The 144,179-nt window shown below is 38.4% G+C and overlaps 3 protein-coding genes across 17 annotated transcripts in view; all 3 read left to right on the top strand.

Annotated features, from left to right (window-relative positions):
- RORA (RAR related orphan receptor A) overlaps window positions 1-40,705 on the top strand; it is a 378,120-nt gene extending 337,415 nt beyond the window's left edge. For both annotated transcript variants that reach the window (XM_075045494.1, XM_075045495.1), the window contains 9 exons: window positions 19,938-20,023; window positions 28,379-28,520; window positions 30,194-30,589; window positions 33,818-33,939; window positions 35,180-35,312; window positions 35,999-36,106; window positions 37,516-37,626; window positions 38,971-39,083; window positions 40,451-40,705. In XM_075045494.1, the coding sequence (XP_074901595.1) occupies window positions 19,938-20,023; window positions 28,379-28,520; window positions 30,194-30,589; window positions 33,818-33,939; window positions 35,180-35,312; window positions 35,999-36,106; window positions 37,516-37,626; window positions 38,971-39,083; window positions 40,451-40,615 (1,376 nt within the window). In that variant the 3' untranslated portion in view covers window positions 40,616-40,705. The remainder of the gene's footprint in view (window positions 1-19,937; window positions 20,024-28,378; window positions 28,521-30,193; window positions 30,590-33,817; window positions 33,940-35,179; window positions 35,313-35,998; window positions 36,107-37,515; window positions 37,627-38,970; window positions 39,084-40,450) is intronic.
- Window positions 40,706-53,147: 12,442 nt separating this feature from the next.
- On the top strand, window positions 53,148-105,411 carry ICE2 (interactor of little elongation complex ELL subunit 2). Of its 13 annotated transcripts, none has more exons than XR_012652826.1 (18): window positions 53,148-53,324; window positions 53,808-53,885; window positions 54,320-54,424; window positions 57,089-57,356; window positions 58,480-58,599; window positions 60,239-60,373; window positions 60,732-60,848; window positions 62,400-62,559; window positions 64,574-64,758; window positions 65,271-66,228; window positions 68,148-68,326; window positions 69,801-69,930; window positions 75,511-75,595; window positions 75,685-75,735; window positions 76,804-77,062; window positions 83,745-83,886; window positions 101,167-101,226; window positions 105,373-105,411. XR_012652826.1 is itself a non-coding variant. In XM_075045484.1 (17 exons), exons 1-16 carry the CDS (start codon window positions 53,155-53,157, stop codon window positions 83,871-83,873), a joined length of 3,129 nt encoding a protein of 1,042 aa, XP_074901585.1. In that variant the 5' UTR covers window positions 53,148-53,154; the 3' UTR covers window positions 83,874-83,886; window positions 92,883-93,151. The 13 variants fall into 13 exon arrangements, 10 of the variants coding, with proteins under 10 accessions (XP_074901585.1, XP_074901594.1, XP_074901590.1 ...); XR_012652827.1 differs by lacking the exons at window positions 101,167-101,226; window positions 105,373-105,411 and adding exons at window positions 92,883-92,965; window positions 93,413-93,659; XM_075045484.1 differs by lacking the exons at window positions 101,167-101,226; window positions 105,373-105,411 and adding an exon at window positions 92,883-93,151.
- On the top strand, window positions 96,264-126,742 carry ANXA2 (annexin A2). 2 transcript variants are annotated; one of them, XM_075045496.1, is made up of 13 exons: window positions 96,264-96,343; window positions 101,167-101,226; window positions 105,373-105,472; window positions 113,833-113,927; window positions 117,131-117,244; window positions 120,167-120,257; window positions 121,596-121,675; window positions 122,009-122,068; window positions 122,718-122,811; window positions 123,553-123,648; window positions 124,611-124,669; window positions 125,318-125,440; window positions 126,372-126,742. In XM_075045496.1, exons 2-13 carry the CDS (start codon window positions 101,179-101,181, stop codon window positions 126,429-126,431), a joined length of 1,020 nt encoding a protein of 339 aa, XP_074901597.1. In that variant the 5' UTR covers window positions 96,264-96,343; window positions 101,167-101,178; the 3' UTR covers window positions 126,432-126,742. The 2 variants fall into 2 exon arrangements, with proteins under 2 accessions (XP_074901597.1, XP_074901598.1); XM_075045497.1 differs by lacking the exons at window positions 96,264-96,343; window positions 101,167-101,226; window positions 105,373-105,472; window positions 113,833-113,927 and adding an exon at window positions 114,695-114,787.
- The last annotated feature ends 17,437 nt before the right edge of the window (window positions 126,743-144,179 follow it).

Genomic DNA, 144,179 nt, shown 5'->3' with positions numbered 1-144,179 from the left:
TATTTAAGTATTTACATGGCTTCTATTCCTGTTGATATATCCAAGCACAATACGGTATTTAACAGATCCTCACAGATAGGAGGCCTCCAGTCCTAATGTTCTACAAGTATAAACTGAATTACAGAAAGGCATGTGCCCAGCTCCATGAAGCTATTTAATCATTTAACCCCTGGTGTTTTCAGTGAGACCTACACATCTTACAGAAGTTCAATGCATGCATAACTCTGTGATAGTTACGTGACTTGCCCTGGCTCATACACACAATCCTTGTGACAGCACAGGGATTTGAAGTCAGATCTTCTCAATCCCATAGTAGCAATCCTGCAGTAGCCTCAGAGGAAGAAATGTTTCCTGTATTCCTCTGAAAAAAGGCAGGAAAATTCAGGCTAGAAGGAAGGGACAGGTTTTAACTGTGAGGAAAACAAGCTGTTGGAACAAATTCTTGTAGAATTGGGGTGTGTTTTTCCTATCGTTTCATGGCTCCAGGTGCATAATAATGGCACTTAAAAAAGAAGTGCCTTCTAGTGTCACTGGTGCATATGGGCATCATACAAAACCCACTGGGTGATAGTCCATTGTTCCTATTGCACAGAAGGTGAGATTTGATTATAACATTACCTACCACCCTTATGTTTCTCCTTTTGTAAACCTTTCCTTAAACTGACCCCGTAGTTCTGATGCTGGAAGCAGTGCGTCCACAGAATTTCCTTCAGTCCTAATCCTATGATATTTTGTATCATGCAGTATCTCTTCTCTTACGTATCTCTTACAGTCAGAAATTTTGGAATTGGGAATATGAGGAAGGAGAATAGGATACAGTCTATCCCTAAATGTTTTACAGCTAAATTAACACATGGGTCAACTATCCTTCCACAGTGCAATTATTTTTGCACATACAGAAGACACCTCCCTGTAAATTCCTTGTGACATAAGGTTTCTGACTAAAATTAGGTCATAGCTATTTGATTGTTCAGGTGTCCACCCACGAGGGAGCTACGGAGAGCTCTTTCAATTCCTTGCAATCAAGTAAGTAGCAGTTACTCTCATTTATCCTCTAAGGAAATAGTCCACCAAAAATAATACGTTGATTCCTTAGCCCCTCCCTGTCACTAATCACTCAGCTCTTGTAGCTACGCACTGACTTGGCTCTCAGCACCAGAGTGTCCAAGTACCTCAGTCATTAATTTTCAACTTACAACACTTCGGTGATGTAAGAAAGTGTTGTCCTCGTTTCACAGCTGAGGAATTGACACATCAAGTAAGTGACTTGCTTAAAGTTTCACAGCAGTACTGGACATAGAAACCAATGACTTATTCATAAACTATTCTGTTTCTTGGAAAACCAACCCTGTGTTCCCTGTCCTTCTACCTGCTACCCCAGATCTCCTCTTACCGATTTAGCAGACTAACAGTTTAGTTCTGTGAGTATTTTAACCTCCCGTAAGCTGGCATTGCCAAACAAATGCACCCCTCCCTTGTGCGAGCACAAGCAGCATCTCTGCAGTCACGTGGGGAATTAAGTCAGGAAACTGATTCAGGTTAAAGTTAATCCCCCAAAGAACAGTTTCAACCTGAGTCCTTCCCTCATTTGGCTCTTGCAGTGCAGCTGTACAGGCACCAGGAGAAGGGGGGAGAGGGAGGGGAGGCTAGCTCTGTTCAGTGGCTGGAGATTTCTGCTGGCTAAAATGCTTGTGGAGTTAGTGGGGTTGAATTCATCAAAACCTTAACCAAAATCAGTTCTAGTTTCTTCTTCCTTTCAAGTGCGGATTGCATGCTTTGAATTTTCCCCATGTCTGGAGAGCCCACCCAAAGCATGGTGACGGGGCAGCTGAGAAGTCCAGAGCGCAGGGGGAGCTTTGGATGAGTTCTTACTGTGGTGACATTTTAGACCTTCCCTGCATGGCAAGTTTTTCTTGTGTGACTGCTATCATTAAAAATGCTTGACTCTACATAAGCTTTTTCTGTTTGAAATTAAGCTATTTCTGAGGAGTTGTAAATGCAACCGGAGAAGAGCACGATTACCAGGATAAGTACGTTTCTAAAGGGAATCACATAATTTAAGTATTGCAGCTTGATGCCACATCTTGCCTTGCACCACGTTGACCTACGTGAGCCCACGTTACTTTGCCTTTCTGCCTTGAGTGCTTCTGTTGGAAAAAAGACAAATTGGAATTGCGTGCATGTTTCTTAGTCTTTAGTTGGAGTATTATCTCCAGGAGCTGTCTGCTGTGACCTTCATGCAAGAGTCATACGTATGGGGAGAACCCCTTGTTTTGCTGATCTCTCTCTCAAAAGTGGCATTTGGAGAGCTTCTGAATTCCTGTGCTGAGGTGTGCTTTCAGCTTTCAAAACAGAGTATGTATTGAATCCGGCTGCTTCACTTGAAGGACTGCAACATAGGAGAACCTGTAAGTGTGGAATGATGCCCTCATCCTGACTACATCAGAAGTCCAGAAAACTTTAAGTAGGGACCTTGGCACGCTAATAACTTGGTTGTTGATGACTAAGGCAGGAAGAAGGGTGTCAATGACATTTCGAAGAAGACTGAAAGGAGTTCTGGTACTTAAGAAATTTCTACAGAAGAGAACAAAACATTTGTTTAACGATTGCTGTTAACATTTTTTTACGTGGGGATGGTATCTTTTCACCTGACCTGCCCTATGATCCCCTACAAATCTTTTTTGCTGTCTTTGTGGCTGAACCCTACTCCCTACTTTTCTGCTTTTTCATCTTCTGGCTGGAGCACGAGGCCTTGCTAGGAGAGTGAGAGGGTGTTGCAGATGGTCCTCCGTGCCATAAACTTCTGTTGGGAAAAAACTCTGGCCTGTGTCAGCCGCAGCCACAGTCCTTGTTCCAACCCGGCCATCTCAGAAGCCTCAAAAGAAACGTGTGTGGGATTGTTGTATTCAGTTTTTTGTTCGGGCTTTGCTCAAAGGCTCAAGATTGGGACATAAATCAGTTTGGTTTTCCTCCTCCACTGAATACAGATCATAACATTACAGCACAGCCACTTTGTGTAGTAGGAACCTAACAAAAACCAGATTTTAACATAGTCACTAGTTCCTTTGAAGGAGGCAGTGTTAGCAATTATGATCTAGACTAGACATTGGTAAGAACTTACCAAATAATTATAGGCTTCCTAAAGTAGTATAGTATGAGTAATTGCAGGTTTAAAAATGTTATTATGAGGAGTAGTTTATACCGAAACTTCATCTTGCTCTTTGAAACCAGAATCCATAACTCTCATCATGCCACAGCAAGTGCTTGTCCTTCTCCACAGAAGAATGTAGACTTGCTTTATTGTACAGCAAATGTGCTGTGGTACATTATTTAAATTAGCATATAATAGAAACCTAATTGCCCACTAGGGCCCAAAGCTTTAGCTGGTGGAGATCAATGTGCTTCCACTGAAGTCAGTGTAGCAATGTTTATTTTCACCCCTTGAGGATCTGGCTCAGCAGCTTGTTTCTATTCCAGGCATTGTTAAAGGAGATAGTGTGTTTAGAATATTAAACCATGGCATTGTCAGAGATAGTCAACTCAATTTATGTGCAAGTGAAGAGAAATAAAGCGGTAAAACCATTATTTTTATCTGAGGATTTCAATTTACATTGTCGATTATTCATATTGACTGATCTGGTACAACAGGGAAATCATGAGCGTGGGGTCATCTTGTTGTGGTTTTAATTTCCTACGTCTGTAGTTATCTAATCCTCTCAGTGTGAGCAAGCATGATTAGTATTTATTTCTATTCTGTGTGCCAGTGCCCTGGGCCAGGTTCTGTGCTAAATCCAAAGTGACTCTCCTACTTAATTGGCATTAACTTGTGCTGCAATAATATAAATAAAAACTTGTACTTTCTGCGTAAAGCACCCGCAGCTCCCCAAACAGATCTCTTCTACATGGATGTTCTGCCCCAATGTTAAGGCTTGTGGTATATCTGTTTGTATTTTTTATTCAGTTTGGAACTTTTTCTAGCAATGTTTTCTGAATAATACTTTGGGAATCATAGATTTGGAAAGAATCTGGCTGCTTGTTAACCATTGAGACACTACCAGGAGCATTGTTAGAGCTGTATTACTGGTTAATAAATTGCTACAGTAAGAACAACAGCTGTCTCTCTCTCTCTGGAGAGTCAAGTACCAAAACGAACAATAATTCTTCACTTTGTCAAATAGTTTTTACAATCATTTGGAATGCTTGCTTAGAGAAGCTTATTTTACTTAATGAATGCTCCATTCAGGAATAGGGAAACTTTAGGGCTGGGCTGAGTCAACAGTTTGGCTTTGTGGAATTTGTTTCCTCTCCTCTCACTTGCATTATTCTCAGAAGACCTGTGGCTGCTCCCCCACTTATCTCTGCCTCCATTTGTCCCCTGGGAGCTTTGGATAATCAAAGTTATGCTGCAAGTATTCTTCTGAGAGTAGGAATGGGGGAGTTCTGGTTAAACCTTTTGGGTCTTTATCAAGGACAGGATAGTAACTGACTGTGTGTGTGAGTGAGGCTTTTAAAATAGTAAAGTGTTAAAACTGTAGTAATTTGGAGTTCCCTGGCGTTTGTTCTTGTCTGTTTTCTCAAGCACGCGGAACACAAGCATAGAAAGAAACATCAGCAAGAAAGGGGGTTGTAGTGAGGTGGGTGCTGGTGTCTTCCGTCAGGTGGCTGGAGATAGGACGAGAGGAAATGGCCTCAAGTTGCGGCAAGGGAGGTTTAGCTTGGATATTAGGAAAAATTTCTTTACTGAAAGGGTTGTCAGACATTGGAACAGGCTGCCCAGGGAAGCGGTTGAGTCACTATCCCTGAAGGTATTCAAAAAGCGCATAGACAAGGCACTCCAGAACATGGTTTAGTAGGCATGGATGATGGTTGGACTTGATGATCTTGAAGGTCTTTTCCAACCTAAATGATTCTATGATTCTATGAATGATGGGTAAAGACCATCTTGAAAGGGTTGAGAGATTATGTTTGTCATTCTTGGTAAGTTACTGTATGGCTTCATTCAGCTCTGGTTACAAGGTTGTTTTCTTGTCCTGACAAAGTGATGAAGCTTAGCTCATTAAATGATTTGGATTGTCTTTGGATAAAATGATTGCAATAATACAGGTGCTGTTTCTATTATTTTCTTCTAACTTTTATCAAGACTCCTTTATTTGAGGAAACACAAATCCAATACATTCACTACTTGTCAGCTTCTACCTTTTTGGGTGATTTGGCCTTTAGAACCTAGTGTTAACCACATGAAGCAAGTTGGGTTTTTCCTTTTAATCTGTCAAATGCATTTAGCAATAGCTGACTGTCAGTCATTTCATTCTGTAATCTCCTGTTCGTACTTGTAGTCTACCCAATGCGTGTATTCTGCCCAGACTGTGGGACAGTCTGTACTGTCAGACTTGTCTGAAAAGATGTCAGTATTCTCTGTGTGGGGTTTTTTGGTGGCCATTTTGCAATTTTGTGATTTTTATAAATGCAAGTAATAAAGTATTAAGGCATTCGTATAGATGTTGATGGTAAGTCAGCACATCATCAAGTTCCTTTGTTTTCAGTACTGGGTTTTTCAGCTTCAATGTGGGGGTATTTTCACTTAAAAACACAGGGTCACACTGAACATGTGTGGCCGGAGACTTGCATAACATGAGTCATGCCATGCTGAGGTAAGGAAGCCATCTTAGAGCCAGGTGCCTGAGACCAGCATTATGTTATCTCCATTGCAAAGATAACAAACATTAAAATTTTAGAGTCTGATGGCCAAATGGCACAACACCAAACATGATAGCTTTTCTTTTCCCTGAGCGGTAAATCATGTTAGATAATTCATGATGCAAACTGCTGTTATTTCTATAGCATGTGAACTTCTGATGGCATAGCAGATTTTCTTACCTCTATAGGTTAGATGAAAAGCTGAATGAACTTTGAGAGCAGCAAAATATGCCAGTAGCTACACTGCAATAGATCAGCTGATAATTCTTTGCTTGTATCATTTTACTCCCTAGTGTGGTCAGAGTGGTACAGCTCTTACGCGTTGTGCTTTTTGCCGTTTTGTTAGGAAGAGGCAGGATTGCAAAGATAATGGGTGAAGGCACTGGAGCATTCACGGCAATAATTTCTAAGAGCTGGAGATAAATATAAGCAGGCAAAGTTGAAGACTTATCTGGGTGGGGGTATTAGCATTTTGAATACTCTCTGCACAGATGCAGTTATCACTTAATTGACTTTACCTTAGGGAACACTAGAAAATCACTTCGCAGCCCTAAAGGAAAAACTTCTGCACATCGTCCATAATGGTTCTGTTCTGCTGTACAAGAAACTGAGGCTGTTTTACTACTGATGTCACAACAGGGAAGGAGAGAGCCTGCCTCGGATCTGCCGCTACGCGAGCTCGGTTGTGACAGTCGGCATCTTGCCCTTCCTTTACACGTATTCTCGTGATTACCTTCGTTAGCTTGAATCACAGCTGTCACCTCGCCTCTCTCTTGATACGAGGAGAGAAAGTCACCACCAAGCTGATGGAGTGGGGCCTGTGGTCTCCAGAGGCTGATTGCTCCCAGACTAGTCTTTTCCCCAGGAGGGCAGCGGCTGCTGCCACTGCCGTTTCAGCACAAGGCCCAGCTCATCGCTCACAAGATCAAGTTGCAGCAGTCCGTCCGTAGGTCTGTCTGAGAGCCCCTCCTGTCTGAGAGCCAGGGCCCGCTCAGGTGCCCTTTCTGTGAATTTTGAAGCCGGCGGAGAATTCTGCGTTCAGGGCTGCGGTGATCTGTGCTACAAATGGGTTTGTAATTGATGGCTCCCCTGAGAGGCAAGCGCGATGTGCAGCGTGCCCGTTCACCCGCTGTACGCGTGGCTGCTGACAAAGCTCCCAGCTGCCAGGCTGTCCCGCTTGTGCAGTCAGCCCGGGGGGGGAAGCACGACCCATCGATCAGATGGAGAGGGCAGGGATGTAGCTACCTTTTTTTCCAGTCCCATTCTCTGTGAAGGAGCAACGTAGGAACCAGGAGAAGACCAATTTGTTCGTTTTGGTTTTGAACGTGCTTTTCAGTCTTCTGCCGGAAATGAAGAGGGTTGTTTGGAATTTTGAAGGATACTTGTGGAAAAAGAATTGATTGCATGATACTTAGAGAAGCTGCAGTCAGACCTGTCATTTGCCTTATTTCACAAAGAGCAGTCTGGTGTCTTGCAAACAGTACTGTGCCAATATGAATCCAAAGAATGAATTCTCACTGAGTCCATTACTAGACAGAGATGGGTGTTTGGTGCCTGAGCACCTTTGGTTTCTCACCCTGCTGATTTGCCGAAGACGGCCTCTTTTGTCAGAGTTGTGCAGCCGATGTCGGTGACACGCTCAACTCAATGGGGGTCTTTCCCTATGGAATAGTTACTTGGTTTGCTTGTAGTCATTATTTTAAAATTTTCTATCTAAGTATGTTAGGGTTTTATTGGTATTATTCTTTCAACAGCAATATTGGTTACTCCAGGCATTGTTCAAAAGCTTATTTTTTTGCATTTGTTAAAGAGAGATTTGGCTTGGGGAAAAGAATTAGGAAATCAAACCCTTCCTTTCCCTTTTCGAACCTCTCTGTTTTCCAACCTCAAATAAGTACGTGAAAGGGGCTTAACAACTTTAAATTGGATTTTGGAATGTCAGATGACTCTAATAGCCTTTGTACACAAATAACAACAGAAGAGCTGATTATTGTTTCTGGGCTCTGCGATGCACTTATGTAATCATTAATCTTGGCACTTCTTTATCTCCAGCAGATTAGGAGGCCGCTGTCATTTTGAAGGCTGCCATTAAGTAGACTTTGTTAGTGTTTAAATATGTGAAGCTTAACTTTAAGCTTCCTTAATGTATGCAATGGAGGTATCCTGTGCGTACAGCATTGCAACAGAGCTGTTGTACTAAGTTTCAGTCACATATCTGCTGCCACAGTCTGACATCAGACGTGGTTTTATATACAAAGTTTGTTAATCAGTGTCTGAAGACACTTTGAAAGCTTTTTAAGCGTAAAACATTAGTATATCTGTTTGAAACAGCAAGCAAACTTGCTTTATCTACTACCTTTCAGTTGGTTTAATCACTGAGAGGCAGGAAATTAAATGCTATGAAATGAGTAGGCAAAAGAAAGGGTTTTAATGAAGGTCATAGCACCTAATCTAATTGTGGCAAAGGAAGAGCTTTTGCTAGACTTTTTCTTTTCACAAGCTTGTAATTTTCAAAACATTTTTGTGGGCAACTGTATCAACTAGAAAGATGCAGGATACAGACTTCAGAAAAAATTCTTTTGTGAGGTTTGGTTGTGGTTTGCTTCCAATAGCTGTGTATCACAGAAGGAGTTGCAGAATTCATGCTCAGTGTTGGCTGCCATGTGAATCCAGGAAGGAGGTGTTGGAGGGAGTTAATAAATGAGTGAGTGCAGCTAAAAAGTGTTTTACTGTTTAGAGTTCTGAAGCTGGTTTTGGTTGTTATTGTTCATCTCTTAGATGAATCATCTGAAAATGAAAATTTAAACTAGACATTTAGAGTGCACCTTTGTGAGAGACTAATGATTCTACTTGGCATTCAGCATCAAAGGAAGCCTTTTTAATGACATCAAATTCATGTACAGCCAAAAAGAAAAAGAAAAAATCTTAAAAATGCAGATGTAGTCACCTCAGAATGATGGAGTTTCTAGGCTGGGTGAAATACATTTATTTTTTTTCCTGCAACTTTTTCTTCTAGAAGTAAATTCAGGTTTTGAGTGGTTTTTCATCAAAGTGCAGCTCTCTTGTAAGGAAGTGGCTTCTGCACCAGCCATGTTTGCCTGGCTTTAACTTAATCGTACAAAGTCTCATTTCTCAATATACGCAGTGATACATCCTGCAATTTCTGCAGAGGCCAAACCCTTAATAAAATTTGTGCAGCCTGGCAAAGTGGTAGGACAAAGCTGAATCACGACAAACACTTTGTTTAAAGGGACACTTACCTTACTGGATTCCCCCCTGCTTTGTTACCTCTTCCGAGTTCATTCCATATTCCTTTTTCCAACCTGACTGTTGCTATCTCTGAGGAACTGACTGTAAAGTGGAACTTGACTTGGCCAAATAATAAGTATAAAGGAAAGCGTGTGCATCGTGATAGAGAACATCTGGTGGTGATGGGTTGCTAATCAGAGACAACCTTCTAAGTAGTAGTATCAGGAATTATTAATGCTTGATCTGAAAGCTACGTGCGTATGAGTAGAAGGAATAACATTGCAGTGTTATCCACAGTTAGCTGGTGCTGTAGTCTCACTGACCTAATGTCCTTTTAATGATTCCGAAGCCTGTCACCTTGTTAATGAAGTTAGTTGAAATTGTTAATAATTTTGACACCATGTTGCAAGTGATTAGCTTTTCCCAGGTGGTTTGTTTTTTGTTTGTTTTTTTTTTTTTTAATCTAGTAACTGTAGGTGTCATTTGATTTGTGCTAGAAGATAGCCTAATGAGACCATTGAACTGAGATGTAGTTTTGCAAATGAATAGCACAAATGTACATAGCTTCTTAACAAAGTCAGATGATGGAGATTTCATATTGTATAAAAGGAAGTCTAAGACTCTCTAAGTACCCTTTTACCACTGTTCTAAAAAACTAGAAGAAGATCTTTCCTTAATGAACGCTAGTGTAATTTAGCTAGCAAGTAATTTACTCTCATAATCCTGCATACAGTAACTACACGCTTTGTAATAGGGACTAAAATGATTGCCTTCAAAGTGTTGATCATTTAAGACTGTTTGCAACCTATGAAAAATAATTCAAGTAAAGATTGTTGTGCTGTGATACTTGTAGCTGACTTGCTGAAGTGGTGCTTAAAATTGATGAGTGGTTGGTTAAGTTCTTTGTTTTCCTACTGCAAGCAAATAAACAGAAATATTGAGATGTTCCCCTAAGCCAGTACACTTAATTAGGGAAAAGAAGATGGGAGGGCAGCATTTGAGTTAACAAATTCCCATCTTCAGAAGGCCAGGTACAACACTTGAGAGTAGGAAATTTCATATAAAATGGGGGCTCTGTGCATTAATCTGTGGACCGAATGTCAGAGGTAATTTAGATTTTCACTCTGAAACACTACATTATGAAAAGACTTTCTATATTAAAATGAAGTCTTTATTAGCGTCATCCAGAGAATTGGGAAATTGGACAGAAGTACAAATACATTTAAGCTTTTCAGCACAGGTTTCTTTTTGGTGGGAGGGGGGAGAATGCATTTAGTATTGTCCAGCTAGCCCCGGCAAATAAATGTACTTTGAATTATGTTCTCCTGCAGATTTCACTTCCTGTTTTCCTCTCCATTAATACTACAAAATGAAAGACCAACATACACCAGGAAGGAGAAATTGGTGTAGATTTGCTTTTCCCAATGTAAGAGAAAAATAAGTTGCAAAGACTACGAGAAACCTCAGTGTGATTGGGTGTTTAAGGGCAATTTCCCTGCCTCAAGGTGCACATGCGTCTTGGCCTACCAGCTCACTTCTTTTTTTTTTCTTTTTTTTATTCGACAGACAATATGCATGGGTTTGTTCTAGCAGCACAGTGGCATGGTATAGATTGTATCATAGCAGGACTGGGCTTATGCCCCTGCTGTAGGTGTTCCTCTTCTAAATGCCCCAGGTTAGTGGTTATCTGTAGGAAGAAGTTAGGGATGTCAAAACCTGAGTGAGCTCTAAAATCCTGTAAAAACATACAGCATGGACTGACATAAGCACTAGCTTGCTGCTTACTGAATAAACGCAGTAGCAAATTGGAGCAGAAAAAGTCAGTGTTGGCAGTTACTGCGGTAATAGCTCACACCTACGTTGCTTCTAAAACTTGTGTTCTGTGTAATTTTGTCAAGAGCAATGTTTCATAGCTGTGTAATTAAACCCATAAGCTTTGTTTTTAAGTTAAAAAAGGAAACTTAACAAAATTCAGACAACTAGCAGTCCTGTTGTATAGTTTTGTGGCAGCTTTTATCTAAGCAGTGCAAATCGCTGGAGATCTGTTTGTCTGGAGGTCTGCTCGCTAGTTTCTTAGCTCATAAGACCAAGACCCAAGTTTTGCCAGTAAGTACCAGTCACCTAAAGGTAAAGAACAATTATTCTGATTACGTAGATAGAGGAAATGAGACACCAACTAGCATCCCTATTCACACAGCAAATCAGCACTAGAATGAGGATTATAGTATCTATTTCTTGACATGCAGTTCAGGGCTTTGATTAAAACTGTATTTTATTTCATTAAAGAGAGTCACATGATTGCAGTGTCAGCGTGTTTCCTTTTCTTGTGAAAAACTGTGTTTCTGAATTGCTTTATTTAACAAGAACTACATTTAGCCTAGTCTTAAGAGTAATCATACTCCAAATTGTGTGCATCATAGCCAGTATAACTACGGTTAATTTTCAGCCAGAGAAGAAGAGGGGAATAAAATGGTTAAATGTTTATCCATAAGCACCTGAGCCACCAAGAAAGAAAGTGAGAAGTCAAAATATTATGGGACAAATTTGGATGTCTCTTCTGACCATACTGAAATAATCAAACTAGTCTTCAAATGCTTTGGTTTTGAAATGCATAGGACATTGCATAGTAACAATTTTCCCTTTGTTCTTTCCCAGTTCTTTTTCTTTGCCAGTAAGGTTGGTTACTATGTCTTGTTACTGTGCCTGTGTGTTGTGTGTAGTGAATGAATCTTCTCCTCCACTATAAAGAGAGAGAATTTATATTCAGAGTTGGTGCTTCAGTTTTTCTTGGTTTTATCTTTTCCTCAAAAGAACATCATTATTCTCTGTCTTGCTACAGTGTACATCTCTTGGTGTATATTTCAGCTATCTTCATGATTTGTGTTTCATTTAAGTTCATGAAAGTAGTAACAAAGCTGGAGCTTTCAGAACTCCCTGGCCTTCACAAACTGGGAAGATGTTAGTTGTATGCCCTGGGAGGTAACGAGAGATTGATTCTCCAAAGAACTACTTTTCTGTGCTCTTGGACAACTGAACACATCTGGATGTGGCAGTTCTGATTATTTTGAGCCTAGGCTTGTAGTTCAGTGGTTTGGTGGTTGGTTGGATGGTATGGTTTCATAATGTGACCAGAGTCCCAAGCTAGAGTTGTCTCTACATGTCATTCCTTCAACAAGGGAAATCAAATCACCTCATTTTCACCTGCAAACAAGATTGCTGGTCTTTTTTCCTCAAAAGTACAAGAAAAAATAAGCCTTCAGTTGCTTGGTGATACAAATGTTGAGATACCAACTTACATTGCTGGGTCAACAAAGAATGAGAATATTTCTGGATGGATAAAGCCAAGACAGTGGAGAGAGATAAGACTGTTATACAGAAGGAAAATAAAAATCACTTGGTGTTGCACACATGACCGAGAGGGAGCAAACATCATCTCTCTTGAGTTCCTCTGAAAACCTTCAGTCGGTTTTTAACTTTTCTGTGCTCCTAAACACTTGCAGAAGTGCTAGATTGTTTGTGTTGGGATTTCTTTTTGGTTTAATTTTTTTATATAAGAATTTTATGATGGTCTATTAAGGTTTTTCAGCAATTTTCTATTTGAATAAAACATTAAAAATATACATAGAGACCTCACCACAACAACTTCACATAAATAGTTTTGCCTGTTGGAGAATCCAAACCATTTTCCATATAGCCTTCTTTCATTAGACGTTCAAGTGTCTTTGTTGAAGTCAGCGCTTCATGTCATAGCAGAGCTTTAGTTCTTTAAATTAAAATTTGTGTAAGTAGAATTTCTTGGCTTAAAGACAATAGACATAAGTGTCAGTGATCCTGGCATGAGAATATGAGCTCCTACTGCACTGTTCCCTTCAATGTGTCCAAATCAGTTACAGAGGTTGAAAGAATTTAGATTTATTCCTACAAGTCAGTCTTGCAAACCCCAAAAGTGCTCAGGCTGTTCCGTACTATTTATCGTGCATCTCCTTTAATACTCTTTGAAGCCAAATGTTTTTAGTGTTAATGGAGTGCTGCACAGTATCAAGTGACCTACTAAGAGGGATCCAGCTGTGTTCAGGCCCAAAGAGCTAGTCTTGGCAATTGTGGCATTTCTGCCTTGTGTGTTTGAGGTGTTGCTCATACTTTACTTTTAATTAATACTTTGGTGGCCATGTTCGTTTCTACTCCACCCATCACACCCACAGACTTCAAAGGATTTGTACCAGCATAACCTCAGTATTTATTTTATTTTATTACTAGTGTGATTTCCTAAGGAAACAAGGCTTGGAGAGGTTGTTTGTGTTTGTCTGGGTTTTTTTTGCCCATCACCCCAATCCTCCTCATTTCCAAAACCATTTCAGCCAAGCTCGAGAGCATCAGCAGTCCCAAAGATGTGTTCCTACACGTTTCATGAAAATTGAAAAACATACCCAGAAAGATACCCAACTAATACTCCAGTGGGGGACACTGCGCAGCCTAAGCTCAGCTACAGTTAGGAGAATCTGTAAAGGAGAGGAAGACACAAGGAATGTTCCAAGTGCTGGGAAGGCTTCTGCTGGAATTTCAACCTTACTGGACCCCAGAAAATCCAATCATGAGACACAAAGCTCTAGGATACCAAGCTTTGTTAGTTCTTCTCTGGAGCTACTTGTTACTAGTTGTATCACTGCAATCTCCAGCGGACCTGCTCGTGGCCAGAATGCCATTATGGTGAGGATTGTATATAGAATAAACAAACCTTTCACACAAGGAGTGGGCTGGTAAATTCCATGAGCTCTTGATCAAAACACTTACTGTGTGTTCTAAAAATGGCTCAGACGTCTACCAACCAGCCATCATCCTTAGAAGTACAGGGGGTTTAAGTATTTTAATATATATGAGGAGTGGACAGATGGTCCCTTAATGTAGTATATTAATGGAATGGGCAGAACTGTGCTGCCACTAGCTTTCAGTTTAGTAGAACTGCAGCATTTGTAAGCTGCAGGTGTTCAGAGGCAAGTAATTTGCAGCCAGCTCAAATTACTTAGGGTACATGACAGAGCAAATTATTTAGGTAATGAAGCTGAAAATGCAGGAAGATTAGAATATTATATAGTAAAATCATTCCTTGTTAATTCAGTTTGTGATCAGATATTATGTTGCTTTAAATACCACATTACATGCAGTATCCTTGTTTGAGTCAATGAATATGTATGAATATGTCAGTGAATATGTACGCCTCCTAATTTAATCAATATACTTACAAACGGCACTAGCAGTGATGTCTGGCATAAACTGCATCCCTTTAGAAGCAGGTTAGCCCAGTTTGTATATGTATCATATTTATTTCAAAGCCTTTCTGAATTAGCTGCAAAATTGTACATACCCCATGAAGCGGGGGACAGGCAAGCCATGTTCAGGGAAAGGAATTTAAACCTTTCTTGCAGTCAAAGAAGGGATAACTTCTTAAGCAGTACCCTGAGACCCAGGTGATCCCAGCCGCAGTCCTGGCTGTTGAACTTATTCCACATCTAGCCTCGAGGAAAGTCGTCAGTTCAGCTAGCAATTTTGGTTAGGGTGCTTTCCCCGGAAAGCCAGCACATCGGAGAAGGATGCTCGGTGCCCATAGAGGTTTTAAGAAATAGAGACTGGTCTGGCAGACTAACCAGTATGTGCTTAGGTCCATCTTTACTGAGTAAAAAAGGAATGGGTATACCTGGGGTTTCTTGATGGTGCTGCCTTGAGAGCCGAAGGGTGGGAGCTGTGATGGGGAACTCCATAGAAATGCTCTTATCTCAATGGTGCCAGCGTACACAGGCTATTGGGACCCTATATACCACGGGAGGGGAAGGGAGCACTTCCTACACAGGTTTTCCTTTCCAGAAAATGCTAATTTTTGAATTCAGAGATAGTAACAGGCAGTAGGACTCACCTGAGTTTCACCTTGTAAAAGTTAGGCTTGTAATTAAGGTATCATTAAATTCCTTCTCTGGTGAGTGAAGAGGAGGCATCTCCACTCAGGGGTTCATCTTGCTTGTCTTGAATGAGATTAATCATGCCCCTTCTTCCTTTTTCCTTCTTGCTTTCTCCCTCCCTTTCTTTTTCTTTCTCTTTCTTCCTCCCTTCCTCATCACTCTAGAAGCAGACAAGACCATTAACTTCAGCTAATTACCCAACTTTCAAGATAGTTCAGGTCAGCTAGGTGAATCTCATCTAGAAGGCACAAATGGGGACCAATTTTTGCTTCCATTGAAAAGCCCTTCCCAGGCTATCAAATCGGAGGTTTCCTACCTGTTACGAATTGGAAAAAATAACATGATCTGTGTGAATGTACAATTTTAAAATAACAGTGTGAAAGCAGGTGGAGGAATGGGAAAATCCTTTTTCTACCCCAAGACAATTAATTCACTAGAAACAAACATTTCATTCAGACATACCAATGGGGAGGAGGAAACTTCTGTCTTTGGAAAACAGTTTTTTCTTTTGAAAAATGTTTTCTTCAGAGTGGACTGGTAATACGCTTTCCTGTGTTGAGGCTCAATGTGTTTCTACTTAAATGGCAGAACTGGGGAGAAAGATCCCCCGTCTTTACGGGGATGTATGGGCTCTTGTCCTGATTGGAGGCTGCCCAAGGAGTTAGGAAGGAAAAAACTAAAGGTTCTGATGAGCTTGTACAGAGCATTTCCTTACAAATACAGAATTAGATTTCTTTCCTCCTCTACTGCTCAAACCAGACAAGGAATAAAGCAGCATTTCATGATGTGGGAATTAATAAAGAGGGAGGGGCTGTCTAGAGGGTTGGGGCCGAGAGGGAGCTTGAAAAAGGCAGGCAAACCCAGCAAAACTGTTCCAGATTTGGGGGAAGAAGTGAAGCCTGGAGTAGGAGGGAATAAGGCATGTTCTTCTGTTCCAGATGCCAACAAAAGATGTTTAGTGCTCTCTCTGGTTGTCTGGTAGGCATGTTCACTAGGAATTAGGTGGAGGCAATCATGTAATTTAAGCATGCCAGAGCTACTTCAGACAATTGCCAAGTGAAGACATAGTGGATGGAGGAAGAAGAAGGGTTCAGGGGAAAAACACAGGCTTTTTTTCCCTGTATACTGGGGCTCAAGTTCCTGTTCTGTCTGATTTTGAGCAAATCAAAGAGTCCGCACTCAGTATTCCTGCTGTAAAATGAAGATCATATGACGTTAGAGCAGAAGGAAGGTCACCGGACGTTCCAGTGATAGGAGTAGCTACGTGTTAAAGTCACATATGCTGAGAGATCTTAGTGGATGTCAGGTGCCCTTTCCTATGGAGATGAGTTTGCCTTGTGTTTGACATCACCTTGTAATGATTACTATCTCAGGCCCTTAGCGGTCACTTTTCTCTCTCAGGAGCCATTTCTGTAGCAACTTGTTCAATGCTTGTGGCAGGTCTCTGTGCTTGAGCTTGCATTTGTTGCTCTTGGTGGTTTGTTTGGGCTTTTGTTCCTATTCATTGCTGGCTTTGGCACAGGACATCCTTGGTAGTATTCTGGAGCACTGTTATTTCAGAGTGTGAAAGATTCTTAGGCCTTTAATCTAGGAATACAAACTACATCTGTCACCTGGTTATCTGTAGCGGTTTCTAAGCAACCACAAGAGTTTATTTTTTTTCTGCAATTCATATCTAAGAAATAATTTGCTCATGCATGAACCAGAATCAGCCTGAGCGCCACCCCAGGAGACAGAAATTGTAAACTGTAATTTAGGCTAATTCTAGTCTAAAGCATGAATTAGAGTATTTTATATAATCTTGGAAAATATAACATACAAATATATGTAAGCACAGAACAGGTACAATTAATGTGAGCACAGTAGGAAGCTTTAAGTAACTCTGGGAATGTGAGAAGCCAAGTTGGAACATATTCTTGACGTGTAAAAATATTTCCCACCTGCCTTGTTTGCATAAGAACAAGGTTTTAGCAAGTACATATTTGCATGTCAAAGTTAAAAGTAGGGAAAATATTTTCACCCTCGTAAGAAAAATGCATAATCTTGGCACAGGCAATTTGCATTTAGTAAGTTTAAAGTATCTAAGTCCTTTCATGCTATATGGAAAGTGTATGAACTTGTGACAGGGATTCCATTTCAATGAGTTGATTTGCAAAGGCAACCACGTGGAGCAGTAATTTATCTGATGTCTTTCTGTGCATTAATTTGTAATACAATTGGTTGTGGCAGTCCCAAGCAATTTATGCTTCTGAGTTTCATCCCGCTGTCCTGTATCTCAGAGTAAAATGATAAGTCAAAGTTTTAAATGCTGCATGCTCAATTGAAAGTAAGTACCCTGAAGATGTTGTAAATTTGAGGAAATCTGGAATTGTAAAACTATACCTGATCTCGTGCTGCTGCTCATACGCACAATGGTCAGCAAATGCCAGCGTAGCTGGAGCTTGTGGATCTGTGGAGATTCTCTCCTAACAGTAAAGCACCCTGGAAAATGCATTTGGGACTAATTATGGCACCTTTTAGGCTATTAGTAACCTAGCTTTAGGCCATCGCTTTGAAGGCACGTTACATTCCTTCAGAAACACTCTGCAAATGTCCTGTTGCTTAAGAAATAGAGATTGCATAGACAGGCTTCATGGGTGATTTAACTAATGTGCTGGAGATAGTACATAAACAAGATCCAATTATATCATACCTATTCAAAATAAGGCAGTAATTATGTATATAGAAGTGAAATATAAAAAACACATTGCCATGTAGCTGTTGAGATAAGCCTTGTCACTACCCTGTCAAAGGAGTTGGAGAAGGCCGCTGATTCACTGTAGCAGGGTAGCAAAATAATCATGTCTTGAAAAGACACAACTGGGAACAGGTAGATCTGTTCTGGAATTTGCCCACGGGATTGCTCTCTGAATTTGTACTGCACATTATACAAATTTTGAGTTTCTGTGAACTTCAGACTGTTGTTCAATTTGTTGATGTAAAGTGGGGTTATGCTACCTGTTCTGATCAAAGCTTTGTTGGTAGACATATGATGCTCTAGTAATAATTAATGTAAGGCATTAATAAAATAGCGTACACTTTATTTTTCCCTTTTATTAGTTCACTTCCTGCTCCATTGTGTTTAATGTGTTAGCTGAGAGCAAAGTGAAATTAAAACAGTTTCTGGAGGACTGCAGGGAAGAAGTATTTGCTTCCTTAAGTGTCCTAAACAGACCTTTTAATTTCAGCCGATCATTTTGTTGCTGCAGGGAAGGTGGGGGATTAAAGGTCAAGAATGCAAAGATCCTTATAGTGGAAGCAGATGCAAGTGGTATCTTGCTGTATGAAAATATTTTGAAAGCTGCTGATATGGAACTGTCAGGAAAACAGCAATGTAGTCCTGTAGCTGTGGAGCACTCCTTTCCTCAGCAGAGCATTTTAGCTGCCGTTAGGTTCCTCGGAGCAAATGGGTGGTATTCGGATGCTACTCAGCTGCTCCGAGCATTGCATTTGACGTCGTCTGGAGAATATTTTGAAGGGGTGTTTTTTAGCACAGTCAGTGCTGTGCTAAAAAGTCTTCCGGTCTTCTATTTTATAGTTATCTTACAGTTTTGGCCTGATCCTGAGCTATGATGTCGGGTTGCAATGAAACAGAACACACAGTAGCATTGGAAGGTGATTCTGGTTTAATAATAAGCAGCCGGTTTGGGATTTAATGGCATGTAAAATGCAATGTTTATAAGAGTGGACATGACTTACTGAAAACGGTGTTAAGAGTACAACTAAAGTTAAGCTAATGCGTTGTAAGACAGTATTAGATGCGATTTTATGTGTCGTCAGAGTCTGGATAGCCGTAAACTGGATGAGAAATAAAACAATTGGGCATGCGTGTTGGATTTCAGTTCCTCACAGGAGATTAACAGTACTTCTGATTGTTAATATATCATAGTTAGAGACACAGCAAGAGTTGCATTTGTACTCTTGTTCGGACTAAGCCAGTTCAGGAAAACTGATGTAGCCTGATCCTGACACCACCACATCAGAGAAAGTGCTTTCTTGGGATTTTTTGGTTATCTGTCTAATGCGTATAGCCTGTGTTTGTGTGAGCACATGCAAGCGTATGTAAAATGTGGACTGCTGGTCTTTGATACTGTAAAGCACTGCCTCAGCATGGTCCTATCCAAAGAGACTTGCTAGCAAAATGACTGCAGCCATATACTCCAAAAGCAGTTGAAGAGGTATTCCTGAGCTTACAAGAGTCCCTTCTTAAATCCATGTATTCAGATGGGAAAGTGCTGTGATTTAGAGGTAGATGCAGGGAGTTTTGTCACATGCTAAACTGAATTCAGTAGGTATGTTTTATATGTACGAAGTTGAATTTAAAAAATCAGGGCTTTCATATCATGTATCTCTATGGCATTTTCCAGACCGCACTGACTCCTTTGTTTTTGTAAGTTGACTAGAATACTGCTGTATTTTCCTCCCTCATTTGTTCTGTGGTAGCTAATACACAAATATGTACCAATAATTCACTTTCAATTCAGATAACGTGAATTTTGGATTTCTTGTGTAAAATGCAGTTGCTATTTACCTTGTTACTTCGCTTTAGGATTGGCCAGTCATGTGAACCGGATGGCGTGATGGTGACCCATCTGGTAAAGGTGTTGCGTTCATTTTCAGGCAGGACAAACTTTAGAATTACCTTTTATGTTCTCACATGAATAAGATTGGAAGAAACCTTTCTAGTGTCATCTTAGCTCTTTGGCCAAAATGTGAGCTCTCCTTTTCTTTTTGGCTTTGAAATGCTGATTCTAGCCTTCTTGTGGGTTCTTAAACACCTTCTCAAATGACCCATTTCAATAACCCAAAAGCTATTATATAACGAGCAGCCATAATTTAGTCCAAAGCTCTAGGGGAACCTTGCAGTTCAGCAATGAATAGTTAATGTAGTATAATGTTTAGCAGGTTATTAGTTTTCACTGTACAAATGCTGATCAGGGAATGCTTTTATAAGGTGTTTAAGAGAAAATGTAATTAACTGGTTGCGTGCTTCTGTTGCAGCTCAAATTGAAATTATTCCATGCAAGATCTGTGGAGACAAATCATCAGGAATCCATTATGGTGTCATTACATGTGAAGGCTGCAAGGTAAGCTTCTAAAATATTAAGTCTTAAAACGGCATTTAGCCTTTTGATAGTGATTATTTTCCTTCCTTTTTTCAAGAGCAAGCATTGTGCCAAAGTTGGATCGGTGGATTCTGTTTCAAAGAATATGAAATCAGTTGGGGATTCTGAAGTACAAGTTTTATTTGGGTTTTAAATAAGGCATTTTTGTGACACACGTACCCACCCCACCCCAGATTTCAGAACAAGCTTCAAAAATCATGCAGCTGTGCTGCGTGCACTGTAAACTGTCTCTCTGTGAATAAGCAGAAGAGGTACAGAAAGATGATCTGCTTCCAGCATACCACAAAGAATCTGTTCTGTGGATTCACTTGAGAGAGAGTTCGTGGCTTTCTTGAATCTCCCTCTCCATTTTTGCTTTGTAAATGGCTAAGAAGCTGTGTTGAAATATGTGAGAGCTCTCCGACTTCTCAGTTTTCTTTTGTAATCTGCTACAGTTACAAATCTCGTCTGTTTGGTATGGAAGATAGGAAGATGATGCTGCACAAATAGCACATGCTACTGGTGTTCAGCATACTCAGGACTTCCTGGAAGCAGTGCCTATTACTTGCAATGCAACCATTGCTGTGTAAGGTTTAGGCTTTGAATTTTTTTCCTGGATTTGTACCTTCAGTAACACTAGTGAATAAGGGTTACACTAGAAGCATTTATATTTTGTTCAGTTTGTCTCTCACAACCAAGAACTAAATCGGAGAACGCTAACACTAGGCTAGAGTGCTGTGAAGCTAATCACTCCTTTTTATCACTAGTAGAGAATTACAGTGCTAGTCTAGGATGACACAGTGTGTACAGCTGTGCTCTAGCTTGTTGCTTTCTTCATGTATGTACATGTTGCAATCCCATGCTGACAGGTTTTCTACTGCTAATCTACACTTCAGGTGTGAAGAGTTTATATTTATGACAGTTTCTAGTTTGCTCTCCTGACATGCTTGATACCACCACCCATCCTCAAAAAGTAACCTCCTTGCTTTCACATTATAGAGATTTCTTTTGCGTTTTTCCAAGGAAGATTTTTGTGTTTTCATTATTACATTCTCTCAGTCTCATGGAAGTATTGGTAAGAAGGAAGGGAAAAAATTTTTTTAAAAAATTTAAGAATATTAGAATGATGTGGGACAGCACCTTCTGCCCTTTGTAACTGCTGTTACTGTGAGAAATGCACTAAAAATGCATTGATAATAAAGTGGTTGCTTTTTTCAGCTTTATGTGGTTGAGCAGCACTTATCAAATTTCAGCTGTGTGAAATGGCAGACATTTGCAGTGAGAATTCTGCTGTATGACTAACTTGTCAAAGAGTATCAAGTTATGTTCAAGGTCCGAAACCTCTTTAATCCGTAAATGGTCTGGGACCAGTATACCTGAGAGATTGCCTCAGGATCCATTACGAACATTGTTGTCAACCAACTGAGGTTAGCATAGCGCTAACGCTCGTCTATGCAGAAAACAGGCCTTTCTCAACATGGCTTGTTGCAGAACAGGAATAGGCTGCCAAAGGAGAGGAAGGCTGCCAGCCGTATTATCTTTTGCTTCATCTTCATGCAGTTCTTGGGCCTTGCCTTCTCCTGAGTCCCATATGTGAGAAAAGCCCCCACCAAAGGCAGCAGGACGCCTGCATGCAGAAGGAAGCAACAGAGCGCACCATACTTAGTCACAGTAGTTAGTATGTGGCTGGTAGGCACTTAGCACTGTGGGTAAGAGACAGACACACCATCGAGCATTCCTCCATCAGAGTGACTGTACTTTCCCGGGAATAAATACAAACATGAGTTATTAGGAGAGAAGTCCTTTGTGTACCTCCAGCAGTCAGAACAGATGCTAGCCTGATAGTGAGAAATGCGTGTGCAGTTCCTTACATTTTAGAACAAATTATTTTCCTTCAAAGTCTGTATAAATTGAGTTCTCCGGGAGCTCTGTGCAAGCCTCGGTCTGCTTCTGGGAATCCCACCACAAGGGTCAGCTGGTCGGAAAGGGCAGAAGGGAAGGCAAGTGGGCAAGCATGCTCAGCACACTGAAACCCATCTGAACCTTGAAAGCAGAGTGTGCGTAAGAAAGACATACAGTGGCCCAGTGAATGAATTCAGGTATTTTCTCCTTCTCTTGGAGTAGCAGAATAGAGTTTTCTAGCCATACAATCTCAGGCACGATTTTAAAGCCAGTGAATATGAACTTAGTTAACTTAAGTTATTTCCCTGTCAGGAGGGGAATAACTCTGAAGCTCAGTCGTCTTTAATGCCAGAGCCCAGATGACCTGCAAGTAGTGATAGCGGAGTGCTAGTGGGCACAAGTCACCGGAAGAGTTTAAATGATCATGACCTAGACAGCATTTAAAATGCCCTGCTGTAGCAGATGGATTTTGTTTGTGCTATGCTCTTCCACAGTAATGTCAACAAAGTCTCACCCAACAGAACTATTTTGGCTGGTGAAAAAGTTGGCATAGCTTGGCTTCTGCCAAATGAGCCAGGTGTGTATTGGTATGGGGTTTTTTCCCAGCTTTTCTGTGGGTATGATCTCTGCAGGTTTGAGCATGCTTACATTGCTCTTCATGTTATGCTAACCTCCCTTTGTAAAAAGTACTTTGCCATGAAGACCTATTTCCCAGTCCTGTGCTCTGATTCCTGGAGCCAATGTCCTGCACCAACAGACAGTCCCAGAGAAGTCAGCGAGATTCTGCACAGGTGCTGCAAACCCATCTGTGTGCATCAGATTGCAGGATCGGGGCCTTTAGTCATCAGAAGGGAACAGATGTGCTGCTGCCCTCTCAAGCCAGGCCTGTCAAGAATGATCTACAGGCAGCAATAGCAGCAGCAGCCGCCGTGGGATGTTTTCAGTCCTTACTGTTCTTCACTCGGTGTGAACTTTAACGTTACTTAGTAGTAATGTTAACTTAAGTGTTACTGTGTAAATACTAATAAGCACCAGAAATGTAATTTATTTAAAACCTAAAGTGACGTTTTAGTTGCAAAGACCTACGTGGCAATCCTAATCTGTATTGTGTAGGAAATCACAGACGAGCTCTTGTCAAATTGACTTTTGCTGATCCTTTTGCTCTTCTACAGGTTTGTGACCCTCGCATTTCACATAATTGAAAGTTTTCTGACCAGTTTTTTTTGTTATATTGCATTTCACAAAACTAGAATTGAAGATTTGTAATGAAGCCGATTAGGGTTTCTTGAGAAGTTTTCATTTCCTACCTTGCTGTATTACTGGCAGTTTTTATGAAGTTAGTGGCTGTGTTTTGCACAAACATCATCGAGTAATCTCAACTCATCAATCTTTTTAGCTGAATTTGAATCTACCTTTAAAAAAAAAAAAAAAAAATTAACATGCCCTCCTCTTTCCCACCCCCCAGTGAAAAAAAGTAAGTTTTAGCCAGGCTCTGTCTTATACTTTATCTAGGAGGGCTCCTGTGACTTATAAATAAAATAAATTTTGAAAGAGAAGATTTTTTTTCTATCCAACCGTTGCTGATATCCAGTGTACAACATATAATGGGGGAAAAGGGAAGATGAGATTAATCACGTCTCAGAAGCATGGATGAAGAATGACACAAAGACTGTACCATGACTCAGAAATAAAAGTTTATTCTCCTGTGTAAGGTTGGAAATACTACTGTTGTAGTAGCACTACTAAAAAAACTAGTATCTGTATGGAGCACTTCCTCAACCATTAGTTGGGAACCCGTTAACAACCTTTTGCTCTATATTAGGGACCGTGCTGGGAAAGGAGCATGGTTTGTACACATCCATATTTTTTTCTCATAGCTGAAAGCTGAATCCAGTTTAGCATTGTCAGAAAATACCTGAATGCTTCAAAAGGACATAGCAAAGCATTTGGCTAGAAATGAAGTTTTTGTTAATCACCTATGTCTTTTATTTAATTTGCAGATGCAGTTACTTGCTTTTGCTGTCAATGGTGTCGGTTCATGCCCAGCTGACCCACAAATGCATTAGTGTCTCTTTACTTGACTATATGCAGTTGGTCTCATAAAACCATCCGTGCAGGGCATTTCTCACATTTTTAAAGGTTTATAGGTACTGGCTTTTGTCTCTGGGGTCTTTTAAGACCTAAGATGGTCTTGTTCATTGTAACTACAAGGAATGTCCATGTTTGTTACTTCAGAAAACAGTACCCGGTGTATTGTCATTTCCCATCTTGCAATGCTTTTGTTCATTCATTTCATTCATTTGCTTTCTTTACTTGCCAATTTTTCATTACTCTATTGAACATGGAGTGTCATACTGGTGTTGCAAACATTTACCTCGAATTTCTGCTTTTGAAGTTTTTCTTCTTTTAATTTTTTGCCTAGCCAATTTCAAGCAAAACATGTTAGAAAAGAGATGAGCCATGTTACAGAAAGGGCTAGTCAGAAGCCTTGTATAACCTGATAAACTCAATCTCATGCCTGTCTTTACATATGTAAAACTGAACATTTTTTCTCTGTTTTCAGTGGCACTATAACTTTGTTATCAAATACTTTATTTACGAAGTTTATTAAACAATATTGCCGCAGCACTTTCCTCCCTTTACTACTAAATATGTGCTCATTGTCATAAAAGCGTTAAAAATCCAATTTGAGTGTTCACCTGTCTTTCATACGACAGTGTATTTTTCTGATGTTTCTTTGAAGAAAATTTGCGATAGTTTGCTTTAGAAAACAGTAAAAGAATGACAACCCCCCAACTAATTGTTAATTGCTCAGAATATTGCAAAACTTAATGATACGTGGAAGTCTTTAAGTATTAGCCATAAATCATGGGATTATGAATAAGCCTTTGTTGTCACAGGCTTGCATACAGTCATTCCAAAACGTCTGCCATTAGGATGCAGCAAGGCAGCTGTCAGCTGTTTTCTTGTAATTAAACAGCCAATGAGCAGCTAATTAAGACATATGTGTATACAGAAGTGGAAGTGGGTATGTTAATGAACTGTAGGAATCAATTCATTAAATGAAAATTTGTCAAAAGACCAAACATGAGATCAGCATTTCAGCCTGTGCCGCAGTGGAGAGGGAGTCTGTGCTGTGCCATTTGGGACATCAAGGAAGCACAACTGGCTTTTCCCCTGCTAAGGAGCAAGCTCAGACACAAATGTCTGTCATACCGAGCCACTGAGCAGTGAAGTTATTGAAACTATTAATAGACTTTGCAAAAACTGCTATTTACATTTCAAAGTTCTTTTTTAACAAGTTGTTATTCAAACTGACTTGCAGATGAAAAGTTCTTGCGCCCTTTTTTCCCAAACTTGATTTCTTGGCAGCATATGAAAAACCATATATTGTGTTGTATATAAATAGTCTGAAATGCAGAGATGAAGCTACGGCTTGTAATCTGCTCTGCTCTTCTTCTGGCACTGTGTTAACACATCTATATAAAAAGGGAGACGTGCAAAGCTCAGTGACGCCTCATCAAAATCAGCTGGACCTTTATACTGACATCAGAAAGAGGGAGGGCTCCACGTACTCACTACCAGAGACCTTGGTTCAGACCGTGCCATTGGTCAGAGCGGTGTAACACGGTCACTTTTTTAGTGCAGCAGTAGTTTTGTTTGTGTGTTTGCTCAAGAGGGGTCTGCTCTGCCTGTGGCCCATTAGGCAATCGTCTGAATGTGAAATAATGGTTGTGAACACGCATGCAATCAAAAGCATGTGGCCTGGGCTGGTTTGCATAATGCTTGAATGTATACACGTGTACCACGCATGCATCCACCTCCTCCTTCCTGGTGGAAAAATTACAGCTAGCTCTGTGCCTCTGGCAAAAGCAAGGGAAAAGAACAACAGAACATAGTGTCTCTCCTTTCCCTTCTTCTTGTAAAGGGGACGGGAGGGAGAACCGACTTAGGAAGAAACTATATTTACTTACAGAAGGCTCCTGTAATAGGGGCTTCCCTACACGTCTTATAATGATATGAGGACCCAAGGACCACTAAAAGGTTAGAAAGCTCACAGATAAATGACAACAATATAGAAGAACTTTGAGAGTAAAAAATCCTCAGTTTAACTTTATTGTCAATTCAATCCCAGATCTCGGATACATGTATTTCTGAGCTCCGGACAAGCGTAGATTCATTTCTGAAGTTTGAGGCAAGGGTTTTTTTAGCTTTAGCTACTGATGATGTTTTCAATATGCCCACATGACATTGTAGGGTTTGTTTTAAAAGCACTCTACTCTACATCTCTGGTTTGTAAAGTCCAAATGCTTTTAAAGGTCCCAGTTTCAGGCAGTTCTGCTCTATTGAAAATTTAGCTTCAAGCTGTAACTTAGCTGATATATTGTACACTGAAATGTATTGAGCAGCTGTGTCTCTAGGGAAAATCTGGAAAAGCAAAAAGCCCAGTATTTTCTCCATTATAATACTAAAAATAATCCTCAGCTTGACAAGACTATTCTTAATAGAGAGAAATATGTCAAACTGGCAATACAGACTCAGTATACATCTCAGCTAAAGGAAAACATATAGATCTTTTGAGGTTATTGGGCCAGGTTCATTTTACATATTGATTAAGCTGACTTTCAGGATCCCAGTGGTGGCAGATTTCATACAGTTCATATGGAAGCATGTCATTCAGTGCAACTGTTAAAAGTGTTTGGAGAACTGAAATTTTAAGGGACTGATAATGCAGAGATGCAGAACCTTGATCAGTAAGTCACCGGTCAGGTCAATACCTAATCCTGTTTTTCTAGTGAGTCGCATTGCACTTGCACGTATACTTGCACTGGAGTGACAGGCTCCACAAAAGGTGCTAACAGAACTGGAAATTAAGCTACTTGCTTACCTAAGAGTTGGTTCCTACAGAGGGATCAGTCGTGATGTTGGAATGGTAGAAATTTCCATGGTATTTCATGTTTTCTTTAGGGTGAAATGCACTCAATCAGAGCTCAATATGTGCAATACTTTCAGTCTCAGTGACGATCATCTCACTATTGACAAACATTAAAAAACAGTTGAGAAAGTTCAGTCATATAGAAACAAAGACCAGAATAAAAGGGTGAGAAACAATGTACAAGAAAACAGGATTAAAGACAGGCATCCTCAGTTTCCTCATTTTTTTTTTATGCTCCATTCTTCCCCATTAAAGCTTTAATAAAAGGGGCATAATCAACGAAGACTGGTGTCCTCCGCATAAGATGGAGCAGGGGGCTTTATCTCAGTGTTTTGTCATGTTTCTGTCTGCAGGAAGTTTGCTAGGAAGTCTCTTACTTGTCATGCAGAAGTCCTTCCTGTTGTTTATTTCACCAAGTGTCTGGACAGAGTGTGCATGTGTCGAGGGACTCCAGAATGTGGACTTCAAATAAATAAAAAATTGGTAAAAGTCCAGCTTTAATTAAAAGGTGCCAGCCTTTCTGAGGAAGTATTTGCTTTGCAGCACTCTTAATTAATCCATTATGTGGCAACATAAAACTAAAATACTGTGCTCACTGATCTCAAATGCCTCTTTAGAATGACTACATCTTTGCAGAATCCTTGTGAAGTAGGTATTACACACACACCAGCTTATGTTTGGGCAGTCTGTGGCAAAAAGATGAAATTAACTTCAAAGCAAACAGCTGGCATAGTGGTTAATAACATGCACCATTCTGATGGAGAGAACTAAGTTGTAACTACTGCATAACCTTCCAGTGCTAACTTTCTTTGGAGATGGGTCTACCCATTGCATTTGACTCAGAAAAGAGATAATACATAAAACCTGTTTCAGCTTCCCTCCTCCTTAGAAATCTACATCCTGCACTGAGTTGAACAAACCTTGGTTGTCAGCATCAAACTAATTAAGAAAAAAAGAATTTTTAAACTGTTCTTTGTAGAAGGGACTGCTCAGCATCAGGCTCTGTATTTTTAAACACATACATGCGTTGGTGAGGCTGAACATCAGAACCTGCCATTGTCATCTCCAAGAAGCAGAATAGGGTAGCAGCTGTTGAATCCTCCCTATTTTTGAGATCTATGCTGACCCAGTAAAGGTAGGAAATCAAGGAAATCTAGGTCTATAATTAGTTTTATCTCATTTGGAAAGAACTAGTGTACCATATGTAATATGGGATCTATAAAATCAGTGAAAAAATGTGTAATTCCTTTATATGTCGTAACACTGTTTTACGAACTGTTTCCTAGTTACTGGAAACTAGTTACTGGAACTACTAAACCTGGTTACTTGGTTTTGTTTGTTTCTAGGGGGGGGCGGGAAACCTCAAACCCTCTTAAATTCCTTTAGTTGACTGTAGCACACTTGAACTTCATTTTCTGTTAGGTATGCTACCTTTCAGAGTCTTTATTTGCTCCATCAGTTAACAGCTGCTTGACTTGTATTTTGCAATTCTATTACAGGGCTTTTTCAGAAGGAGTCAGCAAAGCAATGCTACATACTCCTGTCCTCGTCAGAAGAACTGTCTGATTGACCGAACCAGTAGAAACCGCTGCCAACACTGTCGATTACAGAAATGCCTTGCTGTGGGGATGTCTCGAGATGGTAAGCTCTGCTAACACATAGCTTAATTGCAAAAAGCAAAATACTGTTTAGTATACTGTGTGTTCAACTAAAACAACATAGGATTTACCAGTTAATTGCGCGTTGGGCTGATAGTTGAGGTCATTGAGTGGTTTTTATATGTTGCTATATATTCATATATATATGTAAAAATCAGGGCACGTATGAAGTTCTTGGATTTTTTTTTTTTCATACTCATCTATTATAGTTCCCAGTTAAGAGCTTTGCCTCTGGTCACTTCTTGAAGATGCACTTTTTAGTGTAATGTGAATACTTTCTCTATGTGCTATTCCAATTTAAGTGACATACTATAGTTGCAAGTAACATTCTGATTGCCATATTGGTACAGATCAGAACTGTTTCACAATATATAGAGAACTTTAAACGTGTGTATAATGAATAATGGAAAAAATGCAAAGAGAAAACAGCACAGTGTTTTTTCTAAGTTAGAATTCTGAAGAAAATGTGTTCCAGTGCTGTTAATGTTAAGCTCAAAATTACAGCTGGTAATGACGAAAACCCAGCTCTGTAAAAGGGAAGCTTAGGTAACTCAATTAGAACTGGATTTGCAGCTGATACTTGCACACTTCCCCCATAGATGTAATGAAGCTGCCATCGGTTACCCAGTTTGAAGATCTGACTCAGTCTTTTCCCCTGCCCTAGTGACAGCAACACTACATGTTCTACAAATACCTATGCATTACTCTAGGTATACAAGGCCGGATTAAGGAGATTGTTTTCAGATTACATTTACTTCTTGAATTGCATTGTCTTAATTTTTTTTTATTGGGCATGAAACTAAAAACCTGAAACGGTTGATCATGTTAATGACTAGTCCCTCTGACATGTTTACTTTCCTGTAGAAAAGTACAAGGTGGTAGTCACCTTCCTAAATGATGAAGCTTTTACAGCTGATACAAGTCCCCGAAATCACATACTATGTTCTTAGGAATTCCCTGGATGTTGCAAACCAGCTCCTTCTGGCTTACGGTTAATATTAATACTTCTCAAAGTAGTCATAATTTTGTGGAGAGATACATATATGCACAAGTGCGTGCGCACACACACACACATCTATAGTTTTAACAGTAATTCACTGGGCAAATGTTTGTGCTTTGTCACAGTAAACTGTGCTGAAAGCAGGTTCTGTGGTTCTTCCCATGGGCTTCGGTCCTAGTATCAAGAAAGCTTGCTTCTGGTATTCTTTGAGATAGACTCAGCGTGTTTGTACCTAATTCTAGGTTCGCTTTGTAGGATGAATATACAGCTAGTAGGAATTGGACAGTTCATCTCAAGCCAGTGTATTCTGTTTTAGCTTCCACTTTTCTAGGTAGGATTTGAATGGTGAAGAGATGCATCTGTCAACTTCGGTGAACATATAAGAGAAAATCTTTTTGGTATAGAAGTGGAAAGTTAATGAATTAAGCTAAAAGAGTGACTTCTAATGGTCCATTTAAGTAGCATGTTGAAACAGTCTTTTAAAGAGTAGATGCTACAGCTATGTTACCTGTAACTGAACAGAAGTGATTCTTAGATCTGCCTGTCCTGCCCATTTGCCTTTTATACTGTGTCCTTCCGTGTAGTATTTAAAGACCCAAGACAAAATGCAGTAGTGGATTTGTAGAAATATAATATATTGTGTGTCTGTATTTCAGCTGTAAAGTTTGGTCGAATGTCAAAAAAGCAGAGGGACAGCCTGTATGCGGAGGTGCAGAAACATCGAATGCAGCAGCAGCAGCGAGATCATCAGCAGCAACCAGGAGAGGCAGAACCACTAACACCAACATACAATATCACCACCAATGGGTTAACAGAGCTACACGATGACCTCAGTAATTACATTGATGGGCATACCCCTGAAGGTAGCAAAGCAGACTCTGCAGTTAGCAGCTTCTACTTAGACATACAGCCTTCTCCAGATCAGTCGGGTCTTGATATTAATGGAATCAAACCAGAACCAATATGTGACTACACACCAGCATCGGGCTTCTTCCCTTATTGTTCTTTTACAAATGGGGAGACCTCTCCAACTGTGTCCATGGCAGAATTAGGTAATGAGAGAGAAAAACTTACGTTGTAATTGTCTTAATAGTACCCTTTGGATTAAAGTGACACATTTAGCCAGGTGACAGCAAGAATGCTGCTTCAGTACAGCTGTGAGCATGTATGGGCATTCTTACGTGAAGGGCACAATACCCTAATTGGGGTACACGATGAACACCTTACAGAACTGGACTAGAAATCCCAGGAGCTTGTGGCTGATCTGCTCTAGTAGTGTTGCTTTTGTTTTCAGTCCTTGTAATAGAACCCTTTCAATACTGATTAACAAGCTAATTTTTAGTGCTGAGTAGAGTTTTTCTTTATTTGCAGATTATTTTTGAACATTTCATCTTCTTTTTCATTACCCCAATACCCTTATTTTCTAACAAAAAGCAATGAGGCCGATTTTCTTCTGCCCTTTACCTGTACCTGGGAAATAGGAAACCAAAGCACCAGTCTAATCTGAGGGCAGTTCTCCTTGCCACTGGTTGAAGAGAATCTGGCCCCAAATACTTAAGAAAATTTTTTAATGTAGCAAGTTTTGATAATTTCCCTAAAAGCCTTATAACGACCACATTAATTAGCACGTTTTACTTTAAACTCTTCCCTGAATGATTACACTAGGGCTGAATTCCACAACTCTGACTTGTCAACATCTGAGACTGGAGTTAGAGCATGCTGCGTGAGCTGGTTATAAGCAAACTGGAACAGGACATGAGAGAAGTGGCTTTAAGATTCTATTACTTATATAAGAAGTCAGGCATTTAGAACTGATTTTGCTTGCTTAAACAACATTTTTGCTAATTATTCCATTATGAAAACCTAACAATAGTTTGAAAAATCAGGTATTTCAAGTTAAATTTTTATCTTTTCGCTAACTTTTTTTTTAATTACAGGCAAGAATATGATACGAAATTTTGCTTGGTTTACTTCAGTTTAGGTTCTTTTGAAAAATTTTGCAGCGAGGAAGGGACAAGAAGGCTTACTTTTTAATGTCCTTATGTTGCAGAATGCAGTTCTCTGCAACATAATTTGTTGTGACAGCCAAAATATTGTGTCTGGCTTGAGTTCAAATAACTTCAGTTACAGATAAGTAAAAATGAGAAGAAAAAATTAGGACGAAGCCTATGCTACCAGCTTTGTCTCAATCAAATGGTTGTTAATATTCTCAGGGGAGTTATTAAAAGATCTACATTAACCTCACAGAAAAAAGAAAGGGCTTTTCCTTCCTAGGCCAGGTGTTGAGTTTGGAACACTGGTCTAAAATAAGTTTGTCATGTTGCTTACCTTTATTTACATAGTGCTTGCATTTAAACCCTACAGAGCATGATTTGGGTGCCCAGCATTGACATTACCAAACAACGTTTGAAGAATGTTTGTCTTCCAGACTAAGGTTTCAATTTAGAAAGGTGTGGCTGTTCAATGAAAGTATTTAGGTGTGTGCTGAAATACAGCCCAGAACTGAGGCCGAGGTTTGTGAATAACACGGTAATATTTCACCTTCTGTATCCTGCAAGGGCACAGGTATAATGCTGTCAGTTGCTGCTAGCGAGAGCAAATGTTTTAAGTACACCCTTGTAAGAAACAAAAAATTGCTCTGAAATACATGAAAGCTATGATGACAACCAAAGTATAAACTATCTTACGTTCTACATTATTGATTGCTTAGGTAGCAGCACTTACAATCTGATTTTACCTCAGCTGTATGTTAAAAGACTTCGAGTAGTACCTTACATCAAACTATTAATGCAGTTAAGTATGATACTGAACAGACTGATTGGTTCAGCAGTTCAAATTGGAAAAAGCTGGGTTTGGTTGCTATCAACCAAAGTAAGTTTCACAGAAGACCTAACGCCGAGTCCCTCAGAATACCCCCATGTTGTTAATGACCACCGTTCTTGTTCATTTTAAGCCTTCCTTTTCAGTGGCGTAACCTGCAAAAGCACCAACTGCAGCATTGTGTGAGACAAGTCACCAGGCCTCTACTTGTCACGTGCTAAAACAGAACAAACGCATTTGAAGAGTCAGGGTAGAAGAGGGAGAGACAAAGTAGAAGTGGAGTTCAGACGTCTAAATGCCATTCATGCTTTTGAAGGTGTTCCTAAAAGGTTTATGGAATCAAGTTTAATGAATAAGTATCCATCTGCCTTACAGGTCTTTTAACTAAGTATAGCAGCAGAAAATAGTTTAATTGGAATTAAAACGTATGGAAATTTTAAATCGTGCAGTTAACTAAGCGACTACTCTAAAGCTGAAGAAAAGAAGACTTGAGTCTTTAATGTGTTATAGTCATTATCTGGATTCTCTAATAAGTGTATTTTTCTAGAATTTTTTTAATTATATGAGAGTAGAAAAGAAAATAAGCTTTTCCCTAACGAGCAGCCTCATGTGATAGTGTCCTGCTTGACAGAACACTGGACAGGTGGTAACTATCTGTATTTCTTTATTAGAAAGCTTTTGTTGTACAAAACAAATGAATTTAGCTTTTGAAGATCTACTGCCTGGCTGGCAGTGCCCTTATGTTCCCTATACATGATACATAGTGTCCTGTATTAAGCACCGCCACCCTCACAGAGATTCCTGCACCTTAACTTGAGGGGTCCATTGCCTCGCTCATTTGGATTTTTTTGTATGCCTCTACTGAACAGCATAGTTCTCAGCCTCGGTTTCAAAGCTAACTTTATCTTACTAAAGGCAGCAAGGCCACTTAGTGAATTTGCAATGGTTTAAACGCTCCCAGATTTCACCAAGTTTGCCTCTATTTTGCAAGCTTTTTGATCTTGCAAGCTTGCTTTCGCACCCACTGCTGCGTGAGGAAGAAGTCTGTCCCCAGCAGAAGTTTACTTGTTGCGAAACAAACTCAAGTTCACCTGAACATCTGACAAGGTAGTGGAGGGACTGCTTGGTGTTCTGTGGGGAGCCTCGGGCCGGCCGTGCGAGAGGGCGAGCGGGTGCGTGTGTGCGCACAGAGTGCCCTCTAACGCCTGCGCCGGCCCCCGCGCCAGCTGCCTGGAGAACCGGGTTTCTGCTTCGGTATCCTTCAGTCTGGTAGCGGTTTGCATTAAACGTGTTTATTTTCATGAGGCAAAATCCAAGGAGATCTGAAATGAAAGCATTTTTTTCTTAACAGCTAACCCTCTCTCCGCCCCCCTGTTGCAACTGGAATACGTTAGCTGTCTCATGTCTGAAGCTATAGCTTTGCATTTTTAACGTGTGTCACTTTCTGGTCTTTCTTTTAGAACATCTTGCACAGAATATTTCCAAGTCACACATGGAAACTTGCCAGTACTTGAGAGAGGAGTTACAGCAGATAACATGGCAGACTTTTCTGCAGGAAGAGATTGAGAACTACCAGAACAAGGTATAAAAGCGTGCCAAACTACGGCATGCTTTTTTTAAAGCATGGTATTGCTATAACACACTGCAAAATTCACTTTTTCACTGCTTTCTGTTTACTATCAGGAATGTCTATTTTTGTGTGTTTTCAAAAAAATAATATGCTAGAATCAAAAGCAGCAAGATGGCTATATCCTTTGCATTTGTGATTTGTACAGGTACAGGAAAAGGCAAAGCCATATTCCTAAAATCTATCTGTCTGTAATTGACAAACAAGGATAAGAAACCAGGGAATTTTTTTCAATCCTAAATGGCATGTTATTTTAATTTCTTAATTTGTAATCTCCCAGATCAACAACAACAAAAAAAAGCTGAAGCCACCAAGTTTTGTAATTTTACGTGGTGTGTTTTGATTTGAGCTTATAAACGCAGAACTCTGTCAGATTTCCAGCCTTCAATGCCTGGTTGTAATCCTGATTCATTCCACAACTGTCACGCGGTGTTTCAGTTTTACCTATAGAATAGCAGCACGGTGCTGCCATGCCGCCAGTGGGTATTGTAAGATTTAATTGACGTTTGTATTTCCAACGTGCCTTCCATCCGCAAACTACTACCAAATGGCTATTTTTGGAAAACTGGCTTGGGAAGCACTATTAAAGCACACTGTTCTGTGAACGTATTTTTCATTACCACAAAAAAATATATAACCTCTAAGACTATCATTTTTTCCACTCGCTAGGTAATTTCATTCTGAATTATTATAAACATATGAAAAAATCACTACTTGCATGCCTTCTTTATGTTGTTAACAAGATGATCTTCCTGTATCTTTATATGTATCCTTACGAAGACGAGCTAGTTAGATAATTTAACGTTCAGTACAAAATACAGAAGTTGATAGGAAAAATGTGATTATGCACTGCTAGTGTACATTAGCATTTTCTTTTGATGCAGTGAATAAAATTCCCACCGAAGTGACCAGAATCATTATACTTTGACATTTTTGGCTTATGAAATAAGAATACTCCAACCTGGATCTCTTCTGACATCACTGAAGAAGTCCTACGTGTTTGCATTGTCACTCATCCACATGAGGCTTTGCCTTTGAGGTTGATTCCCCTTGTCTTACAAGCAGACTGTAGCCAGGAGTGCCGGAGAGAATTCACTCTGCTTTTTTTTTTTTTCCCAACTCAGTTTTACTTTATGAAAATGGGCTTTCCAAACCTTGAAAAGTAATCTTTCAATTTTCCTTCTCTCTCAAACAGCAAAGGGAGGTAATGTGGCAGTTATGCGCAGTCAAAATAACAGAAGCTATACAGTATGTAGTGGAATTTGCCAAACGCATTGATGGCTTTATGGAACTGTGTCAAAACGATCAAATTGTGCTTTTAAAAGCAGGTATGTGGGTCAGTTTTAAGGTCTGTTTCCATTAGTTTTGACTGATGAAGGTGTTACCTGTATACAGTGATTGTATACGCATATATACATACATAGTACAATGATCATTTCAAATAATACACAGGAAAAACCTCACAAATTGTCTGTGTCTTTGAAGTAATACACCTTCTTAGTTACTCTGGATAGAATGAGTTCAAGTCTATGCATGAAATTTCCATTATGAACAAAGGGAGCGATGAGTGGGTAAAGATGGAAAAGTTGGATTCAAATTTTTTATTTTGGCTTACGAATAGTGAATAACGTATTTCAAGGTAAAAATCCAGATTGTTCTATGCAAGATGTTGTAGAAGTAATGCACTTTACAAATACTGGACAAAGCTGTTGAAGCTTCATGATCATAAACTGAAATGAGCTGCTTTGACTTAAGAGACTTCCATTACTCTAATAAAAATTATTAGAGTTTATTAGCATTAACTAGGTTGCTTTAACAAAAATTTCTGAAGGGGTTTATGGGAATTCTTTTGATTCTACTAGCAAATCAAACTATGCTCTGTTACACCACAGAAACCTACTACCTTACTCGATTGATACTGAATGCAGAGCATAGGAAATTCTTAAATCCTCACTTACTCTTTGCAGCTGAAGTCTCTACTTAAATAGTCAAACATACGTTGTTTCTGTTTTAGGGTCTTTAGAGGTTGTGTTCATCAGAATGTGCCGTGCCTTTGACTCCCAGAACAACACAGTCTACTTTGATGGCAAGTATGCTAGCCCAGAGGTTTTCAAGTCCTTAGGTAAGGAAATATCAAGTGTTGTGTCTTAAAAAAACAGAGTAAGAACAATAAGATGCAAAAGCAAGGGGACAGCAGCTTTTAAAAATTCAGGCTATAGTATTCAAATAAAAGAGTTCCAAAGCTCAAACTGCTTATTTTGTAAGCAGTCATGCTGGCTCTGTTTGAGGCCAAGCTGATTTCAGGAGTTAAAACAGCTTCATTCTGTGCAGTAAAGGACCATTGGTGTTGAAATTCAACACTTATATCAGGGTAGAGCAGTTTGGACACACTTGTTCAGAGCAGAAGCCCAGATTTCGTATCTAGTGTAACATTTTATATATCCTGTTGGAAAAGGCAGCAGATTTTAAGCTAATTTTGGATATACTGACATTACTGCTTTGAGGATGTTAATGGTGTTTTGTAATATGCAAAGTCCAGTTATCTGCAGGTAAAATACTGTAAACCGGGGGGGTTTATTAAACCACAGTTTATAATTTGATTTTTTTTCTGTATATTTTTTGCTAATTTTAAAAGGATGCATTTCACTGGGTATAAATTTGGGATTCAAGCTATTTTGGAGGGCAGTGAAAATACAGCAGCAGAGAATGCTGTACAATTACTGAAGCATTCTCTGCCTTTCTAAAACACCTCAAGGTACAAGGTCTGAGTGCAAACAATTCAGAGAATGCCGTATTGGCGGTGGGTTCCAATGAAACATAACTTTCACCTGTTACCAACTACATCCAGAAATTTAGGCTGGGTTGGGGCTGAGATCTGCAGAGGAGAGCCCTCTTCCATCAGGTCGCAATCCCCTTCAAAGCAGGGCTCCACTTTTGCGAACTGAGTAACAGCATGTGTAACAGCAGCAGTAACCTGACTTACACCTGTGTGAGCAAGAGAATGGATGAAAGGAGACAGAGTTCCTTTTCTGCATGAAAAGCTTTGAGACATTGGCTTCTCCCTTTGCTCCTGCATGTACCTTGTATGCCTCTCTGCCCCCCCCCCCTCTGTGCGCTCGATAGTCTTAAAATCAGCATTTTTCAAGTACACATTTCGAACCTCTAGTCCACAGTGACATGAGGAAGTTCCATTTAAAACAGAAACAAAGCTAAACCAAATATGAGCTTGAAAATGGCTTGGGTTTTACCCATATTTACCCCAAAAGAACCAGATGTGGAAAGATACAGTGTGCAAAACCTTCAAAATACTTGATGTCAGGGTGTGGGAGCTGGGGGCTCATGGGAACGGGATAATAAGCTCAGCCACGAGTGACATCTCACTACCATCACTCCACAGTCCTTAAGGAGAAGACCATTCACCTATGAAGTATTTTACATCCCTCTTTCACCTCCATCAGAATAAATCAACAACTCTGGAGCTCTGAAGTACTTTTAAACAATGTGGTATGAGCTGTACCTTCTTTTTGGCAGGTTGTGAAGACTTCATTAGTTTTGTGTTTGAATTTGGAAAAAGTTTATGTTCTATGCACCTGACGGAAGATGAGATAGCTTTGTTTTCTGCATTTGTTTTAATGTCAGCAGGTAAGAGATAAAGGTTTGCTCTAGGTTTATTTGGTAGAGGTTGTTTTTATTTTGGAGTCTCTTTAATGATAATGTTAAGACTATCAGACAGTCATCATCTTTTTAAGTGTCTCCTTCTTGACCAGAAATTTCATTTTAATAAACACATTAAAACTATGCATCTAGGAATACATCTGTTAAGTTGGAAATCCTAATCTAAGCCCTTGTCTTCCAAATTTTCACCTCATTGAGGGCTCAGCTTCTTTGCAAATGCTTAAATGCATGTGAGTGAGACCACTGGATCAATCTAGGTGAGACAGGCAGAAGGTAGCCACTGAATTTATATAGTCAGGTTTTCAATGTATGTGAGCCTGCAGCTGTAGCAGAATTCTCTCAAGCACATGACAGAATGCTTCCAGCGTCACCTCAGGTCTGTTAAGCAGGGTTGCCATTTTAGTGTGGTACAAAGGTACCAAGGTAGCTTAGGTATCTGTCCCCATCATGAAACTGGGTACACTGAGCATTACAGTGCCAGGCATACAAGTCACCCCAAGAGTCAGCCTGGGTCTACTATACCCATGACTAAAATAACTTCATAATCTCAAGTTGATACGCATGGTACTCCAGGTTCTGGGACGGCTTATGAGGTCCAGTGAAACAAGATACCAGTGCAGAAAGTCGGTTTGTGTCTGGCATAACACCCAAGGAAATAAACGCTCTGTTTTTAGACTGCAGCACGGTGGACTCAGGAGTGGCGGTGGAAGAGTCTGTTAGCAACAGTGGGTTTATTGAGACTACCATAAAGACATTCTGGTGCTGCTTGCCAGATTGGAAGTATGTTAGCCCTGTGTCTTAGTATGTAAGCCACAGAATCCCACAGTTCTGCCACACAGAGGATGTAGCAGCTAATACTCCTTTTCTGCTAGGAAGTTTAGGAGCTTTTTTTTTTTTTTTTTTTTAAATAGCTGAATATTTGCTTCAGATTTTTCTGTATGTCACTGTAGATCTTGGCAAGATCCACTCCAACTGCTTGTTCATTATGTGATCTATTCACTTCCCACTAAAAAGTTGCTAGCTTCATTTTGTAAATACCCTGCATTTTACAGACCTTGTTAGCAAATGATTAATAAATCTTACACAGATATGCTGCATTCTTCTAATTAAGGGCTTTATAAAAGCAACTTAAATGCATGTAATAAATATACTCCAAAACCTATTAATTTTGAAACTCATTTTCTATATGAGAGTATATAAGAAGTGGAAGGCTAGAAACAAGAAAGATGAATCTGTAACAGACTTAGTACTTCCTGGTGCACTGTGATTGATGTCTGCGGTACTAGAGGTGTTAACTCCATTTATATTTAGATCGCTCATGGCTTCAGGAGAAAGTAAAAATTGAAAAACTCCAACAGAAGATCCAGTTAGCACTTCAGCATGTCCTACAGAAGAACCACCGAGAAGATGGAATTCTAACAAAGGTAAGAATCATACTGTACCACATCACATGACTGTGAAAGTATGCTTTCTTAGGAACAGTATACTAATTATGGTTTAAAAGCTTTTACACAGTTAGTATGTTATTTATAAACCCAGAATTCTTTGTTCAAAACCAAGGTGCTTAGGTGAAGCTATTTACTAAAAACTAGAAGAGGTGAAATTATGATGTGCTAGGGAACAAGGCTGATAATGGTCTGAAAATAAGTATTTTAATGTCGAACTTCATGAAAAGCGATGAAGGTTTTTATCCTGTTTCTCCCTAAGCAACATTTCTGCCACACAGAATACTATTTCAGTTCTACAACATGCATGCCTTAATCCTCCTGAAATCTCTGCCTACATGACAATTAAGTTGTTATAACATGCAATACCCAAACTAACCTTGTTTTTCAGTATTCCATGAGAAGTTCCACACACAGCCTTTTTCTCAGCAGTTCTAAATACTGATGCCTAGGAAAAAGAAAAGAGATACTACATACTATTATGCTAATCTAAAGTATCTTCGTGTAATTTTTCAAAAATGGAAAAGTGGTATGATGTTAAAAAAATAAATCTGAAGAACTGGGGAAGGATAGGCATTTCCTTACAGAGGTAGTTCCTTTTACAACTCTACACAGCCAGAAGGCTTGTGCTTAGTTCACACTACAGAATTAATTGCAATAGAAGCAGGATGGTCCAGCCCCGGCTTTGCAGATTGTCCTCATTTCAAATCCTAGCTCATAAAATTCTTCTCACAGTATATTCTTTGGATCCCTCTGTTGGAATAAAGTTTCCTCCATGTCCTTTGATACAAATAATTTACTCAGTAAGTTCAGGGAGTACCCTAGTGATATTTTTGAAGTACAGATTTTTCTGGTCTGTTCCTTTTCAACTTATTTGGCATAAATTAAAAAAGCCTAATCTATTGCACTGCCAGTTCCCTCCATAATATTCACAGTGGGTTTAAAAGTAGTGAGGACTGCCTTCTTCCAAGAGAATGACTAAGTCGCATGAATGAAGATCCAGCCATGAAATACTTCTGTATCAATCCAGTGTTTGGTAGGCAAGTCAGGAAACCTACTGATATATTTTCCTACAAACTTAAAGAAAAGATCTTTTCACAAATAGAATTACTCCATTACTTAAATAGCTTTTTAGTGGCTTCCTCTGTTTGTTTTTGTTTGTTTGTTTGTTGGGGTTTTTTAAATCTTACATAACAAACATCTATGACTACGCATCTGAAATGTCACTGTTAAGGGAAACAATTGAAGGCAACTCAAAAGTGTTTGGGAGAGCTTTAATCCTAAGAGCAAGATTGGGAGGCCTGGTTCCATATATGACCATATGACTTCTGTTCATTTTTTTACAGTTAATATGCAAAGTGTCTACTTTAAGAGCACTGTGTGGACGACATACAGAAAAGCTTATGGCATTTAAAGCAATATACCCAGACATTGTACGACTTCATTTTCCTCCACTTTACAAGGAGTTATTCACTTCAGAATTTGAGCCAGCGATGCAAATTGATGGGTAAACGTATCACCTAAGCACTTCTAGAATGTCCGAAGTACAAACATTAAAACAAAAGAAAGGAAAAAAAAAAAAGAAAAAAAAAGAAAGAAAACCAAGACACTTTATATGGCCCTGCACAGACCTAGGGAGCCAACACACTGCACATCTCTTAGCGGTCGGGGTCAGGCGAAGGATGGGAAACAATGAAACAAAGTTGAACTTGTTTTTCTCATGCATATGATTTCCATTATGCCTACAAATATGGACCCTTTTTCTGTCTCAGCTTCTCAATCCTTGACCTCTGTTTACACAGACTGAGGGTACTAATGTCAGAAGGTTGTTTTCTCTTGTAGTTCACTGCCCAGACTTTTGACAGAACAATCAATTTGTTGATCAGAACAGAGAGTCCACCTAGTAATCAGCGACTGGTGTGCATTGCAGAGATTTCAGCATCAGTTTGCACAACTTGCTCATTGTTTCATGAAGGACGATTTTTTTCACCTACCACTGTTTGCCAGTAGACAGAACGGCATGAAAAGGGTCCATAGCAATAGCAACAATAGCATTATAATATATTACAGGGTAAATGGGCATGAAGACTATATATAGCAAAAGAGATATTGTTTATATATTGTTTTAATTAATATAAAATGTAGTTACTGGTATAGCTTTTCTTGTTGAATTGATAAGGCACTTTCATTTTGCACCTTTTTCTTTAAATTAAATGCTAGCGTGTTCATTGTGTTGCATGTGCACCAGAAATTCAAGTTTAACTGAAAAAGGTTTGGCAGGTACTGGTACATTGGGAGGTATTTATGCTGCTGTTTTCCATGTTACTTTTAAAGAGAGGCTGGTCATATCCTGAAATGGTTACAGATTTTTTAAAAGAGTTGAAAATAATGACAATTTTCTAAATTAAAATTAAAATCAGCTTTTCAGCTGTTAAATTCAAAGGTACCTTTATTTTCAAATCTTTCAAACCTGGATGTTTAAAATCACATGCCTAAATTCAAATTTAGGTGCACAAGTCAACAGCCTCATTTTCAAAGGTGCTGAGTTTCTGTGGTCAAAGTTAAACTAAGCAATTACAGATCATTTACAAATAAGTAACACAGCATCCTTGAAAATCAGGCTATTAAATAAATTGTATTTCTGCCCACCGTAAATCCAGGTTCGAAGGTATTTACTCAAGTCTGTATCTACAGTAAAAGTATGTGTGTATGACATGTATGTGGAAAAGTAATTTTTATACATAATATTACATACTTTTGTACTCCATATCGTAAACAATGCCTTCAAACTCCAGCCTATCAAAATCCATAGGAGGTTTGTCTTTGACTTCAGTGAGATGAGACACTGGCCCATGTTCTTCCAGCATCCAGCAGTTCTATTTCTGGTAGCTGAACAGAGAAGTCCATTGCTCTCCTTATTGAAAAAGATGCACTTTATATTTTATCAGATGAGGACAGACTAACAAAGTAAAGGCACACTGTTGCTAGAAAAAAATGTTTTGTACTCTGTATAATGCCCGGAAATCATTACTATCATAAATCTGCATTCTGTAATTCTGAAATTGTGATTCCTGTATTGCATAACCAACCAGTAAGCTGAATCTTGCAGTCTTCATTATTATTAATTACCATGCCCTTTTGGAAGAATACCGTCTCTGAGCAAATTTGGCAAGTAAACCTAGTTCTGAGGGAAGCAGATTCACAATAAACAACATCACAAAATAGACTGTGGCTGTTTGAGCCAGAGGTGCATAATTGGTTTGGATGAGATGAAGATGTATAATTGGATGCCTTGTAGGCCTAAGAAGTGAAGTTTCTGATGAAGTACATAAGAAAAAGCCAGGAACTTGAAAAAGAAAAAAGAATGAGACAGTATGTGCTCCACTGCTATGACTTCCAAGGATGAACAATCTCTTACATGTATTACAGTTGTTGAGAAGGAACAGAAGTGAATAGAAGCACACAAGCCTAACTGTTTTAAAAAGGAGAATTATAAGCAAAATAGAGGTTTATTCTATGATTTGAAGATGCTTCCTTTGGGGTCAATTTGAGACATTTAGCTATGACACCTATTAAAAATTTTATAGTCTGCCACATCAGGGGAGCTTACAGCTATCACTTGTCTCTGTGGTTTGGAAGGAGGGGGAGATGAGCATCACATGTTTTCCCTTCAAAGCAGTATGCCTCCTGAGTATGGGAGGGCAACGCCTGCACCTCTGTGAGCACTGGGATGGAAGCATGAGAGGGCTTTTGGATAAAGTCCACAGAGCTGTCCTTTTACTGCTCCATCCTGCCTGCTCCCAAAGAGGTGGCTCACAGCCCAGCACATGCTCTCTCCAGTCCCGCCGAAACTAGAATCATTGTTTACTTTATTGGAGTAACTGGCATGATATGGTACTTTCATTCTAATGTGTGTTCCTATTGTTAAAGCAACCCTTTTAACTAACAAATGTTTTCTGAATGTGACCAGCCTTAGGTGCTAGTCCTGTAAAGATCAACTAAACTTAATTTCAGTGTCTACTAATGAATAATGAAGTAAGACCTGTACGTTAGAGAGCAAGATACAACTCCTACTTCTGACAGTAAGTAGACTACCAGGCAAAATATTTGGGGATTAATTTTCAGTCACTTCCTTTTCTTACCTTTTCCTGATGAATATTAGTACTTTACCAGGCATCTAGGTGCCAATCGATTTGTTTGGTATCTAGTTCAGCCTATTTACACCCATAAGTCATTGACAACACAGATTTTTGGAGCATTTACTAGTAAAATACATAACCATAAAAAGGTTCCAGATAGGGCCTTAGCTGAAAGCCCTTTGCATCTTCAAACAGCTTGTGACATGATCTTCCAGGCCAGAAAGTGCTGTCATTTTCGTCTATGGGATCTCCTGCATACTGTCACCTTGTTAAATCTGGCTGTGCATACATACCCCAAGTAACTCTGCTTTCCTGATTGCAGTTAACAGCCACTTGGCAATAGATTATTTTTGTTTTGCTCTTCATAGAGAGGGGGAAAAAGGGATACAGCATGGCAGATGTACTGATAAGACTTCTGTTGCCAAGGAGGCTTTTATGAAAGAGGATGTAGAATAACATCAGAGTGACTGGTCGGAGTGACGGCCATGTAAGAACCCAATGCTGCAGAGAAAAAGCACTCTGCAGAACCTCTGGGACTGTGGCCTGGTATCAGATGATCAACCAAATATTCAGTTAAAAAACATATTTGGGGTCAATGGATATTCACGTGAGTATTTTCATAATCTGCCCAGTTCACTACAAACAAAAACCTGAGGATAGCTGAAGATAAAGGAATAATATGTTGGTTTTGAATCATCTGTTCCTTAATGCCTGCAAAGAGATTTTCATTGGGTCTTTCTAGGAAAGAGATACTACACTGTCATTTGAACCACCCTGATTTACTTAACATCTCCAGCATTGTTTGATGTTTTAAAAACTATGGGATTAGGTGAAAAGGGAGGCTGTTTTTAAGTTTGGTTGTTCTTTATTAAAGCTTATCTATCTTAGTATGGATACCAAGATATCTGTGTATGTATGTGCACCTGTGTGTGTGTGAGAGAGTACACTTGTGTGCGCACATGAATATATGTGTGGGTACGTGTGAGTGGCTGCTTCTAGGCTGTTAAGTGTCAATGGAATAAAGAAAATGTATTCAACTAAGTCAAAAATAGAAGGTGGAAAAAAGATTTATTCTATACAAAGCCTTGTCTGGACCACTTTAGAGAGACTTCTATTTTTTTAACCCTTCTATAAATGTTTGATGGCACTTGAAATATTCCTGCAATAAAATGTGATTTGTGTAAACATTAAAAAAAAAAAGATTTTGTAATGTGAAACAATGAAAGAAAGTAATGTAATTTTTCTAAAAAACAAAAAAAAAACAAACGAACGAACTTTGTATTATTTTCTTGATGGAATTTGTCTATTTGTCTTTGGAAAACTTTTTATTTCATTGAATGTGCCATAGTAGAGGTGTGTTTTTCTTTTTCTTTCTTTTTTTTTTTTGTTTTTTACATTTTAGATTAAAGGAATAGCTGTGTTCCGACATTCCAAAATGCAAGATGACATAGCAGTCATGATTAAAAGGTTTGATTAGTAAGCTTCAATCATTGTTGCTTTTTTTGCACATGTTCTTCATTCCTCTACAGTGCAATATGTACATAGAGCACTTGCGGGTGTAACCTTGATCCCTCAGGGAAAAATACATATTTGTACAGGATTTTTCTTTTTTTTTTTTCTTTTTGCCTTTTTTTTCCTTTTATTTTTTTTGTTGGGTTTTTTTTTTGTTTCGTTTTGTTTTGTTTTTGCTAAGGAATGTCGATTGAATCACTTGTCTGTTGTTGAGGGGCAGCCAGATAATAATCCTAAACCACTGTCACAAAACATTGTTTAAATTTTGTGCCCTTTTATTATTTAAAAAAGAAAAATAAAAGTTATTTTCTGACAGTTCTTTGTGCTGATTGGTGAAAAAAAGGGTAAATAGATAAGCACCTTATGATTGACTTAACTGTGAATGACAATCCATCTCGTTACCAACAACAGAAGCCCTATCATTTTGGAGCTGGGGTTAAGAGTCAGAAACTAATGTGCTCAGGGATCTTCTAAAACTCTTCAACAGGGTGGCCAGTACTGCTGGTGGAACAAATTACTTTTTAAAAAATATGCTAGTATTTCTTCCCTTTCCCCCTCCCCCCAGGCACAAGTGAACTGGATATTTTTTTTAACTAAATGCTCTATGCGTGCCTCATTCTCTTACTCAGTTTTGCCATATAGCCACTCTTTGGTCTTTGTTTTGTTCAAGACAAAAGTACTCAAAACAGCGCAAAGGTTTTGCAATTACATTTTAGAATATAGATTAATGCTGACCCATTAAATAAATGATTGAAATGAATTTCAATACCCTCTGGACATTTTTATAATGATAAGACTACTTTTCCAGCTGAATTTCAGTGTTTTGCAATAGAAAATGGGTTTTCAGTATTTAAATTATTGTCAGAGAAAACAAATCAGCTTATGATAGTACAATAAGAATGAAAAGGTAATCATTAGGTTTCAGCAATGGTGTCACATAAAAAGGAACATAGATATGCAGGAATACAAGAACAACACTTCAGATGTTGTCTGTCATTGTTGCATATGCTTCATAGTAAAGCAAAAAACCTGACTGGAAAGAAACACTGAGGCTGAAGACATTTTCATATCTAGTACATCAAATACAGCAATTCCAAGCGATTACAATGGCACCAAAAACCAGCAATGTCTAGGAAGTCTCCAGGTGCCAAATTGTAGGATTCTGGAAGCATGTCCCAATTAGCCTTCTTTTATGGCTTCACATTCCTTTGAAAATGCAGGTAGAAAAGTTAATAAGGAACTACAAACAAAATGAGCAAGATTTCAAGACTTTGGTTAGATTGGGAAGAGAGTGAATTTCTCCATCAAACATGTCTGTCTTCTTACAAAAAGCATCAGTTCTACAGTATCTTAAGTTAGAGGGTTTTTTCACTGGGTATGTGGCTTCCAGTTGTTTACTTTAGGTTGCTTAATAAATAGGGAAAACTTTATTATGGTATTACAAGCTGACAGTCACATTTAGCTTGGAATGGCCTTCCAAGGCAGACAGCTGCTTAGCAAGTATGACCTCTTGATCAGTTTGTGTTCTGGCATCTTCAGTAGAAGAAAATTCCTATTGCTGATTCACAATAGAACCTATTCTTCAAACACTTGTGTATCAATTAAACATACTGTTAATACATAAAATCTATAAGATGTTTTAACTATGTAGTGGGGTGATCCAAACATTAAAATATCTTTTTTTTTTGGATTGGCATAGACAATCCCCAGTCTGTACTTGATGAACAAAACAGGTTGCACACTACAAGCTGTGCAAACAATGTGTATTTTTTTTTTCCTCTACACATTCCTAAACTCCCCAATGTAGATAAACTTATAAATGTCAGAAACAGCTTTTACTATCCAATATCTAAAAATAATAAGCAATTTTCTCTTGAGTACTCAGTATATAAAATTCTACCTGTGCTAGCTGATTCAGCTTGCACAGAAGAAACATCTTTATTTTCTTTAGCTGGAGAAATATAACTATTACAATTATTTTTTCATTATTAATACTAATATTTATTACTTTTAAAAGTTTCATCCATGAATATATTTCAATATTAGCCTCCTATTCTCTTAAATATTCCTGTCAGTAAATCATTTGGTGGAAATGAGGGCGAATGCATACAGATACCAAATACAACAACAAAAAGAAAAGTTTTAAAATTTAAATGAGTATTTATTTAAAAATCATTGCAGTATGTGCTTTAATCCTAGTACTGTGATAATAGCTCGCTAAATAATGCTAAGTCACTGGACTTGAGGGGAAAAATATGTAAAATTTAGGATAATATACAGTCTATCTTTGGAACTTTATTCAGGTACTAAATAGGATTTTAACATCAAAATAAAAGCTGTATTCTACCTTTTTCATATGTAATGTTGCTGTTTATCTTTTTTTTTTTTGCCTTTATCATTGGTAGAATATAGCAATAACTTTATAGCAATAAGTAGGCTATCCAAATAAGAAACAAAACATGATAAAGGCTTCAGATCAATACTCATAGGTTCATTTCTTCTGCCACAATATTCACTTGTATGTCTTCCCCCATAATCTCATTACTTCTTCAAGCTGAACTTCACAATCAAGTTGTTCAACTTGATGTGTGACATCACACCTTTTTGTTAACATCTGCATGTTTTTGGTGTTCATATGTCCTTTGTATACTTGTTTTCCTGTAAGTCAGTGTTTCTCAAGCTTTCTGAAAGCACAATCCCTCTGGGCTGTATTTCTTCATAGGGCCCTCTGTTGGAATTAACTTCTTCTAGGGCAGGGAGTGCGAACCAGCTGTAATGACTGGTGGCATTTCCTAACTGCAGGAACTGAGGTGCTGTTAGTACTTGGTAACTCCATGGCTACTGCAAATGCTTGCAGCCAACAGCCAGCTCTTCTAGGTCCTCCACACTGGGGGGCTGAGCTGCATCCAGTAAGTGGGACAAGCTCCCTGGCCAGTGCACTCCTCTGCAGCCAGCACAACCACACGCTCTGCGCTGGAGAACCGAGCTGCTACACTTCACACAGAACCGAGCTACGTTTGCCTGACATCGTGTTTTGATAATAATCTTAACACTTTGGCAACTTTCAAATGGTTGTGACTTTCAGTTTGAGAAACACTACCCTAAATTACCCCACAAAGTCTTAATGTAGATGCACAAACTTTACAGGAACTTGCAATCTGTAATGCTATCTATATCTAATGCAGAGAATTCATAAGCAATACAGTGAATTTTATTTCACAAAAAGGCATACGTACTGTACACCTTTCTAAATCCAAAATGTTCCTCATTTCTACATTGATTTAGAAACAAGTTACAGAACAGTGGTGAATATTTAAACTATTAGGACATTAACTGGCTGCTTCTTTATATGTAACTGTATTGTCTGCCTGCTCCTTTTCTGGAGATGTGTTTTTGTATTGGATGTTTGGGCCAATGGGAGGCTTCAAGCTACAATGTATTTTCCCAGATTAAATATATTTAACATATGACAAACCCCAGACAAGGCTTTTTAAAATGTATAAAGAACTGCAGTGTTAGGTGGTTTATTTGCAAACTGTTTTCAATGTTGTCCATTTTTATGGCACCTTTAACAATATTCTTGTTTCCAAAGTACAAAAAAAAGGTTAAAAATACTCTAGCCATAACTGAATGTCAAGCAATAAAAACAAATGACTTTTTGTGCATAGATTTAAAAGAAATACAAGTTTTAGACATCTGCATGTAAATGCAATCTCTTGTTTACTGCTTTCTTAAACTTGAGCAACTGATTCCTTATTTTACTACTAATTTAAGGACTTGTAATGGCCTGTAAACATTTTATCTTGCTCTATTCTTTCAACTCTAACTTTGTCTCTGCTTTGGAGTCATAATATTTAATGTTGTTCTGCTCACCTCTATACAGTTAACTTTTTGCTTTCATTCTGTATAGATAAAAGTTATACTATAAACAGCCTACACAGTGCAAATATTTATCTGTTTATCAAATACCACATTATGCTGTATAATATCTGTTTTACTATATAATCTATTTTAGACATAGCTGTTTAGAACTAGAGTGTGCTATTTTTGTGTTTTTCTGATGTGTGGTGCTAGATAAGTTACTTTTGTGAACAAAAGCAAACAAACCCCTTTTATTCCTAGACAATACCACCTTTGGGTCTTGTTAATTTCACTGAGTATAACTATATATAAATATATATATATTTGTGTATATATATATATACACCAACTTATGCCCAACAAGTACCTGTATCAGAGTACAAGATTTGGGACATGGTTTTCTCTTTAAATGCATAGTGTCATTATATAAATTATTCTATAGTATATTTAATAAGGAGAAAATTACTTCACCGGTACAGATACTTGATATCAAATGTAGAATTTTTTTCTACATTATTAACATTATTAACGTTATTAAAAATGTTCTGTCCAGCTTGTTATCCTTTTGGTTACTAAAACAGTCTGCCTGTATTGTATCAGAAAAAAGAAAAACATCTAATCTGCCAGTATAAAGTAATTACAATATGCTGTCTGTCTGAAAGGGAGGTAGTTATTTGGCTTGTTGGGAGAGTTCTATCCTGTCGTTGCATCTGATATTTATAGATGTTATTCTGCTGGGTGCCTTCCTCCCTCTTCACTTTAAATAGGATCTGTACACACTCAAACTGCGGATGTTACTAGGCCATGCCTACACACTTAACTCCAGTTACTGTAAATAGGAATTTTCTGTAAATCTTCCATGATAGATGGATGGCTAAATTCAGTCCTTGGATATGCTTTATAAATCATGCATACATATCCAAGGACAGCCATTAGCAACTAAAGTTAATTAAGAAGTGGAATTTGCAATGTTTTGTCAGGTCTGGGGGTTTTGTTTTTATTTTTCATGTATACCTTAATTTACGTAGTCATGTACCCTTAAAAGTATTCCTATCCCCTGTTCCTTTCATTCTAGATACTGTTTTCATGTTAATTCTTAAAAACTGATGGATATCAAATATCTAACTAAGGAGGTAATTAACCTTTTAAATATTTATTAGAATTTTTCTGTAATATTACTGAATTTATAAGATCTTTAGCAAAGATTTTTGAGCAATTTATTAAATACAATGTTTCTGTTTACTGCACTTTTTGATAATAGAAGGTAGTGAATTTTAAAGCCATGGTTCTTGGCTTCCATGCACTGCTTTTATACCCTCAATCCAAGGAATATATATATATAAATAATTTTTTTTAAACAACAAACATACTGTTGTCCTAAAAATAAATACAAACTTTACTGCACCGTGGATATATTTTCATAAGTGGAATGTTTAACTGCAAACACTATCAGGACAATTATAAAAACCTCTTGAAGCTACAATCTTATTTAAATATAAGCCATGACAATTTTATTTTCCCTTGTTGATTTAAGTCACCTTTTGATATTTTCAAAGAGAAAAGGACTCGCTCTTAAATTTATATGTACCAACCTATACATAATGCCAGGAACACGTGCTCCCTATTGTTTTAATAGTTTGATATATTTATGCAAACCATTTGGTTAACATATATTCTCCCTGTTTACTAAATGTTCAACATAACAAGACCAGAATAAATGCTGATTATAAATATACATCAGTTTGAAGATTAAGCACATAGACTTCAAAAACCTCGTTGAGTGATATGCTCAAATTTCTGTAAATACACACAAGTTTAAATGCAATTATACTGTACATGTAAATATATGCTGTCTGTTATGTGTACAGTATGTATAAATTCCTTTTCTAGCCACAATAAAATGTAAGCCATCAAGAGGAATACTAAAGTGGTATTGTACTAAACCTTTGCTAATGATCTTTACCCAATCACTTAACTTTTCACTTTCATGGACCTTTCCAACTCACTCTTACAATAGCCTGCTTATATTCAAGTTTGTTATTTTACTCAGTCCCGAAAAAAGTATTTTGATTCATTTTGTAAATATGACTGTAAAAATAAGAGATTTAATGTTGTCTTTTAAATACTCCAATTTTCATTCTAATATGAATGTTGTTATATTGTACTTAGAAACTGTACCTTTAATATTACATTACCTTTATTAAGTGCATTGAACACATCGATTTTAGATGTGCTTTATGTACTGTTATCCTGTAATAAAACTTCAGCTTCTAATGGAAAAATTCGTCTTAATTTTTTGTCAGTAGCATCTTGTTTGTTTTTCTGAATTGTGGTTTATTACGCTTATTTCTTAAGGAATGCACAGTTACAAAATTAGGCTGTGCTTCCAAGCACGTATATCAGAGCTGTTTAGAACATACATCACGTAACGTTTGGCAGCAGGGAAACAAGAAGATTCCCGAACACCTTTTAAGCTCCCCTTTTGGCCAACAAGAGCTTTAAACCTCCTTAGAATGAATGTGGATTAATCTAGCTGCCCTCTCCTTGAAGGTGTCTTCTTGTTTGAAATCACAGTTCACTGCATCAAGTGCAAGATACAAGAAATCTGGCTTAAGGCTGTCCCAGTGACTTTGGAAATACCACTTTGGGCTAGATCTAAACGAGGATTTGGGTATCAAAATTGATGTTTTAATACAATTTAGGCATCAAAATTCCAAGTTGCAACTCCCCTCTGCTGTCCTAACTTTGGGAGCACCTGAATGCCAGCAGCACACTTGGTCATAAGACTTCAGGCATGTAACATTCTCCTTCTGCACCTACCCAGAAATGTCTCAGTCTTGACAGAGCTTTAACAGCTCAGTATTTATATGCCCGACTGTGATCCGGAAATAGGCATTAGCATTCATCTTTGAAGCACTGTATCTGGAAGCAGCCTTCACCTACAGATCAAGTCTACAAAAAAAAAGTACTGGAAGTGATCACTTTCTTAGAACTGTAGCACTAAGTAGTGCCATTTGTTCTACAGCAGCTCCATGACTAAAGCAGTCTTCGAGACATTGAAAATCCAGATTTAATTTTCTCATCCTCAGGACTGTTTCCTGCCCAATCTTGCCACTCACAGGAGAGTTCCTAACCACCAAGATACAGGTTAGGCAACAACTATGTATGTTCAATATAAAATGGAGGAATTTTTCTGAAGTGAGAGACGAACCAAGGACTCCCATGCCTCCCCATAAGGAAAGCTAAACTGTAAGTTAGGAGGTGGTGTTTTTGACCCCCAACCATTTCACAAAATCACAGAATGGTTGATGTTGGCAGGGTCCTCCGGAGGTCACAAGCAGGGCCACCTAGAGCCAGTCGCCCAGGACCATGTCCAGCTTTTGAGTATCTCCAAGGATGGAGGCTCCACAACCTCCCTGGGCACCCTGTGCTAGTGCTCGGTCACCCTCACAGTAAAAAAGTGTTTCCTGATGTTCATGTTTATGTCATGAAGCAGAAAGACCACATGTAGGAAGTAGCACTATTTAAAAAAAAAAAAAAAAAAGGACACTGAAGGTTTTAGGGAGATGCAGACTTAAGCAGAATTTAACCTGCCACACTCACAATCTGAGGTAAGTCTTCTAATCATTCAGCTACGTAACTGTTACCATACCTGGGTTTTGAAGTAAGATTACTCCTTACAAGGCTACCTCCAGGACTGGGGTCTGGGTGGATCCAGTAGGGAGACAGAAACCTTTCTGCTTCTCTGAGATACAAACCAAAAAGGGCAGAATTAAATTCAAACAATGTCCTTAAAACTAATGTGCAAGCAAGCTAAAGGGACTCCTTTCTTTGTGGGTTTGGACATCATTCTGAATCATCTTAGTATTTTTATGTAGTGCCCTGAGTTTCAGTTACAGGACTAGGTGCTGTGAACACTTTGATTGCTTCATGCCACAATCCTCAATTCCCTCTTCATTTCTCCATCTGTAGAGCTGTGAAGGGGACCACCTTTTTTTATAATACCACAAGCAAATGAGTTTCCATCACCTAGACCTACAGGTACTAAGAATGTTTGAATTCCACATTTTACCACATTGGGAAGCCCGATCATCAGAAAAAAGGTTTTGTGGCTCTGCCCACGTTAAGAAGTGGGAAGTGAGCCAAGGAAAGGGGAAGCCCAGGAGAGGAGGGAAGCTGATAAATGCAGCAACCTCCGCAAGACTCCTCAGCCCTCTCACACACGGCCCCAACCTCCCTCAGGCACGAGCCGCCCGGCAGAGCCCGGCCCAGCGACCTCTGCGCACCCAGGGCGGGAACTGCCGCTCGAGGCACCCAACGCCAGGCCGGGGCCACACCTTAATGAAGAACGTGGAGTCGGAGCGGAGCCCAGAGCGCGGAAAGGCCCTAGGCACAGTTCGTCTCCTGGCGCGGCGGGACGAGGCCAGCTCTGCCACGGGCGACTGCCCGCGGCGCCGGCGCGCCCTCACCCCCACCCTGCAGCGGCTCCCCCTGCCACAAGATGGCCGCCGCGGCCCCTCCAGGAGCTGTTCGAGCCCATGTTGCCATTGGCTGGCTCAGAACACCTGATCCCGCGCGCCGGGCGCTCTGCTATGCTGATTGGCCAACGCCGTGAGGCAGGCTCACGCGGCAGAGAGACGAGGAACCGGCAAGTACGCTTCCCCGAGGGGCCCGCCAAGATGGCGGCCAAAGGGCAGCTGCTGACCTGGTAAGCACGTTCCCCCCTCGTCCCCCTAACCTAGCAGGGCGCGTCTGAAGAGCAGCGGGTGGGAAGCCGTCCCCTCGCTCCGCGCTGCTCCGCCCGCCGCCCGGGCGCGACTCGCATGCGCCCGGCGGGGGGGGAGCGGGCCGGCCCTGGGTTCCCGCGCCCGCCTGGCTCCGCCCCGTCGCTGAGGGAGGGCGGGGCGGCGCCATTTTTTGCCGTTTTCTCGGTGGAGGAGGGGAGTTGTAAGTGTGCTTTCCCTGAGGAAGCGTTAGCTTCTGTGTTTATGTATGTTCAGAAACGAGGAACGATTGAGTAACGCACACCCGCGATCTGGATTTGGGGTGGTGACGTTGTTCTTTTTTTTAATACGAAATGCCCTACAAAGAAGTAATGCGGCTTTTTAAGTCTAGAGGGGTAGGCTGGTTTTGAATTAGTTCATTCGTGAGGAAGACGTAAATAAATCTTTCCTTGTGCCTTTCTAAACAGTGTGGGAAGATTGGCATTGTACACTGACATTGTACTCTGTACACTGGAAGGGCTATATTTAAAAAAAGAGAAAACAAGGTAAGGTCTATGTAGAAGACAAAATATCTCTTCTGGAAAATTAAAACCAAAAGATTGTTCTATTTTTCTCAAAATTCCAGCAAGTTCAGCCCAGTGTTTGGTTTTGATTAATGAATATCTGAAAGCGTGTAACTCCATCAGAACTTCTCTCACCATATCTAGAATTTATATCCTGTATTCATTAAATTGTTCTTTTTGGACTGTGAAGAACGTGTGTATGTTACTATTGAGAACCAGTAAGGAATTTGTATATATGTAAATTCCTTAAAGAAGGAATGTGGAAACACTGTGTAGATGGCCTTTTTTTTTTCCTTTAATAAATAATTCTGTTGTTTCTCGGGGGTAGATGTGGCCTTTAATTTTTTGTGTATTGCAATGTTCTTGTTTTGGTTTTAGTTTTATTTTGTTGTTGGTTTTTTATTATTATTATCCAGGGATATTTCACCAACGAATGGCAGTGAAGTATTTTTCTCACATGAAATTTATGAAAAATATTCATTGGCACCAAGCGTTTCTGAACTGTGGCATTTATCAAACAGGTATATTCTATTATGTTACAATTTTGTGCTGTTTGTCATCATCCTGTCGATACATACCCTTACTATTTTGGGGAAAGCTGTATATTACCCGGCATGCAAGGATTTGTTACTGACTCATTGGTCCAGCAGTTGGTCTGTGCTTTACCTATTGTGAAACCTCAGAAAGTGGGAAGAGTCTAGGTTGGGACCTCTGGTCTTTCGTGTCTTTTGGGGAGTGGGGTGGTATTTGGGGTGTTTTGGGATAGGGTTTGGGTTATTTTTGGGGGGTAGTGCTTGTTGGTTTTTTGCTCTCTTTTACATACCAGAGAGAGATGAAGTTTGACCCACACTCTTAACTGGTCACGGTAAGGATCCTGTAACCTGTGAACCAGACCTAATTATTTTTAGAAATTAATGTCTTGCTGTCTGTCCATGTCTTCTCACTTTGGAGAAGGCTGATGATACTGTGCATTGAAACCCTTTTTACCTGTATCTTTTGGAAGTAGCCATCACCATTTACATAAAGCCAACAGTGTCTAAGGTGCAGTGGAGATGCAATTAATTCCTTGAATAATGAAGAAACTGGATAGATTGTTAGCTGAAGGGTGAGAAATGAAATTACGTGAACACCAGTGGTACAGGTAGTATTGTTTGTGCAGTTTTGATGTCTTTTTTAATTTTCTTAAGTTGAGGAATTAGAAACAACTTTTGTTTCGCATAGTGAAAAGCATGACTCATGCTGCCAAATTTCAAAAGTTGGAGGACTGTATTTAGGCTATTGTCTTTTTTTCAGAAGTCATTAAGCTGGTAGGGAGGTACAAGTGGCAAGTGTCTCATGGTGGATGAACATTCACGCTGCAAAGAATGTGGATGGGAGATCAAGGTAGTGACTGTGCTCTAAGTGGGGAGTTCAGCATGTGAAGAAATAATTTGTTCTAAAGGGGAATTACAGTATTTTTATGAACTGACACTGAGCGTGCACATTTGAGGGGAACACCTGTCTCCATCACATGACTATATCCCACATCTTTGGCTAGAGAAGGCTTTTCTGGTTCATCTCTGTAGGAGCAACTTTCCTTGAACTGGCAGAGATGAGCACAGCCCTCACAGCTTGCTACTGGGTACACTGGATATTACTGCAGGATTCTTCCTTTAGATGATGTAGAAAAAGGGTTTCTGGAGTAGACATGACTGCACTTAAGAGTGGGATTGTGTTCAGTTGTGTGTAATAGAAGTGGGTTTATAGCCAGAAGAGAGGTTGCAACCAGAAAAATTCAGAAATTGATGGAACTGGGTTGTATGGCCATAGTCAAGAGGAAGAGAAATGGAACCCGTTGGGGCAAACATGAAAGTAAAAGCTGGCGGAAATTTGTCAATTTTTATATTGGGGTTTCTGATAGATATTTACTAAAGTGTATGTTCTCTCGCCATAGAAGCTGTGAAGGCAAGTTGCTGATAAAATGAAGGGGAAAAATTTAAGCCGTCAGCTCAAATAAAGTATAATGCTGTAAATATGGACAGAAAAGCTCTGTCAGATTATTTTGGTTTGCACCCTGATGAAGACTGTGACAGCACTGCATACTGAAATGATCTTGATGTGCTGCCATTTCATTCAGTGCTGAATATAGCCAATTTAAGCTGCTAGAATTTCTTGATGTTCCTACATTGGCATATCTGAGTCAGCATCTTGTCGCTGCTGCTGCTTAATTAAATTTGCCAGTTTGTGCCACGAGGATGGACACTTTCTCATATTCAGAGAGACAGCTGTGAAGTATTATTAAGAACTGTGGACGTGATACTGCTGGGTTTGAAAAAACACTTGAGATGTTTTCTACTGCTGAAATCGTATCTCAAAAATATGCTTTTTCCAAGATCAGCAGTTAATGTTCATTTTGTTAACCTTAATTATTTTATCTTTTAAGAAAATAGAGCAGGGTTAAGATGCCTTCATATACTGGATTTGTTTTAAGAACCAGCTTTATAACGTTACTTCTTTGTTTTTGTTAGGGGAGCTATGCCCCTTGCCTTAGCCCAAAATTATTTTTGGCAACTGATTTCAGCATTTTTTAGAGTAGAAGATGAAACTCTTGAATTGTGTGCTCTGTTTTTAGGAATTTTTTCATTGAAATCCAGAATTTCTATTGTTACAATTAAGTAGTTTTAATTTACTTTTTTTTTTTACAGTGAAAGAAAGGCTTTTTCTAGTTGAGTCTTTCTCCTTTACAATCATAACTTTGACTCATAAGTTAGACCTTTTTGAGTGCAAACTGTTTCTGAACACCAGCCATCAGTGAATGACAAAATGTTGAGACTCTTTATCTTTTCATTAATAATGAGTGTTTCCAGAACAAAGAATTGGAGTTTCATATTTAGCTTGTCACCTCAATATTGATTAGACAGACTAATATCTACACCATTTTGGTTTAAAAAAAAAAAATATTTTTTTCATCATTAAACCAGTGGCAAGCCTGCTGTTGGTAGTAAGGGTTAGTCTGATTGTCCAGGTGAAGTTTCAGAAGGAGAAAATTTCTATGACAGACTAGGAATTGGAATAGTATAGAGTATCTCACAGTGCATTTTGCTGGATTTGAAGTTTAGGCTTGCATGACTGCCTCTATTAATTCTGACGAATATTATTATTTATGTGAAAAGTATGAGTTCTTTCATTTATTACTTTTCTTTCAGAGAGGCAAAAAGAAACGTGGAGGCATTGGCAAACTCTTCAGAAAACAGACAGACTTGCAGCATGCAGGCTGCAGATCCAGTTGAGGTGGAGGCTAAAGGCACAACTGATGATCATCCTTTTCCAGAACCTAGACTCCCCTATCCATTTACCTCTTGTTTGACTGAGAAGGAGCAGAAAACATACTTACATCTGATGACCAAGTACTCAAAAAAACCCCCCTATTTTCAAGTTAATGCAGCAAGTCAAAGAGAATTATTCACGTATCTGGTAAGTGTGCATATATGTACATAGGAACATTGTAGAGGGAGTCATACAATTTTATTACGAAGAGTTAAGGAAAATGTAACAAAAATGTTTTTAAATTCAATTTGTTGTAATTTCCTTTTAACATAGTATTATGAATGGTAATAAAAGTTTAAAGTATTCAGGATAACATTTTTAATACAAATTGAAAGTGTATTTGCTTATTTCGTTGAAAGTGCATGGGTTTTCTGTAGATTTTTTTGTTTTGTTGTGGTTTTTAGTGGTAGTCTAAACAACTGTTGGTAAGTGTAGATCTTTGATAGCTGATCAAATGCACACCCACCCCCCAAAAAACCTCATATTTTTTAATGTGAAATTAAGAGTTGACCTTAATGTGATTTTAGCATTTCATAATGGCATGTAACAGTCTTGTGTAATGTTAGGAGATGGATACATTTTGATGTGATCTTTGCAAGCACCCTGTAATGCGAACTTTCTTCAGTAGCATGTGAGGGGACCTATGTGTTGACCTTCTGTGCTTCACACTTGCTACTTAGTCTCAGCAATGCTGTTTAAATAGTGAAAGGCTATGTCTCATGTTGGTTCAAAGTATCATTTTAGTTGAATCCTGTATAATGTAATTAATCAGCAAATGGTTTTGAGCCATTGCATTTGGTTTTCTATGCTTCCTTGTTAATGCTAGTTCCTTTATTTTATGCTGTAACAATGGCACTGTCATTCCCAGGTAAATCAGTACCTACTGTGTTATTGTTACTTATAATGTAATTGCTTACAAAGTCAGAGCTCAGGTATGTTTGTGCCTCTGTCATGTAAACTTGCTCCAACAATGTCTTGTAACCTTTCTTTTTATAAACCACCAGTGTATGATGGAAAGAAGCTTGCTGGTTTTTTTTTGGGGGGGGGGGAGGGTTGTTGTTTGGGGATTTTTTTTTTAATTTTTTTTTTAAGGAAACGCACCTTGCAAAAAACATGCGTATGCAAAGACTTGCCAAATTGAGCAGCAGGTGGAATCTATGTCCTCCCTCGTACCATCACCTGTACTACCTCTCTGGAAATTTTGCTGGTTACATACCTAGCCTACAGGATTCCATTCTGTCTTTAAAAGTAGATTTTTCCCTTTCCCCAGCAAATGAAAGAAGTAGTAAATAATGAAATTGCAGAATTTATGAAGTTTGCCCAAAATTCTGCAAAAAGCTGCGCCCAAGATTATGATACCATCTCTGAAGACGCACTACGTTATACCGAGGTAATTACCGATACTGTGTTTAATACCTTCTCTTCTTAAATAATCATATTGGAATTGTGATTAAGATACATAGGCACTGCTCATGGGGTCCAATGTTCCCTGAACTTCTGCTGATTCCATGTTGGCATGAGACATGGAAAGTAGCCTTTTCCTTCATGCTGTGCAGCATTACTTGGCCCACAGTTTATTGTAGCTAATAAGATAAGATATAAGTGAGGTCACTGAATATAATACTGTACAAAGATTTAGTCGTCAATTAAGTAGATGACATCTTTATATTTGGGAAGGGAGAAATTACATTTTAAGTGTGCATTTACATTAACAAGCTGCTCCTAAGTATACACTACTGGACAGAATGTTAAGCTTTCCTCCACAGTAGCGTGCTACAAAGTCACTTTAATCAGAGGTTACTCAGGCTTTAATCATAATCATCTCCAAGTTCATGCTGTATTAAATATCATCTTTGATGATTCTAAAATCAAACATGAATGCAACTTTATATATCATTCTTGGTTTAATAGCACATTTTGAGAAAAGAATTCCAGAATACAGATTCGTTAAACTTTCCAGCAGTGGGTTGACTTGCTCTTCCTTGTTTTCCTTATAGTGTCTTGCTTTAATTGAAATGGCGTACTTATATACTTTCTGTTAAAATTTCAGTCTTTTCTAGTAAGTGCCGCATCGCTTTCTTTTACAGAATAACACTGAAAAAGAAATGTGTTTAGTAAAGTAGAACATTTCATTAAATTCAGAAGGATTGCTTCTATTTCACCATAACACTTTTTATTATGTGCTCTTTCATGCACAAGACAAATTTGTTCTCCCGTTAACACATGGTTTGGGCACACGTGAGGACAAAAATCTTGCTTTTTTTTCTAAAAATTGGGATTGGCTTTGTAATTTTGTGTCTTGCACTTGAGTCTGTTTTTCTAAGTGGTGTTGTCTGGTCACAAAATGTCTCCAGACTTGAAGTTGTTCTATAGTTAATTTGATATCCCGAGATAAAAATGAAATGGAGGCACATATTTAGTTTTAAACAATACTTGCAGAAGTAACTCATTCTAGTTACTAAATAAAACCTAAATGTCTTCAATATATAATTCATATATCAGAAAAAGTTATCTTAGGATCTAGAGTTGACATGAAAGCAAGCTACAATACATATGAAATCTTCTTATGTCTCTATCTTTGCGACTTCTACCTAGGCCTAGTGTAAATTGACTAGTAACACAAAAAATGCCAGTCCCTCTAAAAGCCAAGATAAATGAACTGAAAAGAAAATAATTACCTTGTTTAGCACAGTTGAAACTGTACTAAACTTTTTTTTTGATTGGTTTGAGCCTGTATGCATACATTGTTAGCCTTGCATATAAAGGGTTGAGGAGAATTTTGAATATGTTTCAGTTCCGATACCAGTGATTGTAAGATTTTTACAGAATTGTACTGTTATCTCTAAGTTTTTAAATACTGTCTCTAACTGGAAAAGTTGAACAAGTCTGTTAGCAGTAATTGCTAAATATATCTGTGTTCTCTACAGAAAGTATATGCAAATGCAACTTGCAATTGCAGAAAAAACTTTCAAAAATTAATTTCTTATGAAAGATACAAATGCATAAACTATTTTTTCTTTTTATGTTAGGAATTATTACGTGCTTGTATTGGACATGCACAAAAGTATCCTGAATTTTACACACTACAGGAGATCATGAGTATCATGGGAGGAAAGTTTCATACGCAGTTGACCTTTAGGCTGGAAAAAAATCTTCTTGTAATGGTAATATCTTACATATACGTATTGTTTTGGTGTTATTTTCAAATAAGTAGAATTACATTTGGATTGTGTTACACAAGGATTCGGGTTTTTTACAAGTATTATTCAGTGGTTGGTTTAGGGGTTATAATTTATAATTAAAATTGTTAATGAAAACATTGATGAAATTATTTTTGGTAGTAGTAAGGCTGTTAACACCCTTCAAAAAGGTTGCATTAATAGGTTTTTTTTCTTTAATGTAACACTAACTTTATAATGCACCTGCCTAAATTCTTAATATTTTTCACTATAAGAAGTGCACTGTTGGGTCAGCATGATTTCAAGTTAAAGCTATTTTCTGATACTACTTGATTTCTTCAAGGGTACGGCAAGACGTGGTAAAACAGATTTCCCTACCATGCCTGTTCAACTGCCCACAGACTACAAAACTGTTACATCTATTATAACTCCAGAAAAAAAGGCTTCTATTATGCACAATGTAAGTAACCTTTTTATTGTCATTTTTAAGGCTTATTTTGTAGAAGAGAGCAATTTGGTCCTATTTATGTTTCTTCATACATTTTTTTCATATTTTTTTTTTCCTAATCTTACACATCTTGTAGGATAGGAACATATTCTGTATCATTATTTGTTTAGTATTTCATTTATAGCAATCACATTGCCCTCTTCAAAAGTTGTGTTATTACCTTTTGGAGCTAGTGCCTCTTGAAGGGACTTCCTCTATTCTCTAAAGGAAACATTAGAGAGGTCCTTAAATTGGAACACACTGTCTGTGAAATCTGGATAGAATTGTTTATTACAGTGTTGTTCCTTTTAAACTTTGCTTTGCAGTTTCTAAGCTGGCCTCTGTGTGTGTGAGTGTGTATGCATGTATATAAATGCATGTAGGTGTAAAGGCTTCTGATTTAAGAAAGAAGTCCTGAGGGTAAGAAGAAATACTTTAAACTGTCTATTTTTCTGAAAAGTTGATTAGGTTAGCTTACCCTGGGAATTTCTTTTGCTAAACAGCATAAACTCCATTTCTGAGTTGAACAATTTTTAGATTCCAGTCCACCTTGCTGTTAAATATCTGATGTTTCTGTTTGTGTTCTTCTACAGAGGACATCAATGAGGTTTTCATTCTGTGGAACTCATTTTTTGTGACTGTTTATTCCAGATAATTTGTTATCCATTAATTGAAGGAGTTTGTTCACATATCAAAATCCAAACTTTCAACAGAGGCACTGTGATTGCAAAGACACTTTTGCTTCAGAAAGTAGCAGAGGTGACACAGGAGAATGATATATGCCTCAAGAGTTGTTGTAGCTATAAATAGAGAATATTTCTGATGAAGTCTCAGGTGGCAGAAAAAAGAACATAGCTAGACTTTTCTTATTTCTCTCTCACAGTCCTCAGTGCTCCTGGGTTTCTGTTATCTTCTTAGTCCTTGATGTTCTCCTCCCACCTCATGAGCATTCCCAGCCTCCTCTCTTCATGGAAACCTGTATTCATAATGTTTAATAATTTTATCGTTTCAATTCTGAATTTGTATTCTTCATGTTTTTGTATTTGTTTTACAATTCTTTGTATGTAATCTGTATTCAAACAACTGTGCAGTTTTAACCATACCTTTAAAGTTAGATGTCTTTTATTGTGATACTACTTAACTCGTAAGAAAATCTGTAATATATGTGTGAGTGAATCTGGTTTGGTTTTTTTTTTTCCTTCTGCAATGGACTCCCATATTTTATGATCATCCAAATCCCTATTCAACCTACTAATTCAAATTAAAAGGAATGAACTGAAAGATACAAGTAAAGAAGATATATTTTCTCATGCTGCAAGGTGGATGCATAAGATTCAGCCAAAAATCTTCAGGGGAATTTTTTGCTTTTTTATTTGATTCTGAAGCCTGGCACTGTCGTGGTATTTGGGCTTTTGGTGTGGGGGTTAATCCATGTTTGTTTGGATTTGGGCTTTTTCTTATGAATTTAAATCTATATATGTATTTCTTAAAAAAACTTTAAAAATTTAACTTTTTTCTGTTTAGGATATTAGTTCAGATTCAAATGCAGAAAAACTTGCTTTGAAATACTGTCCTCAAGTTGTTTTAAGTAATCAGTCATTATTTACTTTACTGAATAATCATGGACTTAACTACAAGGAACAATGGGAAATTCCAGTTTGCATTAAAATGATCCCTGTTGCAGGTATAGTATGTTTTTGTTGTAAAAATTACATTTTTGTCCATGGAGACCTTTATATATTCTCATAATCCTTTTTGAGCAGACTGAAGAACAGGAAATTAGAAGATCCAGTAAAACTAACTGTGGGAAAGTAGAAGGTAGTCTGGTTTAGTTCACACAGTAATAGAATAGTTTAATTTTGACTTATTTAAAAAAAAGAAAGAAGCTAAGGTTAATGAAAATCATAATTGTAATTATAAGCTCAGATTTTTACCTTTTCTGAAGGAAGCAGCACTCTATAATGCAGCTATGAGAAAATAGTTTCTCTTAAGTACTTCCATGTTTTTAATTTAAGGAATCAAACAAAGTAATAAAATTTGACTGACTTTGTTCACATGTTTTAAAGGGCAAAAATCTGAGGTGAATGTTTTCAGCTGTCATCTGGTAAGGAGTCAGAGACTTTTGTGTTATAAAGTGGTTAGTTTAATCAAAGTTATTGTAAAAAAATAAACCTTAAAAAATCCATTGCTATAGTTTTTACTCTGTTTTCAAGGAGGAAACCTGATAGCAAGGTAATTTCATAGTTTTCTACACCTTGTTCCACCTTGTTACTGAGAATAGCAACAACCTCTAGAGGTATTGCCATTAACATTGGATTTGGACATACAGCTATTTTCCACTTGGGGGAAAAAAAAAATCAGTTAAATGTTCTTTTGCTTTTCAAAACTGTAAGCTCTGCTCCTTGGAAAGAAAACTGCATGAAGCTGTTAAAATTATCAACTGATTTCAATAAGCTAAAAAAAAAAAATATTCTGAAGTTTTATGAAAAAAACAAACAAACAACATCTGGAATTAAAAGGACCTATTTACATCATAGAATAATGAACGAATAATGAATGTCCATGGAGATCACTTTTCCCAATTGCAACAAAAAATGTTTTGAATAAACTGATTAACTCACCTGAATGCTCTAGTTAGTTGTCAAGCACTCCATCAGTAATCTGAATATAGATTTCCTCACTTCTTGCCCCCCACCCCCTTTTTTTTTTTTAATACACTAGGGCTTTTTTCATTATGAGTATTTATAATGGTTATTGTCTTAGAATGTCTGTGTTCTATGCATTTCCCACAAATTTGTATAGCAGACCTCTGGATAGTAGTAAATAAGCTGTCAAATATCTGCAAATCCTACAAATTTTGCACTTTCCTACATGAGATTAAATTACTTTATCTGTAAAGACATGCCTGACTCCTTTTATATCAGCTTTACAGTTTTCAAATTTGAGTTTAGATCCAAAGTTAACACCTAAAGGGCATTCAGAATATGTTAGCAATATATAATGTTTCTTGAAGGGTTTCTCCTCTCTTTCTTTTTCTACCTTCCCTGTAACCCACGTCTTGCGTTAATTATATTTTTTTCATCCTCAGATTATTTTTTTTTTCTAAAACACTGATACTATGTTCACCATGTGCCTTTGCTTTCTGTATAATATTGGGCAGGGTATCACTGTTATTTTTGGGTGAATCTATGGATGATTCATATCTAAGTGTGTTAAGATGTAAACAGGAGAGTGGGGCAGCAGAGCCCGGACATAGTTACTGATTAGAAGAAATATAAACTGCAGCCATCACTTTTGGACAATAAAACTTCAAAAAAAAAAAAAAATTTTTTTTTTGAGGTTCATCAAAGGAAGCAGAAAGATATTTTTGGAAAACAGAATACATTTGTTGATACAACACGGTATAAGGAATGATGACTCCTAAATTATTTTACAAATTCTTTGTTTAGAACTGCATTTAAAATATGATTAACTGTTAATGTGGTATGTATTGCTGCTGCAGGATCCTAATAATTCACACTGTATCTGGACATGTTTTCTGTTGTTAATGAATGAGAGGATAGTTTTTCACTTCTTCTAGTGTGAATGTGGAATGGATTTGACTATAATTGGAAGTTGAAAGATTTATTACTTAAATTGTACAACAATCTTTTTCCTTTCATTTAATACATAGTCAATCTCTTTCTGTTCTTGAAAAGGTAGCAAACCAGCTAGAGTGGTTTATGTTGATTCACCTCTGCTGAGAAAGGAAATGACAGTAAGAGAGAGGAACCAGATCTTCCATGAAATTCCAATGGACTTCCTAGCAACTAAAATGTCTTACGTTTCGATTTCTGATGTGTTGATGGACAAACCAGCTGAGGACAATCTGTTTCAGTGGGATGTATGTAGCTTCATCTCCATATAAAAACAAACAAACAAGAACAAAAACATATGTTATAGTTCCTAAGTTACTTGTTCTGTGATAAAGAAGGAGAATTTAGGTTTCCTGTTGGTAGTTTACTGCTGAGTTACAGACCCTATGTTTTAAAATGTCTGTCTATTTCCTTTAAATGCTTCTATTACATCGGCATCCTCAGCTTTAATGTTTACTTCATTAAAGCATATTTTGATCAGTTCATTTAAGTGGGAAAAGTTCTATGAACTTTATTTCTCTTTTGAAAGGCCTTTCAACTCCTAGGTCTTAAGATATTCTGTGTTAAACACAGGAATTTTTCTTTTCTACTGCCCCTCTCTCCCAACAGTCAAAATACAGATACTAGAACATTTTTTGTGTTTTCAATTTGACAATGTCCCGTTTGTGATTAACATGTTCTATTTCTTGGGGTTGGTTTTTTTTGCTGTTGTTGGTTTGTTTTTTTTATGTTGTTATTATTTTTTCCTCCCTGTGTTAAGATGTCTTCTGATACCTACCAGTACAGGAAGATTCCTCTTCCAGATGACACAGGGATGGACTTTGATGATGATGTTACAGAACTGGAAACTTTTGGAGCAACTGTCAAGCTCTCAGGAACTTCTAAAATGGAAAGTACTTTTCCTACAGTTAGTAACACTGCTAAAGTTTTTTCACATGGCTTAAAAATGGGGAAAAAAAATACATCCACCATAAACAGTGGAGGTGAAGAAGGGAAAAACACCATTTCTGAGCAAGGAGTTCCAGCATGTGCCAGCATGCAGCTTCCATCATTAGATGGCATTCTATGCTTCAGCCCTGAAGGAGATTCATCTCATAAAAGCTTTAATTCAGAGGAGGTAGGACTGAGCAAAGCACAGCATGTCATGACCAAAGAAGTATTGTACAGTGAAACAAAATTAAATAGTCTCTCAAATGCTCTTAGTTACAAGGAAGAGTCTGATACTGCACAAAAAAATGAGACTTACGCTTCTTTGTGTAGTAGTGACACGGATGAAGAGCGTTTGATAATTGATACAGAATGTAAAAACACTGATTGTTGCAAAACACCTGTACCAAACACTGCTTCTCATACCTCAGCAGAGACTGCCAAATCGCCTTCCCCCACCCAGATTCCATTAGCAAGCATGAGTGATTGCTCAGATATTACAGATAAGGGAAAAAATGCCTCCAGAAAGGCTAAAAGAAAGTTGTCCAAAGAATTTGATCCTGTTGGACAGATTTTGAAAATGCAAACTGAACTTCTGAAGTCACCTTCCCAAAAAGCTCATGAGCAGCCAGTGGTGAGCTGTGATAGTTCTAATGCTACGTCAGCCCTTGTGCCTCAATCTCCAAAACCATTGGTGACCTCCAGCACAGAAACTGTGCCAGCCCCTGCCTCAAACCCCAGTGGCTCATCTAGAAATACCTGGACTTGGCTTTTTCAGGGAGTGCCAAAGAGTAAGTAATTGTGTTCATTGTGTAAGGAGTAAAATTTCAAATTTTTGATAAAATGTAACAGAAAAACATTTTAAGTTCTTCATCTGAAGAACATCCTAATAGTATGTCTGTTAAATGTACTTAGAGATGTGATAATTTTTTTTTTTCCTAAACAATACCTTCTCTGTGTGACAATTACTGTCTTGCACACATAAGGAAGCATTTTGGGAGCTATTTGTCCACAGAGGTGAATGTGAAATATTGTTTTACTGTAGAGAAACAAAAAAGTTGTTATACACGAGGTTTTTGAGCAAGGAAAAGAAATCATTTAGTAGTGAAATGAGTTAGTTTTCCTCAGAAATTCAAGTATTTGAGTAGTCTGGCCTGCAAAAATAGTTTCATGTCAATCAAAAATTGAGTTAGTTTACATTTTCTATAGAAGAAAGATGTTATCAAATTATGCAATTAGAACTTGAATGAAAACTTGAAATGAGAACTCACTACAAGCAGCTCTCCCAAGTTTTCAGGCATTTAGCTGGAAAATGAACCTATGCTATGCCCAGACCTCAGGGAATAACTAGAAGTCTTGAAGATCCTAGGGACCATGAACTTTGAGGTTTTTCTCACATGCCTGAGTTGCTTCTGAGCTCTGTATAACTGAAGTTAGAAGCACTTTATTGTGTTAGGTAAATTGGCAGGAAACTAGGCAGGTTCCATCAGAACAGATACTTTTTTTTCTCAAATATTTAATTCCAGTGAATCAATGCTTTTTGGTGGGAAAACATGTCTTGCTGGTGTTTTCTGACTAGCTATGCATTTGATCACATAGGAATTAATCTTAATTACTTAATCTGTAATGGAGACAGTTAACACAACTAATTCTGTTGTGTTGTCACTTCCTACATTTTTGTCGATTTAACTGAATTTTAGTAGTCACTAAAAGACCATGTCTCCTCCCTCAGTTTGAAGGGTTGAACAGCATGGTACTCTTTCTATTTCTTCTTCCCTTAAAAAAGCCAGAGTATGAAATTCAGGTGTTTGATAATAGAATTTATTTTTTTTTAATAGAGGTAGTGAAACCAATATTGCTAAGATGCTGAAGAGTGACTGTGAAAGAATAGAAAGCATAATTCTACAAATTAAAGTTCTGTAGCAAGCTGAAAAACCTCTATCCATGTCTTTTTTTGCAGAAAGCGAAAACTAAGTTAAATATTTTACTAACAGAAAATTATTTCCGGTCACTTGAATGATAATATCTCACACAGTATACATTTATTCAAATATGCACATAAACGCCGAAGTGGATAAATTTTCAATAAATAATGTTGAACAAGTTAGAGTTTTTTCTTGTTTATTTTAAATGTTTTGTTAAAATATCTCTAAGGGATGCAGGGATGTTTGTTAACCTACCTCGAAGCCGCACTTGGATGTCTAATAATTGTTTCTTTTGAATATACTAGTATTGAAATTGATGGTAGATTATGCTACCATCCAAACCTGAGGCTTGAGTTATTTCGATAACTGATAAGTGGATGACAGCTCTCAGGAGGCATTCATGGTAAATAATTTTTTTGTCTCCATTGTGCTGAGTGGCTGTGGCTTAAAAAACAGCCTTTCAACTCCATTTGTACAAGAATGGAGTCTCACAGCTCTGTCTTTGTAAGAAATCTAATGATTAGGATAAAATATGTGGGAATATTTAAAAATATAATCTTTAAAAGTTATAGCGGCCATTTTCCAAATTTAATTTTTCTTAATACATAAGTGACTTCTTGTGCCTAATGAGACAGTTTTCACCCCAAAATCTTAGGAGACAAAAAAGATCCTATTAAAAAAATATATAAACAAACCTACTGCAAGAGTAAAAAGCAAAAAGCTAGTTAGCTTCATCGTAAAGAATGTGCAAGCCTGTCATTTTCTGTTTTATTTATTTTCTGTAGGAAAGCTGCCAAATGAACTCCAGATGCTTGAAGAAGACCCTTCAGAGTATGAAGCACCTCAGGATGGCAACCTTGTGTATAAGCTATTCAGTTTGAATGATCTGTTGTTACTTGTACGTTGCAGTGTGCAAAAAGTGAAGTCATTGCCACGATACTGTAAAAAGAAAAAAGCTCAGAAGGTACAGGTTTTTCCATTAGCTTTTTTGGGTTTTGTTTGTTTGTTTATTTGTTTGTTTTTTAAACAGTTGTGCTCAGCTGGCATCTCTGGGATTCCCAGTCCTTCGTAACATTTGTGTTTTCACTCAGACAATTAGTACTTTTAATTGCAACTCTACAGTACGTGATGTCTTTAAGTAAATATTGCTGTAGGAGGAGAGGGAAGAATAACTTGTGATTTGTTTAAACCTACTTGTTTAGAAGATAAGCAAGTGTGATTCTGCATTTTTTACTACAACTGCATTACAGTAATATGCATGGGTAATTATACTCATGTAAACTAATGTCAGTTTGAACTATTCTTAAAAGTTAATGCAGTAATTAGGTTTTTGGCCCAAGGCTTTGAGAATGTTCATGATCATAAATACTTTCAAGCAGGATTCAGCCTTGCTATTATGCCTAGTTAAGCAGAGCAGTAGGAGATAGAATGAACAACAGAGGACACATTTAAAGATAAAAAGAGATCCTATTCATTCTGCTTGAAAAGACTATGGTATACATCTTAGCAAATCATTTGTCTTAAGGAATAAAATGCTTTAAATGCAAGTGTAATCCAAATAGTCCTTGTAACATCAGGAGAAGGAAAGCTTATTCTGGAATCCTCAGTAATTTATTATTTTGTCAAGAGTCCTCTGAATCATTCAACAAATTTGATGTGACATTTCCCTCCCCAGAATACCAGAATTATGGTAGGCAGGCATTTTGTGAGGTGTGTATGCTTTAGTGAAGTGGAAATAGATCTTTGTAACTCTGATTACTTGCTAAGATTCCGTGCTCAAAATCTTATTTTGAAGAAATACCATCTCTTTGCTATTGATCCACTGCTTGTAAATGCCTGTGAATAGCTGCTTAGTTTGTTAATCAGAAACTGAGCACCGTTATTTTTTAAAATTCCTGCTGAAATTTAAACTGATTTGTCAGTGAGAAGAGGCTTGTATTTTCTCTTCTAGTGTTAACATGCAAAGATTAGCCTCTGATTTCAAATGAGAGTCCGAACATTAGGTTATAATTTCAAGTAAGACCCTGACGGGGGAGTAAATGGCAGGATTCCACTAATAATAATCAAATCAGAAATATAATAGTGTATTTTTTTCTTAAATTCCTGCAGAGGGCAGTAGAGCACGGAAGTGTGAGCTTCAAATTAATTTAGTTGCACGGAAAAATTACTTGGCAGCAAATTTTTATTATTCGTAAAGGCTTGCCTAGGCTTTTTTTTTTTTCCTGTCCATTTCACCTTCCCCTGTGTAGAGTCTCTGTAGTCCAAAGTTTGTACTGTTGGTTTCATAGAATGTGAGCCATCATACAAAAATCTGTGAAATGTCTTTGTTGCTTCAGCTGTAGTGGAGGACTATGATGATTATCAACTACAAAATGTAGTTCAACTGTGGACATTTTTTGGGCAGTGACTGCTGATTTTTCTTGTATCTTACTTTTTAGCTTACTCCAATATTCCTGTTGCCAAAACTAGAATACCAACCCTATTACGGTGTAGAAGCTCTTACAGAAAGTGAAATATGTCAGTTGTGGACAGAGAGTATGTTGCATTCTGAATGCTTATTTTATATTGGTAAGTTCATGTGTTGATTTTTGCTTAAGAAACATGTACATCTGAATATTCATAGAATAACAGAAGAGAAAAATATTTATTAAAGATATATTCCACATGTCTTTATTTTAACTTTCTAATTTTGGTTTTCACTTTTATCTTAAATAAGTGCTTTGTCTAAAATTTCTGTTGGGTGGTAAATGAGGATATTTCAGCTTTGGTTTTAGATGAATAGCATCTTGTTTTTGTTTTCAAGAACTGCATTTATTTGTCTTTCGAAGACAAATGTATCTGTAAGTGTGAATTTAGTTCTCCAAAGTTAGTAATCTTCATGAGTTAAAGTATTTGGGGTTTGGGGGGAGGGTTTTTTTTTTAAAGAACCATATGCAACATGAATTACTGCAGGAGTGGTAAAAATATTTCTTGATGAAATGTGAGCTATAGATATGTCTTATTATTTTGTGAAATCACTTTAAATAAACTTGTTATTACGTACCAAAATAGAAGATGAACAGAGGATCAGGTATGTGGCTCATACTGATTCCTTGGCCTTTGAGCTTGCAGTATGGGAAAAGGTCAAATATTACTTATTTTTCCTTGAAAACAGGCAATAATCTTCATATTTCTACACTGATAACATGTAGACAGATAAGATTACAAGAGAATGAGGAAAAACAAGCAAGATAGGATTAACCGAGTTCTGTCGTTCAGAAATAAGAGGAATTACGTGCTTTGAAAAAAATGTACATGTGTCTCATATCTAAGGTACTGGAAATAATTTTCTAGCTTTGCAGAAATGAAAATTCCTAACAGGAAGAAGAAAAAAATACACAGCACAAGTTTATTGAGAACTTCTTTCCACAGCTATGATATTCCTCAGTAGTTCTGAACACTGGATGATCTTACTTAAGCATTATTTTCTGGGTTTTCCTTTGTGTATCTAACTGATCCATGAAATTTCATTTTCTAATATGTGATATGACTTGAAACATTTCTGTCAAAGCGATGGTCTTGATACTCCTTGTCCTGTATCATGCAGCAGATGGAAACAGGAGATAATGTAATAGAATCTATGAATGAGAAGTACCATGCATTCAGTGAGAATGAAGCAGGAAACTACAAATCTCGTATAGAAGAGATGACAGCTGTAATTCAGAGCACAGAAAATAAAAAGACAATAATGCAGGGATAAAAAGTATGGAAATATTAGCAGAAAGATCTCTTACTTATAAAGGCCATTTTTTTTCCAAAATCACATAAACTGAGCATTCACTAACAAATGTCCTGTAGAAAATGCTGTATTCATGTTTGTACAATGACATTTTAAATGTCATGAAAGTTTTTATGTCTATTAGGATACATATGTTCTGTAGAGAAATGAAAATGATGCATATGAAGAATGTGGCCAGATCATTTTAACCAACCCTTTTACTATATGGAGAGCTCTTTGATACCAGTTAACTTGTAATTAATAAGGTTTTGAAAGGGAAAATCTGCAACAAAGTGGTTAGTCAAAATGCATTTTAGAGTATGTTTGGCACTTGCTACAGAGCGAGGGCAATCCTGTTTGTACAGTAAATGAGTGTTCTGCAGTGGGTACTGCCTCGCTTTCCTGTTGTAGAAAAAATTCTCTGTTTTTTATGGTTGTTATGGCAGCAGCTGTGGCCTGTGGTTGCCTAACCTTTCCACTTGTGCACTGAATTACATTTTTGCTGTTGGTGGCTCACATCAGAATACTATTTTAGAAATGCTGAGTTCTCTCTTTCCTAATTTTTACATACAAACTTTGCATCCTATCATAGAATTATAGGGTTCGTGTGAAATCTAATATATTTGAGGTGATAGTTTTGCTGATTGCATCTGTCTTTGTCTGCTGTCCATCTTTAATGGAAATTGTGTTTCTAATTGTAAAAGCAATATTTGCTGTGGTTTTTCCCTTCTCTAAAAAAAATTCTCACAAAGAGATAATTATGCATGCAGTTTTCCATTTCTAATTATATCTTAACGTACAGTACTGAAGCATTTCTCCTCTTTTTTTTTTTTTTTAATGAACAGAACAGTATACTGAATTGCACTGAAATTTAGCCCCCTGTAGAAAATTTTGTCAACATTTCTGTTAACATTTCCAGAGTCACAAGCACTGTGAGGAAATAGTCAAACTAGAGAGCTGGCTAATCTGGCTGGAAATCTATCTACTCTCTCATCAGTTATAGGATGCTTAATGTATGGCTTGGGTGCAGAAGTTTGCAGACAGCTCATCCAGCCAACTCCCCTTTTTATAGACACTGTCATGAGTGTAGGAGAAAGCAGGCTGTGTGCCGCAGGACTTTTTGTGACGTAAACAGTCATCCCCTTCTGATACGGGGCTTCCTCGGTGTTTCTGCTAGTTGTGAAATGGACACGGAGCTCTAGGCTGGCAGGCTTCAGTGGCCTGGCCTCCAACACACTGTCTGTCTTCATGTGCTTAGGAGAAAAAGTCGTTGGGATTGAGAAACTCTGGTCATTGCAGTGATGGTGATGCTTGTTTGTCAGCTCTTGGATGTGCTTCTTCCAGCAGCAAACCCTGGGGTCTGCAGGGGTTCTCTTTTTACGTGCTCTAAGGAAGCACAGGATTACCACGGGTTGTCACTGTCCTCCACGGTGAATTAGTACTCCCAGCATGTGGGGCAGCCCTCCTCCCACCACTATGTAAAAAAAAAAAAAAAAAAAAGTCTGCTACAATTACAGAGTTGGACTCTCAGCATATCACCAGTTTTTGATACTGACAGAAGATGTGATTTATTCAGGCAGGCGAACTGGGGACTGCAGATTTTTGGTACCACCGTGTAGTTTCTAGTAGAGCTAGGTAAGAAGACATGCATGGAAGTAAATGATCCATTTTATGAAAGAGCACCTACCACAGCTTTTAATGGAAACTGTTACCATATTCTACTTAAGGATTCTTTCTGCTCCTGTTGAGAAATATTGCAAGGTAGCTGTGAAATTCTGCCTTTCAGTTTGTATTTCTGGGGAGCTGTGAAAAATACAATGTTGCAAGTGTCCTGATTTACTTAGAGGGCTCCTTGCAACAGAAAGCTTTGTTCTGAAACTCCAGGGACAATTCTCTAAGGGCAATGATATCCCTGTATTATGGACAACTAACAATGACGTGAATATCTCATTCTTTTTCATTAATCTGATACCTGAAAGTAAGACTGCTGCTATCATGTGTTTGGTGTAAGGAGAAAGACAGACTTAACTTCTCAGATCGTGCTATAATTTGAATTATTTTAAGTGAAATATCATGTCTAATAATAAAGGAATTTTTTATATCAACCATAATAGAGCCATATACTTTTTGCTCTTTTTAAATTTACCCCACAGTTTGAGTGTGAAAGTATGGAACAACTGTTTGAAAACTGTGATCTTGCCATTACTAACACAGTACCTACAACTTGCATTCTTGTTCAGATAGTTCTGAGACTATGTAGATCTTAAGTGAAGCCTCTAAAATTGAAGTTTTGAGTGTGTAGCAGACCTCAGTGTTAAATAGCTTAGGAGTTCTTGTATCTTGAAACAAGTTAATTCACTGTCTCAACAATCTTTTGTGTTGCCAAATAAGCACGGATGGAAAGGTCTTTGAACCTTGGTCTGTTCCCCATAATAGTCCTGTGTTGTTCTTCAGTGTTGTATTGCTCTATGTGGCTGAGAGAAGAATCTCATAGCTCAGCGCAGTGACTCAGCAGTCTTTCCAGCTCAGGACATGAGAAAGAATACAGAATTGTGACTATGGCCTCGTGCAGAAGTTGCAAGGTGTGATATTAAGTGGAATTTTTTTATTTTTTATGTTCTCAAAGAAGGTAGTGATTGTTTGCACAAAAGCAGAGATATTATAATCAAACAAACTTAGGAGTGCTGTCCTCATCTTGCTCTAGTAGAGCACCTTGTTCGGTTGTTGATTTAAGTCCCCTTGCTACTCAGATAGGAAATCCTGCATCTGCAAAGGGAGTAATCTCTGTGACGTGTTTCCCAAATAAGATACTTGTATATGATCTAAGCAGTAAATAAAATTGTGATAAGCTTTGGTGATTAATGGGAACGTTTTACCCCCAACCATTATTCACATATTTGCATTAAGTGCCTAAGCAAAACTTACTGCAAAAAGAATAGTTTACCTTCCCTTGAATAGGATAATATTGGCCTTCAAATAAAGATTATTTGAAAAATGGCTTGGAAAGAAGTACTTACTATATCAGTAACTTAGTGTCAAATGTTTTCAGTTAGTCACTTCTCAAATATAAGATACAGTAATATAAATTAGGTGTGAGTAGTTCATGGATACTTCTTATTCCCAGCTATGCTGTCAATGAGTTTAGAAATAGAGAAGTTTCTGATTTGAGGAGAGGCTGATAAGGAATGGAGAACACAAACAGATTTTTTTAATATTTTTTTATTTTTTAAGTTTTGGGGTTTTTTTTATAATGACTTCAAGTTTCTGTTAGACAGCAATGCAGAATATTAAACCTAGCTGCTTAGTCTTGCACAAAATACTGATATCAAGAAAAGTAACAAATGTAGAGTGTTTCAAAGAAATGAGTTGTCCTTTTGCTTTTTTTAAAAATTTGTTAAAATGAGAGTTCTTACTTGGTCGTCTTACACATCCCATAACAAATTGCTAGTAATGTTTAACTTGGAATGTGACGTGCTTTGGTTTAGCAGTTTTAACTGTACAATTGAACAATTTACACTTCCTACGAGAGCAGATTTGTAGTAAGGCAGTAAATTCCTCTGAGTAGGTCATGTTTTATTATGCTGCCTTTTTCTCATCCTCCTTGTGGGAGCTGGAATAGAACAGATTTCTGGGAAAACCTCAACATGAGAGAGAACCTGAAGGTAAGGCACGGTCACCACATCAGTGTACAAGCTATGCTAATGATCTTTACTGCTTATCAAGTGAAAATGTGGGCTAAACTGTTCTTGTCAGCCTTTATTTTAAAAACGAGATGAGGAGAGCTTTGAATTGTTGCTCATAGCTGTGTCAAAGACAAATACTCTTTAATGATTTGCTGTAAAAAAGGCCTGAATTGTAAATTATAATTTTTCAGGTGAGGGGAGGGGGGGATGGAAATCAAGAGACAAAGGTTCACAATCCCCAGAAAATCAAGTAATGCAATTGTTTGTATAAACTGTCAGAATAGAAAAACAAGTATATTAAACTCAAAAGAAAATTTGTTGTAAAAGATAAACTTTCATGATCTGTCCAGTGAGAAAGCATAGTGATAAGGATCAAAAGAACTTGAGAAGATACAAGCTATCTGATGAGGTTAAGGCCATGGCAAAATGAAGTTGTGTATCCCAGATATCACCCAAGATGTAAGATTTGCTGGAATCATGGGCATCTCCCTGATTTAGAAAGGCAGGCCGAATACGGATGTCTGTACTTTGAGCAGCTATACATTTTACTTTCCATTATTTTGCAACATTGATAAATACTTTTCACTGTTCTATGCTGTAAAAGCAAAATTTTTTATTCCTTTTAAAATGCATTAGGTCTGCAAATTATGCTTTTGCATTTGTTCTCATTTTTATTTTCAGCATATTAATTGAATTAATATTTTTCAGGACGTATTGATGCTTTTACATCAAAGCTTATTATGCTAGAAAAGATTTCTCCAGAAATCTTAAGAGAAAAACTTGGATTGATTAAGTGAGTATTTTTAGTAGGTTTTTTTAGTAATGAATTTGAAATCCTAACAAGCCTTGCAAGTTACTACTTCTGTAATTTCTTTTCCGCAGGCCTGCAAATTCATTAAATATACTTCATCACATTTTGAAGAAAGTGTCTGAGTAAGTGCTCCATTCTTGTTCGTTGTATTTATTTGCAACATTACCCAGCTCATCCTATTTCTTCTGTAGAATGCTTGTCTAATCTTAAGAATTTTATTTCCTCAGATACATGAAATATTTTACAGATTCTTTTAGGTCTAGCATAGCATGATGCAGTACTGTATAAAAATGTGCTTAGGATTACAGGGTTTGTATAAATGATGCAAAAGAATAAGAACTTGATTTTTATGAACTACTTATCCAAGAGAGGAGAGTGGACACTTCTGAGCTGATTAAACAGTTCACAGGAGTGAGATTTAATATTATGTATGTAGGCTGACATTTAAAATTTGGACTTCTGCTTTTTGTTAGTCTTTTTGCTTGATCTGTAGAAATAATACTGTTTATGTTCCCTTCTGCTTAGCTTGACTTAGAACAGTATACATATTTCTCTGTACAGTGTTGCAACCATTTTCTTGCTCCTTCCTTTTCTTTCTTTATTTAGCTACTTCAAGGCTTTTGGTCTGCAAGTGTCTTAATTTTTTTGTGAAGCAGGTTTCTTTCACTGTGTGTGAAGCCTCTTAATTCAAATTATAGAAGAGTTTTCCTGCACTTTGTAATTTCTGTAGCTTCGTGATTTGTGGCTAAGATTTTTGATTTGGGCAGTTGGTTGACATTTATCATCCTGAAAACCTGCTTAATCCTGCATGTATTTAAAGCACATCTGTTCTTTGTGTCTGTGTCGATATATGCACTATGCTTTGTAAGGCACTGGTTAAAGAATTACAGTTTGCCAAATATGCATGGTTTTCAGTGTTTGCTTAATTGTTTTCTTGAACATGATGGTAATCTGTACATTGATGATAAATTAGTATATTATGAATACATTATAAACACATGAATTAGTAGGTATTTATCAATGCAATTGAATTCATGGGGTTTTGTCCATAGCATTTTGGTAAAACAGGGACTGATAAGTAAATATCTAAAGATGTTTTGCTCTTGCATTAAGAACTTGGCTATCCTGATCAAATGAAACAAAACAAAAACATTTAAATAATATTTTTCATTTTAACTTTATCTTTTTAGTTTGCAGGAGGGCTCTTATTTATTGACTCATGCTGCAGGAGATTCATCAGTTGGAATCTACAAGAGTTCTCTTGACAAGACGACGAGAGCATCATATAACTTACATAAAGCTCATTGTGATCTCCCTACTGTACCTGCCACTCTTTCAGTCCCATGGGTGCCACTAGATCCCAGCCTCCCTTTGCCCTATCACATGAATCATGGAAGAGTTCCATGCACCTTTCCACCTGCACCCCAGGAAGCCACCTGGAAACAGAAGGTCAGTATCACACTTGATGGAAAGGCAGATTAGCAGTTCTGAAATAATCTGTTTCAGTCCCTTGGGTACATAGCTAGTATATTTATCTGTCATCTTTGGGGGTCAGAGAGATCCTTTAGAGTTCTGGATCCACTACCAAGAATAGGAATGCCTTTTTCCTGAAAAATATTTAAGGTAAGATTCATCTCACCTAACTTTAAACTCTACAGTATGGAAAAACAACATTTAAGCTTGTTGTGCTGTTAACAGAGGAAAATGGAATATTTTGTAAGGTGCATCTCCACACCAGGATGGGCCTCTTAAATAGATTGTAGGACCTGTGCTGTAGAGTTGTCATTTTCTCTCTGATGACTACAGGAATAAAGATGATTAGCACAACTGTATCAAGGTAAAATCAGGTAAGGTGAATTCTACTGTCAGGATGTATTCCATTGGGCTCTTACTGCAGTTCTCTGTGATAACTTAAATGGTGGTTTGGGTTTTCTTTTTAAATACACTTTTTTTTGCCCTATTTTGTGGCAAAATTCTTTCAAAATGAAGTTTTGCTTCTTTAATGTGAGCTAATGGACAGCAAAAAGAATGTAGCATTTGGCTTTATTAAAAGCTTTGTAATTTATAGATTTGCAGTACAGCTGAAACAGATACAATATTTGCATTTATAAGGATTTTCTAATTTTGCCTCTGTGATGGTGCTTTTTGTTGATGTACTCTTTCTTCAAACAATTTCAGGAAGGACCTTTTAACCTGGTTTCCTGTTTTTTCAGTCCCACCTTCATCTCCATTTGTCCCTCTGTCTTGTCCCCAGATCTCAAAATCTTGAACTTTTGGGGCTATTTCAGCAGAAACTGGCATGTCTTGGAGGTCTAAGATAGTAAATTCTAACCAGCTTAGTGAAAATAAGTAGCCAGGTAGAGGAGAGGGACGCAGATTAGTCCTTCCTCTGTGCAGATGGCAATGACCACTCAACAGTAGTATTTGATAACCTCTCTTGTCTGCATGAGATTTCGGGTGTAAGCAAATCAGCCACACAAAAATAAAAAAATTGCCAGAGCTTTTACATTACTGGGTGTGGGATAATCATATGGCAAGACAGAAAACCAAATGACGTTACTCTTCACTGGAAGTTTAAGTACTTTCCTCAGTCCCCTCATGACACTTTGAAATCTTTCATGTCTTAATTTATTGATTCCTGATTTCAGTGACTAGGGTGGAGCATCTTGGATGTGTTCTTGGTTGGTTGTAATTTCAAATGAAGCTCATGTAGGGAAAACATTAATTCTCTGCAGCAAGAATAAGGTTTCCTTTTGGCCCTCTAAAGTATGTTAGCTCAGTTGGACAAATTGCCACTGATCACCTGTCTCTGGTTGCTCTGAACTCCCTTTACCTTTGGGGAAACTTTCATTGCAATTTGGGTGGCTTCCCTGATATACAGAAACTTAAATTCTCATTGGTATGCTGTTCCCTATACAGGGAAACATTTGTAATATATATGCAATACTGTCTCTAAAATAAGAGCTATATATTATTTTGTAATATGTTATTTTGTATAGAGGCACATATACCTTAATTTAGGAAAACACAGTTTCTGTGTCTCAAACATAAATAGAAAATGGTGCGTGGATGGCTTACTCCTTTTTACTGAAAATGAACAATCTTACACAGCATTTGTATTCTACATTTCTTCAGAGTGCAGTTAAATCTAAATAAATTTTAGATGTTTAAATGTGATATTCCTTCCAGACATCATTAGGACAAGTAAAAATTGATATAGCCTACAAATCACTAACACTTGGGGTTTTGTTGATGATGTTTTTAAAACAGAATAGAATTTCTTATGAGAAGAAGAATCAATTGTCTGCATCTAAAGAAACTTTTGATAGAAATTTTGTGGACATTTTTCAGGAATCCAACCTGCTTTGTAGTTTATGCTGGTGAATAAGTGATGCATATCATGCTTTGGAAATTTCACAAAGGTCCCACTCTCAGCTCTAATATTTTGAACAGGTAGTACGACACTGTAAAAGTATGAAAATTTTCAAGTGTTACTTTTCTTCAGCATAATTTACTCATTTGTGTAAAAGCCAACATCCTAGCTATGCCTAGCTTAGTGATGTGTGATAGTTTTTAGGCCCAGTTATATGTTTTAGCCACATCCTGACTTCATATGAGGGCAAAATAGAGTTGTGCATCAGTTCCTAATTATCTTATGCACTTTGGTTTCTGCCAGAAGAAAATCCAGGCACTTAGGCAAGAAAGAGGCAGGATTGGTCAGATCTCACTGGTGGCAGGAAAACCAGCTGTGCCTGTCACCCAGTCCAGATGTGGCCTCTGAGTCTGGCTGGAATGACAAGAAGTAGAAGGCAGTTCTCTGAAGGTAGTTTTGTATGTTTGTGCTTAGTACAGATTTAAGATTATTAATTCTAGTTTGTGGTTTGTTGTTGTTTGTTTTTTTTTTTTATTCTCTCCCCATATGTGTCTAGATGACTGGGGCGAAAGGACAATCAGACACACCCTATGAGGGAAAGCCAGTAGCTATGGAAACAAAAGGCAATCCAGCTAAGCCTGTTAGAAATGAAGGTGTGGTTACAAAGAAGCTGAAGAATTACTGCAAACAAAGAATGATGAAGAAAAAATGGAAAATGAAGTACAACAAAATGCAACTGAAGTAGTAATAGCTGAACCATGCTGTGATAAGCATGGCCTGGAGAAGGACAAGATGAAACAAAAAATCTGAGGCTTTCATGCAGTTTCAAAGAAGCCAGAACAAGCTGGCAGCGGAAATGGCTCCATAGCTGAAACATTCTGTAAACCTTTAACCCTTTCTTACCTCAGTGGACACATTTCAAGTGAAAATCTCAAATTCACTCAGATTAAAAAGAGCAAATGTCTGCAGCTGAGGTTAGGAGACAAAAGTATCTTCTGTTGGTCTCGTGATTTTTGTAGAAAAACTAAGGCTTGAAGAATGAAGCTGCGGTCAAAAGCAATATTTGATATCACATAACAACAAGAAAAAGAACTTTTCAGCTTTCTTAATTCTTCCAGAAGCACTACAGATTTTTATTCTGACATATTTTAGAATTGTATTTTACTTTATGTAATGTGCATAAGGGGAACAACTTGGATTTAATCACTTAATCATTTTAACGCACAGTGTCTACCAGTTTTTAAATTACATATAAAAATATTTTTTCTTTTTAGGATGGTGCAACAAATGAAGTTTGGGGAACAAAAGCTGTGTTTATTTGAATAGTACATGCCATAAATTTGCACTGGGAAACTTAGGAGTACAGCTAAACAGTTAAAATATATATATTTTTATCCTTCCCCAAAACAATTTCCAAAAATTGTTTGGATTCTGGCATGTCTTCAAAAATGAATATTGCAGTTATTAACTGTAGCCATTGAGTAATACAGTAATCTACTGTATTACTGAATGGCTACAGCCTAAATTCTCATATCAGATTGCACATTGATATGCAGTAGTGCTTACCTGAGGTATTAAGGTTTGCCTGGAGGAACAAGTGATAGGATCAAGGCCTTAGTCATTGTTCCAAAAACCCAACCACACTATGCTGTACATCAGCAGTTTGCTTGAAATTTAGACCCAAACTGACAGAGTGAAGTTAGGAAAAGAGAGTATTTGCTATCTATGAAAAGGCCAAGAAATGTGATGAGATGCAGTTTCCTAGTGAATATGAGTTGTGTGGAAAAATTGAAGTTGTTTTGAATGTTGGTATATGAATGCACTGTATTCTGTGATGTGTTTGTAACTAACGTGATTGTGTGTGAGGGAAGATTTCTCTGCATTACAGCTATTTTATGGCACATACTTTCAGTGTTTCATCAAACAGAATTTCAACAGAAACAATCCTTGAAATTGAGGCTCAAAATTTATATTCTCTATCATCACTTTTGGTTTGTGTTTTCTGGATTTCTGTCGGTATTTTCCTTTATTAAAAGTATTGTTTTTAGAAGAGTGCGTCAATTCTTGAAAGCTACAAGAATGAGTCCAAGAAATTCTTTCCCATTTTTGCCTTTTAAACAACTCAAACAACTATTTTAAAATGTCTGAGCCAATTTTTGTTTGGATGGTGTTCTGGAGAGCTGTTTCTATGCATGCTTAAACTGCTAACACAAAAAACAAAGGCCTTAAAGATGTTCTTCCAAGTCTTTTGTTTGGACTAAGGAAGTTACCAAGTACACACATCTGATCAAGCATTCTTCTGCTCACTGGGGCTTGACATGACACGTTTTAATGTCATGAAAGTAAAAATAAAATATTTAAATTGTTTACTGGGGTATACCTGTTATAAAATCCTGAAGACAGTTTTGTTGTGTTTTTTTTTAAAGTAGGCATAAACAATGAATGTATATTAAAAACTGTTCTTTGTGAAATACAAAGCATTTTCTGATCCCCCCCCTCCCGTTAGATATATTTATAGTATTATTCAGTTTATTCTGGTTTTGGCCACTGCTGCTTTTAGTTGCAGTGATATGCTAGTTACAAGCTGAACTGGCATAGAGCTGTTTGCAAATTACAAGTAGTTCTGATTTGAAATCCTGAATGCACTTAGTGACCTCTCATAATAGGAATGTTTCAGCTGTGAGTCATTTTTGCCAGATAACCAACTCTGTGTGGGGATTCAAAGCAGTTTTCAGTTTGTATATGTAAAAACTTTTGCCAGACTTGTATGGAATTTAGTTTCTTGATGAAGTTTCATATGTTAGAAATGTATGGTCTATTTGCCCATATATCTATATGCCTTAAAAGGCTTGCATCTTTCTCTTAATAGTATACTATTATACTACACTAGTATACTACTGATAGTATACTAATTGTAGTTTCTTATGTGTTTCAAATATGTAGGGAATCTGGAGTTTGTGTACAACACACAAGATGACTTTTTAATTCACTGTTGCATTTTATTTGATCTCTTTTGGATTAAGTGGGACTGAAGTAATTGCTCTAAGATGAGTTAGTCATTTGAAAGACTTGTGTTTTGTTTATGTATCGTGGGTGGGAGTGCCAGAGTATTCTCCATTTATATTTGCATCTAAAATAAAATTCTACTTAAAGGAGTTTGATAAGAGGAGAAAGGAAAAGGGATAGCATGTTTAGTACAGGCAGTAATATCTGAAATTTGAAACAAAGAAAATGTCTAAACAAAATAATTGGTAAAAAAGATTTCAGTAAAGCTAGAAAATGTGCTGGGTATTAGTTGCTGGATTGCTGTTTCTATATAGACTGCTCCTGAAGTGACAGTTACCTGTGGAGGAAAAAGAAGGAATACAGGGGAGCCTCACTGTTGTGATGCCACCAAGGTATAAATTCCTAAATGTAACATAGGTTGTAAAGCTGTGGGAAGCAGGAAACTACAGCTGAAGGAGAGTGAATGGGCCTGGACCTTACTCTCCAGGTAATTGTTGCTCTATGGCTAACTAATGCTGATCTTTTTTATGGCCTCAACCCACCTTGTTTAGCAAAAATATTCCACAGATCTCAATCCTGTCCTGTAATTTCAGTCTTCTGCTCTGTGTTTGGAATGGATTGTGTGTGTTTATATTGCAACTTATATGTTTTTTTTTAAATATAATTACTACTTTTTGTCACTATATTGTAAGAATATCTTTTACATATGCATTTGGAGTGTGTGGTTAGATGTAACTTAGCCAGTCTAAGAATCTTCTGGTTATATTTTTCCCTTGTTAGATTTTTTTTTTCCTTTATGTAGATTTACCTGGTTGTAAAGGGGGAAGTATGTGCTGTCCTGTCTTTAGGAACAGGAAGCTCTAACTGCTCCAGAATTGGTCAAACTGATTTCACAGGGATCTCTATTCAGTTCTCTCTTAGCTTTTTAGTGTGGATGTTTGTAGTCCAGCGCTAATGGAGCAGCCTGTCCTGCTGCTTGGGATTATTTCATTCTGGGTGCAGGACTTTATCTTTGCTAAGTCTCATGCAATTCTTGTTGGCCCAATCATGCTGCATGTCCAAGTCTCTCTGAATAGTGGCTCATCTGTCTGCTCTTATCTATGTCTTCTCCCCATTTGGTGTGATCTGCAAACTTGGTGAAAACTGATTCCATTGTGTTATCCAGATGACTTACAAGAATATTGAGTAGTATTGGAGCCAGTATCAACCCCTGGGAAGCTCTGTTCATGACCAACTCAACTGCTAGTTCAGCTTTGAGACACTAACTACTTCACTAAAAATGGAAGAAGCCTTCTGAGAACATAAGGTTTTCCATGCTGTATAAGATCACTGATATGGTCTGGTTCTCCCCATTCACTGCTGTTAGGATTAAAATGATAGCTTTGTGTCATATTCAGGCAGTTGTTTTGGAGGACTAGAGGGGGAATTCTTACCTGGCATTGGAGATTACTGGTTGACATACATGCAAAACCATGGAACTTTATCAGTCCTTCATATTAGCATGAATAACTGCAATGGGTTATTGGTTGTGAAATCTAACTTTTCTTTATTTCTGCAGTAATAAGTGTATTCAAACTTTATTTGCACTATGCACTAATGAATCACTTACAAACTGCTTTCATTCCCATATGTGACTAGCTAAACCTCTTCACCCGTGTTTGACTGCAAAACCTTTTAGGGATACAATAGACACTGTCTATGTAAAATATGTTAGGAATAGATTTACTCTGTTTTTTCTGTCTTCTAATGTAGCCTAGCAGCTGGAAGCACAGAAAACTGGGACCAAGTGACCAGACATCCATTCCTGTGCTGGCAGATGGGAGCTGCCAACAGCAAGTGACTGTCCAACCTCATGCAGTGATATTCAGTAGCAGACATTGAACCATTTGAAGAGGTACTTCTTTTGCTTCTGATTTGCTTGCCCTGAATTTTAAATAGCAGCTTGTCTCCGAAAGAGTATAAAAATCAGTTTGGGTGTGATCTTTCAGAATGTTTAGTGCTGACCTCCATTTTAAGATGCTTTTAGTTCTACTAGTAGAAGGAATTGGGGCATTTTCAGTCTCTCCCCCTGTCTTAAGTCTGACTGGATGTGTAACTTTCTCAGATGCTTCTCTGAGAAGTTATACAACTAAGCTCCTTGTTTCTTAACAAAGTACAGCCTTTCTTACAAGTGTGGGTAGAGTCCTTCCCAGAAGCACTGTCATTGCTTGATATATTTCTCTGTGCTAAAAGTATGTTTGCTTTATTTTAATTGCTGTTAAACTGCATTTTTCTGCAGATTCTTAAATTTTGTTTGCAAGTTCAAATTTCATTACTCTGTGCCAAAATTATTATATGAAAATGTTTTCAAAGGTACTTTGCTATATTATATATGCCAAATTAAATTTCTTTCTTAATGCCAGAAGACAACTTTGGTGGCCAGGTGACAGTCTGTTTAAACACAGAGCATTTGAATTACACCTTATCTTACTTGTAGGTGGAGGATTGTCATTGACAAAAAGCTGATCCCAGCCATTCTGAGCCTTATGAAAGTCTTCTGTAGATAATCTCAAGGCTGCTTTTACTTATGGCTGTCTTGACGGGCCATTGTCCTATACCTTGTAGAGGGATTTTGTTGTTGTTTTTATGGAGCTGCAACATTACACTGCCAATTTCTAAATTGTTTGTAGAATAATTTACTGTAATGATTGTTAAACAGTATCAGTCCTAGTGCAGACTTCAGGGCATTCCTCCATAAGGACACTTATCTCTTCTGTGGGGTAGGATGCTCACCCAGTGAGGAAGAAAAAAAAAAAAAAAAAAAGCCATGAAAGCCCTATTCTTCCACAAGACATCATGGTAGTTTTGTATAAAGTGTAACAGTAGAGGTAATACAGAGGAAACAGTCTTTCTTATTATTGCTTGTGATTGAAAGATTTCAATAAATATTAAAAGAACATTGTCACTTTCAACTCAATATTAGAAAAAATGAATAATAGTAACTACAGGGGGGAGGGAGGAGCTATTAAAGAATCCAGCAACATATTCCCTGATTCTGTAAATGAATTATAGCAGCCACATCATTCTGTTTATCCACAGCATGTTATTACAAGTGTACATTTCCTACTTTTGATTGGCCTAATAGAGAAAAACCAGTTGTTTATTTTTCCACTGGGCAAGGTCCTTCTTCAGAAGAGCCAAAAGGAGAAGTATGCTAATATTGTTGACCAAAACTACATAATCCAATCAGCGAAGCCAGCGTCCTTCAGCTTGACGGTGGTAGTTCACTTTTGTTATACAGATATATTTAGAGCCTGCCGTGGACAGAGCCAACTTTTCCAAAAGATGCATTAATACATCTCAGTTTCACTAAAACTTACTCAGAAGTATCTAGCTTAACAGTTTTCCACATGTGCATGAGATTCCTCTGTTGTAAGGCAGCATGAGTGGCTAGGAATGTGACATTACCTGCCTATGTCTCAAGAATAAGCACGTACCCCATCAGTGCCTCTCATTTCTTAGTTGCTGCCAAATTGATATAATTTGTGAAGAAAGAAAAAGAACAAGCTCCACCATGCCCGATATTACCTTTGCACAAAGGTAATGATCTTGACTCTTAAAAATCTAGAGTTTTAAAATAATTGTGAGTTTTAATAAGCCTTGACATACTTTTGAGAGCCTTTTGAGTGTTTCAGGGGTGTTTCAAGCCCTTTGATGCTCAAGGACATGACACTGACTACATTTTTTAAATTTTACCTTGAAGGGAGAGCTATAGACTCCCATTCCCCACCACTGCCTTTTTCAGGGTATCTTGAATTCTCACATCATTTCAGGATTTTAGGAACTAATGCCTTCATAAAAACAGCATACATGACACTCTTGGAGCTAGCGATGCTGATAATGTTGTGTAAATGCAGTCAGTCCTTTGCTAGCAATGACCTGTGTGAGCACCATGAGAATAGTTAGATTTATATGTTTAAACAGAAAAGGAGCCAATCAATTCGTCAACAAAACAACATCAAAGATGATAAAGTGGTGCCATATGAAGACTGATTGTTCCCTATCTATTCAACATGCACTAAATGTGTTCCTGGGGAGGTCACAGTGGTATAACTACCCATCCTCCACACAAATGTAGTGAGAAAGTTTGGGCATTTCCTTATAAAGATTTTTTTTGTGATCTCATAGTACACTTCCAGTGTTCATACACAGGTTCATACACAAATATCTTTAGATGATCAACTGTAAAAAAAGAAAGAGACAAGTTTTTGACCAGTCTAGTGCTTTTTCAGACCTGAATCTGAAGTAAAAAGTGGCAAACTGTACATCTGGGCACAGAATCCATTGTTGGAAGCAATTATTCTCAATTAGAGTTTATATTTCTGTTTCTAGGTTAATTTTCTGACTTGAGGATGCATCTGTATACCTGAGAGCTTGAGTATTTTCCCAAATATTTCTAATAGGAAGTCTTGCCTGTGACTGTTAATCTTGCCTCCCCTAAGGTTTGCTGCTACCACAGCTGCTGCTTAGTGCATTCATGCTGTGGTTTTAAAGGAGTGATGCAGCATAGCTGGTCTCACTGAGATTCCCTAGCTCTTCTCATGTCAGTTCTCCCTTCTGGTATACTTCTAGTGTAGAAAGAACAACATAAGGATTCTCTGTAAATATCCATGTTAATAATCAGTGTAGCCAAATTCACTATGAGATCAATGTCTTTTTCAGAAGCTATTTAAAAGCATCTATGAATAAAATGAAAATACTTGTTCAGAACTTCCTTCCATCACTGAAAATCAGATTTGGAGTAATGATGCAGCCTTGAAAATAATTCAGGTCTGTTCATGGGTCTTATCTTAATGCAGACTTTCAAATTTGTTTATTGCATAGTTCAGTGAACAGCATGAGTGCCATCCTGTGCCAGGTCTGCTGCAATTGATGTTTCACTAGAACCAAAAGCTCCACCTACCAAATCTTTGTGCAAGTAATTCAAAATAAAAAAAAAAAAAAAAATAAAAAAAAAACAAAAAACAGGAAGAAGGCAAAAAAATTCCTACTGAAACAAGTCACTCGTCAGTCTGTCTAGTGTGGGCTATACTGCCTGGCAGACAGAGCACTTCAACAAATATTTTAATAGTCTGGTTAAATTTGAGCTTAAAAAAGAGGGAAGGAAGTAGCTGTCAGAACCCCATTGCTTCTTATCTCCTCATATAACCATGTCAAAATCTACCTCAGCAGTCAAAACCCATTTATTTCAGAACCATATCCAGTACTGCAGTAGTGCAGTTCTGTTCCCTTGATTGACAGGAGGACAGTAGTCTTGTGCAACTCTCTGGATATTCTTTGTTAATAGCAAGAGTAATAAAATATAAAGGAGGTAGAATTACTGTATAGTTGCACATGCTACTTCGAACAGGTTTTGTAGTCATTTCCAAATTAACTAGTGCTCACATCACAGTTGAAATTCTTTGGCTTCTTTGTGAATAACCTAAGCAGAATGCGCACTAAGATCAATTAAACTGACTTGTTTAATCCAAAAGTAGCATGTTTGGATTAAGAAACCTGGAGAGACTATTGTACTGACACTGTCATTATCTGTGGAGAAAAAGAAACTTGTGGGTCAATGGACCTGTCACTAGAGCCTTTTTTCTTTTTTTTTTTCTTTTTTTTTTTTTTTTTTAAGTAACAAGCAGTAAACTTGTATGCAGGTGCATGAATAAATAAGTTTGTTTCCTGCCTTCTCTACGGAAGATATTTCACATGACATATTTATCAAAAGAATGCATTATCTTCCATTTACAGGTTTTCTACCAGCCCAAATAGACAAACTGAGAAGATAAAATACTGTACACATTTCTTTGGCTTTTAAATGTCTGGCTTCATGCTACTCTGTCTGTGGGTATGCATGCAGGTCTAGCCTTCTGTACTGGCAAAACCATCCTGAAGGCTTTCTTTGGTACAGCCTCTTTCTCCGCAGGAAGGATGACAGCTGTCTGTCTCTCTCCATATCTGTTCTTGTTGATCAGTCAGCTAGGCTTCCACTCCTTTCCTCTGCTGTTTTGAACTCAGTTATTCTATACAGACTGTGATGGCTGCTTGTTATTGTATTAATGACTTCCTGGATGATAGTAGCATTAGGAAAATAAACCTTAGTGTTAAGGACCTGTTTGAAAATTATCTGTAGCTGTGCTATCAGTACAGCCTTTTGTTTAATCTCCTTAAAGTTTAAAGATCTGTTCCCTGTGTAAGCACTAGCTACTAGCATGCAGGACAAAGCCACGGAAGTTATCCAGCTCAAGTAGAAATGTTTACTGAAGGCTTATTTGAAAGCAAACTGCAATGAAAATGTGAAGTATTAAATGTACTCCTTCATGCTAAAACAATAGGCTTTTAATTTATTTTTCTGATTCACTAAAAGAAGACATCTCTGGTTTTAGAATTCAGACCTGTGCATCTGACCTGGAAAAGCAAGTCTTAGCCTGTCTGGTGGAAATGAATCTTTTCATAACAGCCATTCCCTTCCACTCAATCAACAGCTTTTTTTGAAGTCATGTTATTTTGCCTTAAATTTTATCTAAAGCTATAAGATGTCACTTGAAAGAGCAAAAAAGACATCAGTGTAGACAGTCATATTTAATCAAGAATTTGTGACATTCCTTTGTGGTGCAAGGCATCATTTGTTCCCCAGCTAGTAGCTCAGCTAAGCCTAATTAGGTAATGAAGTTCAGATCATGTAAGAACTTACTCAAAATCCTAAGTGTTTTATGTTATTTTGTACTAAAACAGGGTTGATATGTTTTAAACAAAAACACACAAAAAATGTTCCTGCTATTTCACAGAATCATTGATTTTAATTTAAATTTTACAGCTGTGTTCTAGATTGCTGTAGTAATAGTATGTGGATTTCTGTCAGTGAACTTGAATCTGTAAGTAATTTTTAAATTCATTGCCATGGGCCATTTCAGAGGTGGCATGATGTTAAATAAAAAAGAGATGCTTTTTGCAGTATGCAGTCACTAGCCTGCAGGTTTGCCATAGGAACCTGTTTAAGGATTTTAGAGTAAGTTTAGATGGTGCTTAATTAGATTCCTTAAAACTTTCAGAATTATTCCCCAAGATTCTCAGGGACATATTTAAGGTGTGACAGCCTCCCCTGTACTTTGGCAGAGGCCAGGAGATTAATCCAAACCATGGGACTGTTTGTGTTCTGAGTCACAAAAGTGGAAAAAGCATGTAATGATGGGAAACAATGAAGCAGAACAGGCTTAGTCTTACATGAAACCTTTTAACACTATTCCTAGGAAAAATTCCCTGAGAACTTTTGGCAGCTTCCATTTTTTATAGCTGTTTCTGTCCTTTGGCAAGACAGACCAAACTCTGTAGTGATTATTCATGCTGGTCTGTTCTGGATGATGTCAGGGGCTCCTAAGTGCATTGGTAAGATTTCCTACAGCGTTTTCCAGTGTGGTGGCAGTTTGGGGAACATTATTGTAGAGCTGGCAGCTGTGATCGTTTTAAGCACTGTGTCATCTAAATGGATTCAGAATCTCTCTTAATGCTGTAATATATACTGGTAGTCTGTTTATCCTAGCAGCATTGTGCTGGTGTTGCAGGGAAAGCTGAATTCATCATAGTGGTTTGGAGATGTGTCATTTTAACCTGTTAATGTATACAGGACCAAAGACAGCATGATACCTAGATTCAGATGAAATTGCAACTCTCCAACCCTAAGTAGATTAACCTGTGCTTGAAGGTCTTCATGATAATCTGAGAACAGAAAGTAAAGTTACCTTCTTTAATGTCTGACTATGCTTTACAGCCCTTATTTTGTTTCAGATTGCATGATTTTAGAATAAAATCGCAGCTGGCTATCAAGCAGGGCATCAGGAAGTCCCCGAGGGACTGAGGAAGTTCACTGACACACAGTTACACACATAGTGACTGTTTGTTTGTGTATCCTGCGACTGTTTCATTCAGTGTAAAGATGCTGAGTTTATTCATGCCACCAATACCAGTACAAGGAATTTGGCAAGCGTGTTTCATTTCTGTTTATGTATGTAGCTAGGCGACGTCTCCTAGTCACACAGATGATTACTTCTGTGAGGCACACTGAAAAACCAAAATGCTAGCGATTCATGTTTTAGTTTAGAAATTGAATTGAACTCCAGACACTATTAATACTTGTGATGAATGTATGCTGGAGGAGTTACTTTTCTGTTATTTGGTACACATGTATCTGAATTTCTGGTTTACCATTTGTTCATGATGCATATTCTTCACTGAATCTCTGTATCACTTGAATATGTATACCTCTCTGACTTACTCTAGTTAGCATGCCAGACAGAAGGAAGGAAGATGCAGTAGCCTGGACTGAGTCATGAGGGAAACAAGCCAACTGCACCTTTGAAGTTGCTGGCCCATGTTGTTACCTGTGTCAGCTAGATGAGAGTAACAATGGATCTTGCTTCCTTCTGAGCATCTCGACAAGCATAGATAATTCCATGTTGTTTTCTATTAACAGCGGACAGCCAGTGCAATGGGATTCCACCACGGTGACTCAAACTTTATGGGTTTTGGCAATTGTTAGTGACTTTAATTAGGCTGTTAATGTGCCCTGAGACAGCTTTCTTCATTATTAGCTTTTGTGCATAGTCAAAGGAGTTTCTGACTGAGTCCTGTAACTATAGTCTTAGCTAATATTTTGCTTTGTTTACTTCCTTGTCTTGATTTGGATCCCAAGTCACTCTGGCATGTGGTTCTTTGTGGAGGCAAGCTCCTTGTGCCCATAGGCTTAGAGTGAAAGGATTGTGAGATAAAAGGATGAGGGTGTTGTTTATGCTGGTAATGAGGAAAATCTTTGAAAAATAGAGTTCAAACTAATGATATGGTCAGACATGTATGAAAGTGGCAGAGGAGGGATACTGAACAGCAGACAGAAATTAATTTGCAAACATAGAGTTGAGAAGTAGCTGAAGACAAATCCAGTGATAAAACAGTATCAGGATATAAGAAGAGACTTTTGGAAGTCACATGTGAGATGCAGCCAGCTGGTGGGAGAGAGAGGTGGATGTTTTACTAGCCATGAAAAGTATTCGCTGTCAGGTTGTCACGTAATGTGTGAAGCACTTTGAGATTCTGGATGGGAAGTAACTGTAGAACATAATGCCTGTCATGTCTTTGTCAGTTAAAATGATTGCTGAAATATACCCTTTAAACAAGGTTACATGAGCTTTCATGTAATATAGACTCTTTATGAAACGGATGAAGATAAACTGGAAACAATTTGATGAATCTAATTAATTCCTGTATGTTGATGAAGTAATTTATGTTGTTTAGCATTTTCTTTAGCAGATGCAATACTTAGTCTTTGCCCTGAAGAGTCAACAGTTGAAAGATCAGTGAGAAGGCAACAATCTAAGATCACACTGCAAGCCATAGCACTGCAAGGCATACAGTCCAGGTGTCCAGTTTCTAGCCTGGATGTCCTATTCAAAAGCATACTACCTCTCTGTACCCAGACTGAACTAGCAAATGCCACCTACCTTACCTATTACAATGCTTCATTTGTAAAATACACGTTACAAAATATTAGAGATCTGGCTAACACACAAGATCATTCCAGAGATAAGTCTAGCTCTTTAAAAGGGATTATTTCAAGTAAATGAAATTCTGAGTGGAGAATAACATTTGTGCAGGAATGTGCATGTAGTGTAGGAATGAGATTGCACAGAATAGAATTGATCCAAGGGCTTAGGTTGTTAGGTGGAGCACCTAATAAGATATCTGGTTCTCTGGTATTGTATTAGATAAAAGATGGCATCAGTATTCTGGTATTTGATCTGTTTTTGAAAAACACATTGGAATTACAGTTCTGTAAGATTTAGAGTAAATCATGATGCATGTTAACAAAAAACGTTGCATCCCCCCCCCCATCCCCCCCAAAACAACCCACAAACCCAAACCAAGTTAAACACTTTCAGTGTTTAAAGTTTTACTAATGCAGTCTTAAGTGTGCTTTCAGCAGTCTTTCCTCCTTTCTTCTATAGCCATAGATGTGATAACTTGCCAAGTTTTTACCCTGGGAACCCAGCTAGCATAACTTTAAAGTTATACTTAACTTTCCCTGTAACCTGTGATTACTCTAAGTGCTAATAACAAATCTACGTGTGTTTGTATCATGGCAGTTCCCAAATTAGATCAAATAATCAAGGTGCAAAAATAACACCCAGAGGTCTGCCTGATCCATATGTTAATCAGAATGGAATTTATATTATCCTCTTGCAACATAACACATTCAGGGAAGCAGCACTACATAGAGGCTCAGCCACACCTAAACCAGAAAGTCCTTTGTCCTGATCCTTTTTTTTTTTGTATTGAAGAAAAAAGCTTAAGTAGGCAATACCTATTGACAGAATTGTAGCCTTCATAATGCATCTTTGATTCTTTGTAGACAGCATCCTGAAAGAGTGTGAGCAAAATCTGTATAGGTGGAGCCAAACGATCAGGGACAGAAGTGAGAGAAAAATCTATTGAAAGCCAGAGTGACCTCATATGCACTAATGTTATTGCAAAGATGAAGTTTGGGTCAGAGGGGAACTCAAATTGAATATTCAAGTTAAGCATAGCAAGCTTCCAGTAGACTAACATAAGAAGATAGTGACAAGAAAAATATATTGGTGAGGTGGAAGAAAATGGTATATTGAATAGAAAGGAAAAAAGAGAAAATTAGTATCAAACAATATTAAGCAGTAACAAAACAATGAGGGGGTTAGCAATGGTAGTGTCACTGAGACTGAGAGGATGGAATAAATGGATCTACAGCATGGCCATAGAGTATAGGAGGAGCCACAGTCACAGTGAGCTGTCAAAGGGAAGAATGAGAAGCTAGCGCAATTACATTTGTTTTTCCATCCACAGGACTCTGGGGAGCTCCAGTCAACAAAAGTGTGCTTTCTTTGATTTCTATGGTCAGCATGCAGGAAGCTGGAAATCACAAATAGGTAACTGCAGCTGAAGTAGTTGCCAGTTATTTGAAATATGACCTTCTATGCAGATATTTTAAGGGGGTGTGTGGACTAAGCAATGTGAAAGCAAATTGAAAACCTTTCTTGGCACTGCCTTACTTGCAAGCTAGTTGCAGCACGTTTCTTCCAGTAAATCATCTGTGAGGCAGGCAAGAAAGAGACACTGGGCTTGTGGTAAGTGCAGTCCTTGTCACTGTCTTTTATCCAGCCTAATGCTGACAGTAGTTACTTAATGTAGTACTCGGGAGCAGTGGTCATGGGCCAGAACCCCTTGTGATTGGTGCTGTACAAACCCTCCAAGCTTTGGGTAAATCTTCAGAAATAACCCATGTGACTTACAGGCTTATGTCTCGTTTTGAAAAGTGATTCAGGCACTTGGCTGCTGTTCTCTCATTGAATTAATTTCCTTTCCCTGTTTGGCAGATAACAGAAGTCTTTCTTACTTGCACAGTCTGACTGCTGCCTTCCTCAATTCACTGATTTTGCAGAGTTTTTTTCTTAAAGGTATGAAGAATGTATTGTATTTCCATGGGTGGGATCACTAGGCCTTGGTATTAGGGAATGGTTGGTTGTTCTGCCAAAAGTGTTAATGTGCTTTCTGCTGTTTGTAGTACTTAGGTTCCCCAGCTGGTGCCTTTGATGTCAGTTGACCTACATAAGAGGAGAGCAATTGAGGGAATTTATAATATGTTTGAATATAACTTTTGTATCTTCATGACTCTGAATATGGTTGCTCTTTTTTTTCCCTGTTGTCAGTCTTTTTTCTTTTGAAATCACTTCAACAGTCCCTGAAGCTTGTGTAGGTTCAGAGAGGCTGCTTTCTATTTTAAACTGAGGTGAATGTGTGATTCTGAGATTGAATAACTGATTATTAAGTTGTTATTAGAGACAACATTTCTGAAGCTGTTTGAATTGCTGGAAAATCTTTTTGTGCTACAGTTTATGTGGCTATAATGATAATAGTTCACTTGACATCACAGCTTTTGCAAACTCTTCAGATGAAGATCTAGTTAACCAAAATTAATGGTGGTATATGATCTACTTCAAATTTTAAGAAGTATTGAGTTATTAAAAAGAGAACAATTTTCTAAGGAATGGGAATAGTAGTGTCATTGGAACAGGCCATAGTAGAGGACTGAAAGGTAAATGGACCTTCAGTTAAGAGAATGAATGTGTTCATCTTTGAATTAATTAATATGTGACTCAGCAGACTGTATAGAAGAAGGCAACATATATATTGCATGTTGGCAATACATTACATGTGTGAAAACACTTTTTTTTAGCTGAGGGTATTGTGGTTATGCTTTTCTGCTTTTGCTTTAAGAATGTTTGACAATCCCCTGAGGGACTGTGCATCCATTAGTAGGCAAATTGGCTGCATGGCTTCTGCTCAGCTGCTTATCCCTATTTAAAGCCCCTAAAGAATACTGCAGTACAGAATGGCTATTAATTCTAGGACTGTAAGTATTTTTGATCTGTGAATCACCTTTCCAAGTTGCCAGTTTTTTGGGGTTTTTTTGTTGTGGGTTTTGTTTTTTTTTTTTTTACTAAGAAACCTGAAAAGCAGGGGGAAATTATCAGTTTAACTGTTAGTGACAAACAGTGGTTGAAGTGGGATACCCAGGAATTAATTTTTAAAGACAGGTTTGTTAATAAACAGAGAAATAACCCCAGTGGCCTTGCCAAAAAGAAAGGTAATGTGTCAAACTAATGCAATACCGGCACTGATGATGTTCTCTGACAAAATGCTGTTCCATGCTAAGCCTTTTCCTATGGCTGTCCCCTTCATATCACTTCTGTTTATTCAGAAAGGGGCTATTAATGTTATTTTCACCTTCTGCAATGACCAGTTCACCTGTCGACTCTGTTGTCTCCATGTTTGAAGTCTAGTGTGGTATTTCTTACTATTTTCTCCCTTCTTGTATCTCTCTGATCTTGTTTCATCCCAGCAATTACTTTGTCTCTCAGCCTGTGTTCTTGTGTCTCTTTTGTGCTTGCCTGCTTTTGCCAAGACTGTTTTTATGCACCTGGTCAAACCTAGAACTTTTTTACCCTGTTTGTCTGCCAGGAGATATCTCTGTCTATGCCTCTGAAAAAACCCTTACAGCAGAGGCAAATACGTCTTTGCAGAATCAAAACCACTCTGTGACAACATACTCTTGAAAGGACTACCTAAAGGTATTCACCTGCAGGGGATTAAAAACACCACACTTAAATTACAGGAATAACTGCATGTATTGGGAATGGGGAGTGTTTGCTTTTTAAGTATTTGGGACTGACCACCAGTAAATTGGCCACACTGTTGTGGTGAAACAGTAATCTAAAGTGATCCAACTGAAGATCTTCTTTTGCAAATACTTTTTAACTGTATCTTGCTTTTGTTACTGGTGTAACATCTAGGCTTCAGTAGTTTATTTTCCACTAGTCAGACTGGCAGAAGTTTTGATTTGCCCACCTCCCACCCCCTTCTGTGTGTGGTATGCCTGTCCGGGTTATCTGAGCGTGATTCAGCGAGCCTCCCAGCAGAGCTCGTGCTTTGGTCTTCTGGCCTTTATTGCCTCTGCGGCAGACATCATTTAGACTTCTCGCAGCTCTGATACACACACATTCGGTGCTCTGAGCACCGAATCTTAGATACTGTTGGCGCGAAGCAGGCTTGGCTACAGCGGCGAGCTGTAAGGAGCTCAGTTCGCCGTTGTATGAGCCCGGAGCGGGAGGCCGCGGTTCTGGCTCGGTGGCGGCCAGGCCCCAGTTTGGCGGGGCATGGGGCTGAGGGGCCTGGGCCGTCCTCTGCGTGCCTGGGAGGGAGGTGCTGTGCCCTGCCCGAGAGCCCGAGCACCGTCCCAGCTGCGCTGCTCCAAAGTACGGGCTGCAGCGACGACCTGCTGTCCCAGTAACGCAGGGCAGAGGGCCGGGGCTTGGGGGTAGGGGACACCGGGGCAAGCGCCGCGGCGGCCGCTTCCCTCACGTCTGAAGGGAAGGGTGGGCAGCCGCCAAGCAGCTTCCGCGGCGCCCCTTGGAGAGCGGGGCTGGGGGGCGAGGGCTGGGCGCCGACCCCCGCACCCCAGGGTGCTGCTCCCGGCGCTTCCAGCGCAACCTCAGAGGCCCCCCCCGGGGACCGGGACGGGGAGAGGGTCGCGCGGGACACGGACGCGGAGGGAGAGGCTGCTTCTGCCCGCCCCTCGCCCCTCTCCCTTGCTGCGGGAGGCGGGCGCGGCCGGGTGAGTCAGCGCCGCGCCGGGGGGGCGCCGGGGCGGGGAGGGCCCGCCCGACCTTACAAAACCCGCCCGGGCCGCCGCTGGCCCCAGCCGCCGCTAAAGCCGTCGCTGGAGCCGCCCTGCCCGCCCCGGCCAGGTGAGCCCTCGCCGGGCGCCCCGGCCCCGCCAGCGCGCCACGGTGCGGGGGGAGTGGAGGGGGAGGCGGCAGCCCGGCCACGGTCGGGCCCGGGGGTACGGGCGGGTGTCGGGCCGCCGTAGCCGGTTCTCCGGCGGCCGCGGGGCGGTGGCGGGGTGCGGCCGCCGCTCTTCTGCGCCCCGCGCTTTTCTTCTCTTCCTTCGGTGTCACCCGCCCGTTACTTCTCCCTGCTCGGCTTCGTGTTGAAACGGCGGCCTCCGAGGGCGAGGCTGCCCCCGGAGAGCTTGGCGGGCCCCGCACCAGTACTGGGTGTGGCAGCAGCGCTCGGCCAAGAGGAACCGGCCCCAAACTTCGTCAAACTTCCCCGAATGCTCTCTTCTTCTCCTCCTTAAGGTGCGCAACGGCTCGGCTGGATTACCGATGGGACCGTAAACTCGCTTTGCAGCCCGGAGCCTCGCAGAGGCGCGGGCGGTGCCAGGCAGCCAGCCCCGCCGGCCGCTGAAGGCGGTGTCCGTTCGGCCGGAGCCAGGCTGGAGTTACTCCCGCGGGCGCGGCGGAGCCCCGAGCCCGCCCGAGCCGCCGCGCCGGTCTCTCGGCCTGCGGCAGCGGCCCCTGCCCTTCTGGAACCCCCAGGGCGTGGCTGCGGCTGCGGCCGCTGGCGCCGCTGCAGAGGCGGCCGCTGGCAGGGGCAGAAGCGAAGCCGTTGTACGGGGAGCGCTCCGGGCAACCGGTGCTCACCCGAGGCTTGCCTTTAGCGCTCGGGCGCGGCGTGCCGGGGAGCGCCGTGCGGTTCCTTGCTCGCAGAGCCAGGCTTGGGCACGGCTCCCCCACCCTGCCCCCGCCGCGAACGGAATTGCTGAGATCTTGCTGCTGCCTTTTGGATTGTGAGTCAGCTTCGACACCACTTCCTCCTCGAGTGAGGAGGGGAGGTAGGGCATAGGAGTGTTGTCACGTATTTTAGCCGGAGGAAAAGTCATGCAGAAGTGAGTTGTGTTCTTATACGTGGCAGCTTTAGTTCTGTTTAAGGTTAGTTAGGTTTATGTTCATATTCAAATGCTCTGTCTGCACAGAGATGTGCTGACCCCGACACATAGGTCAAGAGTGAAAGAATCTTTTGGAACCTCTGTGCCCTTGAGCGATCCATCCCTGCGCATGCCTTCTGTTGGTGGAGCTAGTTGTGATAAGCAGCCCTAGCGAGTATAGTTTCTATTAGCTAACATATGGAATGGTTTGCCTTGATTTTAAGCAAACAAACAAAAAAAATGGTTTCCTGTGAATCTCAGAAGTGAGAATAACCTGAATTTGAAGAAATAAAAGTCCTTACTTTTGTGAGCGTGTAGTATCTTCCTGGAATGGAACAATTATCTCCTGCGTTATTAGTAGTGTCTGTGAAAGAGAACAGTTACAGTAAGTTTGTGGTAGCATGGTTTAATGGATTTTGAAATTCTTTTCTTTAAAGCTAATTTTTTCTCCAAGTAGTGGCTTTAAAAGATCTGCTAAACCTTATTGAGTCGTTCGGGGAGATACAGCCTGCCTCGTTTGTACTTGCGGTTGTCACTGTATATAAATGAATGATTTTGAGTTCTTATTTCATTTACAGTAGATATTGCAGATCTTTCTCACTTTCCTTCATCTCCACTGTTGCCAGGCCTTGCCCTGGTTTTTGGAGACCTGACACAAATGTGTTCTGAGCGAAAGAGTTTCCATTCTCTCATTCTGGGGATGCCGTTTCCTTGGCTCAGATGTCTGGGAACACCCTTTGCTCAATCTCCGTCTACAAGAGTATAAGTGCTTCTTAAAATGCTAACTCTGCTTATTGGGCAATGTAGTTGTTTGTGCATACCTGACAATTTTTTCCATGGATCACATGGGGTTTTTCTGGTGTAATGTATATGAGCTGCCCCTGGGAATCGAGATATGGGGCTGCTTTTAAGCACACACTCTTCTGTCACCAGTTATGGGGATAAGGTACTGGGTATGGACTAAGCCCAATATAACTGATTTGCAAACCAGTGATTACGGTGGGGGTCGAGGTCAAAACAGACGCTATCTCTTTTAGTAAAATAACATATTTCAGGATTACGTAATGTGGATTTAGGAGGAAAACCACTTGTAGAAACTTGCCTTAAGGTATTGAAGCATTAGTTTACAGCTAGAAGGTAGAAGTTGAGTCTTTTCCAGTGTAAGGAATAACAAGCTAGTGCAAGTATTTTCCACTTACGTGTTCAAACCCACCCAGAACTTGTCAAAACTACATCAGATAAGATCAACCCTTCAGGAAACAGTGAGAGTCTGTTCTCAAATATGAGCACCTTACAAAGCAGGGTGTGACAAGAGATGTGTTTGTTCTCCAAGTAAAGATCTTTCTCTGCAAAGATTCTTGCAAAAACTCCCCATTTTTTTTTCTCTTGCCAGCTTGCTGCTGATGGGCAGTCAGTTGCTGTAGTACTGTTGTGTGCTGACGATATGAACCTCCCAGTTCCAGCTCTACGTGAGGGTGTGTTAGTTCTGTTCCTGGACTCTGTTCAAGTTTTTTGTTCCAACAAGCCTGATTCAATGTGGTTTTTAATTGATTTAGAAACAGGAGCCTTGCAAAAAGCTGTTCAGTGATTGTTTTGTGAAAAATTATACTGCAATTGCTTTGCTTCAGCTTTCACTGCTATTTTTTCTTTGTGACAAGCAAGACGAAAGGACTTCTGTTGCTCATCTTTGGTATTGGTTGTAATACTGTCAGAGTACAAAGGTCTCATTGTTAGGCACTTCATTTTATTAAGAGTAAATATTAAGAATTTCATAACTCAGTAATATGTCATCCCACTCTAACCAGCATAGTTAATAGTGCCAAGAGCTGGTAGCAGCTTATTACAACTTCTGCAGCCTATCTTTAAAGGGCTGGGCTGGATTTTTGCTCTGTAAAAGATTTATTCTCAAATAAGTTGATGCATGACCATGATTTTCATTCTCTGTCTTATTTTTCCTCCCCTGGGATCTCTAATTTTTCCTTGAAGTAAAGTTGCTTTTGTTACTTACACCTAGGTTGCTTCAGAAGATGAAAGGTTTTCTTGCTGTATTCTGAGTGAGGAAAGGTGTGATTACAGCAGTTATGCTACAAAAGCCATGTAATTGTGTTTCTGCATTTTATTCTCATAACACTTGCTATATCTGCTGAAAGTAAGGATTTCTCTGCTTTCCTTTTGACATACACAAGATTTACAGGAGCTAAAACAAAAAATAAACACTTGTTCTAGAGTTTTAACCAGATCTCCATTATTAAGAAACTATTTCAAACTTCTTGCTGGTTCTCTGAGCTCTTGGTTTGAGACTGATCATTGCGTGGAGAGGAGTTTGCTTTTTCTGGGAAATTTGCCTGGGCGGCTAGTACTGCTTGCCTGAGAAAGCCCCACTACCATCAGAAGAGTGACTGATGGGGATTAAAAAAAGAATCTGAATACCAGTTGAAAGGACATACCCAGGACTGGCTGCGCAATAGCTGGGAGTTGGCTCAGAGGGCTTGGTGTCTGGGAGCTGGATTGGGGGAACTGGTGATAGTGTGAAAGTGAAGGGAGTGGCACCCAGTGAGGCTGAAAATAGTGCAATTTTCGTTCCAGGCTCAGTTATCAATTAGTGGAATGTCACTGGTCTTGAGGTGTTGCTGTCCTTTCTCTCCTACCTCTCATCAAGCCAACTCTTTTCCCTGATTGATAATGCTTTCTACAGCTTGATTGTAGAGTTCCTGAGAAACAAGCTTTAATTTCAAGAGGCAAAAAAATGTTTGGTGCAGGTGCCAACCTGGATGACTAGAAGTTAGTGTGAGTGGCAGCGTCTGTCCTTTCAGTAGAGGAATTGGAGAGCAGAGTTTTGGGAACGCATCAAGCCTCTTGAACATTGCCTCTGGCTTATAACCTTTGGAAAAAATTTCCTCCTTAGTTGAGAGACCCTTCCAGTAAAACAGTAATATAGCTCTGGCAAACTTCCCTGACCAGAACAGCACAGTTGAAAAAAGGCAGGGCATTGTAACATAACCGTGTAACATCAGTGTTCATTTCTGCAATGTGTATAATCTATCTCAGGGTTGGATTTTCCCCTGTTTTTCTTTATATGTGTTAAGAAGATGTTATGCAGGTTCTGGCAATGGAGCAATGATATTGATTATCTTGCCTCGATAGCTCTTACTTTGGAGCTATCATTTTATGAGAGTCCTTGTTACCTAGTATCTGACAATCATGTTACTAACTGGTGTTTGTAGCTTGTCCTGTGATTCTTATTACTGGGGAGCCACTACAAAACCTTATGATATTAGAGGCATTTGTGGCCTGTGTCCAAGATTAAAGATTGAACAGCATTGTGATTTTATAAAATGCCTGCATGAATATAAATACTTTCAATGTATTCCATGAGTACTTGAGGAATTGAACATCTGATTTAAATGCTACTACTTGTTGCTGCTTTTGGGCTTTGAGCTGGACCAGGCTATAATGTTTCTGCACAGACTTCCTGGTACCAAGTTGTAGGGTTAGTTGATTCTATTTCTAAGGTAGTGATTCTCCAGTTCCTAAGTTTAAGTATTTAAAATGCAGACTAAACTTTTTTTAAGGAGTAAAGATAAATTTTTATTGTACAATAGAATGAAGGCTGCTTGCTGTTGCATTATTAATGGTGGTGTGGCTTGGAAACTCTTAAATCTGCTTTCTTGCTTGGGATTAGCAGACTCATTGGACTATGTCACTTGCAGTGCTGCAGTGTTTCAGGACCATATAATATGCTGATGTAATGGTAAATATATTTAAGTCCACTTGTTTTGTTTTTTTTTTTTCTTCCTCCAGCATTCTTTCAAGATGTCTACTGTCCATGAAATTTTAAGCAAGCTCAGCCTTGAAGGAGATGTAAGTATTATTATCTAGACAAGAAAGGTTTGTTTTACTTAAATGCCACATCTCGTTTCTTTTACAGGACTCTCTACCAACAATTGGACTGAGCTGTACAGTTTACAAGATTCCACACATCTCTTCAACTTACATTGACTAAAAACCTAGTCAGTAGTGATCGGTTTTCAGCTACAAAGCAGCTGTAAACCATAGGATAATTATATGAGGGGACTAGATTTAATGATAGTTCTTCTAACTGGCTGACAGCATGAGCAGTATTCCTGTGCTGGGCCATATGAAAGAGATCACAGGACAAACTGAATGGCCAGTTCACAACTGCAGTCCCTCTTTCTTCCAAATGAACAAGTGAGTTAAGGATGATAAGAGAAGATGGAAATGTGTTTGGTTTTGCTGATACTTTCCAAGTTTTCTTTTCTTTTTCTTTTTCTTTTTTTTTCTTTTCAATTAAAAGTAGAGAACATTACATTACTTAATGGAAATTAAAATATTGGGGATCTTATTCCTGTAATGGTTGTCACCAAAACTAGATTACCTCTTGAAAAAACTTATTTTCTCAAATGTATTTTCTCATTTTCTGTTTTGAAAAGTGTAAAGAATTTTTTGGTTTTTTTTTTCCCCCACCACATCTGCACTTGCTTGATAGTTTTATTCAAATGCTGGAAAGCCACACTGGCTTTGTTTGATTTCTTACGTTGCAACATTAGATGGTAGGGTTACCAGTGTAGTGTCAGGATATCATGCCACAAATTTGAGGTTCTGTGATTGTCACTGAAGAGGAAGTGAATCCCATCCATGCATTATTTCATCATGTTGCTTATACTTGCAACATGCTATACTCTTAAATTTTGTAGCCAGTGCCAGTGACTCCAGATCTGAGCTTGTACAAGCAAACTTTTTGCCTATTTTTGTTACTTGTTGCAAAATAAATCTTTGTGAAAGACCTGTTGCAAAGAACTGGCTAGTGCACTGTAGGTAAGTAGCAAAGCTGATTTTGTACTGCAAGAGCAGTCAACTCTTCAGATTTCTTGGCTGTGTTTGTTTCAATGGAGAATTACTTTTGGAATAATAATTGAGCAATCTGTTCTCAAGGGCAGAAATGTTTCTTCCATGATGCTTGTGAGTAGTTGCAAAAGTCAAATTTGAATACTGTTCCATGCCAGCATTTTCATCAGAAATCCTGCCACAGAGTGTAAGAAATATCAGGCAGCTAGTTTGTTCTGCAGATCCTAAGTTGGAAGCCAGAATTATTGAGTAGTTTGCATAAAGGATTTGCCCAGTTCCCCTAAGCAATGATTCAGCAAGTTAACTGATATTAAACACAGTAATTCAACCACCCATTTTTCTCAAAAAAAAGGTTTTTAACCTCGAGGGTATAGAATGGTCACAGCTGAACCCAAGTCCTGTCTTGTGCAATAAGGCATTTGTGCGTTCTGCGTCAGTGGTGTAGCAGTTGATTTGTTTCAAGACAAAGAAACTGGCCTGCTTGTTTCAGCCAGGTATTATCTTCTCCTTCCTTTACGGAAAGGAGGGAGTTGAACTGAAGTCAATCTATGCTTGCAGTTTCTGCATCTATCCACAAGAGAGTACAGAAACATTCTGTAACAAAGATCTTGCTGTTGTGCTTCATCTTGTGCTCCATGTTTGCACTGAGAATTGGAAGCCTATATTTTAGTCAGCACTTTTTAGGCTACTTGCCGGGTGATGTCAAGTTACTCAGTTTTTCAAATGTGACTGATGATTTCTTTGAGGACAGGGAATACTGAGATGTAGATATGTTGAAAGGGTCTTGTTTTTTTAGAAGAAATTATGCCTCTTCAGCTTTTCTGTTAGTGATATGTGCTTCTGCTCTTCCCAGTAGGGTTGAATTCGTCGAACTCGGTGGATGTAAACCAGTTGGAGAACCTCTGAAGCATGCTACATATGTGGGGAGAAAAAAAAAACAACTTTCTGTGCTTTAATCTGGCCCAGATTGCTTGTGCAGTTACACACTAGCTGGACTTTTACTGCCACATTGTGGAAAATTTTGTATTGAACTAAATGGAAAGTCAGTTGGAAAAACTCTCATCTGAAAACGTACAGTACCAGTACTGTGGTACAGTAGTGTACCAGAGTAATTTGAGACCATATAGTCTGGAATTTAAATGGCTGTTTTTCATAGGCAGAATAATCACCCTGACAAGACCTGTGTCTGCTCCACTGAAGTACTCAAGACAGTTGCCTGAGAGAGTAAAGCATAGTCTTTGTGGATGCTGAATTTGAAGATGGTCCATTTATTGGTAGAATAGCCAGCAGAAGGTTTCTGTCTTTCCTGGATATACATATGTACATGGCACTTCTTGGGTCTTTTGACCGGTGTCAGAGGATTTGAATCCAAGTTGTTGCATGCATTGGGTGGAAGGACAGAGGAAAAGATGGCTCCCACATTGCAAATATGCTATGAGTTTTCTCAGTGTATGATATCATCTTACAGTAAAATACTCTGTCCAAATGACTCGGAAAATACTTAGAGCTGGGTGGAAGGAGAGGTACCCAACTCTGCTAAGCTCACCAGGCAACTTGCTTCAGATTATCCAGCAGTGCTGGTTAATTAGATAGAAGTGCCACATGATTGTGTATACTAATGGGGCTTCAGTTTAAGAATCTTTCAGGCACATGGATTTCTCTGAGGCTGCATTGCCCATCTCCATTTACTGTTTCTGTTAGCAATTTGATCTGCTAACAGGAAAGGCTGTGTTTTGTGGTGTGGCTGTGGGCCAAACTGGGGCCACTTTGCTAGTTTGAGCTGATGGTAAGAGACAAAAGAAAGAATGGTTCAGTTTATCGGTGCTTATTTGACTTTCCATCTCCACAGCATAACACAGACTGTCTCAAGAAGGCACAGTGATTACTGCCAGAGGAATCTGCTCAGGACAGTGTGACCTCTATAGAATAAAGTGAAATGTAGTCAAAGACCATGGAATTTTTTCATTGAAATTTGTCCTCCTTTTAACAATTTGTATGTAAAAATATCCTCCAGGGATATTAAGATAGCTTAGTCTTGTTTACAAACCCAGCTTTTCTGTTGGAGTTAGGGACTGAAACAAAGGTTTCCAGGGATCGTTACCAAGAAAGCTTAGTGGTTCATTCACTTAGGAAACAGCTCTGGCAATTTCAGGTGTTAGTCACTCCACCTTTCTGCCAGAGATTTAGGTCTCTAAATTGAACTCAGCAGAGTGGGATTTGTGAATATTTCTCAGCTGTTTATATGAAAAATCTGTGGTTTAGTTTAACCTGCCCATGGGAGGCGATATGAGCTAAACTGTTAGCTTACACTGAAGCAGCTGAGAAGAGTTGAATCTCTCTTCTGGTGACCTCCTGTTTGAAGCTATAGTCCTCAGGAGAGGACAATAATAAACAGCTGATAAAATCTGGCAACTTCTAAAATGTTGCAAGTGTTTATTAAGTGAACTTAACCTGCAAGTCCTCTTATTCTTAGCAGAGGTAATTTAAAATGTCGTTTGGTTTTGTTAGCCTCGTGCTGCTTAAACCAAGTATCTGCAGGCATAGAGTTTCAAAAGGAGATTGAGAGTAACTTCTGCTTTCTAGAACCATAGGCTTAAAAAGATTTTTTTGGTGTTGCCTTTAAAGTCCATGAGATAGGGCACAAAACTTGCTCTGACTTACTCATTGTTAATCTTCCATCTCCTCCTACTTTTTTTTTTTTTTAATTGTAGCCTGTAATCCAAAGTAAAGTATTGGCTTTGATTCTAAAATACTTCAGACATAAAGTTTCTTTGAATTAGCTTTCAGTAGTCAATTTCCTTCAGATCTAGCCAGAAAACTCCAGATTTTAGAAGATTGAGGTCTAGTGAGTAAACTTGGAATGTGCTAGGTTTTTGCTGTGATAATATATTATACCTATTTGTATATATTCTTTGTTGTAACAAGCATGGCTGTGAGTGGATTTCTGGACAACACATATCAGGAGAACAGAGTTTGGTGGCTCTTAGCAGAATTCCATTTTTGCAGATACGCGATGGCAGTTCTTGTATTTAAAAATTTGGCAAAATACCAGTTAACCAAGAGGCATGTGTTTTATTAACTGCAGTGAGGATAGGATTACATGATTTAACTTTGAGGTTGTTTTTCTTCTTTTTCCTTTAGCATTCTCTCCCACCAAGTGCATATGCCACAGTTAAGGCCTACTCAAATTTTGATGCTGACCGGGATGCTGCAGCCCTGGAAACAGCCATCAAGACCAAAGGTGAGGAACTTGGGCTGTGGCTTTGATTCTACTTGTAAGATAGAATGCTGGTGTGCAAAAAAACAAACCAAAACAAAAAAGGTACTGTGTCTCATGACCAACATTTTAATATGCTTACTCTAGGATACCTATTTGTCGTGGTTTAACCCCAGCCAGCAACTAAGCACCACGCAGCTGCTCACTCACTCCCTTCCCCAACCCAGTGGGATGGGGGAGAAAATCAGGAAAAGAAGTAAAACTCACAGGTTGAGATAAGAATGGTTTAATAAAACAGGAAAGAAGAAACTAATAATTATAATACTAATAAAATGACAGTAGTAATAATAAAAGGATTGGAATATACAAATGATGCACAATGCAATTGCTCACCACCTGCCGATCGACACCCAGTTAGTCCCCGAGCAGCGATTCCCCCGCCCCCACTCCCCCCAGTTCCTATACTAGATGGGACATCACACGGTATGGAATACCCCCTTGGCCACTTTGGGTCAGCTGCCCTGGCTGTGTCCTGTGCCACCTTCTTGTGCCCCTCCAGCCTTCTCGCTGGCTGGGCATCAGAAGCTGAAAAATCCTTGACTTTAGACTAAACATTACTTAGCAGTAACTGAAAACATCAGTGTGTTATCAACATTCTTCTCATACCTAGCTCAGAAACATAGCACTATGCCAGCTACTAGGAAGACAATCAACTCTATCCCAGCTGAAACCAGTACACTATTTTAGGAGGTATTGGATTTCTCAGACCTCGTTGATTAAATCTTGACCGAGTTAAACTTTGAACTCTGTAAATGCATGCTTTGAATATGCTTTTGAAGTTCGTAGTCAAGAGTTGTTGAGGTTATCACTGAAAATGTCCACATTTTTCTCTTGAATCATGAGTACTTCAAATTCTACTACTTTTCTGCCACTGAGAATGAAGTGTCAACTTCTGTGGCAGTGATTTGGGACCAAGCTCTGAATCATGGATTTCTACTGGATTATTGGATTGGACATTTCTTCTTCCTTTCAGCTCTCCAGACAGATGAATAGGGATGGTTTGAACATTTTTCTCCTGGGTTTTGAACTAAATGCTCACGTATCTTGTATTAATTTGGGGTCAAAGAAAGTCCTAGAAACAACAGGATCTAGTTTCTGAAATGATGTTGCAGTATTTCAGGGGCAGGGCAATGTGAGAGTCCTCTGCTTCTCTGAGCCAGGCTCTCAGGCAGGCTTCCATCTCCTTATATCAGTGCTAGGATCCACCACTTCCACAGACTGGTAGGAGACTGTGATGGAGCAGGGGAGAGATGCAGCTGCATGGAAAAGCCTGGTATACTGAAACAATCAGGAGTACTGGGAGTATGAACTACAACTCTGGAGTAATACCTTGGTGGTACTCCCCAGGGCAGTGATCCGGTGTCCTTGTCCTGCTCTGTGACAAAGAAAGGGTGTGCCACGCTCTCCAGACTTCCTCCAGGCCAGGGAAGCAACAGCTGGGTGTAGCTGGAACTGCCAAGTCTTTTGCCTACGTGTCAGGAGAGGGAGAAATTTAAAAGCCAAACAGTTTCTCATTAGAGAGAAATACAGAGTCTTCTATCAGTGCCAACAAAGCACATATTTGACTTGCTATGAAATGTAAAATATTGCCCCTCCCTAAGAAGCATGAGGCTTCCTTTCGCAAGATTTCTTAGTTTAACTGGAGAAATCCCTTGTCTGCTCAGTAAAGTAGGTTCAGTTCTGATTTTGAATAATTTTGTGATTTGTTTTTATTTTAAAAAAATCCTCTTGCAAGAGAGGAGTAAATGTCATTGTGTTTGGCAGAAGATGCTTTGTGACTATGTAGAGTTTTGTCTAGACTTAATAATTTTTTTACAGCTCTGATTATAGGCCAAATCTAAAACATGTCAAAAATACCGTCAGACTTTCAGGATAGGTATAAATTTACACATTTTAGCACTCAAGCTGTTAATTAATGCAAAAGGAAGTTGCAATATCCTAGGCAGTACAAAAGCTTTTCCAGTCAGGATAGTCAAGTTCATGTTGGTTTTTTCACTTTCTTCCAGCAAAGATAAGCAGTTTGCTGAGTTTGGTTTCAAGATGCATGGAAAGTTTTCGCTAGATGATTCCCAATCCTTTGAGGGAAACTTATTCATGGGCCTGCATGTTTGTAGGATTGAGCTTATCTCTGCTTATTAGCTTGTTATCCAGGAGCTTTTTGGGGAAGGTGGCTTTAAAGGGGAGAATCTCTTTATGGTTTTAATACTGAATCTTCCACCATAAAGACTCTCAAAGGAAGTACTCCTGGGGGAAATAAAGAACAAGTGTGTTAGGACCTTTCTTCCATGTACTGTTTCCTTGCACTTCAAATGCTTGGTTACAGGGTATTTACATCTGCTAGTTCAGAAAATTTGCTAAAATGTGAAGTCTCTAAAATATATGTGGGGTTTTTTCCAAATGAAAATTCTGAATTACCCAGACAAGAATTGGTTTTCTACAGTGATGTAAACAGCTACACAGGGAAATTATTCTGCAAGAAAACATTTTAAAATATTTCTGGGAAATTTCTTCCTAGTTTTTGAGCTAAAAATACAACACTCATAATGAACTAACAGTGCATACCCACAGCAGCTACCTTTTCCCTAGGAAGTATCACTGATTCTCTAGCAATTAGTTTGCATTTTATGCAGAAGGTAGAAATTAGCAATGTAAGTTGTTATAGAATTGTAAAGAGTAATATGACTTGTTCCTCTTGTTTTTAAGACAGTGAAAGAGTGAGAGTTATATAACAGATTATACATACACAAGCTCTTTTTGTGGTTGAGGTGATCAGTTTCAAAAAACAATGGACATAACAACTGAGCATTTTGGGGGCTTTACTCTATACAGGATAAAGGACTCCTGGTATGTGAAACCCATGCCTTTTCTTTGTTTTGAAAATCTCAGTCTTTACATGCTGTAATGGGCCTGTGTTTCACAATTATCAAAGTAGTCTTTCAGATTGTATCCTTTATAGCACTACTCTGGTAATTATATCTCGTAGAGACTTATCTCTGGGAAAAACCATTTGGGTATACCTTCTGCATTTTCACATAAACAATGGCAAGTATGGTATTTGCAGTCAGGGTGGGCCAGTTTTGAACAGTTACCATCTATTTAATTATCCAGCCGTTTCCCAGTAGTGCAGACTCCTGAATCGGAGTCATGAATCTCCATTTTGGTGATTGTGTGTAAAATGGGTAAAACTTATTTCAATGGCTAAACAACAGCTGTATATTTGTTTTAGGGCAAAGATCAGGGGCAGGGTGTCTAACTGTTCTGCTCTATATAATACCTAAATATTCCAGCATTCGTTCACACTCTTCAGGTTAATTCCTCACCCATCTATCTATTGTGGGATCTGTGGGAAATACCATGATGTGTTTATTGGGGCTTAGATCTATCTGCAGAAACTATACTGCACAAATACATTGTCCAGCCCTTTGCTGGGCTTTGAGTGGAGTTTAATTAAATGCAGGGGTTTTATATGTATCCAACAGCCTGGAAAGGGAGACGTGCAAAAATGGCTCTAGATGATATAAAGCTAGTTTGTAGTTAGCAATAGTTCAACCTAGAGTTTGCATAATGCAAATAACTTGTTACAATTCTGGCTTGTTCCTTTTGTAATAAATGTCATTGCTATGCCAGTTCCATTTTTATGCTATTTGGTTTTTCTGTAGCGAGTTCATCTGGTGTCTTAGCATGTCCTTTGTAAATGTTGGCTTTTTGCTGTATAGGACAAGAGGCTGTTTAATTTCTGTATAATGCTCCATTGTGCCCTGAGATTAGCTCAAGTATATGAGCCTAAATAGAAGAAACTAACTAGAAGAGTACTAACAGAGCATATGTTAGGTTTCCTTTTAATTCTTTGTAGGAAAGAAGATTGCTGAAGTGTCTTTTCTGTTTCAGAGTTATTCCCTAGCATTGTGACTTTGTGTGTCTCGCATGCTTAATTAAATAATTTTATTGTCAGATTAGGTTGTGAGTAGTTAATTACTTGCAACCTTTTATTGAGGTGTCATGGTATACTTTTTTATTCCATGACTGGCAGAATTCAAACAGGGGTTTGTTGTAGGAAAATGCTTAGAACATACATCTTTAATAAATTCATTATATCCAGAAATCAGTAAAAAACCGATGAGGTGTAAAACATAACAGGGGTCTTCTGTAAGATTGAATTCACTGTTTATATAGTACAGCCAACAGGCCCATAACTTTTAACAGAGTTTTTAATGTTATGAAGTAAAAGTTTAGAGGAAATCTGCTGGCATGCTGGTGAGAGTTGATAGTGCCTGAAATCCACCAAACTACATCAGTTACATATTCAGAATATTAACAGTATCAGTAGAGAAATATCTCATTGCAACATGGTTTGGGTTTGGTGAATTCTTGCTAAACAAAATAGCAGAGCTGAAATTATGGTCTTATTTTATCTAAATTTTACCCTTTGACGCCAAGGGAAATAAGACTCTGCAGATCATGAGCTTAGTCCAATAGTCCTAGCACTGTGTTGGTGCCAGATGCACGATGGCGTTGAGGTCTCACAAGGGCTAGTCACATACATGTCCCACTAATAATTTAAGGCCAGCTGCAATCACATTTCATTTATTCACGTAGATTGATAATGATTTCTGTAGTACCTAGGTGCTGTTAGGACAGAAATAGTTGCTGGTATTCTGTCTGTCCTGTCTTTTGAAAATGAAATTTAAGAGAACAGACTTACATTCATTCAGTTCATTTACTGTATGCCAGCTACTGCAAAATGAAAGCATGTCAGCTCTATTCTCATCTCGTCCTAGAAAGTTAAGTGACTGTCCATACATTTTGTTCAGAGCAATGCTGGTGCTGTTGTTTTGGCCCATGGAAATTCAAGTACAGTGTCCTAAACCAAAAAATGAAAGACTGTAACCAAGCATTTTGGTTATGTTAACTTCCCTTTTTTTTTTTTTTTTCCTGATTGAGCCATAACACTGTGTTCTTACCAATGCAACAGATTGCCTCTTTTAGAAGAAAAGTTGTTATTAATCAGAGGGCTTTTTTTTAAGGTTACACCTCCAGCCCTGCATCAAAGACATTTCCATCTGCAAGGATTTTTCTTGTTTAAAGAAAAAAAAATTGAGCCACAATATCTAATTTTCAGTTGCCCATTGATAGAAATGCACTAATAAAATCTGCCCATCGGGAATGAATTTGGAAATAAATTTTTGTTTCATTAACGTGAAACTTCCAGAGATCTTAGTGAACAGCAAAGAAAAATGTTTGGGCTGCTCTCCTGCTCCACCCCACCTCAGCAGATATGAGTCAGCATCCTGTCCATGCAGCGTGATTCCCAAGTGTGAAGTACAAGCACTTTCCATTAAATGCCAGAGCAATGAGTTAACTTCATATTTCCATCCACAAAGCATACGAATACAAAACTTGGATGCAGTCATCTGTGGGCTTCAAATCTATCACAATTGTGATAAAACTTGAAAATGTCATTTGCCTTTTTTGAATGCCAAGAATGATTTAAATGTAGAATTTATTAAAAAGCTTAAGACATTGGCGTATGCTGTGGCCCTGCAACAGCTGAAAGGCCCAATGTCTGTGTGTCTGTCTGTGTGGCCGTTTCTGGACCGGGAGAATTTGTTTTCTTTTAAAAAATGGGAACACTTTAAAATGTGCAGGAGTAGATTATGGCTGAAATGTGCAGTCAGCATGTTTTCAAACCAAAATTTGTAACTAAGACGTATGATGCTTTCCAGGGCCTTTTGACTTTTGCAGGCCAAGCTTGTGTGAATAAGAGCACTGAGGTAGGTCTGCCTCAGCATGAGCTAAGGTTGTGAGGCTATCAAGTACAGTATTTCATCATGAAAAATGTGGTGAAGAGACAGAAAGGAATTTTGAATTTGACTCATCATTTTAGATTCTGTAGGGGCTAAAAGGACTTTTGCAACATTCACACTTTATATGATTAATTTTATAATATCTGTTGCAGTCCTTTGTTTCAAGTTGCTGTGAGGTTGCTTTGGGTAATAAGGAAAATAAATTTAGATGGATTCTGGCAGGGATCTGAGTCCTGCTAGTAGCTGCTGATCCAGTCCTTACTTTATGTTTTTTATCAAAAAATCATCATTTACGCTGATGTGTGTGCAAATGGGAAAGAAGCTATTCATAATACTTGCAGTAAATGGGGAGACCTGAGTCAAAACTCTGGGCTTGTTCTGACCTCTAGATTAGAGACTCCTAATTGCTTTAAAACCTGGTGTGCAACTCATCGGAAAAAAATAACTAGTTACACATTATCTTTCTGTTGCAGAAGAATATGCACTGTATTAGACATGCAATATTTAGAGATAGTTTTGCCTCTTCTAAGCTTCATCCAGTCAGTCTGGAAATAGTCCAAAACAAATGGTTACACAGCACAGCTATAGGTTAGCTTGATATTTGAGCATAACAATGAGAGCTGTTCTAGCTATCTCCTCTGTCTGTTTATAAGCTATGCTAACTCTTCTGTTTGGAAGACTTTATTATCTTGACGTTACTTCCAGCTGTTCTGTTATTCTCCACCTGTGTATAAATGGCATGTCCAGACAGCTTTGGTTAACCGATAATGTACATGAAATAGGAGCGGACATTTTACACAGGGGCTGAATTCAGTGACACAGACACAAATATGCATTGGAGAATTGGGGAAGGGGACTCAAATTCTTTCACCTGAATCTTTTTACAAAGCATTCCAAGAAAAAGATTGTAATTGTCCTACAAAAACATAGTTGTGTTTGCTATTTTAAACAGAGTAAAAAAATTAAATTCAAAATGAGATTTTACTTGAGCAAGCTAGTGTGTCCTCAGCCAGGTGTTTGGAAGTTTCAACCATCTAACATTTGATTAAGTACACCTGGGCTGACCTTTTCAGTTCTGTTCAGATACATTCAGTGTCAAAGTGTGCCACACTGTTTTTCTTATTTGTTACTCCAACTTTTTTTTCCCCTGGATGCTCTGTATGTTGCTAACAATTCTTTTGTTTTACCTTGTGGCGGGGGGGCTTGCATTTCTAAACATTTTCTTTTGAGTAATGGAGACTGGCTTCCTGCAAGGGTGTTTCTATAAGCTGTCAAAGTAAGAGAAAGTATTCAATACAACTTTAATGCTTAGTTAAGGGAATATCAATACAGGTTGTTTGGCTTTTTTTTTTTTGCTATCTTTTGAGTCGCCAAAACCAAGCTGCAGATGAGAATTGTGATCAGAGGAAGAGCTGTGCCAGTCCAAAGAATGCAAGTTCAGGAGAATTCAGTCTGAAAGCAGCAAGTGAAGTGGGGAAAACGAGAGGGAATCTGAAGTGCAAGTCAGTAGCAGTAGGCAGGAGCAAGTGAAAAAGTGACAAGATGCTGCCTGCATTGGGAAGAACATACAGTAGCAAGTAGCTATATCTAGGAAATAACATCTGGAAATCCCACTTCCTGTACAACGTAAAAGCTTTTTCTCCATATGTATTGACGACCCCTACAGGATCTAATGCTGTGGTGTGCTTTAGGTTCTATTGACAGCCAGAGTATCTAACCCTAGATGCATGCTTTGTCTTTTAGTTTATAATAAGTGTCAATGATCTCCTTGCATTCAGCCTGCAGTTGTATTTAAGTGCACGGATTTGGAAAACTTCACTTAAAACTAAACCTTAAGTGATATGTAGTTTACTCACTTAAAAGATGGGTTGGGAGTTTGAGTGTCCAAGTCCTCTAGGCATGCTAGTTAAAACTTAGCATAGATCTTTGAGTGATGATTTCAAAAAAAGTAGCACATACGTAATTCTTCCAGTGTCAAAAACCCCTTCTGTCTTCTGAGCCGCTGAGAGAATGAAATATAGTGGTTTACTTTCCCATTTTTATGTTTGGACTGATTGTTAAGTGACTATGGGTTAAATAGAAAATATAACTGCTTTATTAAGAAGCCTTAATTGAAAACACTACCTAAATGACAGGGCAAGCTTTAGTAAGTACAAGTTCATGTCAGTTTTAAAGCCTGTGTTCTAGATCAACTTTCTGCAGAATGCTGAGTGACTGAACACAAGTACACAGACACACAAGTGAAGCAGAAGACAGAAGTAGCGAGGCTGATCACAAACTAGACTTCACTGAGGTGTATACATGCCTGTGTATGTAAAGAACTGCATCACATCAAAAATTTGGGCTGTAATTGGTTGCCCTTTCTCCAAGGCCAGGACATGATACATACTAACTAATGAGAGCTGTTGGGCTTGGCTCCAGACAGCACATATGCTGTGTTTTGAGTGTCGAAGAACTTACTAATACAAAGAGAACAGTAACAAGAAAGCTTCTTTAACTCTTTGTCTTGTGTCTTTGTAGGTGTGGATGAGGTCACCATCATCAACATCCTGACCAACCGCAGCAACGAACAGAGGCAGGATATTGCTTTTGCCTATCAGAGGAGAACCAAAAAGGTAGCAAAATATGAAGAAATACCAAGTATTGAATATTTTTCTTGTGGACAGTTAGATTTTTCAGGGCTTGCGTGTTTCACAGTTAGCTGGGTGTAAACCGAAGATAAGTATTATTTGCTTTATCTTTTCACTGAAATTGAAGATGCATCTACTTTGTCCATGCTGTCAAATTTTAGGACTGGTGGGACTTCCAGATTTTTTGAGTATGCACAACTGGGACTGAAATCTGTTGTAGACAGTGGTTTCCTAGCACCTCCAGAAGTCACGATGGGTGACATGTCAGCCAGCCAGCCACAGGATTCCCTGGTGAAACATGCTAAACAATAGTGAAAAGGCATTAACATGAAATCCCTCAGTTTGAAGGAAAAGATAAAAGGGAGATGCTTTAGGGGATTGGGGTTTTTGTGGGGTTTGGTTTGGTTTTTTGTGGTTTTTTTTTTTTTGTTAAGACAACTCAAGGAAAGTATTCTGTTTCTGTTCACAGAGCTAGCTTAAATGAGAAAAGACTGCAGTCAGTTGTGCTACGAATGCTGCAGATGTGGAACAAAGTGATACAATGAGTTGAACTATCACTAGATATTATCCTGTCAGAAATACCTTAGGTACTGAGCTATTGATGGAGAGAAATCTGTAAAATGTTTGCAGAATTCTGCATAATGAGTCTTGCTATCTGGAAGGCAAGAGCTGTTCTCTTGACTTCGGAAGTTTTGAGAATCTTACCATAATGTAAGTTTTATACCCATGAAAAAGAGGAAACTTGTATAGAATTAGGATTACGATGAATGTGTCTCTTTCAGGTTTGCCAGACCCCAAATGGTAGTCCTCCAATAGCAGCTCAGAATGCTCATCTGAAACCAAATGTAAATCTAGAGTTAAATTTTGGAAATTCACCAACTTTTATGCATGGCTGGCTGATATAGGCACATGCAGAAGCATGCCCAAGTTGGACGCATGCATGTGTGTGCACACATCTGCACCCTGGCGGTCACACCCTGTGGGCACTGGGAGAATCGTGCATATAAATGGACTCTAGTAGTGAAATGTGTCGCTTAAAGCTTTCTTAAATGTTTTGCATGACCACAAAAATGCACAGTCAAGAAAATATGCAACTTTTTTCATCTGTTTCTTTCTCACCTTTTTTCCTTGCTGTGACCCAAGAGCAAACTGAATTTATCAAGTTTAACAAGTGCCAAAAAATAAGACAGTTTGTAGAAACAATGGAAATTTGCAGTAGAAACCACTCAGTGAAATAAACAAGTGAATGGCAAGAGAGGAGGAAGTGGGATATGAAAAGACATGTAGGTATATCTTCTAAGGACAGTATCTCATGGGTTTTTTGGGTGATGTGTTGTGTTGTAGTAGACTGCTTGTTTTATGTGTTGCAGGATTTCTCAAGAGATCATTATAATTTTAAACAGTTGCAGATCTACCTCTATTTTCATTCCTTTGAGTTGAGCTGTGTCTAACGGAAACTATTGGTAATCTTGAGGAATGGTGTTTGATCTATGCAATCTTTCCCCATCACCAGCATTAATGGAGCTACCAGTGAATACTGGGGGTTCTGCATGTGTGTCTTTGTATGTGTCTGGTCAGTCCTAACTGCCACCAATAGTCTCTAACTTTGAAATGCACTACTAATATCCAGATGCTCATTTGGAACACTTAGGAAAACATTTTCTCTTTGCTATTTATAGATTAATGATATCTATCGGTTATCTGTTTCCCACTTCTCCCTTAGAGCGCTCCTAGCCATGGCAAAGAATGGCAGAGTGGACACCCTGCTTTCCTGGCAGGGGGAGAAGACCTTATTTCTCCAGAAGCCTGCTAATATGAGGGCAGGTGCTTGGTTCAGTTTGAGGTGGTTTTTGAAGTTATTTTGGTAAATCCTACTGTAGTGATTTCTATTTTCCTTCAGCCTTCACACCGAAGTGCAAAGATTGCAAAAGCTTCACTCATCTAATTGGAAGTCATGGCATTGTCCTAAAATGTATTATAGAGAAATGCAGTATCTTTGCTGTTTCAGCTGATGTCTGAAGAACCTGTTTTCACACAAATAAATGATGGAACACTGTATCCAAAACAGAGTTATTGTACTAAAATGTTTCAGACTAAAGCAGCTAGATGCCCAAAACCCCCATTTCACTATCTTGGTCAGTCCATGCTGTAAGTGCATACAGCATTAGCATATATTAGTGCCCTGGATTAAATGGGTGACTCTGGAAACGAACTAAGTGCCTTGGCTCTTTATCTGGTACAAACTTCTCTGCAATTTTGCTGAGGTCACTTTCTCTACTCCCTTTTCCCCTGCCCCTCAAGCTTACAAATTGTTAGTGTAGAAACCAGCAATTGAAATGCAGCAATTCTCTTCTGAATGCTACAGACTTAACTTCAGTTTAGGGAATACATTGATCTGTGTGAAAGCCAAACTTGATCCCAGGGATTTCAACTTTGTAGCTACACTACAATGAAGCTGATAATCAGCATTATTCAAGTTGCACCTGAAAACCATAAAAGAGGACGTGCCTCTGACTTTATTTGCTACAGATTTGTGTGCATCCTGTGAAGTGAACATACCTGACTGTTTCTTTCTCTAGGACTGACTGACAATTAACAATAGAGACTTTGGCTACACTCTTCTGGTAGTTTCCTTGAAGACAGGGATAATTTTTTCTGTGCTCGGGGACAATTTTTTCTCTTCAGCTAGCTGTTTGGGAACTGGGTCCTGTACAGTGGAATAACTGTGCAGTCAATTTTCCAATGTCTCAGCTAGTAAAGGGCTGGGATAATAGGAAAAACACAAATAATACAGTGCTACTGGGAAAACTTTGGGAGTATGATGGAGAAGCACTGACCGCAGGGAGTCAAACTCAGATCCATCTGTGCTTATTAGCTCCAACAAGGTGTCAGTGCTTCAAGACTGGAGCAGAGCTGTTCAGATGTGTCTGCACCATGCTTCCCAGCACTTTGTCAGCCACCAGTGGATTTCTTCTTCTTTTCAAAGAATGAGAAAAAAATTTCTTTGCCCTAATTTCTTTCTTAGGCTTTCAAAAAAGAAAAGCTCTTTATGTTCTTGTTTCATTGTCAGTCAATTGTGTAAGAAACACTGTTGCAGGCTTGGAGACTTAAAGCACTACAGGCTGAATTCTCTGGAGATCAGAAGTGAGCTTTAATTTTTTTCTTCCTTCATCCCTCCTTTTTCACAGGAACTTTCTGCAGCTCTCAAGTCTGCTCTGTCAGGTCATTTGGAGGCAGTGATCTTGGGCTTGCTGAAGACACCAGCACAGTATGATGCCTCTGAATTGAAAGCTGCCATGAAGGTAAATGAGCTTTGAAATTTAAGTATGTTAGTCTGATGTTGCTGTCTCAGGAATGAGTATGGACTTCATATCCAAGGGCACAGTTTTCAAACATGTCCACTGATTATTATTTTTATTTAGTACTACAGTTTAAGTATCCAGCTGCAAGGCATCCAAAATGAGAGAAATTCTGGAACCATGTGATTTTTAAACTGATAATTAAATCCTCTCTTTAAGGAAATATATAATTTTCGTCAGATCAGGAATAACTGATAGGCTGCTCTGGCTGGTTGCTGCTTTGCTGACTGCTCTTAAAAACAATATACAGGTTCATAGTAGAAAAAAACATTAAGAGAGCAGCTGTTAGCTGGAGCTATTAAATCCTCTGCTAGCATTTATAGGCTTAAACAGTAGTTTCCAGTTACTGGGTCATATTACTGATCTTGAAAGAACATCCTGTACCAGACCTGCCTCTGCATAGAACACAAGGAGGAGGAGGATGGGGCATCAAAAGCAGTCTTTGGAGAAAAAGTGCAGCAGTGAGTAACTGTCTTCAGTCCCCTACAATCACAGGCAAGTGTGGAATAGGTTGCTGGTTTAGAAATACCTGCTGTGTAGGCCACTGAAACAAGACTTTGAGAGGTGCTCATGCCAGTGCATTCACCTTTCTAAGCAAATGAAGGTTTGTGAATTTGTATTTATAATTATCGCTTCAATTCTGAACGTTCTTGATCAGGTTAATTTTTTTAAAATAATTAAAAACCAAGTATTAAAATATGTCTGTTGAAATTCAGAACAAGACAAAAAAGCAATTAATTAATTTATCCAGACTATGAAAAAGGAGTTAAAAAACAAACAAGCAAACAAACCCACCCCCTCCACCACCCCATCCCACCAAAAAAAAAACCAACTCAAACCCAAAAAAACAACCCAGTGTGGAGATGGTAACTCTTCAGTTATGGGCCAAATCCCTTCTTTGAGTAATCACATGCTGCCCTCTTCTGGTTTAAGTAGAGGCTAGCCATAATTTACTGTGAATCAGATCAGTTTGGTTTTGGGTTTTTTTGTTGGGTTGGTTTTTTTTTTTCCAATGTGTTACATCTGTTATATTATATTTAGGATGACCATATGCTTATATAGCATTTATGCTGTATTTACAGCCAGAAGAGCAAGCCATTACCTCAGAGTAGCCACAAATGTAGAATATTCTATTCTCTCCATAGGTCAGCTATTCTCAGCTCCCAAGCACTTAAGCTCAGGCAAATTCAGATTAGACTAAGTTTGACTTGATACATACAGCATAATAAACTATGATATGGGAATCGAAGTTGGATAAAGCAAAGTTCTCACTGAGGAGTTAATTATTTTTCTGGTACACATTCTTACAAAATACTTTAAAAATATTTAGAAAATCTTAAATTTTGTTAGCCTTTATTTCTTCTCCAGATACCTATTAGAACCACTCTGTGGAAAGCTATCCTCTTTTTTTTTTTTTTTCTTTCCCTCCCTTCAATAGAGACACTTTTTCCAAGAGGGTAGTTTTCCACATAATTACCCCCATTTTCCCAGCAGACTCCTCTTGCAGTCCTGTGGAAGCCATGCCCATTTTTGCACATACAAAATGACGTTCTGTTACAGATGGGCTTAAGAAACAGCATCCTAACAGGAGGCATAAGAGTGTTTTTTCTGTGTGCTGGTGATGCTGGAAGATGAGGGTAATGAGATTAGCATGAACATAATTCATTAGTAAGTAAGTAACAAAACAGAATGAAAAAAATCACCGGTAGAGTCTATTTTTAAAAAGTTTCTTTTCAAAATATTGAGGCATCTGGCTGCCAAATGGCTTTACCAACTAGTAACCCAGACATCCGCAGTGATCACTGGAGAGAGAAGCATCTTCAGCTCATCCAAGTTAATCTTCTGTTCTGAGCCTGTCCTTCAGAGTTTTCTGTCTTTCTCCAGGAGCAAGAATATTGCAGTGTTGTTGGCAATTTTTAATTATTTTTTTTTAATTTAGCTGTTTATCTATATAAAATAATTGAACAAGGTTTAGAGCACATTGATCAAGCCACATTATTTTGGAGTATCTGAGTTACTATAAGGCTTAATTGATAGCTGATACATTTTGATGTGGTTTGTAATTTTGTTACAGTGATAATACCTATATTACTTTTTAAACAGTAGTAATGCAGCTTAGTTCAAAGTACTGATTCTTCATTGACCTTGATCACAAAAGTAGCTTTGAAATATAAGACCTCTTAATTCATTCAGCTTGTTCAAAAAAATTTAAAATCTAAATATTTAGTTCATCATACTAAATACATTTTAATTTCTTAATATAGCTAATAGTAATATTGTTTCATCTGTATTTGTGCATTATGAAGTACATGGAAAATATGGATAATTCAAGAGGGGCTATTTATTAGCTAGAAGTTCAGAAAATGCTTAAATCTTTGCTGGGTTGAAGATAAGGCCAAGGCTAATGATGGTGTCATCCTTGGCTTTGCATTTATAGTGGAGGAGTTGTATGGCTGGAGGTGGGGAAGACAAGCAGGAAAGAACAAGTTGATTGCTGCCCATCTGCATGCTAAGAATCAGATTTTCTTCATGTGCTCTTAATGGACAGAAAACAATCACACATGGAGCATGATAAGTTGATCTCATCCAGTTACGCTGTGGGGAGGCCACTGAGAGTTACAGACACTCACAGCAAATGCACATTGCCCAGAGATGGTATCTACAGGATCTCAAAACTATTGGAGTAGTATTTGGCAGCTAAAAATGTTCCATCTGGGGTTTCTCAGGTGCAGTTAGCAAAAAATATCCCTGAATCATTGTGAAACTGTTAGAGTGGGAGAAAGGAGATGTCTGTAAAATATTTTTAAACCATTCAAGCATGCCTGTTCATTTCTAGCACCTAACTGAATCATACATGTGTTGCAGGGTCTGGGAACTGATGAAGACACACTCATTGAAATCATCTGCTCACGAACAAATCAGGAGCTTAGTGAAATTAACAGAGTCTACAGAGAAAGTAAGTTTACTTTGAAAGTTTCAACGTACTATGTTTTTACACAAAGTTAGCTGGGTAAGTTCCCCTCAGTATGAATTTGATTATTAGAGTGGCTTATACAACATCTGCTTTGATTCTCTGGCAGTTGGACATAAGATAGTATTTTGTACTGGTGTCCTTGATATTTGTGTGTGTTTATATAGTTTCATCTTGTTGCTTGGTAGCAAACAAATTGGAGAACATTTATACTCATGTAAGTTCTGTCTAAATGAGTTTTTTTGTAAGCTACATGCATTCTGTCCATAGTGACGGAATTAATTATGTTAGATTTATGGATTCTAGGATCAATTATGTAATAAGTAGGTGGCTCAAGCATGCTTATAAGTTTATTTGCTAGACTTGCCAGAAAAGACATGAAATAAAAGCATGTATTCTGTTTTTCAGCTTTTCTAAGCATGTTATCTGATTGAAGCTATAATTCTTAGTTGATTTTAAGTAGATATAAGAGTGATCTAAGATCCATCCTCAAAAAAATATTACTTTTCCTTTAATATACCTTATATTTTTATATTAGCCATTCGGGTTGGGTTTATTGCAATTCAGTAGCGCATCTGTCCAGTGCCTCTTTCCCTGAGCTTCAGAGTTGACTTTCACCACAAATAGACTGAAATGTAGAAAACTGCTGTGTGCTAATGCTTAACAGTTGTTGAGCAGTTCTGTTAAGGTCTGGCTAATTCAAAAAAGACAAGCAAAACCAATGTAGTCTTAATGGCCAGTATTGAAAAAAAATAATATGTCAGCAAAAAGAATGTTGCTGCTGTAGATTAGGTTGCTGTTGAAGAGAGAATGTGATTTTGTAGTAATATAGAGTATGACCGCTTGGAAAGCAATGAAAATGTTTAGACACCAGACCAGAATCACACACGGCATTCCTTTGATTTATCTTAACATCTTTTGTCTTTTACATTAAGCTTGTAATTGCATTTATCCAGTCATAAATCCACCAGTGGAAGTAGCCTAAATGCTATGTTTATCAAACAAGCAAACATTCATTGGTAGCTAAGAATGATCTAATAGGATATTGAGCTTAAAAAAAAAAAATTCCCTTCCTTTTAATAGTCTCAGGCTTTCCTGTTATCTTTCCATGACAGACTTTCATTGCTTGAGAACTCTCATGACTAGCTGGTAGCAACATTGTTTTTGTTGTATGCAAGCATGCATTTGTTTTCATTGTCTTCCACATGTGACTTAGATTGTAGCTGTTTGTTTGTGTGTATAAAACACAGTAATTAGCAGCTGTTTTTCCTGTAAAGGAGTATTTGTAGGACAACATTTACTTGAGAATTTTTTGTTTTCTAGTGTACAAGACAGAGCTGGAAAAGGACATTATATCGGACACATCTGGTGACTTCCGCAAGCTAATGGTTGCCCTGGCAAAGGTAGGTCTGTTCATATTGTTCCACTTTTCCTAAAATGCTTACCCTTTGGTAACCGACTGATGGCTGCCAGTAAAACAATTGGATTTCTGATTCACTTTTAAATTTCCTTATATATTCACTCTCTTTTGGGGGAAAAAAATATTCAAATGTTGAAGGGCAAAGTATTTTGACAGAAATGCAGCATTCATAGCAGCAGCTTTGTAATGGGGTGGAGCATACTGTTACTCATTTAGCAAATTCAGATTAAAAAAATCAAAGAGAAAAGAATATGCATATAGCAAACTGCTTACTGTCTATTAAACTTCTTCTAAATACTGCTATCCTTGTTTGAAGGGCAAAAGGTGTGAAGATACCTCTGTGATTGATTATGAGCTGATTGACCAAGATGCTAGGGTAAGTGCTGGTAATGACCATTAAATGTCTTAAGTTGATCAAGCTTTTGGGGATATTGGAAGTACAAATATTATGGGAATGAGAAGCATTTATGAAAGCAGGTGTGTATATTTCAGATTGTCTTGCACAGTAATATTTGCATGCTGTCAAGGTATCTGCCGCTTAAGATCCTGATACCTTCAGTTATCAGTTTTCACAGGCTACTTACCCACAAGTACCTATACAGAAACTCACTGGTATTTCCCTTAGGCATATTGAGAAAGAGAGCCTGTAACAAAAGGAAACACATAACATTGTGAAGACTGGCTGCAACCAAGTAATTGTGTAAGATTGAGAGAAGTATCATTGAACTTAGTGGCTGCTAATGCTTATTACATCTGTATGTCAAGAGCAGCTCTGCTGAGGTAAACAGAGCTAAATACAGAGTAAAACCTGTAGATAGAGGTAAATACAAAGTAATTAGTCTTAGTTTCAGTTTAGATCCATAGATCTTGTCCTGGTGGTCTGCCCAATCATGTGTTCTTTTGTGTTTCTCCCACTGACACAGTTCCAGTAGGGCTTGTTTTCTAGTAAGGGAATAGTATACATTTGTGATGGCTCCTTGTGTAACTCCTGATTTTCATGATTTTGCTTTTCATTCCAACCCCAGGAGCTCTATGATGCTGGTGTGAAGAGAAAGGGAACTGACGTCCCCAAATGGATCAACATTATGACTGAGAGAAGTGTCCCCCACCTGCAGAAAGGTACTATTCGAGAGACAGATTTATTTTTTTCCTGTAAGAGAAAGTTATACCAAAGTGGTAACTATTTTGTCCCAGATATGATTGAAATGAGTGTGTAAAGCACTCATAAAACATAGGAGATCTCATAAATCTTAATTCATGTCCAAGCTGTTAATTTTTTCAAAAAATATAATTATTTCTGTGGATGTGTTAATCTCATGGTTAGAATGTGTGTAAAGAGCTCTTTTTTACACAGGTGTAACAGTGCTCAATTATATGTCACATACACCAGGAACAAAAATGTTACAAATCTAGAAAACATGACTGCAGGAGACCTTGAGAAGTCCTTTAGCTTTTCCCTCTGTCTTAGGGAAGCTTAGCTATATCATGTGTTTAAATCTGACAGTGAAGACTCTCAAAAGCAGCTCTGACATTGCTGTAAGAAGCACATGGGAAAGCCATTTGAAGGCTTTTCCTTTCAGGGCCTAAATCACTGTTGTTTCAAAAAATACTAGTACAGAATTGATACGGTATTTTTCCAGATTATGGAGGTGTTCAAGTAAAACAAAAAGGTCATAGCATGGGAACTTCTCTATCAGCTGACAAACAGGCTATACTTTGATAAAGTTCTCAGAAGCACTTGGACAGATATTTTTTTTAATCATGTGTCTCTGCATTGCTGTCTATGTTTTTGATCTAGGTGGTTACTTTTACCAGTTCATGGTCTGGTTTTGATTTTACCTGATTTCTTTCTTGTGATAGTGTTTGACAGGTACAAGAGCTACAGCCCATATGATATGTTGGAGAGCATCAAGAAGGAGGTTAAGGGAGATCTGGAGAATGCCTTCCTTAATCTTGGTGAGTTACCCTGAAGTAAAGACTATCTTTAGATAGGATCTTTTCAGTGTTCTTGCAGTGTATCATGATAAGGATAGAGCCCAACTTCCTCTGTGTTGCTGGATGAGAACTAAACTGGACGTGCTGTTATTATTGGATCCGTCAGAGTATTTTAGGATATTACAGGTATTGAGAAGTAGCATATTTTTGCCCTCTGCAAAATGCAAACCTTGCTTTCCAGTTGAAAATAAGAATGCATGTGTTTTGTGATCTGTTGATAGTTCCACTTTTGTTTGATGTAGAGTCTTAAAGTTAGTTTCACCAAACAAAAAGGTTGGAACATATTAAGTGTTCGATGTGGACATAGGCTGGAGAGAGAACTCTGTGTGTGAGAGAGAAGATGAGCAGTGGAGGATGCTAGAGGCTAATAAAAGAGCTGATTTGGCACTGAATTCTCTGAAATGGGGAGATAAGGTGTAAGGTTGGTATTATGGCATGAGATGAAGATGACAAGGATGTCACCAAGTTTCAAAGGAAATTCTTTAAGAGGAAAATCCATTTCAGACTAAGGCTGAACTGAGAGCTCTGTAATGCAAATGGAGAATAAACAGAGCTCAGCCTTGAAAGGGAGACTTCTCATGGATTAGCATACAATGAGTGTTTTCAGAAAAGATGTTGCTTTATAGAAGTGGAAGAATGAATTGTGGTGTATGTGGAGGAGGGCTAGCATTCTGGAACAATACTAGCAATGGAGGGAAATACTTTCTCAGATTGTAAGGATTTGTGGTTCAATCACAAGCTTAGCCAAACAACTTCTAAGTAACAATTCAGGTAAAAATAATTTCTCTATGTCCCCTTTTCGAGAAACTTTTGCTGAAAACCTTATTTTGACTACTTATCATGTCTTTAAAATGGCTCCAAGATTGTATGTTCTGCTTTTCCATGTATAGGCAGGATGTTTAACTATTCTTATCTCTCTCCAGTCCAGTGCATTCAGAACAAGCAGCTGTATTTTGCCGACAGACTGTATGATTCCATGAAGGTAGGGAAGACTGTTCTTTCTTTCTACTAATTTTTTTCTTGCCATTGTTTCATCAGATATTGATTCCGTAGGCACTTGTATTCATATGATGACTGGCATGATGAATAAATTAATAATGACTTAGTATTGTTCAAAAGCATTCTTTAAGTTACAAGCCTAGACCATCTATTCAGATGCATCTGGTATAGGGAAAATCATAATAATGATCTTTATTAGATCAGTTGATTATAATTAGCAAAGTTAGACACATCTTTTGCAGGTAACCAAGAGCTGATAGCAGAAAAAGCTGATTATTAACATGCCAAAATAAGACACTAAATTTGCCTCAAACATTTTGTCAAGAAAAGGGATGAAAGAGAAAGACCTGGTGACAGGCATTAGGCAATACCAGGAAGATGTCCTGGTGAACCAGAACTGCTGCTTACAGTCTAAGTAGCTAGTGACTGGAAGTTGGTCAAACACTGCTGATGAGAAGGGTATGTTGATGCTCAAATTCCTGGATCATAATAATGACCTTAGAAGATTTAATTCATTGTATCTTTTATTGCTACATCCCAGTTGCCTGTGGTCTGCTGTCTTACAGTCAGGTATGGTGGCCTTTTATGCGTTTCAGCTATTACAGTTCTAAATGTGTTTCTGCTTTTGTAGGGCAAGGGAACCCGTGACAAGGTTCTGATCAGGATTATGGTCTCCCGCTGTGAGGTTGACATGCTGAAAATTAAGAGTGAATTCAAGAGGAAATATGGAAAATCCCTCTATTATTTCATCCAGGTAAGTTTTTCAGCTTTCTTTTCATATCAATTGTATGGACCTTTGCAGCAGTCTTCATTGGATTAATCATACCATTAGAATTCATGGGAGGTTTTTTAGAGGCTGCAGTGAGAATAATACATTATTATCCATATGCTATTAAAAAAACCCACCTTTAACTTTGCAGTCTACAGCTAGTACAACTCCTGGCAGCCACCTGAGGGTATATGTAGGCTTTGTGCAATCAGCTGATGTGTTATGAAGGAAAATTCTGTTCATCTGTCCCTATCCTCATACCAAAAGAAAAGAAAAAACAGAACTGCTCTGTGATTACTGAGTGAAAATAGAGCCTCTAAATTGCTGCTCCCCTTCATTTCAGTGCTCAGGGAGTAGGCTTTTCAGCTTGAGTGATTTTTGTCCATTTCTGTGATTGGGCAGGAGCTATAGGTGCTAGGTTTTATTTAACTTGGGGCATAGGTAAAGAGCTTGTGCACCTGTTTAAAAACTAGTCTTCTACCCACCCTCACAACAACATATGATACATTATTCCTTGTGTAGATGAAGTTGAGTCAAAATCTTAAGCCAGAATCTTTTCCTGAAGATGCCAATTTTAGGTTATATGCAAATTTTCAAAATAGTGAACTTCATGTATGATTTTTGCGGTAATCAGTGAGAAGGAACAGAATCGAGTCCTTCAGTTTTCCCTTGTTGAGTTACTTTTTCATAACAAAATTTCTCTCCCTTCTTGGCCTTGCATTTGTATTGCAAGAATGATAAATAATTTCAGTTCACACATAAGTAAAACTCAGTCTAGATAGTCTCCTCCAGGCTGACAAAGCTTCAACTACAACACATAGTCTGTCCCGCAGCTTTAGAATATAATGTATATACTTTCATATTTTGTGACTGTTTCCTCATATGTGTTTTGTATTTTTCTTCCCTTGCTTTACAGCAAGACACAAAAGGGGATTATCAGAGGGCGCTGCTGAACCTGTGTGGTGGAGAGGACTGAAAGCTGTGAGGGAAGAAACCCAAATCCAGAGACATGCCTGTTTTGCTCTTCGTTTTATTGTAATCCTAGAAAAGATTGACTTGCCTAGCTAACCTTGATTTGCCTTTATATCTGCAAGAGCACTGATGTAGTATGCTTTCTGGTGCTGTGTGCGCTTCTCTCAGCAGCAGCGCTCTGCTTGGCTCTGCCAAAGATCCTAACAGTGCATAGCCAGGGAAACTAACCTTCCAAAGATAAATGAGGTTACAAGTGCTTGTGAGAGACTCTGCCTCTCTGTGTGATGTTTCTAATAAAACATAAATAAAACTGAAGTCTTTCAGACCTTTAATTTGAAAACTGCGTGAACAATTGATATATATTTAGCCTTCGCCATCCATGTTCTGTGTTGGTTTTTTCCTCCCAGGGTTCACTGCTTGCGGCTGAAACCTTATCTTCCTCCCTCGAAGCCCTTCCCCTGTTTAATGATTCAATTTCTTAACAGAAGCAAGCCCATTCTCTTGATTATTTTTTTTCCTTTTTTTCTCCCCAAATAAGTGACACTAAAACCTGAGCCTCACCTTTCCCTGCCTGTGTGCGAGGGGTGAACGCTTTTGAATCCCTCTTAAACATTTAAACGTTTTCTGTGCCTGCATGCGAGGGGCAAATAGTTATGAATCCCTCTTAAACATTTAAAACAGCCTATCTGTCTGTAACAGAAGCGTTTCCTTCAGAAGTCCCGCAGCTGGGGCACGCTGCGGTAGATGTGTCGGACCAGGCCGCGAAGCAGGGAGGAACGAAGTGGGTGCTGCTTGTTTTCGTGAGGAGGGAGTTTCCCGCCTTTCCTTTTCCCGCCCTCCCCGCTCCCCTGAGAGCGGGTTTGGGCGCGGAGGCAGGAGCTATCTTTGCTCCCTGCCTGGCGGACAGCAGGGGACAGAGCCGCGGGCCGGAGCCTCGGGCCGGGCCGTCCCCAGCCGCGGCGGTCGGCGGCTGCCGAAGGAGCGGAGGTGGGGCTGCGGTGCCCTCTGGAAGGCGCTGGTCGCCTACCGCAGCGCTTCAGTCAGCCTCCGCGGCGTCTTGGGAACGGTGCGGGCTGGTGTCGGGCTGAGGGGGACTTCGGACCGCCCACAAAACAGCGAGGAGCCGTTAACGGGCGTTGCAGGCCCTCGCCGTGCCCCCTGTGCTTGTGCTGGGCGGCCGGGGCTCCTGTCTTCCTCCGTGTGGTGACAGGTATTTCAGACTTTAGTTGTAGCCGCGGTGAAGTAAGCTCACCCTGTAGCGTGCACTTGTCTTACTGTAACATTATCTCCTACTGCTGTATGAAAGTCATATCCAAATGTTAGGAAAAAGGTGTAAAGAGCAGAGCTTTCTCTCCAGCTGTGAGCGTTGCTTTGGGGCCCTCAAGCACGAAGACTGAGGGGAGCAGCCATCTTGCTGCAAGGGCCAAGCCTGAGTGCTCTTTGGGTGCTTGTGTATCCACATGCTGCCTAGCACAGACGCCTTGGCTTGGGTACAACTGTAATCTGAATGTGAAATAATTGTCATAAGAGAAAATAATTTCTTCCTTTCCCAGCCGTTTTTCCTTTGGAAATAAAAAACTGCCTGCAAGTATCAGGTGTTTCCCTCAGGCATTACCTGGTTTGTAGCCCCGTTTCAAAGGCTGATATACTTCTTGGAGATAATTTTGAGACTTTTTGAATCAACGTTTCAAAAAAGACATGAGAAGCACATAGTAGCCTGTTTCATGCTGCTATTAAAAGGGTGAGAGATCTTGCTGAAGTATTACTGGCTTTACACCACAAGGAATACTTGGTGTAAAAACATTGCAGTTGATAAAATATCGGTAACTTAAATGCACAAATCATACTATTTTTCAGGAGCAGCTCCGATTTAATGCCTGATGGAGCAGTGTCATTCACACCTGTTTACAAAATGCCTCTCTCTCTAGATTTGTACATTTAAAAACTATTGCTGAGATAGCAAATCACTCTTTGAATCTAATTAGGTAAGTCATCTCTATAAACTTTGCTTGCTCAAATGTGGCCCTATAAAAGAAATCAAATGGCAGGCATTTTTCCAGTCAGTGGAATGAACAACTAGGATTTGATGGCTAGCATGCTCTGTCTCACTGCTACAGGATGTTCAAAATTGCAGGCAGTCTTTCTTTGGGAGCAACGCAGTGTTAAATAACCCGGCATGATTTCAAAGGCCAGGACCATTTTCACTGGCTGTAGACTAGAAAGCAAATTAGTCTCCTGTGACATCTAGAAGCTTTCTAGAATGTATTTAAAGTTGGTTGTTGGCATTGTTGATGATTTTTTTTATAAACTTTCTCTTTTTTTTGTATTACTGGCTTACTGATGTTCCTGATAGGAAAAAATTTGCAGGCTTTGGTGTTGATCCTGTCATTTGGTTGCAGGCTCGCTAATGTTCAAGGTAGGTCCCTGTCTATGGATATGTATTGCAAAAATCAAGTCTCTGGGACTTTGAAAGTGAGGAATACCTTGAAGAATGGAGCTTGGCAGTGTTGCAACGTTTTACTAATGATTCCCCACCTGGAAAATTAAACACATGATTAAAAAAATAAACTTTCAGTTGTTGATGATATAATTTAGCCTGTTACTCTACCTATCTATGTACCTTCAGAAGAAAAAAAATAGTTAGAATTTGCCTCTCCAGATCTTTGCTATCCCAAGAATGTGTGAAGAAAGGGTCCAGTTTCAGGTTTTTTCAGGTCAGATCTTGATTTAGTTTACTGTGTTTGCTCTTTAGAGTTCCCTTTCCAATAACACATGCAACAACGAAAAGTTTTCCTTTGATACTTTATACTTAATTGGCACTGTTTCTTTGACTATCCCAAATTACACAACAAATAGCAGTAGTAGGATTTAATTGGATTTGTACTAGTCTCCTATCAGACCTGCTGTGTAACACAGACATTGGAATATAGGGCTAAAGTGTACCTTTAGGCGAGTATCAATTTAAACACCTACTAACAAAGTAATGATGTTTCTAGCATGGCTGTAGGTGGTTAGTTTCCTTGGTGTGGTTTCCAGTTGTATGCATAAGGGTGACTTTTCCTGTTTCTTGTACAGAATTCCTTTTCTCAGATTTCAGAGGAATTTGTCTAAGTCAGAGTCTAAACAGTCTAATTCAGAGTAAGATAAAGTCAATAAATGCTTGCAAATGTGGAATAGCTGTCAGGCCTGTACTAGGCTGTGCTAGTTCCTTGGTGCAAAAATCCATATTTCTGCAATTTGTAACTCCATCTGCAGAGCATCTAAACATCTTATAAAACCAAGCAGTTTATTATTGCAGTATATTGATAAGGAGTAATGCAAGATGTCTTACAAGTGAGAAACAGCTTTAGAATGGTTTAATTAAAATAAATTGTAGTTCAATCAAAACTTAAGCCAACATTTACGTCCTGGTAAAAGAAGAGGTTCCTTGCAAGGTATAAGCTTTCTTTAAGTGCTTGCTTTTAAAATACCTTTTTCATTAATATTAACAAGGTATGTATCATTTTACTTCTAAAATGGATAATCCTTGCTCTCTGAACACTACTATGACTGTTTGTAAAGATTGTTCCTCAAGTGTAATTTTGTCTCACTGCAATGATGGGTGGTGAGCTCTTCAGAAGCACTAGATAGATAGAGAAACAGATTATGGGTTTTGGTTGGGGGGGTGGAGGTGGGGTGTCTTTCTATTTATATCCTGTTCCTTCTAGGGAAAGATAACTGTATTTGGATAATATCTTTGCAACCAAACATTTCTATTTGCAAGGTCATTTGGGGCACTATGCGTTAAGAAACAAGTAACAATATGAAATTGCAACTCATAATGTTACTCGAGTCTTGCTGTTGGCGATGCTTTTGGTGCACTGTCAGCAACTGCTCACGAGAGGGAGCTCAGAGAAAGCGTCAAGTATTCTTGCAGTCAAAACAAAACACAAAAAATCCTAATGTATCTCCCTATATATTATGAACTCTGCTCTCTCCAAACATTTACATTCCCTGACTCTCAGCCTTCATGTAAAAAATTCAGTTTCATCTTCTAGTGTTTTTTCTGTACCTAGAAAATTGGCTATGTTTTCTGCAATACTTAACCAAATTTTATAATTTCTCTTTTTTAGGCTTAGACAACCCAAATGATTTCTTATATTCTAATTATGTTATGAATTTTCAAAACTTAAAGGTTTTCTATAAATAACCTTTCAAAGAGTGGATTAATAATAATGACAATAACTGTAAAGGAATTTTCTCCCCTTTCTTTAACAGGAAGTGGTTTTGATCTTGAAATGATCTGCTGCTTCCTGATTTAAAACAGGTACTCATTCTTATTTTCTCTGTAGAAAATTAAATACATCACCATATCTTTTGCTATATTCATATTAGCACTGTAGAATTTAATTGCTAGCAATTGCACATGCTTTGCATTTTCACTGTCTTTACTTACAATAAAATACATGTGCCATTAAAGTAGCTTTTCTAAAGGAGATATTTCCATTTATTCATGTGTATTAATCTTCCTTTCCTTCTCACTCTGACTGATGTGTTCACAACGGGGAAAGTTTTTAAAATTTTAATACAGAATAAATTTGTTCAGTTATGTGGGGTGACTTTGTTTATGTTCAGCTTATGCATTTTTAGTGTCTTAAGAAGATATTCATTGAACTTCTTTTTTAGTATGGTGTATTTAAGGTCCTGTTTAATGCTTAATAGAAAAAAAAATCATATCTTACTATTTAAGAAGGTTGACTGGAAGGAATATATGCAGGTATGTTAAATGTGGAACAGAGAATGTTGCTTGTGAATTCCTGATTGAATAGCTATTAAGTAATTTGGCCAATATTCTTCTTTCCTTTGCTAAGTGTCCTTATCTGGCTGGTTTATACCTACTTATTTTCAGGTTAGTGGTTTACTTGTAAGGTGAAAACAAGCTTTACGACTTGTGGAGGCTATTTTTAAGCATACACATTATTTATCTGAAAATCTGCTTTTATTATTATTATTGAGAGAATACTCATTAAATCTATTTTATCACTTATGTGTAGAAATCAGGATGGATTATCTGATCCAAAATGGTTGTCTTATGAAAATTGAATTTACTAAATGTTTTGAAGTTATGTTCCATGAAAGAGAAAGCTTTATTTAAAGTAGCTTTAGTAGTATTTGATTTTAAAACAAATGCAACAACAACAAAAATCTTTCTAAAATCTTTTAGACTTATGAAGCACTAAAGATGGGTAAATATTTTGGAAAAATATTTTTTAAAATACTTTGCAATAAAAACATTAAATGACTATTACTTTGTAGGCTTCCTTTGATTATATAGTAAATTAATTTTTTTTTCTGAGACAGTACTGCTATTAACTTATTACAAATATAGTAACAATGATGGATTTAAGTACATCAGTAAAGCAACAATTGGCATTGTACAATAAATACATTAATAAAAGGGGATCTAAAATTCTTTCCCACTTCTATTTTTTCCTCCCCATTCAAAAAAAAAAACGGTGTTAGGAGCTTTTTAAATGTGTTTTAGATTTTACTGTGAACTCTTAGTTCTGAATTTCCTTCCTCACTGTAGGAAAGTTTCTCCCTGTAAGTAGGAAAGCAGAAAACAGATTGTACTCTATAGTGGTTCTCGGTTGTGACTACATCATAATGCTATTATTGCGAATGATGGATTACATGAGGATTTTTTTCTGGTCTCTTGCAAATTTGTGTATTGCAAATGCACCTGACATTTCCAGGTTTTAATAGTTTGGTTTTAAACCCTTTATATTAAAGGATTTTAGTTAATAAATCTTTGGGGTAAATCAAGGTGAGAAGAGGCTGATGTATAATTATATCTGGGACAGTGGCAGACTGGGGTTTTTTCCTTTTTTTTTTTTTTAATGGAGAAAGTCTTACTAAAGCAACTGCTTTTTATTTTCTGATTACGTGCAAGTCTCATGCTATATGTTTAATGTGGGTAGATGGGACAATTTTCCTCCTTTTTCTGTTGCTCTTCTGTCTTGGGCTATTTTATTTTACTTTGGGAGAATGGGGTTGGCCTGTCAGTTCAAAGCCTGCCTGGATATGAGCTGTATTAGTTTGTGCGTGTCATGTAGAAGAAAATGAAAAACTAATAAGGTGGGATTTGACTTTTTCAGTTATTTCCTCCCTCCACCATTTATTGCCATCCACAGAAGACAGGATGGTGGAGAGAAATCAGAAGTGCAGTTATTTTACAAATAAGGTGCTGTATCTGTAATTGATGCTAATGCAGTGTTTTAAAACAAGTAATTGGAACTGGGTAGGAGCCAAAAGGCTCAAAGTAATGAATTTCAGTAAGGTAACTGATGAACTGACAAATTGTTCAGAGGCTGACCATGTGTGCATGAGTTGAGCTCAGACTCAGCAGCACAGAACCTAGCAAGAGAAGCTGCAATCTACTTTTCTCTCTCTTTTGTTTTAATGAATTGTGTTGCATATATGTTAGATAAATGTAGGTCATAGCTCAGAAAGCACCTTGATGTTAGATGAATAAGCTGCAAAGATGCCTTTCTTGGTTATGTGTGCAAGAAGTGTATTTTAAAAGGACATAAGGTTGGGTAAGTAGCAGATAATTCACATATACAGATTTATTTGCTCTGATTAAATATTAGAAAGAAAAGAAGGGAATGTTGTGTGTAATTTAGCAAGCAAAATCCAAGAGATGGGAAAGTAATACTGTGATCCCTGGTGTGATGTGTCTGTTAAGCTGTAAGAGCCTGCCTGAGCTGTCCAAGTAAGTGAAATGCTTGGCTCAAGTCTTGAGTCATCTATAAATTCAAGTCTGTATCTTCAGTATTCAGTGCAGAGTATTAGGCTCTCCAATGTCTTTGAAGATCTAGACCTGTCATTTTTAGCAATGGGAATTAGGTGTCTACATACCTTTCAGTGTCTTAGTCTCATATTGTGTGACTGCCTCCTAATATCAGGTATTTACCAGATTTTGAAGTGTTGCAGGCCCTTCAGCCAGAACAGTGCTCCATTGACCTTGTTCAGAGTTTCTCTTAAACAGGGCAGATACTGGGCTTGCAGATGTCCTGGCTGTTTGATCCCAGATTTTCTTTGTCTCTTAGCTTAGTCTTCATTATCACATGTTCTAATGCCACTAGAAAATATTGTTTCAGAAAAAATCGTAACTGAAAGGATCATATGAGTCATCACCAATTATAAATAGACATGAATTGGATTGTGAAAATGCTCTTGATTCAGGATTAAGACAGTAGTTCATGTGTTTTATAAGTGTAGCTGTCCTCTTCTCCCCCACCAAACAAGACACTTTCTAATATTTTCTGCATTTTCCCAGGGCAGTGATGACCGCATGTTTTAAAACAGTCTTACTAAGGTATACTGTTCTCTGTTTAATTAGTCTGGCAGCAGTTTGGACTCATTGACAGAATTAAAAAAAGAAACACTATGGAGGACAGAATTATCTGATTGTGGTTCCCCTCTTGTTCTTCATCTATTGTGTGACATTATCTGTCATTTAGCTTATTTGTGCCTCAGTTTCTCTTTTAAATTACAGATTCATTTCTTCTTTTTAAATTAAAAAAAAAATTCTTAAGTAATTCCTGATATAGCAAACCTACTACAACAGCTGATGAGCTGTTTTCATTAATATTTTCAGTTCCCAAGTTCAGTTCTTCAGGACTGATGACCATTAATGATTGTGTTTCAGCTCAAATCCTGCCTGGGAAGTGTGTTTTGAAGCTTTGATCCAATTTTCATAGCCTAGGTATCTGAGCTTATTTTCCCAGGTGGGCAAGTACTTTCACAGTTGTCTGAGCTGCAGATTTTGGTCTTGCGTTGCACTAGGGCGATAGTGAATCTCTGAAAACTTGAGATCAGGTGTCTGAGATGAGAATGCACAGTTCAATATACAGTGCTTCATGGAATAAACAGAACAGCTGGTGACTGAGTGAACCCTTTAGACTGAAACAACTGGGGAGTTTGTGTTGTGATAGAACTGTTGTGTCTGTCCTGCCAGTGCGCTTTGTCCTGTCTTCAGTCTTTTGGGATTTTGCTGATCAGTGGTTCTGACAGGGTTTTTTCTTTATCCAGTTCAAAATGACTGCATGCTCTGCCATTTTCTCGCAAATCAATGGACCATAAAATGCGTATAGTTTTTCAGACCCATTTTCTACTCTGCCAGTCTTTCGTACATATATAGTCTAGGTAACTGGAGTACTTAGCTTTGCAGCGGATTAAAGATTTAGTCTGCTCCCTTCCTGATCCTTCTGAAGTCCCTTCATCTCTCTCCTTTTTTTTTTTCCCTACAATTCTTTTTATTTTCTCCTCTTAATTCATGTGGAATAAAAAACAGAACAAGTCTAGAGCCTTGATCTAAAGCTCAGGGAGGTCAGCTAAGAAGGCTGGTACTGATTCTGGTGTTTGGGGATGTTCAAAAAGGCAGGGTGAGGGAAGGAATTTTACTTTCCGCAGTAAATACTATACCAGATCATTGGAAAAGAGCACAGCTTTATATTAGCGTATAGATTTGCCATTAAATCATTAAGAGGGTCATTAGACTGATTCAAATTCAGTGTCAGATTTTCCAGATGGGCTTTCTTGGTATTAGTGGCACTAGTGTATTCAGAGTGAATTGCAGGAAGAGTGTGAAACAACTGTCAGGAGAGCTGCTGCTGAAACCTTTGCTTGGCTCAACTTGGAATTTATTGTCATTTAGTGAAAATATTGGTGAGAACATAACCTTTTGTAATGTTTAATGTTTTATTGGCTATAAAAGATAAAATATAGAGTAAAGGGAAGTAAAATAGTATTTTGTTAGGTCAGGAGCTAGATTTATGCTTCTACTTACTGATAGAATAATCAGTGGGTCATAAAGATCAGACCGCCTGCCTCCTATCTCTTCCTTTTTTTTATGTGTGTATTCAACAATCCCTTCTTTGTGATAGTTAGGCCCATGGGAGCTTACCAAAACACCAGGCGCCTTTTGTCCAAGGGTATTAAATTAGCTGTTTAGATCAAGAAGAGTGTAGTGGATGCTTCTGTTTCAGACATTAAGCAGTTGGGATAGGACTAAATAGACTAGGATGCTTGACGTGCAAATGGAGCACTTGCTCACAAGGGACACTCGGCTGTGTTGTGAGCTAATTCAGCACACAAAAACTAGGCATTAAATAAATTGTGCATTAACATTTGGTGGGGAGTAATAAGCAAAGAGATCTCAACTCTTCAGGTTAAAAGCAGTGATAGTGGATGTTTCACACTGTTACACGATATGTCTAGTATGCTCTTATTAAATAGATTAATAGTGGAAATAGCATTTGAAGGCTTCTCTGAAAAATGGCATCACATTGAGATTTTTCATTAGATTGATAATCCCTATGCTGTGATGAAATAGATAAGATCTCATGATCAGTCTTGGAGGAAGCAAAGACTGAGTGGCACAATGAGGGAATTCTCTTTTGTAAAGCTGCTGCGGCAGAGGAGTGTGGGAGCAGCATCTTTGTCACAGTGTAATTGTCCAGTAGAGGTACAGAGAATTTCATACTCTATGGAGACAACAGAGGGCTTGCTTGGGTTTTTTCCCCCCATAAGTAGCAGACTGAGGTGGTCTTGCAGCTGTGAGTTACTGTAAAAACTTTGGTAATTTCATTAGTGTCTTTCGGAAGGGGCTGCTTAGGACACATGATGTTTTGTTGGATTAAGACTTCATTCCCAATTGTCCTAGTAAACCAACTTTCTCAGAGGGTGGAATTAATCCCAAAGATTTTTTCCAAATAACTTAATTTGGTAAAGCCTGCAAGAAAATGCTAGTCTCAGTAATGCCTAGTGTAGACAGTGCTCCGTATCAGTGCTATGCATTTTATTTTGTTAAATATATGAAGTTTGCAAGAACCGCAAACCTGCTTTTCCTCTTGAAACAAGGGGTTTGGTTTTGCTTCTGATCACTTTTCCCCTCTTCCTTTTTCTACTTAACCCCTTCTTTCCGCCCCTCAGTGGGAAAAACACCCCCCCCACCCCCACCCCCACCCCCCCGCCCCAAAATGCCTAGTGTTGTGGAATTGAAAATACGAAGTGAGAAAACCTGGAACATGTGTGTCATTCTTTCCATATGTATATGGTAGTGCATTCTTACATTTCTAGGAATGCAGAGCTTTTTTTATTCGCCTCTTATACTCCTGATTACCTGCACTGACATAATCCCTTCAAGGAAAAACCACTGAAATCCTTGCAGTAGCAGAACGATACTGGTTATGCATCTTTCACTAAATCCTTTATGCTCCGAAGGAAAGTCTAGCTGAGTTTTCAGCTGCTAGTGAGGACAGTGACACAGATTCAGGATCACACTTGATCTGGGCTGTGAAATGTGACTGTTCTTCAGGGCCTTCCTTTAAAATCAAGGAACGCCCTGTGTGTGTAGTTCACAAGATTGGCAGTGTGGGGAGAATATATGAAGAACAATACTTTACACATTTCTATTCTGGCTTTTATCCCAAGAGGTCCCAGAGAGCTTCAATAACTACTGTGGAACCTGCCTTTAATGAAGAGGAGTGACATGCCTCAATTGTTTCAGCACATTTCCATGAGGGTTTTTTCCCTTCATACAGTGATTCATTTTTCTGTCTCTGATGGCAAGGTGGGGGGAAGATAGCTGTGTTTGGGGAGGTTTATATCTTTGCAAATCTGCTGGTATCCCCATGAGACAGAAGTAAAGGATTTTTTGTCTGTAGCTTCGAGATAGTAGCACACAAGAAGCATGCTTACTGTGGCTGTGCTGTTCTGAAAGGACTTTATCTCTGCAAAACTTCCTTACTTCTTCAGGGGTGATGTGACCTGCTACTGCTCTTAGAGTGAAGTTCATTTGCTCCTGGTGTAGGGAATTCTCTTTGATAGTTCATGCAGGCATACACTCTGCTGAACTTCAGTTGTCAGCATAGTGGAACAAAGCACCCTGTGCATCATAGTGGTAGGGGGAAGTTCTCTTTATACATGTGGTTTGATGGGGCAGGCGATCTAAATGGCCATCTTGCCCTGTCACTAACTGCCACCTGTCTGTTTGCTTCTAAATAAAATATAAAGAGATTTCTCACTAATACTCTTCCTAGGCCAGGTCAATTATGAGTTTCCCCGCAGCATTAACTCCTTGGCTTGTAGAGCATCTTGACTCCAATCTACTTAGAAACTGAACTGGTTAAATGAGAACTTGGGTCACAGGAAAGAAAGAGATCTTAGAACTGAACCAGCCAAGCGCTGCTGTGCTTGGCTCTCAACACTTCCAGTTGCTGCTAAGGAGCACAAGATCCCTTTTAAAGCTGAGTTCTACTAATTAAATATGACACTTCTATTAAATATGTAAAACCACCCAATAGTCAAGTGCATACAATGTACAGCAAGGACAGCTGAGCAGTACTGCTTGGCTGCAGGCAGGGATTTGCAAAGTCTGCAAAAAAATCCCGCAAGGAATGGTGACAGTCTGCATTGCAATACACCAACTCCTGCAGAAGTGTACTGTATTTTTCATCTTCCTTCATTGTACCTACATGAAAGGATCATCTGGAGGGGCAGATGTTGGCCTCACACCAATTCTAAATAATGGATGGTCCCAGCATTTGTATTCTTCTTTTGTGGAGCCAGTTTACATGTTGTTTTACTGGCTCCTAGAGCCCAAGGAAATATGATTTGGAGCCAACTCTGGTTCCATGGCTCTGGTTTGCCTAGCTTAGGAAAAAGCCAGGGCTGTTTCAGATAGGCCATCTGGCTCTCTTGAATGGGCTTATTAGTAATAGTGGAGGTGGGTCTATTAGCTTGGGACAGGAACTCAGAAACAGATGCTTTGTTTATGTGTAAAATATGGCTTCAAGCCAAAGCACTAATCATGATTGCCTCTGAAATGGTTCTAATCATCTGTATGAGACTGCGTCGGCTCTTGTGTTGTTTGTACAAGCTGGTAGTTTAGAGGTGTTGTGTACAAGATATTTGTAGTCATAATTTCTCCAAACAGGTTAAGGCAAACATTATGAGAATCAGCATATTAATGTGCTGTGTTTCAAATTAGAATTATAAACACAGTTTCCTCATTGGAGGCCTAATCTGCTAGGAAGAAGCCAGATGTTTACTGATGACACCATTATTTAGAAGGACCTATCAAACTAAAACAAATTATTGTTGTTCAACTGGAGGAAAGCCTAGTTTTATGTATCAACGTAGTAAAACAGCTCTGTGCTGAGACTGACTGAAGTAGGTTTTGTTCTTTAGGAAGCAGGCCAAATATGAATCCCAGGAGATTTGCAGGTTCCCCTCCTGGCCTTAGGAAGGCAAAACAAGGTGTGCCTACATTTCGATAGCCCACATGAAGTAAGTGAAAATAGGAAATGAATGGTCACAGCTTATTTTTACCAGAAGATTATTCTGAGGCTGAGCAACAGACAAAATTACTTTTTAAGATTTCAGTTAGCATTAAAAAAGAGTAAAATAAAGGTAGAGAATTTTGTGAAAAATGGAAAATGTAGACACATTCTGTTTAATTATCTTTTTTTTTTTCCCCTGTTTCTAATTTGGATGCATTTCTGAGAAGGGAAAATTGTAACTGGCTAATGCACATGAATGGTTAAAATCAAAGTTTTACTAATAAATTCTTCCATGTGTTTTGATAAAAAAAAAGTCACAGTTTCAGGCAGGGTGGCTTTGTCCATTCCTTTTTTCCTTCCTTTCAAGTGTCTGATTCCATACCAGCTTTTCTCACAGAAATTTGAAATAAAGGCAACTGTCTGAATCTGTCTCATGATCTTCAGTAAATTTTTGCTTCAATTAGTCTCTCAATAGAGTATATTCTCATTTCTATAGCTTTGCTTCAAAGTAGCTTTGCCTTTTCTTTCATTAGTCTTTCCTGTTTTGATAAGCTGAAAAACTGACCCTCTATGTCAGTCTTGCCTGTAATACCAGATTCTAAAAAATCATGTGAGCACATGCTTATAATACCATGCTTTTATATTATCATGAAGTTTACTTTTTGCTAAAGCATCTGAGCTTCAGAATATGCTTAAAACTTAAGCCAAAATGTTGCTATGCCAAATAAAGGTCTTCGCTCCATACAAGGAAGAAAGTAACATAATATATGGATTGCCTCATGATCCTAGTCCTCTAAAGATGAACTTGAATATTCAAGATAGGTGCCACACTTGTATAATTTATACCATACTGTCAGTGGATACATAAATTGATACCTTTGCTGTTGTCTGGTGGACTTGTAGAACTATCAGATGAAAACTACCTTTGTTGAATCCTGTGTGCATGTGTGTGACTTTGAATTGTCAGTCTACAAAATGGGGCATTCATAATACTGTGAAATACAGACTCAAAATTAGTTTACTCCATTGTTTCCTGAACTGATGTTTTCTGAAGCAACTGTATGATAGAGGTACCCAAAATACTACAGTTATTTGCATGTAGAACAGTTATAAACAGTGCCTTTGATTTAAAAAAAAGGAAAAAAAGGCGGTAATCTGAAAGCCCTGTTTTAGCTATAGGTGTTAACAGACTGTGAGTTGTAGCTTCTAGGGATGCTAGGTAGCACATGGAAGAAAGTAGTAAGTATGCAGTGGAACAAAATCTGGCATCATCTAGCTGTATTTGTTGTTAATGAAACTTTGTAATTTTTTTTTTTTTCTTTTCTCCTTGATTGTGAAAATGTAAAGGTTGGGGAGGTAGAAGCACTCCTATCATCCTTTTGATAGTATTACAGAACTGAGCATTCTCAGTTCTCTCACTGAAATCTTCTTAGAGGTTTGGACTTGCAGGAAAGAATGATAGCTCTGAGCAAAGCCTGTAACATTGCTCTTAATGTAGCCCTTTTGTGGCTAGACACTGCAGCCCATGATATGTGCAAAAATAACTCATGGTTCAAAAAACACCTCTACCCCCCCAGAGTGTAGAAGCTTAATTGGTAGAAATCCCTGCTGGACCTATCACTCTCCTATCTGTAATCTTACTGGGCATGGTTCTCAAAGCGTAGAGACAAAATGAAAAGTTTTTAATTTCTCTTCTGTGCGTCAGAACTTCCTGAGTGCACATAAGACCGTAAAATAAATAGTCATTCCTTTTTTTAATTAGCTAGTTCCTCATTTTTGCAGCTACTTTCTTTGACAGGTGCATCATTGGTTTCCCTTGATTTTCAAACTGAGGACAATGATACAAGGGTATCAAAGTAGGGATCTTTTGCATGCACCAAGAGGCAGCTTTCGTGTTCCTGGCATTGTCTAGACTGTGAGTGCTGTGGTTTGTATGAGGAGCTTTATTAATAGCTATGTGGAGTTCTCTATGTATTAGGTGTATTAATGGCTGCAGTGAGTTCTCTGTGTATTCAGTTCATAAGGAGTTCAATGACATTTATGTCTCCATAATGAAATGAGGATGTAAAATAGTCCTTTGCTTAGCAATAGCATCAAACAGAAGATAGTTGAAAAATTAAAAATATAATTGAGGCCTTTATTAAGACTACTTCAAAACTGTGCATTCTTAAATAGCATGTGCTATTTAGTTAGGTATTTGGTTAGGTGGTGTATCTTTTGTTCAGGAGTGAAGAGATTATCAGGAAGTAACTGTGAGGCCAGATTCAATGGTCCTTCCCAGAGAAAAGCTCCCACTGACTGATGTTCAATAGAGACCACAGAATTTGTCCGAGAAGGAAGAAATTTTACCTTCGTAGGCTGAAAATGTCTAATTAAGGGCCCAAGTGGGTTTTCTTTGAAGTAGCTGGGGCTACTCATGGAGGGACCAACTGTTCAGCATAAGTAAAGGTGTCTGGCCCAAAAAACTTTTAACAAATGTTGCACTGTGTTAAAATAATCTGAGAATCAAACACAGAACAAATGTAACATTTCAGTTAATGAGTCTATTATGCCATGTTTCCCTAGGAAACTTGTAATTATAATTAATTACCTCAAATCTGCTGCTAATCCATTTGAGCTTAGAAAAGACATGAATTTTAAAAAAGTTAATTTTCTGCTGCTGTGTTACTGTCTTTGAACATTTGAATATTTGAAGTAACGTTACAACCGAATGACTTTGATTTTACATATATTTTCAAATTCTCCTCAAGCTCTCCCAATTCTACATTCAGCTGCTGTTGAGCAAATGCTTGTAAAAATATGTTTGGGGCAGGAAGAAATAGGGAGACTGTGTCTTTGCATTAGCTCAAAAATAATACTTTTAATTATATTTTCAAACTGTATTAAACAGTGCTAAAGTTCCTGCATTTTTATATACTAAAGGGGCATATGGAAGTGAAAATGATACCACTTCACCAATTCTTGAACAAGATATATTTGGACTGAATATTAGAACCTCCAGCTGTCATGTCAGTCTTCTATCCAAATTCTTGCTTGCAGGTCTAGGTGAGATAATGTTTTTAAGAGCACTTGACAAAAACAGGAATATTATAGCAAACAAATTGTTATACCAAATCCAGGATGGGTGTAAATCTGTGGTACTACAGACTATACTGATTTACATTAGCTGAAAAATTGTCCATTATGGTGTAACAGCATGAACAATTACTTGACTTGTTTTCATTGAGAAGGGTGGTATTTAGTTTAGGAACTGGTATTTAAAAGGTATAAGAGAATTGACCAATCCTAGCAATTACAAGCTGTACAGGAAGAAATCTATTCAGTATTGAAAACATAGAGGAAAGAACTGACTGAGATTAGCCTGACCAGAGAGTTATCATAAGACTTAACCTTGTCTATTGTGTATGCTCTTTTATAGCTAAATTAGTTATTGTAGCTTTCTAGCAACTTTTTCAAAAGGATCTTTAATGATTAAGAAGCTGTAGTTTTATTTTCATAAAGGTTCTGAAAAAAAGAAGAATTAGTATTTCTGAAGGTATACCCTATGACATATAACTGACTGCAGTGGTATTCAGCAGCCACATTTTCAAAGAAAAGTCAAATTTTATAGTTGATTGTTTTGCATAGTTTCCTGTAGCTGCTAAACTACTGATTGCCTTAATCACTACAGGTTGCCCCAGGTCAGGAAGGGTGAAATAATTGTTCTTCTCTTCCTTTAAGGACTGGCTAGAAAAGCTGCAGCAGTGAGACCTGTAGCAAACCAAGGCAGGTATTGCCTATACACAGTCTTTCAGGACCTACATTCTCCTGCAGCTTCTTCTCTAGCTCAGATTTCCTGGAAAGGAAGCAATCCACTGGTAAAGGTCTGGGCTATAGAATCAACTGTACTGAAGGTTAACCATAGTAAATGGAAACAAAACCAGTGAGATCTCATTATTACACCTGTAAACTCTGGTTTCTTCTAATTTATAGCGAGAACTGGGTTACTTGCAACAGCCAAATTGCCTCTAAATATTGTCTGTTTTATGACAGTGTACTTCCAAGGGTATGGCTTGTGGCACCTGCGCAATTTCACCATCTGGCACTATGGTCTATTCTTTATCCTAAATGAATGCTAAGTATTTGTGGAGCAGGTGTTATATATATGTGCTCTTTGCTTATCTTTTTCTTGCAGAGCAGTCTGACTTGAGACTTGAGTATTCTTGTCAAAGATTCACTGCTGAATGTTTTTTTCTTTGCCATTTAAAATTAGGTTTTTAATACCTGGAAAGTCATAATACTTATGAAACAGATGGAGTAAGAATAGAGCTTAGACCTTTCCCGGATGACCTAGAAGATACTTTGAAGTAATTTCATAGGTTTAAAGAAGTTATGATAATGATATGAATTTTAGTTTTGCTGCTCTTGAATGCATTGTAGGATTGCCGAGTAGTACCCTTGTTAGATTTTAATTTCTACCTTGCCCTCTAGCTAGTTACAGGAGCTACAGGCCATGTACTGCACTTCTAGCAACTGCTATCCTGAAGACAGGAAATAGATTAGGGGAATCCAGTCTGGGCACCCAGGGAGGAGTCTCACTTCAGTCACACCGATTCTGTGGAGCTTCTAAAAGAGAATAGGTTAATTTTAGTACTGTATTAATAGTTAATGTGCCATGTGAGAAATGCCATAATGAGAAGAAATGTGGTGTTGTATAAATAGGTGAGGAAAAGCTTGAGCTGGTTGAAGTTTCTACACTGTTCTGCTGTGATTTCTCATCCTCTTGCATACATGCGTCTGGCAGCCTTTAACTCTTGGTGACAGCAGCAAATGGAAAGGTCAGAGAAGGTAGCTCTTCTGTTTTACTTGCTACCAGCCAATGCATCCCACAGCAAAATTCTCATCTTATGTTGACATTAATATTTGTGGCAGTACTAATATTTCTCTGCATATAGGAAAGCATGGAAATTGTGTGTCAGGCTGTGAATACCTATGACTTTTGTTTTGATGGATGGCCAAGTATTTGGTGGTGGTTTTCTTTCTTTTCTTCAAATTCTGGCCCATGTGGATCAGTGATTTTGAGACGCTCTTAGGGGTTTTGTTTGGTTGGGGGGAGGGGGGGAGCTATTTTTAATACACTCCTTCAGAACTCCTATTATGGAAAAATAAATGAAAAATGTGACCTAATACTCTATTAAACCCCAAAATGCAAAACGCAGATAAAAAGAGAAAAATGTATTTGTTTCTTTTAAAAAGTCAAACTGATTTAGGGATTGGCTCGCATAACTCTACTGCTCTAGCTTTTGAATTGTAGTGTACGCCTTGTTCTTCAACAAATCCTGTTTTTCACCACAGTAACATCTGTTTTCATATTTGATAATTTAATCCACGTTTGCTGCAGTTATACCGTGGCCTTTAATTTTAATGTGCTTATTTTGTTATTG

This window comes from Buteo buteo, chromosome 13 (genome assembly GCF_964188355.1).
Source record: "Buteo buteo chromosome 13, bButBut1.hap1.1, whole genome shotgun sequence".
Classification (NCBI taxonomy): domain Eukaryota; kingdom Metazoa; phylum Chordata; class Aves; order Accipitriformes; family Accipitridae; genus Buteo; species Buteo buteo.
This window is presented reverse-complemented; position numbering and strand designations above follow the sequence as displayed.

Coding starts and splice junctions, on each gene's coding strand:
- ANXA2 (XM_075045496.1), top strand. CDS start 101,179: ATGTCTACTGTCCATGAAATTTTAAGCAAGCTCAGCCTTGAAGGAGAT. Junction 122,812..123,552: donor TGTCCCCCACCTGCAGAAAG/GTACTATTCGAG, acceptor TTCTTGTGATAG/TGTTTGACAGGTACAAGAGC. Junction 124,670..125,317: donor GACTGTATGATTCCATGAAG/GTAGGGAAGACT, acceptor CTGCTTTTGTAG/GGCAAGGGAACCCGTGACAA.
- ICE2 (XM_075045483.1), top strand. CDS start 53,155: ATGTTGCCATTGGCTGGCTCAGAACACCTGATCCCGCGCGCCGGGCGC. Junction 68,327..69,800: donor AAAAGAAAAAAGCTCAGAAG/GTACAGGTTTTT, acceptor CTTACTTTTTAG/CTTACTCCAATATTCCTGTT. Junction 77,063..79,542: donor AAGCCACCTGGAAACAGAAG/GTCAGTATCACA, acceptor ATATGTGTCTAG/ATGACTGGGGCGAAAGGACA.